The 144179-nt window shown below is 37.8% G+C and overlaps 2 protein-coding genes and 1 long non-coding RNA gene across 11 annotated transcripts; all 3 read right to left on the bottom strand.

The window, feature by feature from the left end:
- Positions 1-3532: 3532 nt before the first annotated feature.
- Positions 3533-44135, bottom strand: RHOH (ras homolog family member H). 3 transcript variants are annotated; one of them, XM_081304803.1, is made up of 5 exons: positions 43989-44135; positions 43722-43838; positions 38143-38393; positions 5998-6106; positions 3533-5702 (listed from the first exon to the last, which is right to left on the bottom strand). In XM_081304803.1, the coding sequence occupies exon 5, from the start codon at positions 5485-5487 to the stop codon at positions 4915-4917; it is 573 nt and encodes a 190-aa protein (XP_081160929.1). In that variant the 5' UTR covers positions 5488-5702; positions 5998-6106; positions 38143-38393; positions 43722-43838; positions 43989-44135; the 3' UTR covers positions 3533-4914. The 3 variants fall into 3 exon arrangements, with proteins under 3 accessions (XP_081160929.1, XP_081160930.1, XP_081160931.1); XM_081304804.1 differs by lacking the exons at positions 43722-43838; positions 43989-44135 and adding an exon at positions 18209-18409 and having other exon boundaries at positions 38143-38525; XM_081304805.1 differs by lacking the exons at positions 5998-6106; positions 43722-43838; positions 43989-44135 and having other exon boundaries at positions 38143-38525.
- A 409-nt stretch (positions 44136-44544) lies between these two features.
- On the bottom strand, positions 44545-56901 carry LOC308655081. The gene is made up of 3 exons (XR_014023376.1): positions 56765-56901; positions 45391-45484; positions 44545-44659 (listed from the first exon to the last, which is right to left on the bottom strand). It is a non-coding gene; the product is annotated as an uncharacterized lncRNA (long non-coding RNA).
- Positions 56902-72311: 15410 nt separating this feature from the next.
- N4BP2 (NEDD4 binding protein 2) lies at positions 72312-143941 on the bottom strand. 7 transcript variants are annotated; one of them, XM_081302945.1, is made up of 20 exons: positions 143806-143941; positions 139151-139214; positions 136520-136619; positions 124734-124812; positions 122703-123049; positions 117747-118908; positions 113699-113823; positions 107946-108034; positions 102546-102622; positions 98097-98252; positions 93273-95641; positions 92556-92641; positions 91974-92019; positions 90288-90484; positions 88930-89048; positions 86176-86314; positions 82726-82914; positions 81446-81614; positions 76886-77009; positions 72312-75628 (listed from the first exon to the last, which is right to left on the bottom strand). In XM_081302945.1, the coding sequence occupies exons 5-20, from the start codon at positions 122929-122931 to the stop codon at positions 75583-75585; spliced, it is 5322 nt and encodes a 1773-aa protein (XP_081159071.1). In that variant the 5' UTR covers positions 122932-123049; positions 124734-124812; positions 136520-136619; positions 139151-139214; positions 143806-143941; the 3' UTR covers positions 72312-75582. The 7 variants fall into 7 exon arrangements, with proteins under 7 accessions (XP_081159071.1, XP_081159072.1, XP_081159073.1 ...); XM_081302946.1 differs by having other exon boundaries at positions 122703-122958; XM_081302947.1 differs by lacking the exon at positions 124734-124812.
- Between the last annotated feature and the right edge of the window lie 238 nt (positions 143942-144179).

Below are 144179 nucleotides of genomic sequence, written 5' to 3'. Positions count from 1 at the left end.
TCAAATGAAGAGATCTGAATGAAAGCCCTACTTGTTGAGGTCTCCATTAAGGAGCTACATCAGGAATGTTGCTGCATCCAAAAACAAGCACCAGCTGGAGGTGTGGAATAGAAGCTGCCCAGCAGGAGCTGGAGTTGCAGAGAGACACATTGCCAAGTCAGCACCAGAGCAGGAGAGGTGTAGGGAAAAACACTCCGCCATTCTTTGCTCCTATTTACCCACTTTTGGCCAGAGTGTCCCGTTAGCTATACCATGCGGATGCCAGGAAGAGATCCTGGGTCACTCAGTCCACAGGGTGAGCCTCTCAGGCACACAGGAGGGCAGCGAAGAGTGAACAAGGGAAATGGGGAGTGGGAACAGCAAGCCAAAACCAGCCAAGACAACGGGATAGAACCACCTGAGACACTATTGTGAGAAGAATGACAAAAGGACCGTCACACAGGAAGGCTGGCAAGCGCCATACGTCAGCCCGCCCTCCAGTGTGCCCATCGTGGCTAAATTAGCAAGCGTAGTGAACACTAAACATAATTAATCATATAGTTTTTAGCTGGCCAAGTTTAATTATACCAGAATTAGATAGCAAAACTGGGATCCTCAGTTTCTTACCAACAGAAAGAGAATCTCTACCTTGTAAGCCTGTTATGAACTCTACATGAGGTGACTCTGTAGTGCCTAACACAGGGCCCAGAGCCAACAGGCATCTGAACACAATTTGTTGCTATTTTTATGATCCTATGGGTCATCTCACTGTTAACAATGTTACAAACAGAACTTGCTTCTGCTGGGTTTCCCATCATTTGGCCCACAATTGGCCAGTTCTAGAAAGTTCCAACCTCAGCTAGAATATTCAGCTTCTGTTTCAGCATAGGAATCTAACAAACACATAACACTCCTGGCTGCATGATAGTTTACAGATATAAAGTACTTTCACAATTGTTATTATTAACAATACTTACAGAGTACCTATGTTTTAAGAAAAAGAATTTGAGACCGAAAGATATACAGCTCAGATTTTTTTTTTTTACTCTAAATACATCATAATTGTCTGGCTTTTTATCTACCATTAAGTTCCATGTCAGGATATATTTTAGAGTCTATCAAAAAGTTAATGCTGACTTCAGGCTTAATCAAGTTCTCTTCATGAACTCATATCACAAGTCATTTCCATGGCTTATTTTATCTTTTATTGAAAAAAAAAAAAACTGTTGAGATCTTGGCCCATGATTGTTTCTTTGTTTTATCAGGAGAGATACAGTCTCAGGACAAATAAGTCTCTCCATGGAGTTGTGCCAATCTCACGCAACCCAAAATACTGCCTGGGGACACTCATGAATCCCCTGTCCCTTCTATCATATCGTTACCCTGCAGATGTGCCAAACTGGAATCCTTCCATCCTGTCTCATTCTAGATAAAGGGACCTTCCTGGGCATGAAATTCTTGAAAGGAAAGAACCACACGCTCTCTTCTCCCCTGTTGCTCCCTCAAAGAAATTAAATGAAACCTGAGGGGTTGGGAAGTGAGATAAGAAAAAGCAAATATTTCCCAAGCTTTTTAAAGCATTAAATTATGGTGTATTTATCTCTGCCAATTCACACACCATCTATGTATGAATTTACACTGAAAAGCCAATGGTTGGAATAGGGGCCCTTGCAAATGATGGCGCTCTGTGACTTAGATGGCTCTTATTCTCACTATCAGAAAAAAAGAAATAAAAGGGGACCAGACTTGGAATATGTTATTGAAAGATAATGCTTTAGAGCTAGGCCTGTAGCTTGTCTAGGATGCGTGGGGCCCTAGGTTCAATTGCCAGCACTGCAGAAGTTAAAAATAATGTTTTAATTGCAGGCCCCTTGACTGGTGGGGCTGGAGCCTCAAGCTATGTGAGATAGGATGTGGCAAAGTCATTCAGTCAGGCTGCTCTGGGAGGAAGTGGGGCACAGTGGTTTTGAGCAGAGCTTTGGAGTCACACAGACCTGATCGAGACTCCTGGTAACTGCCACTCACCTGCAGTGTGGCTTAGATTTGTTTCATTAATATGCTGAGCCTCTGTTTCCTTGTATAAGAGGAGATTCATTATAATGTGAGCCATCTACACCCATGTGGTGTGATCATGACATTCATGTGTTAAACACAGCACCCAGCACATCCAAAGCAATCCAGAAACTTGAACTATTAGGATGCTCCTGATTTTCTCGTCACTCAGTCTAATTCCATCACGCAAGATTCTACTGCCCCCATTTAACTAGTCAGTTATAAAGTAAGACATAATGGCATTGTTGTGGATGGAATATTTATGTTCCCCCCAAATCCATGTGTGGAAGCCCAATCCCCAATGTGATAGCATTAGGAGGTGGATCCATAGTGCTCTTATAAGAGACATGTGGGAACACAGTAAGAAGATCACCATCTGCAAACCAGGAATATGGGCCTCACCAGAACCCAGCCATACTGGCACCTGATCTCGGACTCCCCACTTCCAAACTATAAGACAAAAACTTTTGTAATTTAAGTCACACCACATGTGGTATTTCATGATAGCAGCCCTGACTGAATGAGACAAGGATGAGTTTCTTGACCACTCAAATCAATTCTGATTTGGAATAGTAAAGAATAGACATAACGATAGTCTACAGAAAGGTACCACAAGTATTGAAGTGCAAGAAACATATGCCTTCATGCAGGCCAGCAAAAATAAATATATGCTCATGTAGAACATGCATTAACCTGGATTCCACCCAAATGAACTGTTTTCACCTCTCGCCCCTTCGAGCTGGTGAGGGTCTGCTTCCTTCTCATCAACTTCTCCATAGTACAAAAGCCCAAATTCTGTGTTTCTCCAGTTCAGTTCAACACAACTATATTTAGCTCCTGTTCTTCCCTATGCTAGGCCTTGGGGTCACAGAGATGATAGGAGGTGGCACTGCCTTCAAGAACATGTAACCCAGCAGGGAAGACAGACACTGCCTGGCTCAACTTCTATCAGGTTCCCACTGAGGAGGGTTCAAGCCTAGAGTCTTCTCCAAGCAGTAGGCACAGGCCTGGTCTGTGTGTCCTAGCCTAGATAACAGCCAAGCCATTTGTGCCCTCCCTAACCTGCCCTTCCTCCTCTGCTGGAGGAACCACACAAAGGTGATGCAGAGGCAAGGATAAGCTGCAGGACTGGAGGGATGAGACGGGTTGAAGGCAGATCCTTAATCCCAAAGAATCGAGGCAACCCTCCCACCAGAGACTAAGACGCAGGTCCCAGCCTTTTACTGCATGTGGGTGAGAGGAGAGAGAGAGAGGAGAGAGAGAGGAGAGAGAGGAAGAGAAAGCAGTGTGGGGTGAGAACAGATTTGATTTTCAACTCTGATTATAGCTATACAGAATTGGCCAAATAAGGCAACAGAATGCTGTGCCAACGTGACTATAATAATAGTCACTCACCCAGCTGCTGCCTTACCTGTGATGTGTAATAGCCTGTGGCACCAGAATAATGAGGTACTGCACATAAATAAGTACTACCCTAAATGTGGTTCAGGTGACTCTCAGTTTTATTTGATTGAGGCAGAAAATGACATATCTGGGTATAGTAAATTATATATCTTCACAATTTCTTCAAGTTACATAGAATTCTATTCAAAGTTTTAACAGATAAACAACATCATGCTTTTAAGCTATTAGATAGAATAGGGGTGTAGGGGTGTGTGTGTGTTCATCCCTATTTATTTAGTATTATCCCTGGTAACTCTTAACAAAGAGTAATTACCTGAGCAATTTCTTCACAGCTGTGCTTGGGATTTATTGGTTTGGATTTTTCACTCAAGAATTTATATTCATGAAATAGTAAAAGCTACGAATTCTACCTTTTCTCCTTGCACACACCTATACAGGCACTTTCTCAATTATTCAGAATTCATAAAATTCATAAAGCATGTTGTCATGCCAGGCAGTTTAGAGTTGGAAAACAAGTTTGTCAAATGAACCACCAAGCAGAACTTCATGCCTGCCTGCTTTCACAAGACCTTCAGCCACTCAGAGCCACCATGTCACAAGTGACAGGCAAAGAGCAGAGGTCCCTGAAGTGAGCATGAGCTCTCACTCCTGTTCCACGTCCTGCTGCCATTGTCTGGAGCAGTGTGATTCCCTGCCCGAAGCATTTCCCTTCCAAGGGACCTGGGGAATGAACGACTGAGGAAAACTTAGTGCACAACTGGGGTTCTTTGGGTGGAAGGTAAGATGGCATATAAGAAATGCTTTTTTACAATTACAATGAAATACGGTGGTAACTGTGGAAAATCATTAGGCGAGTAGGGACATATGTTTATGGAACCGTATTCTATATACAACTCTAAATAACAGGTAAGTGGTAAATGGATTACAAGAATCAGTTAATGGTCATTTTAAAATTCGATTACCTAGGAAAATCCAGCAGGCAAGTGGTTTTGACGGAACTACTGATTCAGGTTATAGTGTTAAAAATAATAACACTATAAACATATGGCGAAGCCCCATGAGGTTATTTCATTCATACAGCAGTTTGTAAGTAAGTAGGAAAAGACTTCCCAAGTGTGAAAACTAATTATATACAAGAGCTGCATGGTTTGTTATTATTTAAATAAAGTGTGTTCTTAATTATGGAATGCTTGGAAAACTCCATTGTCCAAAATTATGAAGGACATTTTAGTTTTTTTAATTGAAGATGGACTATCCATTACAGCTTCCCAAGGGGTTTGTTTCTCTGATCATATTGTGCGAGGGGTTGGTTTGTAGTTAGTGAAAACATCCACTGGCTCAGTCTCAACAGCTGTATCCAACAGGAAGGGCTGCTGGGGGGTGCCTGGAATCAGCACCAACCTTCCCATCTTGCCTGCTTCCCCCTTCCCATCGTTCTTTAGTATGTGTTCCTGAGTGTTGGGTGAAGTGTCCTGGGGATTAGAAGATCTTGCACTCGATGGAGAAGAGCCTCCTTCTGTTTCGTCGCCTGGCCTGGTTGACGGCAGTCCGGACAGCACACTCAAACACCTGCTGCACTCCCCGGTTGCTGAGGGCTGAGCACTCCAGGTAGCCCTTGGCTCGCACATCCTGGGCCAGTTTCTTCCCTTCTATGGCATTGACGCAGGAGGCCCTGTGGGGCCCCACTTCCCGCTGGTCGGTCTGGGTGGCCACCACCAGCACCGGGGTACAGGGCAGGTTGCTCCTGATTTCACCAATCCACTTGTTCTTCAAGTTCAGGAACGAGTTATGGTTGGCCACGGAATAGCACATCAGCACCACGTCGGCCTGCTGGTAGGACAGGGGGCGGATGCTTCTGAAGGCATCATTGCCAGCAGTGTCCCAGAGGCCCAGGCTGATCTGGATGCCATCCATGAAGACGTCCACACCCGTATTCTCGTACACCGTGGGCTTATAGGCCTCAGGGAAGGTCTCGGAGGTGAAACGCACCAACAGGGAGGTTTTCCCCACAGCGCTGTCGCCCACCAACACGCACTTGATGGAACTCAGCATCTTTCCAGACTGGAGTCCTGTGCTCAAACCCTGAATCCCCAGGAAAGTAGCCCTCAGTGGGCTACCGCAGTGAATGCCATTCAGCAAGGGGACCAAAGACCAGGTGGGCTTGTGTTCTCAGGGTGTCTGGCAGCAATCTGCAGATGTTATTTCTCCCCGTCCATCCAGGGGAGAGGCACCATCTACGTGGAAAACTTCCCAAGCCTAGTCTCCAACTAGAACAGAAAGAGAAGGGGGGAAATTGAGTCTTTTTGTGTGTCATGATGACCAGGAGCTTTCTGAATGGCAAGCTGATGGAATGGGGGGCTCATCTCAGGGCAACTCCCCAACCCCACCGTCCAACCCCACTTCCCCCTCAGCTAAGTCAGATAAGACCTGTTCTCCCTCCACACTGGCACCAACAAGGCCTCCTGATCAAGAAGCAGAAGCTGATTGTATCTTTAACATCAGCCTAGTGATGGAAGCCCAAGCAACTCTCTGAGCACCACATGTAAAAGCCTCAGTAGCAACCTGGTGTGTGAATGCCGCGCTCCCAAGCAGGTGGCTGCTCCGCACAGTGACCAAGGCAAGCACGCTCTTCCCGGCTTCGGTTTCTGGTGGATTCCAGACCCTTTGGGAACTGCAAGAAAGAGAACTGTGATGAGCAATGGACGCTAAGTGCATTTGCTTCATTGGTTAATCATCCAGTCCTTGGCTAGGTGGGAGTTTGAGTTGAGGCAAGAAAAAATAAATCACTAGAAGCCGGGTGTGGTGGCGTACACCTGTAATCCCAGGGTTCCGGAGGCTGAGGCAGGAGTATTGCAAGTTCAAAGCCAGCCTCAGCAATTTAGTGAGGCCTAAGCAACTTAGCAAGACCCTGTCCTCCCACCTCCACCCCCAAAAAAGGGTCGGGGGTGAGGATGTGGTTCAGTAGTTAAGTGCTCTTGGATTCAATCCCCAGTATCCTCCCCCCCAAAAAAAAAATCACTAGAAATCTAACAATTTGCTGTAGTTTTCCCCTTGAGACTTTGCCCAAAACTGGCTACAGATGGAATAAAATGTCGCTGGAGTTTTCTGCACCAGAAATCAGGCTCCATTATCTCGACAAGGACATGGCTTTTTTTAGCATGTTGCCTGGACTCTGAGCCTCAGTTTACCTGTCTGTAAGAATGTGATAAATTTAGGAACCATTTCTCAGAGATGTTGTGAGAATTAAATTAGTTCTTTCTTGAACATTCTCATGTTTTCAGATTTCTACAGACCTTTCCCCCTCCTCCCCCACTCCAATCTTTTTTGACGGCCATTAGGAATTCCCTGGTTAAACAAAACTACCTTATTTAATGCCTGTCAAACACGGCTGCGAAAGTGAAGGACACAATCTGAATTTTATGAAAGGGTCAAATAAACTCTCATTTGCTTGCAGGTGAGAGAGCTCCTAGCAATGAGCTCAGTCTTGGAGACAGTGTCCCATCTGCCAGGCACATTATCACAAGGCCAGACCAACATTTCAGACAAAGGAAAGGTCTCACAGATCAAAATTCAGAGAGATAAGGTTGTTGTTGCAGTCTGGTCTTACAACCCTCCCCATCAGTCATCTTCACAGCCAGACAATATTCAAAAATCACTCCTTGAAACCCTGAAGTTCCCTTCCAAGATACTTTTATCCTTGTCAATTCAGTTTCTGTTTAATTATACATAATAGAATTTTCAAGTGAGTTAGTCAAATACATAGTACATGTGAATTCATGTTTTTTTTTTTTTTTTTGAACTATTCGTTTGAAATGTCAACTCTTGAATGGCCACAGTATAGGAGCTGGGATACCACATGTTCAGCTGGGCCCTTTCTGAAGACATTCATGGGTGGCTTTCATGCACAGTGGTCCTGAATACCAATTTGTCACCAGACTTTTGAGAAATGGTGACTTTTAAGACGTTAGCTTCTTAGACCTCAGAACAACTTAAATATACACATGTGACTTAGTCCAGAGCCAGACGTCTTAAGACATCTTTAGGGGCTGCAGATGTGGCTCAGTGGTACAGTGCTTGCCTAGCATGTGTGAGGCCCTTGGTTCTGTGACCAGCACTGAAAGGGGGGAGGGGGGCACACTTTAAATTTTCCTTTGACCCCAATGCAGCAGACTGGAATTTTTTTTTTAAACGTGCATGTGTCAAACTTCTGGTTATTTAAATAAAATCTTCTTAATAGGTTAATTAAGCTAAAGCCAGATTTCCTGAGTGACTACCTGTGAAAGGATGTTAAGGAGGCATAATATTAATTACAGGGGCTTAAAAGTCAGGTAGCCTTGGAATTGAACTTGAGCTGCCACGTGTGTGGCAACCTCAGAAGAGTTTTCCTAGCCTCGGTTTCCTCTTCTGCAAAAGCAGTGCAGAAGTATCCACATCACAGGGTTATCAGTATTCAGCATGCCTAAAGGTATAATAAAATCTTAGTGCAGCATATCATGCAAACACCTGTGTGTACATAGTAAACACATAGCAAACACTAAGTGTCATTATTAGTAACATTGTTAAATAATGATTACTAAATGTAAACAATTACTAATTAAAATGTGAAACTTGAAGCGGCACTAGAAATGCTTCTCCAGCAAAGGGTGCTGGGTGTACCTTCTTCCCAGACCTGACTACAAAAGAGAGAGAAGTTTCTTCTTATAGCAAATACTATGGGAACCAAGAGATTCCTGTCAGAGCTTTGCCACCCGGAGAGCTCCAAAGCACCAAACGAAAAAAGGGCTCTGTTCAGTCAAAGGGCCTTCCCACATTAGCCTAGTGACACCGAGTGGCACACCGAGTCAGTTTTGAAGGCCTCAGTTTCCCACACTGTTAAGTCCTTTAGATGACATTAGCTTTCTTGGAGGTTCTATTAAGACTGAAGCCACAGAAGCCTGCCACAGTGACCATGAGAACTTAAGCCCACTGTGTTATTGGTTGCAGTAAGATGAATGCTAAACCTTGATGACCAGCACAGCCTTCAGCAGATGGCCAAACACGGAGCTGGGGGTGGAGGAGGACGTTGCAGCTCACACTCAACACCCTACAGAGGCTTGGAATCTGCTCTTCAGAGGGTCATGAGTACCCTCGGGTGAGCCACTGCAGACCACACCATCAGTGTGAGGTCAAGGGGCTGGATCGAAGTGAACTCTCTCCTCAAGGGAGCAATTCTGCCTTCAGTGAGTGGTTTCTGGTGGTGTCTCACAAGCAGTGGCCTGGCAGAGTCTAGCCGTACCTCTCTCCACATGGCACTTATTGGGTGTCAGATAGCATTAGAGTAGTACACAGAGTGGCCCTTTAGGCTGTTCCTCCCAGGGCTCCAGTCAGACTGGAATTAACGAACCTTGGACCCAAGCACCTCTGAGCCCTAAGGACTGGATTCTTCTTGCCGTTTCTCCTTTTTCCACCATTTTCACAGAAAGGACACCTTCTTCAGGCTAGATGGTTCAGACAGACACGGAAGGGAGGCTTTCCATCGCCAAACCAAGGCACAGGGCCCTCTGTCCACTCTGGCAAAGGGACAAAGACAGGCCAGAGGAAGGGCTTAGGGAATGAGGGGTCCCAGTCCACTTCCTCTGAGAACTGTCCAGGAGGAAACCCTGGCCTCACTTTAGCCTCAGTTGTCATCCCGTGCTGACAGACACCACCCTTCCCCACAGCCACTCTGTGCTATTCACCAGAAAACCCCTGCACCCAGTTCACCCCCAACTTCCACCCCTTCTCCAAAGTCTTCCTCTACCATCCTCCACTACGCCAGATGCCCCCACTGTGTCCCCATAATTCCCTGTGTGTCTTGGCATCAAAATCATCGCACTTGGGCTGGGGATGTAGTTCAGGGACAGATCACTTGCCGAGTATGTGTGAAGTCCTAGGTTCAACCCCAGTACCTCATTTTTTAAAAAAGCATCAAAAACATCACACTCTGCTGAAACGGTTGGTTTTCTCCTGTTTAATTCTCACTTGTAAAACTGGAATAAGATCTGCCCTACTCTACACAGGGAGTTTGTTTTAGGAGAATTATAGAGCATAATATATCATGGTTTAAAGTGAAAGTATGATTATTGCTACCATTATTGCAGGCTTTAGGGTAACTGGTCATCCATGGCGGTGGGGTTATTTTTGTTTTTTGGGTTTTTTGTTTGTTTGTTTTTTCAGCTCTAAGTAATGAACTCAGGGCCTAATGCATGCCAGATAAGAGCTCTACCACCGAGCCACATCTCCAGGCCCCTCGGGTATCCTTTTCAAAAAACATGAACCCACAGCAGCCATTAACCAGGGATGGCCTGTCAATTACAGAGAATACATCTAAATGGCACCTTCTTCAAAGAGCTTTGAACAAAGGACCCACACTGACAGTAGCCAATTCATTCATTAAGGAAATTGATTCTGCAAGGAATCTAATCATCTTAGGTGACCAGGCAGTCAGCATGCTGTTCAGCAACTCAGCTCCACCCTGTGCCCTTCATCGGTGGCTCACCACAGCTGAGCAGGGCCACTAAAGCTGCATCAGGCCTTGCCTGGAATGGGTGAACCCACAGGGAGCCCTTGTACCACCAAGGGGTCTGGGTGCTTGGTTTTCATTTATTTTCTTGAGAGAAAGGGAAGCGATTCAAAATACCTTAAGCAGCTTAACAGAAAAAATAGTTTACTGTCTCTTAGATCAATGCCTGCTGGTGGGCCAGGGGGCTGCTGCCTGATGGCAAGGTTATCCCTAACTCAACAAGTGGGAAGGCAAGACAAGTGACAGAAAGGAGTCTCGCCCATCTACAAATGTTGACATGAAACGCTGAGCAAGAAAGTGTTCTTTTCTATGTTCTTTATAATGATAAAACATTATCTAAGAAATCCCAGCTGCTTGGGAGGCCTGAGGCAGAAAGATCACAAGTTCCAGGCCAGCCTCAGCAATTTAGTGAAACCTTCACAACTTTGTGAGACCCTGTCTCGAAATAAAAAATAAAAAAAGACTGGGGATGTGGCTCGGTGGTGAAGTGGGCCTGGGTTCAACCCACAAGACTTTTCTTTAATCTTAATCTGACTGTAATGTTGATGTATTTATAAGTGAAATGAATATGATGTCTGGGATGTGTTTGATATTATTAGAGAAAACCACAGCAGTAAGGATAAAAGATGAATAAGATTGGGAAAGTGTGGAGCACTATTGAATTTGAGTGATGGGCACCCAGGAGCATGTTAGTCTGGTCTCTGTTTTTGCGTATGTTCAACACTTCTCATGTGAAAGGGGTGGGGGACTTTTATTTTCTATAACATTTTGTCCACGTTGGAGTTTTATTCTCACTCTCGAGTTGCAGAGAAAATGCAGACAAGTGTTAGCAAAGGGAAAAGTAGATTTTATGCCACAGTGACTTCTTCAAGTATTTGAAGGAATGTCCTTAAGATTGAATGACAAGTGACAAAAGAATTGCCAGTGCACGTCTGAGAGCCTGCCTCCTGGGGGAAGGCTATGGAGGACAAGACACAGCCACGGTTAAGAATCATAAAAGAAAGCCTGATGCTTCAAGTATACCCTACTTGCATTTCAATAAGAAATCACATTTATTCTCAGGGAGGAAGGACTAACCCCAGAATGCATTCTAGCCAAAGACGCTCTGAAAGTTACTTTGCAATTACCCAAACTCCTAACTTCCTAACTGTTCACTAACTCCCTTTGGCTTTTCTGCCCTAATTCTGCAGAATTGGCTGTTTGCAAAAGAGCAAAAAGCCATAGTGAAAATAACTTTAAAAGAGAAGAAACTCAAGAGTGAAAATGTATTAATCACTCAAAACCAGATGACAAATTAAAGTAACCCAGGGAGTAAAGGAGACCGTCTGCCCTAAGGGTCTTAATTGTCTGAAAATGTGAGGGGGCCATGGGGATTTCTGCTTTAGGATTTAATGTTTTCCTCTTGAATTTAAGGTAGCTTAAGATTAGTCCTTGTCTAATCTTAATAAGAAATCTGGATAGATCTCTACCAAGTCCCAGCTCTAAAGAACCTTCTATGACTAAGAAAACCATCATATTGCAGGGGCTCCACATACCTCATCCCCAGTGGGGGTGAATATTTACAATTGATGTACATTAAAATTCCATCTGCTTTTATTGTTATTGTTGTTTGTGGTACTGGGAATTGAACCCAGGGGTGCGTTACCACTGAGCCACATCCCCAGCCCATTTTTTTTTTTAATTTTGAGACAGGTTCTCAAAGTTCCTTAGGGCCTCACTAAATTGCTCGAACTTGCCACCCTCCTGCATCAGCCTCCCGAGTCACTGGGATTACAGGCATTCACGTCAGGCTCAATCTGTTTTTTGACAACCCGTATTTGTTTTTATTTTTGTAAATCATATTTTTTACCTACTTTACTAACAAGGTAGTCATCATTTCTTAATGACTCTAAGATCTTTTAGAGGTTAAAGATATGAATGAATCCCTTTTGGGGTTAAATGTGCTATAATTTCTTTTTTAACATGTACACTGTGCCCATGTGTTATGGGAATTCCCCTAATTCCGGGCACTCCCCCGTCACTGAGCAAGCCCTCAATCGTCTTTACAGTAGCATGTCCGCAGCTGTGGAAAGAAACGGCAAGGTGAGATGCCCCAAAGGTCATCTCATTCAACCCACTCAACTCCTCCAGGAAGGAACCAAAGACTAGAGGTTTAGCATCTGGAGGCCCAGAAATGCAACCAGCTGAGTCAGCAGTCCTCTTACTCTCTACACAGTAATTTTTTTTTAAGTTATAGATGGACAAAATACCTTTTTTTAAACTTATTTTTATTTTATGTGATGCTAAGGATCAAACCCAGAGCCTCACACGTGCTAGGCAGGGGCTCTACCACTGAGCCCCAGCCCCAACCCAACAGTACTTTTTCAAATACATCTCAAGTCTACATTTTCTATCATACACTTTATTGCTTTACTATTTGAAGCACAGGGCCCTTATAGCTAGCTTCCCAGATATTCCAAATGATTCACACCGTAGCAACTGGTTTTGCCTTTTTCCCAGAGAAAGAGGCTATTGTGTGAGCTGGTGGCTTTTTATTCAAAAGTAGTTCCCAGTTTTAATATAAAAATGCTCTTCAAACAGCTGTTCCCTTTCTCATTGACTTCTTCCAGATATGTCATCTCTCTTTAGGGTCAATCATGAAGCTGTCCAACATTCTCTTAGAATTAAGATAAGCCCTTAGCTTACAAGTTGGGTAAATGCTTAAAAAAAAAAAAATCAAGTTGATTTCATTCTGGATATTTAGCTTGATGGATTGACAGGAGTGAGGTGATTTAGTTTCAATATGTAAGACTGTCGATTTGCAAAGAGTCCAGGTGTGGAGTTGGAATTCTCGGTTTGAGTCTCATCTCCCTCGCTGATTAACAATATCATCTTGAGCAAGTGGTATAACTGGAAACGCAAAATGTGCATAAGGTGCATAGTCCGTAAGCAATTTGGAAAGACTTGTCTCCTACACCTCGAGGACTGCCTAACCCTTGGTAAATAAGGAAAATAATAAACACGTGTGCCAGACCTTGTTTTAAGTGCTTTATGAAAATTGTCTTATTTATTATGACCACAACACTATATAGTCAGTACCATTTTTGTCTTATTCTACAACTGGGGAAAATTAGGTATAGAGAGACAAAGTAACTTAGCCAAGATGACCAGCTAGTGAGGAGGGTGCGGTTGAAACTCTGGAGGACACCTGGGAGCCCATTGCCTGTCTCTACTACCCAACTCCCTGCTCCCGTCCTCCCTGGGGGGAAATGGGACTACCCTTGCAACCCTGATGAAACTAAGTGATCCTAAAATTCAGGCAGCAGTGAGAAGGCAGAACTGAAAAGACATTTCCCATCTGTTGGGCAATTTCTTTCAAGGCCTGATTAGAACAAGGCCTGATTTCTAAGAGTGTGGAAGATTTCTTCCTTCAATATTTCACATACTGTCAGTCAATGCACAAAAGACCGCCATCTTTGTAAAGGGCAACTGGACAGAATCCAATGATATATATTTGACACCTGGAGTTGATCATTTTTAAACCTCCCTTCTTATATGAACAAATTATTTTCAGTAGCAATCATTATTTCTTTGACTCAATCTTTAGCTTTTAAAACAGACATGTTACAATTCCCTAGAAAAATACATTTCAATTTTAAAAGTGTTATTCGTATTCAACAAAATATTTCATAGATGATCCAAAGTTTGCTTCTTGGACTTTTTACTCTTGGACTTTTTACTCTGCTTCACTGTTTTAAATTTAAATACAGAGCCAGGTATGGTGGCACACATATATAATCCCAGTGACTTTGGAAGCTGAGGTAGGAGGATCACAAGTTCAAAGTCAGCCTCAGCAACTTGGCAAGATCCTGATGTAAAAAAACAAACAAACAACAACAAAAAAAAAAAACATAAAAAGGACTGAAGATGTAGCTCAGTAGAGTGAGTGTCCTCAATCCCCAGTACTATAAAAATTCATTCATTCATTCATTCATTCATTCATTCAAACTCCAAAAGGTCACACAGAATAATAGGATTAAAGTAATTGGAGTTCTGTTTCATGGTCTCTATGGTCATTGGGCTATCATTATTAACTTTCTAACCTACTATGCAAACTCAGAAATGTGTAAGGTTGGAGGTATAATTTGCTCCCAAAGCTCTATAAGAATCTGTACACACAATTAAGAACTTACTCCAATTTTATCACTGCCAGTGCATGGTAATAATAAAAGGTAGGCCTATATTGATTGTATTATTGTATTTAAATTCTCTACAAATGATAAATCCCCTTATTGCTTTGCATCACCCCATCCTTTATATCCTTGCCCATATCTACTGAAATTCTAACTACATACACTTTTTTTTTTCAGTGCTGGGAATTAAACCCAAGGCCTTGCACTTCCTAGATAAGCACTCAACCACTGAGCCACATGCCCAGCCCTATTTTGTATTTTATTTAGAGACAGGGTCTCACTGAGTTGCTTAGTGCCTCGCCATTGCTGATGCTGGTTTTGAACTCGTGATACTCCTGTTTTGCCCTCCACCCCAGCCGCTGGGATTACAAGCATGTGCCACTGTGCCCAACCTAGCGTATACTACTTAATCCACCAATTCAAATTCATTGAACACACTGTCCTGATGTACCCATGCATGTAGTCAAGATGCACAAGAATTTTCATTGTTGCAATATTCCTTACAGAAAGAAGAAGAAGAAGAAGAAGAAGAAGAAGAAGAAGAAGAAGAAGAAGAAGAAGAAGAACAACAACAACAACAACAACAACAACAACAACAACACCTAGAAATAACTAAATGATCCATTAAGAGGCAGTGGTCAAATTAATTATGCCATATCCATACGTGGAACCTGATACAGCACTAAAAATAATTAGGTCAGCCCATATGTATTACCCAGGAAGGGTATGATATATTAGTAATCGAAAAAAGCGAGTAATTGAATGGTTTAGAAAAGGACCCCATTTACATAGAAACATAAATGTACAAAGCTAATCTGGTGCCCTTAGTGAGTGCCATCTCCTCTTGCCCAAAAGGGCATTAGTCCAGGCAAAGAAAAAGTGTCAGCACAGTGATGGGCAACCCCAGGCTCCCCGGGGATTCTCAGCTCCCCTTACCCAAGCCCCTCCACAGAGGAAAGCACAAAGGAACACAGTGGCTACTCCCTGAGTCATCTAAGGGGAAAAAGGAACAAAGAGGAATAAACTAAGAACACAAAGTTTGCACAAATTTTCAAAGACTTTTTAAATACACGTCTGGAATACAGACATATGTACTTTCTATAGAGATTATATGACAGAATATAAAATGCAGCTCTGAGATGAAATACTTCCCTAGATACTCAGTTTCTGATTAAGTTCTTGATCAGAAAGATCAAGAAACTAATAGAAACAAATTCACAATGTTCCTGAAACTACCCGGATACTCCAGAGTAACATTCTTTTTTAATGATTTAATTCATTGCTTATGCATATATAATGTTCCATTAACATTAAATTACCAATTCATAGAAGTCTGGGGGGAAAAAAAAAGAATAACTGCCTTCAATTGGCTTTAAACTAGGTCTACTTTTAAAGAGGATAGGGACAGAAGATAATAAAGAAAATGTTAATAGAGTTTAGACTGGGCCTAGAGGTTTGAAACAAATTTTTTTTTTTAATTTGGTTAATAATGTCTCTGACCCTCACTTTCTTTTTCCCTCCTCTCTCTCTACAGAAGTGATTTCTTCTGATTACTTGTGGGGAGAAGGAACACAATGGCCACACAAAGGCTTTACTTCATCATAATAGGGTCCCAGATAGTCGGAACCTTAGAGGAAAAACAATCTTAAACAAGAGGAGAAGCAGCTTCTGCATATAAATGAGCTCCTTTTCAGCTTCATCCCACAAAAAATTAAAATGTGAGTGGACAGTGCTCCAATAGAGGTGAATGCAAAATGCCAAGAGGACACTGAGGACCGAGGGCTGAACACTGCTGAGCCCGAGGGGGTGGAGGGGCAGAGAGCAGTGACCTTTGAACTAGGCCTTGGAGGAGAGAATAAGTTAGAGGGTGGGCCACATCCAGGCAGAGGAAGTGGCTGTGGCCAGATGTGGCGCAGGAAACCTCAGTGTATTGGGGTAGAGAGTCGGCTCTTGCAACTGAAGCACAGGTGGGGGTGACATTAGAAAGGGACATTGGGGCCAATTTGAAAAGGGCCCTTTATGCCACATTAAGTATGAACTAACTTCCATCTAGCTGTCCTTCTCCTCTGCCCTGTCCCTGCTAACACCAAAAATGCGACCCCCCACCCCGCCTCGAAGACCTTAATCTGCTGCTCTCATCTCCTGAAGTGACTTTCCCTGCTCTTGCCACCTGACCAAGAGCCCGTCCCAAATACCGCCTCTTGCATGAGGCCTTCCAGTAACTACCAGTTAACACTGCTTTTTCTACATTGTAGAAAAGTATTTAATGATGTAGAGAAAAGTATATAGTTACAACAAAAAGCAAATTTAAAACAGCATGTGCTGCATGATCCTCGTTTTGTTGGTTTTTTTTTTTTTGCTTTTTTTTTTTTTTTGGTGTGTATGCAATACTAGACATGTGATCCAGAATTTTTTTTTAAATTAAAAATAAGTAGAGAGAGGAAAAAAGTAAGGATTTGTATACCAAGATGTTGACAACTCTCATCCTGGTATGATTATAATTTTTTATGCTTATCAGAATTTTCTTCATAAATGTATACTACTTCTACTAAAAATAAATAAATAAAGAGTGGTTAAAAACAAAAGAATTTTGTATTCCTTTGTAAAATAAAACGTAAATACATCCTGTAGTTTCTTCCTGAGAAGAAGTAACATTTGCTAGTATCACTGGATGGTCACTTTCAAGACAGTGTGGTAAAGGAGATGAACAAGTCCAGTGCTCTCCAGGCCCCCACCCACTCCCCAACTCTCGCACTATAATTATCCCCTTTGTCATAGCAGGTTGGTCTCACTAGGTTTGTAAGTTTTCCCTCATATTCAGTCTGGAACTCCTCCCAGCAGGGTTCTTTCAGACTCCACTTAAATTAACAAAACAAAACAAAAAACTTAGCAATTCAGGAGGCTGAAGCATGAGGATCTCAAGTTTGAGGCCAGCCTCCACAACTTAGTAAGGCCCTAAGCAGCTTAATGAGACCCTGTCTCAAAATAAAAAATAAAGGGCTGGGGTTGTAGCTCAGTGGTAGAGTGCTCACCTCAGCACCATTTAAAAATAAAATAAAGGTATTATGTCCATCTACAACTATATATATATATATATATATATATATATATATATATATATATATATATATATTTAAATAAATAAAAATAAAATTAAACTAAAAATTTAAAAGGGTTGGGGATGTGGCTCAGTGGTAAAGCACCCTATTTTAATCTCCATTCCAATAATAAATTAAAAACAGGAAAAATAAATAAATAAATAAATAAAAATGACCTTGGAATATTCCAGTGATTTGGACTGTGCTCAGATCATCCTGCTCAGAATGCCCCCCACCCCCCCAAAAAAAAAAACAAATTCTTGGGGGTACTAAGATCCTAGGAAAAAAGTTTCTTATGTGATGGGGATGGATCCCATGGTCAGCATCTGGTCACTGGGTACCAGGTGGGCATGTTGGTTACAATCTTAAGGATCATTTATTTCTGCCTCCAAAGTTCCGTCATTTAGCTACCATACTGGTCATTTTCGTCCTGCCTCTGTACTGCCTGAACTGTTATACACTTGATATTTTTAAAAAATCAACTCTCAGTGAGTTCACGCGGCCTGTCCTAAGCAATCAAATGTATGAAATCCTATACTTGATTATCAATTATATTTTTCCTAAAAAACATTAAAAGAAATACATAAATATTTAAAATTTTCTTAACTGTTTGCCCTAAAATGATCCTGTTTTCCACCACTGGTGTGTGCATGTGCTGGGGAGGGAGAGAGGGGATGCAGTTCACAATGTCTCCAGTTGAGAAAGCCAAGACCCAGAAAAGTGAACCTCTTCCCCAAGCACTCGGCTTTGTGTGGGAAGGTCTTGTGTTTCTAGTCTTTGGTTGGTTGGTTGGTTCATTTTCTCTTTTGTATTTTGTACATTGGCCTCTCCAAAATAATAATTTAGCTAGGCAAGCAGACAAATAATTCCTGGAGTAGGCTAATCTGGTTCTCATTTGTTTTGTTTTGTTGTTTTGGTTGTTTTTTCCATATTTTTCACTGGTGCATTATAGTGGTACATACAGGTTCTCATTTGTTGATGGAGGAAGAACACAAGGAGGTGATCGTCATCTTCTGAGCTCTCCTGATGAGAGGAAGCAATGGGAGCAATGAGTCATGGTTTCATAAGGCAGCATTCTGCTGAGTTGTGGCCCTTGGTGTAGTCGTCATTTAGTCAAGTAAGGCACTTTCATGCCTTATTTCCACTGCATGTTTAATATTTACCTATATTTGGAGTAAATAAAAACTTTACTGAAGAAACTTGAAACAATCCATCTCATCAATCTTTAAAAATCCCACCAACATGGCTCATGGACATTTTCTTTCTGATTTAGTAAGAAATAACAGAACTATTTGATTCCAGGGCCATTTTGGTAGCAATAAACTAGCCTATCATCTAGCTAAGAAAAGATGACTCTAACTAAATTTATACAGAATCAGGTTTAAAGAACTTCTTAAAGTTTTTATTAGGTAAGACTCAAAGTGACCAGCTCAGACTAGCAAGGAAACTGCGGTACCCAGCGAAGGCAAGTTTGAGAGATACACACACACATTTTTCCCCACTCTTCTTTCTGAAGAAAATGAAAACCTAAAAATGCTGTTGGAAACATAAGAACCATCTTCTCAAGAGTATCAAAAAAACTGAAAACATAGCAAGGAGCTGTCACACTAAGAGGAGCATTCAGGCAAGTGACATTTGTAAGATGGAAGAAACAGATGAAAAGTGACCGCCGTGCTAATGGCCTCTTGGGGCAGGGGTGATGAAGTCAAGGGGCAGAGCCTCCTGAGGTAGAGAAACAAATGCCCCTCACCCGAACTTGAACTTTTCTTTTCAGCTGGAACCTCCAAGGGCACAAACCTGGGAACATGAACCAGAGTAAACCTGTCCCTCCTCCACCCTGAGGAACCGCAGCAGAGAGGAAGCAAAGGTGTACTTGAAAGATGGTGCTCCATGCCGTTTGTTACCCCACAGTTTCCTAATCCTCTCTGAGGAAAAATACTTCCATCCTAGGCCTTGGGAAATCCACGCAAATAACTTTACAAGGGCATAGTGGAATGCACACAGCCACAATTTTTTTTTATCATCCTAAGGTAACTATAGGTCACCAGCTAAAGTAGGAGTGACCAAAGTAGAAGGGGATTTTTTGGGACCAGTGGTGCACTCCTGTAATCCCAGCCACTGGGGAGACTGAAGCAAGAGGATCACAGCAAGTTGGAGGCCAGCCTCAGCAATTTTGCAAGACCTTGTCTCAAAATCTAACAGAACAAAACAAAACTGGGGACAGAGCTGATTGGTAGCGTGCCCCTAGGGTTTCCATTTTTATAAAATATATAGCCTCAGGTATTTTGTTATAGCACCAGAAAACAGACTATTAAGTGCCACATATACCACAGCCCACTGTCCAAACATCCAATGAAATTAAAGAACTTGCATCATACCAACCAACCTTCCACATTATCCCACGTTGTGCATTTGCCTTTTAAAACAAAGGAACTAGAGGAAGGGACATTACAACAGAGAGGTGTAGAGGCAGTTGTAGAGGGCAGTTGTTCCAACCTTACAGAGCTGAAAGCAATTGTTCTTCCCAGGTACCATCTGAATTCCTGCCACCTCTCTGATCGGTGTGATTCTTTGGAACTATGCCCGACATCTTATTGTTCCCTCAATCAGATCCCAACAAGGGTTTATTTACTTTAGAGAATTTTTGTTATGTTTTGTATTAATAAATCTTACCCAGTAATATTTTTTTAAAGAGAGAGAGAGAGAAATTTTTTAATATTTATTTTTTAGTTTTCGGTGGACACAACATCTTTATCTCATTTGTATGTGGTGCTGAGGATCAAACCCAGCGCCTCTCGCATGCCAGGCAAGTTTGCTACCGCTTGAGCCACATCCCCAGCCCCTTACCCAGTAATATTATATTTGAAAATCTCACAGATTTTCTACTGTGGTCCATTTCCCAAGGAGCTTTACTAACCTGGTCCATGGTGTGTGTGTGTGTGTGTGTGTGTGTGTGTGTGTGTGTGTGTAAGAGACAGAAAGAGAGTGAGAAGGAGTGAAATCAGAAATTAAAAGAGACACACTTTTAGTATTTTTCTAAAACAAGAAAACAAGGTCCAGTGAAACTTCATGGGGTCAAATATGTAGGTAAACTGCACCCCATCCTCTTCATACATTGTGCACATGATTTCTTCCCACAAACTCTCCCCCCACCTTGGTTACTAAGGATTGAACTCAGTAGTTTCATCACTAGTTCATCACCTAGTTCATTTTAATAGTTTATTTTGAGATGGGGTCTTGCTCAGTTGCTAAGGCCAACCTCAAGCCCCTGATCCTCCTGTCTCTGCATCCCAAGTCTCTGGGATTAAAGGTGTGCACCACCAGGCTGTGCATGGTTTCCTGAGGGCTTCTGTTCTGCATCATATGAAAAGTCTGTTATCTCTTCTCCTTTTCATGAGCTGCTCCTGGCTGAATTCCAGTGTCTTTTCATCTGAGTCATCACTGCTGTTTGAGCAGTGTTCCTGACCGCTTGTTTTGAAGATAGTCAGAAACCCTTGATAAGATCCCCACAGCAGGCTTCTTGGTCTGGGATTGTTAAGAGGCCCAGTATGGGAGATGCTACCAAGGACAGAGGGCAGAGGAAGTAGCCCCCATTCTAGCAGCAGTAGCTGCCACCCCATGGCTAAAGCTCAAGAAAGTCTCGTTCTCAGGGTTTTGAGCCAGTGGGCACTGTACGAGTGTGGCAGGGGCAGCCTTACCAGAAGGTACATGCCTGCCTGGAGCAACATCAAGGGCAATAAGAAGGCCCCTCCCTACCAAATATGCTTTCTATTACTGTACAGCGCTCTCTCTCTCTCTCTCTCTCTCTCTCTCTCTCTATTTGTTGAGATGCAAATATCCTTAGATGATCACAGGGTTTTTGTTGTTGTTGTGGCTTTGTTTTGTTTGTGTTTGTGTTTTACCATTTCCACATTTACATGAATATGCTTCCAGTCCCCTTCTTTCCTCAAAGCTACTTTTGATTGAAGAATAAATTAGTTTCAAAATCAATCAAACAAAAACACAACGACAAAAAAAAAAAAAAAAAAAAAAAAAACACCTGTATACAAAAGTGAGGCATCAGATGACATATTTTATTGGGTATTGATCCCATTCTCTGGGCTATCCAGTTAAGTCTGGGGTCCTCCTGAATAAGAATAGTCACGTGTGGATTGATCATCTGAAATGCCACTAATCTGAACTCTCAATAGAATCACCCATGGGCTTCATTCTTCATTCTTCATTCTTCACTCAGATGTTCTGCACTCTGATGATGTGCTGGGCAACACCCTAGGCATCACACAGAGGGCAAGAATTGAAGAATTCTAATCCACTCTGGAGTCCAGGGCCCAATCCATGGATAAGGGAGAGTTTTCATGATACTGAACATAAGGTGTGCAGGAAGTATTTGGCAGTTTATTCACTGCATGCTTTCCCAATCCACAGCCCTGGAAGTGTGATTACTCACACTTAGAGGGGTGAGGTCAGAGTCCCCACATTTGATCATCAAAGTTCTGTTGGCTCAGAAGGGAGAGTCAGGTGGGAGAGACGATGCTGATACTCAGCCAAGGTATTTCTCCTGAGACCACCATAATCTCAGAAGTAAGGATCATTGCATCATTGTCCTCGTTTTACCAATGAAACAGCATAGGCACAGAAAAAGGAATCTGGCCAAAAATCAAATAAAAACCTTTTCTCTATATTTTCTTTCCTTTTCAGAACCGTTGATTTCATGAACAAGCATTTATGACTCCGCCATTTGCAAAATGTCTTTGCAAAACTTCTTTGGTCTTTGTACCATCTATATAGACTTTTGGGCAGCAGGGATGTTGGATAAACTGAATAGACTGTAAAAAGGCATTTTTGAGACAATCGCGGAAATATGACTCTGGAGTGGATATTAGAAGATTCCAGAGAAGTACTGCTGGTTTTGTTAGGTAGGCTAGCGGCATCAGGGTAGTGTAAGAAAAATATGCTTGTCTTTAGAGATGCAGAGTGAAGGACACAGAGGTGGGTGACATGATGCCTGGGTTTCAAACTGCTTGAGCAAGGGGGCAAAAGAAAGGTGAAGCAAATGTGCGATATCTTGACAATTGCCGATGGGCACATAGGGAGGGACCCACTTCACTTCTTGCTTTTCTTTTGGATGTGTTCAAATTTTTTTTCACTTCCCCCAAGTGGCAATTTTTCCATTTAAAGGTGAGTTCTCGATGCCTGTTGAAACAGCTTGCCAATAGTATCATTGCACATTCAGTAGCCCCTATACATCTATTCATTTTTCTAATTTATTCTCCAAACAAGTATTATTTTTCATTAACTAATGGCCATGGAACGTACTTATTCTAAAAACTTACTTGTTGTTTATCTGAAATTCAAAATTTAACTGGCACCTGGTGTTTTCGTGAGATCCAGCAGCCCTTGACTCTACTCAGGATATTTATTAAAGCTTTTTAAATTAAATACATTATTATTATTATTATTATTATTATTATTATTATTTAGATTTATTATCCCTGTCATTGGCTTCATAACCAGGAGCAAGTTACTCACTTCCTCTGGGTCTTAACTTTATTGCCCATAAAACAATTACAGTTAACAACGCTATGAAATGTGAATATAACTCTTATTGTAATTCCTTCCATAGAAATACATTTGTGCACTGTATCGTGATATTTCAGTCAATGACAGGTCACATATACAACAGTGGTTCCATAATACTGTATCTCCTGGTGATGGCACAGGTGTCCCCACTGTGAAAGGGTAGCTAATGATGTTTGCACAGCAACGAAATCACCTAAGTGATGCACTTCTTAGAACTTATCCCTGCCATTAAGTGATATACAACTGTGCCTTTCAAACAAGAACACTTAGGAGACCTCCTTTCTCCAAGGGACTGTTTTAAGGCACACTCCGTGAAACAAAAGGACTTTGCCCCCAAAACATCGGGCAGATAAGTCAAGGCACTGTGACACGACTTCCCGAGGTGTTGGGTATATTGAGTGAAAACATAGAAACCATGGGCTATAGAACTGCAAAGAAAAGAGAATTTCCAACAACTTGTTGGCTCTCATTTCTCTATTGCTATTTCTCCATTTTGTCTATTATTTAACCAGCTTTTATTAATTACTTCCTATACACACTGGGCATTGTGGGAGAGTTCAGCTTTCCTAGGATTTATTCTGGAGACAAGATGCAAATGCTAAAACCAGGGAAGTGACAAGTGACAACATTGGGTACACTAATTACTTCATCAGGTGCACCCAAAAAACAAAATAGACTGGAAACAGAATAGGATTTAAAGAGGAAAGGGATACTCCCAGGCTGGGGCCCCTGTAAAGAGCCCGTGGAGGAAGGAGGACTTCAGCCAGGCTGTGAAGGGAGGAATCGAAAAGGTTGGGGAAGAGGCCAGGAATATTCCAGGTGGTTGAACCACTTAAGAAAACCCCACAGAGGAAGTGACACCAAACAGAATCTGGGGGAAAAAGGAGTTTGACAGCAAGAAGAGGGACCCCCCCCCCCCCAGTGCACAGCACAGAGGACTAGAGCAGAGACGTATTTCCCTCCATGTGCCCACACCCGACACCTCCAGAGGAAATGGTAGGAAAGGAGACGGGGATGTTGGGCCTTGGACCTGGGGTCTGCAGATACTGGAAGCTGCCGAAGGCTTTCGGGTAGGGGACTATGTGTAGATTGAGATGAGGAGATGGTTTGTCAAGCTGTAAAATGTATGTTCAATAAAATGTTGTTTGTTCTATTCAACCTACAAAACACACTTATCGAGGGTTGGGGAAACTAATACACAATTATAATAAGTCCAGAGAAGACAGAGTTCCTCTTCTTAAGAAGTTTGCAGAACCATGAGGTGGCCAACAATGAGAAGGTAGTATCACCTGTCCATTAATTAATGAGATGATCCATGGCAAGAATTGTTAGTTTTCTGCTTAATATCTGAGCCTCTTTTTTTAAAAAATTAGAAATAGAATATAATTTTGTTTGTAAGACAATATGCAAAACTGAGGGAGGTGGTACAGCCTATGATCCCAGCTAAGTGGGAGACTGAAGAAAAAGGATCGAAAGTTCAAGGCCAGTCTTGGCACCTTAGAGAGACCCTGTCTCAAAATAAAAAAGGACTGGTAATCTCTTGGGTTCAATCCTTATTACTGAAAGAAAGACAGAGAGAGAGAGAGAGAGAGAGAGAGAGAGAGAGAGAATGCAAAGCCTTGAACAGTGGGTTATATTTGATCTAAGTTAGTTCTTACCATTCTTTTTTTTCGTTATGTCTCCCTAAATTAATGGAAATTTAACACCATAGATATACTATACATCTTTTGTGTATTTCTGTGCTTTATATGTATGAAGGGTAAGTTTTTTTTTTTTTCTGTCTTTCTCATCCTACAAAAAACAATGATGAGAGCCAGACGTGGTGGTGCAGGCCTATAATCCAGGATTCCAAGTTCAAGGACAACCTCAGCAACTTAGCAAGACCCTGTCTCAAAATCTAAAAATAAAAATAAAAAGGGTTGGGGATGTGGCTCAGTGGTTCCATCTCTGGTACACCCCCCAAAAAAATGATGATGATGATGATGATGATGATGATGATGATGATAGGGATTATGTCAACAACACTGCCCATTTCACCCCTCCACTTCCCCCACCCTCATTGTGTCCTTCACCTACCTCCCCATGAAGAACACATGGTCTAAGGAAATTATAACAAGCCCATTCCCTGGTTCTCCTCTTCCTAGAATTTGAGAGAGGCTCTGTCACCATTCTGGCCAGTGACACAGCAGCTGAGATATTTGGAGAACATTCTTTGAACTCTGGGGAAATTCTTTCCCTGGCAAAAGAGACAGCCTCTGCCAACTCACCCCCCCTTTCCATCCCCATGCAGTCCTACACCCCTAGAATGGAGGCAAATGCTCAAGATACAGAGCTCAATCTTGCAGACGTGAGGAAAGATGAGGGAATGGCAGAAACGGTCTCAAGGAGTCCTGAAACCAAGGCCAGAAACGCAGCCTCTGGACCTCTTGTCCCGTGGAGGAATGAATCCTGGTTGTTTTAAGCTACTGGTATTGAGTCAGGTATTATAAAACTTGTAGTCAAAAAGCATTGCTAACTGATACACTGTATGTCTCTCAAATAATAGCTGTTCCAAGGTGACTATGAATTACTATTAAACCAAAGCATCAATTGAGAATACTGCACAAGTCAAACACGAGATTTATGTTTAAATGGAAACTCCCTCCTTTGCTAAATGAATCAACTTTTCAAAGAATTTTATAATATTCTAATTAATATTTAGCATTTGACGTGAGCAAACTTTTAGATATTTGATATCACTGTGTAGGAAAATGGACATGAAAAGATACAAGGTAATTTTCCTACTTCATACCGAAATGGATATTTTTTTATGATTCATCTAGTAGGTCTTTGAAAGAGTATTTGAAAGACAATTATTCCCAAACTGAATATTTAAGATGCATAAAGAAAATGTGCTTCTTAGAGGATCCCTTTGAGAATCTCTTTACATATTAAAAATGTAGAAATATCTATATTTATCTATTTATGTTTTGCCTATATTCTACAACTAGCTATGAAGCTAATTCTATCATATTTTAAAAGCATAAACCACACATAAACTTATTTAATAACTCCAACAGCTCTCATTAAAAGTGGTTTCTGCAACTAAGAACAGAACAGGAAGGAAGAGCATGAGGAAAAGACTACAGTAAACAAAGACGAATGGGGGGAGAGAAACGGGGAGAGAAGGGAAAGCACATGGAAATGGTAGGAGACCTTCAATGATACATAAAATTATAAGAGGTTATGAGGGGCAAGGGGGAAGGAAAAAGAGGGAGAGAATTGAACAACAGCAGGGGAGGTAGAGAGGGAAGATGGGAGGGGAGGGGAGGGGAGGGGGGATAGTAGGGGATAGGAAAGGTAGCAGAATACAACAGTCACTAATATGGCATTATGTAAAAATGTGAATATGTAACAGATGTGATTCTGCAATCTGTATTTGGGGTGAAAATGGGAGTTCAAAACACAATTTGAGTCAAATGTATGAAAGATGATATATCATGAACTATGTAATGCTTTAAATAATCAATAAAAAAAAATTTAAAAAAAAAAAGTGGTTTCTGGGGCTTGGGATGTAGCTCAGTAGTAGAGCACTGGCCTAGCATGCATGAAGCCAAGCACCAAAAAATTAAAATTTCTGTGTTTATCAAGGTTTGAGAACTAAGAAACCTGAAACCCCCCTAAATCTAAAGATCCTCTCAATTTTAAAGGATAAAATATAGTTATATACTGGGTTTTCAAAATATTAGGTTTCCTTCAACATATCAAAACAATCCTCATGTTAGAATCATTTTATTGATTTCATTGTTAATCTAACACCAAATACTGACTTTCTTTTAATAACGGTCATTAAATTTTCTGGTTTTTGTTTTATTCATGATATGAGGATCAAGCCCACAGCCTTGGCATGCTGAATAAACATTCTACCACCGAGCTACAGCCCCAGCCTTTTTTTAATTTTCAATTTTTTTTTTTATCTTGAGTCAGATTCTCACTAGTTGCCCAGTATGGTCTCAAAGCTGTGACCCTCCTGCTACAGCCTCCTTAGTCTCTGAGATTAAAGGCTTGTGTCAACGTGTCTTGAGAATCATTGGTCTCTTTGTATAAAAATAATACACGCTAAACATAGAAAAGACAGGAAAAAATGAAGAATATTTTAAAGTCATGTGTATCCATATCACACACTAGACAATAATTTTTAACATATTGGTTTATTTATCTCCATATTCTGAATTCATGAGTAAAAATATGCATATAGGTCTTTTTAGATATACAAAATATATAATTTCATATTCTAAAATTTTTCACTTGTTAAATATTTTTCAAAAAATATCATAATGAATGTTTAATAAAATAAAAGATTATTTAGCCATATCTTTCTACTGAATATTTTTGGTTCTTTTTAGTTTTCTCTATTATTTAAAAAAAATGTATTGAGAAGTTTTGATTTTTTAAAATAAAATATTTCTGATTGTTTTTTAGGAATAATTCTTAGAAGTGGTCAAAGGCTATCAATATTTAAAGATGAATCATTTATACTGCCCAACTTATAATTTTTCTGAGAAGAGGCTTTCTCCTTTTTTTTTTTTCCTGTGTATGTATAGTGCTTAGGTTGAACCCAGGGCTGTGCATGTGAGGCAAGCACTCTACCAACTGAGCCATAGCCCCAACCCTGAGAAGAGGCTTTCTAAAGCCACCTAAAATAATTCCAAATCATAACTCAGGACAGGGCACATGGAGTGGAGAGAAGAAGGGATCATTTGACTCTTTTCCTCAACTGACTGATAATATTATTTATATATTGTACTTGTGCCAATATTTTATAGGAAAAGGAAAAATTCGGTAACAATCTAAAGGTTCTAATACAACCTTAAAGACTTAGAGGAGACTAAACTTATTTATTCTGCATTTTGCCCTGGTCATTTGCTGTGTCAATGATACAGTATATAAAAGTCCTTAAGCACTCTCACAATTGGCAAAGAAGACAAAAAATAATTACAATTGGTGAGAAAAATGATAAAATGAACTAAATACCCATTGAGAAATAAAACCAACCATTATCAATTTACAAAGGAAGGAACACGAACATGTAAACTCCAAATAGCATGAATGAATGTAGAAAAATTGTGAAAGTATGATCATTTCAGTCACCAAAGAAAGGGACAGTAAGTCAGATGGAGCTTTAAGGTACTATAACTTCTATAAGATTGACTGGCACATGTTAAAATAAATAAATAATAAATTAAAAAAACATGAACTTCAGCTGAAAACTATTTTCCTGCCCCCTGAGTACAGTTGCACAATCTAGCTTTAAAACTGAAACCACAGGCATCTAACCCCTGTTGGAAGAGAAACTAATTTTTCCTGCCCTATATGCGCGATGGTTCTTTCCTGTATAACATGTCAAATGGGTGGCCCTTGGGGAAATCCAAAACTACTAGTTTGGTTTTTGAGTTTTTGAGACAAGGTTTACATAGGTTTACCCCGCTGCTGCCATGTGAAAATTATCCATGTATTTTCATGCATCTAAAATTTAACAGAAATATTACCACAATCTACATTTTAATTGTTTTTCCTGAGATGTAGAGGATGAAAAGAAAGATAGAGACTCAACAAAGATTACAATCATTGCCTTTGTTAATTCAAATGATCCTTTTAAGCATTAGTTGTATTTCTATTACGTTAGGATACAACGTTCAAGCTTTTTTGTTATAGATTTCACACATCTTAAAGGAAAAACACCGAGATTATGGCACTTTGAATAAATAAAAACTTAAAGACTTACAAATAAAACAAAAAAAAGTATACTTAAGATAAAAGACAGGGGGCTGGGGCTGTAGCTCAGTGATAGAGCGCTTGCCTAGCATGCATGAGGCACTGGGTTTGATCTCCCATACCACATTAAAAAAAATAAACAAATAAAATTAAGGTATTGTGTCCATCTACAATTTTTAAAAAATTAATAAAAAAAAAGACAGGTTAGGGTTGTGGCTCAGTGGTAGAGCACTTACCTAGCATGTATGAGGCACTGGGTTCGATCCTCACCACCACATAAAAATAAATAAATAAAGGTATAAAAAAAAGACACATTTGCTACAATCAACATGCATTATACATATATAATGTATTTTTAATTAAATAAGTGAGATTCAAATTACTAAAAAATTAAATGAGATTCATACCATTAAACTAATATATATTTTGCATATATAATGTATTATGTATACTCACACTGTTGTTTTGTTTTGTATTTTTATTATTTTATTTTTGCAGTGTTGGGGATTTAACAGGGTCTTGTTAAGTTGCCAAGACTGGCCTCAAACTTGCCATCCTCCTTCCTCAGCCTCCCATGTAGCTGGGATTATAGGTATGTATCACTAAAACCAACTACTATTATATTTTTAAAGTTAACATTGTTACAGAAACTTCTTTGACACTTCCAGATAGTGTGTGTCCTGGAATATAGTGACAAATATTGTTTTAGCAGATGTAGGAAATTGTGGTACTGCCAATATGTAAGGTTTTTCTGGCCTTTCCCCCTCCTATTTCCTGTATATACCTTCAACACCCTCTTCTACTCCCTCATCACACCAAGAGGAAGAGAAAGAGAAAAGCCATAAATATAATCTGAACAAGTTACTACCTGAAGATATTGGAGCATAAGGAAAATCAGGTTTATCAAGAGAAAGTGTACCAAAGGAGATTTGTAGACCTCTTCCAGGTTTTTGCAGCTGATAGCAATAGCTTTACATCACTTAAATTTGAATCTAAATATATGGCTTTCTTTTTCCTTGCTAGAAGGAATAATCACAAGCATCCTTATACTTGGTTGGGATCATTTTCAGCTCAACTAGAACAAACATCAGTAGAAATTTTTGTGGCAACTGAGAAAAAAACATAAGAAAGGGAAGAAAAGGTTCATGTTGAGGGATGTGTATTTGGAATTTCTACAAAAGGTGGGAGCTGGACCAGGAATTGGGGGAGACAGAGGAAAAGTAGGAATCCCACCTGAAAGAAGTAAAAGCATCAAGGTGAGAATGTTCCAGTCAGTTGCTTGCATCAGCAACTAGGATGCTGGGCATCATGACAAAGCAGGGGAAGCCACCTCCAGGAGGTAACAAGAGTACGAGTTTGCAGCTGACCTTTGATGGACACAGAAAACAGATGCTCCTTGACTTAGAATGGATTATATCCCATAAACCTATTCCAAATTGAAAACTGCATCAAATTGAAAATTCATTTAAAACACTTAACCTACTGAACATCACAGCTTAGCCTAGCCTACCTCAAAAGGTGCTCAGTACACTTGCATTAACATAGAGTTGGAGGAAATTATCTAATACAAAGCCTATTTTTAACAAAGTATTGAATACCTCATGTAATTTATTGAATACTGCACTGAAAGAAACAAAGGGCTGTATAGACACTATCGTGAAGTCAAAAACAATAAGTCAAACCATTATAAATTAAGGAACATTCATATGTGTTTGCTGTTGTTATTGTTTTGTTTCATTTTTGCTTTGGGTTTGGGATTTTTTGTTTTTTTATTAGCCATGCTGGGGATCAAACCCAGGGTTTGTACACACTAGGCAAATTACACCCCTACTCCTTTGTCTTTTGAGGGCTGTAACTAGGGGTTATATGATGCCATATGATTTGAATATTAAAGTTGGCAAGAAACCTAACAATGGTTGTGCAATAATTTAAGTGGTTATAAAAAAAATGAAGTATATTTACTAAATGAGTATATGTTATAAATTTTCATTTTCTACCTCAAAGACAGATGTATGATTATCATTTATCCCTCATAGATAATCCAGACCTGTATTTCATAAATGGTTGGCCAATTTCATAGACTTTATCTTGGAGGACTAGAGGTGGGTGCGTTGCCCTCCCCACCCTATGTCAACCCCCTCTGTAACCATGACATAATAACATAGTCTTCATCTCATCACCTTCAGCAGAATTGGCTTACTGAAACAAAGGGTTTGGAGTAAGCCTCCATACCCTGCCTGATATCACAGGCCAAGTGGATGTGAGATTAACAAAGGCATGAGCTTTCACCCCAAACATACAATTCCCCAAATGGCAAGTCAGTTCCCCACTAACAGAAGATGGCCAACTGGGTTTCAGTGGTCAAAAGTCAACACTGCAAAAAGAGTATCTCCAAAGTCATCAGGGCCCCACCAGATGTTCAGCTTCAGACAGGAAAAGCTACAACTTAGAAGTAAGCACATTATATACCAGTTAGTGGCTTCACTCGGAAAGCAGCCTGGCTAGGTGTCCAGGAAGCTATCAGTTGGTCCCTCACCACTCACTGCACTCTGGGGTTGGCCAGCCTGGTATTTACAGCCTGCCTGCATCTCTTGTGCTGTCCAAGATCACATATGATAGTAAGTAGGATCCTAACGCTAGACTTGAGAAACTGCTTCCCAAATGAGAGCTGATCTTGGCTTCCCATAAAAAAATTCAGGGCTTAGAATGGAAGGCTTAGAACACTAATCCTATATTCTCTGAAAGGAACCAACTTGAGCCCCCCTGTACTACTTGATTTAAGAATCCAATGCTCGAAAACTATACGAATATCCGCCATCTTGTCCTCCTTTCAGCCATTAACTGGAGAGGCAGCATTTATGCCTTAATCTGACATTGCGTACCCAGAGGTTTGATTTTCTCAGCTTCTGTAAGGCTTCCTCCCCTGAACTAATAACTTCTGAGGCAGCAATTATTCATGTGAAGGTTCTGGATCACTGGGAGTCCAGAGATGGGCTTTAGCAGGTTCCTAAATCCCCTGAAATCCTATGGTAAATGTGTACACCTACCTGAATTTTTGCTTTTTCTCAAAGGTCTTTGGTTCTCATCAGAGCTCAAAGGAATTTGTGACCAAAAGTGATTAGGAAACAACTTGCTACAATGAAAAACCCAGTTACATAGAGACCAAGGTGGCTGTCAGGTGCTTGTGAAGGAGGACTCCAGAGGTCAGACCCTCACACATCCAATAGGCCCTGAAATGGGCCTCCAACTTTGTGAAGATGGGCTCTTGATTTACCACAGAGATTAGAAGCTTGGTAATGGGGAGCACAAATAAAGGAAAAGAATAATTTTCAGTGTAAAAAGAACAGAAAACATTAAAGGCTATTTGTGAGTTATGACAATCGCTAAAGTTCCAAGGAGATGATCTTAGTATCACGACCTCTTCTACGGCCACTCGGATATTCTGAGCCTCCACAGAACAGCCTCACCTGCAAAACCCACAAACACACAGAGGCACGCACACGTGTGCACACATATACATTCCCTGGATCAAACCAGACTATTTCCTTCAGTCTGTTAGTGTTTTCTCAAAGCCTGACCTGCAGACCATTCACATCCAAAGACTTGCTAAAAATGCACATTCCTGCCAGCTCCCACACCAACTGTATCAGAATGCTTAGAGGTGGCCCCTCAGATACTGCATTCTTTAACACTTTCCTCACCCATCCAAGTGATTCTTTTTTTTCTTTTTAATATTTTTTTTAGTTATTGTTGGACCCTTATTTTATTATTTATATGTGGTGCTAAGAATCGAACCTAATGCCCTTACATGCCACACAAGCGTTCTACCATTGAGCCAACCCCAACTCCAGGTGATTCTTGAGCCTATTGAAATTTGAGAACCCATGATTTAGAAGAATTGTATGCTTTCTGGTCTGAGCCCTCTTTTTATTTTTTCCCCTGATTAAAACGGAGCTATTCACATACATCTTGTTTACTTCTGAGATCAGCATCTCTTTGTCCCTTACTGAGAAATGTTCTCTTCTTGCTCCCTCTGGCCTTTGAGGGTAGCTTATCTCTGGGCTATTTCTCAGAGAGCTGTGTCCAGAAAACCCCTGGCTCTCGCGTATGTGTGAGGACACTGGTCTCTATTCCTGCCGTCTACTTTTGCAAATCCTCAAGGCCCAGGCACTTCCTTTCCTTTCTCAGCTGCTCTATGGAACCCCCTTAGCATCTTCCATTCTGGGCTTCTTGGACTGAAACTCCCTTTAAAATACCCTGCCCAGCCGTGCCTGTGGCGCACACCTGTAATCCCAGTGTCTCAGGAGGCTGAGGCAGGGGGATCTCAAGTTCAAAGCCAGCCTCAGCAACTTAGCAAGATCCTGAGCAACTCAGCGAGACCCCGTCTCTCAATAAAATATAAAAAGGGCTGGGGATGTGGTTCAGTGGTTAAGCACCCCTGGGTTCAATCCCTGGTACAAAAAAAAAAAAAAAAAAAAAATCCTGCCCAGGGATTAACAGCAAACATCTTCATCTTGTCCACAAAACCCTCTTAAATATTAAAACTATTCAAGGCCACTTCTTTACAGATCTTCTCCAAAATTTTTAAATGCACATACACCACTACTACAGTAAATGAAGTAAAAAGCAAATTCAGCTATTTCACCATTCTAACACAGAATGTTTTCATTTTTCTAATTAAATGGCTCACATTTAATTTTCATCATCATAAAATTAGATGTAAGTGAAAATATTAATCCTGCTTTTCTAACTTAACATTTCATCAAACACATTTTCATAACTAATTTTAACTAGGACTTTTAATGACTACAAAATATTCCATGGAGCTAAAGCTGCCAAAACCCCTGTTGCTTAGTGTTTAACAGATTTCACTGTTATAAATGATAATACAGTGCATGTGTTCCTGCATGGTGTTTCTTCCTTCTTTGAATTGTTTGTTTGGAATAAATTTCCAGGGATGGAATGAATGGATAAAGCATATGAACATCTTGACATGTACTGTCAAATTGCCATATTTGCATTTCCCACAGTTCCTTGGTGGTATGCTGCAAAATATTTTAAAGCAGGGTCTTGGGTGGCGGGGGAAGGTGGAGAGCCTGATTTACTGTGTTTTCTGATTTCTGTGGCATAAATACTTCTATTTCAGCCAATTTGTAGTTTACAACATGATCTCACTGAATGAAGAAGGAAGAGAGATGATCAAGTACACCATCATAAAGTATTTTGACTACACGGAGAAATAGAAGTAAACACTGGCTTGCAAAATGTACAAAAATATTACAATCATTTCTTCCAAGCAAGTGCAGGCTGGTTCTGGAACACCACTGTCTTCTGTCACTTGGTATTTTGCAATAGCATTTTTTTCCCCACTGAAACTACTGAAAATTCATCTTATTCCCAAATGATGACCCTGCTTTTAGGGGAGCAGATTATACAAATAATGAATAATAATGATGCAGGAAAAAAAAAAGGTGGGAAGTCTATCTCATATCTTGGTCAATTATGTGTCTACCCATCCCCCATGCATTTATTTTACAGTGCTTTATCCCCATGAGGTCATGCATACAAACTACTCAGTCATTTATTTATTTTAACAGTAAGCCAAATAGGTTATGTGGCCAATATGATGAGAATCATCCTGCATATTACTTCACCGCCTTGGTTCCTTGGCTTTCTTTTCTATGAAATGGGGAAGAGGTCACTGCTGACATCCGTTTTACGAGAAACTAAGTGCACAGATAAGACTGTTCCAATTTAAGCTCCAAGAAGTCATCGAACATTCAGCAATTCTCTGGAAATTTCTTCCAAAAGCAATTCATTTGTATTCTATTTTGTCAGAGAAGTGATTTGGCACTTTCTCCCTTGAAAGCCAACTTCTTTCTCTGAGATCAGAATAATAACATATAGCCTCTGCATGTTTTTAAAGAAGTGGCGCTCTATGTTTGCATATTAAAATGTAAATATGATTAAGCTAAGTATGTTCACACTCTTGACCAAGTCATCCCACTACCACGAACTCATTCCAAGGAATAAATTCAAATAAAAGAAAATGCTTTCTGTGTGAAGATATCCATCACACGAGAGAGAAGATAGTTTGGCTCATTTGAGCACTTACTCAATGTACCATCTCAGTGTGTATGGCCCTGGTGGGAAGGTTCTGGATTAATGACTCCCAAACCCCCATCCATAAAATCACTGCTTCCAAGTCAAATTAGAGCTAGGTTTATGGGGTTTTGGGGTTTTGTTTTGTTTTTTGGTATTGGAGATTGAACCCAGGGGTGCTTTACGACTGAACTACATCCTTAGTCCTATTTTTTTTTTTTTTTTTGAGACAGGGCCTCACTAAATTGCTGAGGGTCTCACTAAGTTGCTGAGACTGGCCTCAAATTTGCAGTCCTGCCTCAAGCCTCCCAAATTGCTGGGATTACAGGTGTGCACCATTGCTCCTGAGAATTTCTAATTCTTAAAAGCTCTTCCTGTGGTTTTGATGTCCAGTCGGCCTTAGGAACAACTATTCCAGCCTAGAATCAGACAAATCTCTGGGAATAGCTGGGCAATATTTTATGCAAGTCATTAAGAAGTTGCTCAGTGCATTCACACAGCTGCTGGAATCAAATGACTGAACCATGAAAGGGCTGTGTGCTTCTGAACCCCGCCTTTCCATCTGTTCACCCCTTTGTTCTCTGACACCCCGCTTCTCTCATTGCCCACCCATCCCCCCCTACTGTCATGCTGTCTTCCAGCCTCCACGGGGCATCCCATCCTGACTCCTGCCCATCCCTTTCCACACATGAAGGCCCAGATTTCCTCCCTATGTTCTCACTAGAAAGAAAACAATATTACTCTCTGACTAAAGTAATCTACACACATATTTGAGAATCTCTTGCATAATTAACGTACCAGCTGTACTTGCATTTTTAAGGAGGGGCTTTCTAATCCAAGAGAATCTCTAATCTAGGGAGTAGAAGGGGAAACAGGATCTTTTTCATCCTGTCTGGCCTTCACCCAGACCCAAGCATCTAGAGCCCAAATAAGTACTTTCAACACTCGCTCTCAAAATGATCCCAAGTCCTGAAATTGAAATATTGTAAAGATTAAAAATTAATCTAATCTGGCCAAGGAAGAAATGTCTCTCACTCTGCCTCTGACTCTGAGCATCTCGATAATTACACCCAAAGCATTTAGAGAGCAACATCAACCACAGATGCCCACAAATGAGGCAGCGCATAGTCAGAGGAGCCTGAGAAAGTGATAGAGAAAGACTTGAAAAATCAGTCTCTAATCTGATTTTCTTTTTTTCATGTATCTTTATAAAACACCCAACTCCTGTGTCTAGTTTGTACTTGGTGCCTAAAAAAAATGTCAGTTCTCAGTCTCTGCCACCAATTTCCTTTGAAAGGAATATTGGTATTTAAAAAGCTAGTCAGCAGGTAGCTTTCTCCCAAGATGGGTTATATTGTTGTCATTTGTCCATATCCAAGTTTTTATAAGAATATTAAAAGCTACATCTTTGAGTGTGTACTTAATGTTGGGTACTAGATTCAGTGATACACACATATATACTTATACATGTTATATTATATATAACACCAATTTTATTATATATATATCTGATATATGTATATAATAACCATTTTATGACCACAACAACCCTCTGAGGTAGGTATCTTCAGTTATTATTACCATTAAAGCCATTTTACAGATTTTTTAAAAATAGGAACATCAAAGATTTAAGTAATTTGTCTGAAGTTCCCACAGACCAAAAATGATAGAACCAAGATTTAGCACAAGCCAATATGGCTCCAGTGTCAGGGTTCTTATTCACCATACTATAAGTTTGTTATTATATGGATTCAGACATTTCATGGCCCAAGAATCATGATATACTTACTCCCTAAAGGAACACCCAGGGAAAGAACAGCAGAGTATCCATAACATCTCATTCCAATATGCAAGGGAACACATAGTTCACAGAACTTTTGGACTGGTGTTCTATTATTATTATTTTAATTTTTAGTTGTAGATGGATACAATACCTTTGTTTTATTTATTTATTTTTACATGGCACTAAGGATAGAAACCAGTGCCTCACACGTGCAAGGCAAGTGCTGTACCACAGAGCCCAGCCTAGCCCAGGACTGGTCTTTGAGAACCAGAGACAAGCCTATCCATCTACCAGTCGCTCTCCCATGAAGAAGGCCACTTCAATTACCAGAGCCCTGAAGGGCCTCCTGAGAATGTTGAAACAGGAGATGGAGGTCACCCCAATCCACACAATCCCTTCTCTGCATAAATGATATTCTAAGGGGAAGACAGTAGGGGACAAATGGAGGGCCACAGACAGGTGCAGGGATAAGAAAGCAACCCCAAGGATGGCGAAGATCCCCAAATTCCACTCAAGTGGAATTCCATTAGAGCAGAGAGAACTGATAGGCGGAACCTAGCGCCATAAGAAGACTCCTTCCAATGGAGTCTGTGCTCCTTAGTTTCCCCTTAAGGTCCTCCCTAGCTTTCTAATCCTATTTTCTCTAATGTGCAAAACAAACTTTCTTGTCTTCTTGGGCCATCTCTTCAACTGGAGTCATCTCCAAGTCAGTCTCACACTTGTGCAAAGACCCATGCCGTCCTCCCTGTCTAAAATAACCTTCCCCTTCTCCATCTGCTCCAACTTCACATCCTTCCCAAGCCCTTACCTTCCCAACTCCTCCAGCTCACTCCCAGAGCCCCTCCTTGGAACTCCTGTAACTGTGACAGCCCATGCCACCCCCTTTGTCACTAAAGTCCCATCTTGCACTGCTTCCTGGGTTTTATGTCTCATTGCAACTACTAGACTATGGGGTCCTTCAAAGGAAATATTTCTTTATATTTCTCTCATCCCCTCCGAAGCACCAGCTTAGAACCCATAAGTGAACGTTGGTTACTAGTTGCTTGTTTGAATTCTTCACTAGCAGCTGTGACTTAATAACACACCTAAAACTGGTGGTTTCCCAGACTTTCTTATTTACAACCCAGGCAACTAATTGGTACTTCACAACTTGTCTCCAAATGAAACTATCTCAAAAGCCAATTTTAACTTCAAAACATAGACATTATATACTACTTTTAGAAAGGCGATAGTAGCATTACCAATAGGGGAAATAAGCAAGCTAAAAACACTGGATCCAAATCTACATCATTTTGATTTTGGTTCTGTTTCCAAACTAGAAAAATTTTAAATTGATGTTTGTACTCGTTAGAGGATCTTTAGATTTACTTCATCACACACTGGGTGATATTCAAACCACCTAGCTCGTTGAGCTCAGTCCTAGACAATTACAAACAGTGCATTTTCTAGGAGAACATTTGGAAAACCAAAAAGCTGCGTATTATCATTTTTAATGTTTTCAAAAAATGAGATGCATTTTGTTAGGACTTTGGAGGTGAGCGGAGAGCAGAATCACTCTCCCTCCTTCTATCAAGTGGAACAAGAGAACCACGATGCTCAGCCTAAACTAAAGCTAAATAGAATGAGAAAGATTCCCGTAGACGCTGAAGAAATATTTTTAGAGAAACAAACTCTTACCTGTTGTAGAAGAAGACGCCAAGATGACTGACTCCGGAAATCAAATTTACTGGGCACAGGTTTTTCAAAACAAAAGCAAGCGAAGCCTCATCAGCCTGGTGATTTACTTCGAGGATTGGTGCTTCTCTCCTCCCCAAGATTACGACTATTTCATGTAGGAAGAACTTAAAGCATGAAGTTGGGCTGATAGAGAATCCAACCGGAGCTGGTCAGGCTCAGCGCGCAGAGGTGACTGAGGGAGCAGGGACAATCTGAATGTGACAAAAGCGATTAGCAAGTTCCTGTGCTCAAGTCAATTTCCTGTGGCCCGCTTCTCCGCAGAGGGGGTTTCGTTTGTGTGGGTTTGGGGGTGTACACGTGCACTTCTCTCCACGAGACGGTGAAACCTCCCCGCCAAGAGGCAGAGGGAGGCCCCTACTGCACAGCTGGGTCTGTGTTTCATTGATCCCTCCCTGGACCACTTCTCCCCCCATGCCTCTATTTTCCTTCAACGAATCAATCACCACATACAACTGGAGAAAGGAGGTGTGAGAAACCAAGATGATTCTTTAAGGAAGTGAAATAAAGCGCGCGAGCGCACACACACACACACACACATACACACACACACACATCCCCCACATGGACTGGTCTTGGTTAATTTAAACTTAGGGAAAAACACCTTAGAGCTTACATGGTCAGCTTGATAGTATGAAGACAGGAGGTGAGCTATCTGCTTTGCTTTAGTAACTACCAAATAATAATTTGGAAAGAACAGACACAGCCATAGCAAAAGCTCCTGTGGCCCCATGCAGTGGCCCTGCTTGGGTGGCCCTGCACCTGTGAAGGGAGATACTGGATTCTGAGTTGTTTTCAGACTCCTCTGAGTTTCATTATTTGCCTAAAAACATACGTTTGCTTTTCTTGTCTCTCTCTGCAATCCAGGTGTGGAGGCCATCTATAATTATTCAGATTATGGCTGAATTACCTAAACCAACTTTTTAACTTGCATGATGTGGTCACAACCCACCATGCCCCAAATCCCCAAATAACTGTCAATCTTATTGCTGAGGGTGATACCTTGGTTAAAAACTACCTGCCATAAGAATAAAGTCCATTCAAGTATGCAAGGATTTATGCAGTCCCTGTGTCTGTCACGAGACAGTATATAGTGACAGGGAGGGCCTAGGGACACAGGCAGATTCAGAACCCTGTTACGGGCCTGATACCATGTACAGAAAAAAGACCAGGACAGATAAACTCCCTGCCTCCCAGCACCTAAATCCTGGGGAAGAATGGGAGACACAAACAAATAGTCAAACACAGGTAACAAAAACAAATTATGGTAACCATTACAAAGGAATCAGAAAACATGCTGCATAGATGGCAAGACCATAATAGCTATATTCTAGAGGTGGTCAAAGATGGTGTCTTTGAGCAGCTGACATTTAAGCTGAGACTCAAAATTGTGTTTCTCACCCTGGCTGAAAATTAGAATCATCTGAGAAGATTTTCAGAAAATATCAATGCCTGGGCCCCACCCACAAAGACTGTAATTGAATTGAGCTGCCAAAGGACATGGACAGCAATTTGTTTTAAACTCCCCCAGTTATTCTGGTTAGAGCACAGGCCACTGTGCTCTGATGAATGAGAAGCAGGCAGCTTGGGAGAGGAGAAGAACAGTTTAAGCAGAGATAAATGGTACGTGCAGAGGCCCTGAAGTAGGAAAGAGCTTGGCATGTTCGAGGACATGAAAGAAGAATAATGTGCCTGGGGTAGAGATGAAGGAAATAATTGGTTCAAAGATGAACTTTCTTGTAGATGGACACACAGTTATCAAACTCACAAGAGCCTCTTACAGGAACTCAAGTATCAGCTTATTAAAATGCAGCAGGAACTCAAACTGCCATCTAAGACCTGGGAACCTTCTGATGGGCACATTATCTCCTTCCAGAACACTCTCAGTGGACTGTCAGATTACCATTGTGATGTTAGTACAGGAGCAGAGCATACAACTTGTTGGACATTTTCTTTGCCTCTGGCTTTATCAGAGGATTTAGGCAGATGATAAAGATACATGCACCTTAGTCAGTACAGCAAGTTAAAAACAAAAAAAGAATCTAAAAACAAAGCCAGAGAAATGAAGACAAAAATCAAGCTAAAACGAGAGGTGAGGCTAATACAGAAAATGTCTGCTATGTAATTCTAAGCTTTTCGGAAACCAAGCAGGAAACAAACCGCATAGCAAATTCAGTGCTCACTGGACAGAAACAAACTTGTCACCAGGGTACTAGAGTCTTCCTAGCTCTCCAGTGCTGACACTAAAGAGAAGCATTGCCACTGCGATCCCATGGAGAGGACACCATGGCCCGAGCCTTAGACTAACCATGGTCAGCAACAAGATTTGTGAAGTGGTTCCTTATATTTTTTTTTCCTCAATGTTAAACTGATTTCCTCTCACCAAAAAGCTTACTGAAAGCAAATCTAGAAAGGGCCTAGGGCAAAGTATGGCGGGGTGTTAATATAGTGTGTGCCGCACCACAATGGGGCTCCTTCATTCCAGTTCAACCCAGAGATGACGGTTGACTTCAGATGTGTGTCAGAAAATTCAGCATAAAATGTTTCTCACTCAAGCTTCTAAAAGACCCCAAAGTAGGTCATAGCAGAGCAAAGTGGCCCACATGTATAATCCCAGCAATTTGGGGGTCTGAGGCAGGAGGATCATAAGTTTGAGGCCAGCCTGAGCAATTTAGCAAGACCCTGTCTCAAAATTTTACAAAATTTAAAAATTAAAAAAAAAAAAGAATTTTACAAGGCTGAGGATGTAGCTCCGTGGTGGAGCACTCCTGGGTCCAATTGCCAACAAGGGGATGGGGGAATGTCATACTTCTAGCAAGAGATCCAGTGTTTTTTGTGTGTTTTTGTTTGTTTGTTTGTTTTCTTTTCAGGGTCCCAGGTGGATACTGCCTTCCTTTGGAAAAGCAGAGGAATTGGACCAGGGCAGCTGCCTACATGGACCCCGCCCCTGCACATTTTCTGCACAAAAGGGTGGACATACATACTCTGGGGTGAGGATGGATTGGTGTGTCCACAGGCCCGGGTACTCCCACCCCATCCTGGAAGGACATTGCCTCCTTCACTGCAAGACTCCTCTCCCTGCCCCGCTCCCTGGCTGACCACCCTCCTCGGCTGAAGGACCCGCTCTTGCTCTGGGTGTGGAAGTGTGGGTTTCCGACGGTCTCAGATGGCCAGGCTTCGTGCTTCCTCCTGCTCCTGGCTGTGAGAAAGTTTTCCCAGCCGTCTCTCACGTTCTTCTGATCTTCACATATAGTTGAATCTCAGAGGGGGCTTCTTAGGAGGAGGGGAAGAAACAATTACGCCTTCTTCCTTTCCTGAAAAATGCCTTTTTTTTCCTAGTGTGCTTGTGTGCTCTCACTCTTTCTCCTTTTTTCCCTCCTTTCCTCTCTCACATTTTTTTTTTTCCTTTATAAATTGAACTCAAGGCCTTGCACAGCTAGGCAAGTGCTCTCTCACTGGGAGCCCCCTCTCAGTCTCTTAACAGGGTTTAAAAGGGGTAGCGACAGAGGAAAGAAGCAAAGGACTCAAAATACATTCACGCACTAACATACACGCACGCACGCACACAACTTCTCAGTGTGTCCCATCTGATACTCTGTAGTCCAGCCTTGGGACAGAGATGGGGGCAATCTCAGGACTTCAGAGTGGCAGACAGGAAGGAATTTATGGGTATAACATATATAGTGGGAATCAGACCCTCCTGAAGAACCATAATCCACCCATCAGTCAGCCCTGCAGAGTGCCCTCAGAGGCCCTGGAGGCTGGAGGCCCAGCTTTGCCCACTCAGGTAGCCCAGGCATGAATATTCCCTGAAAAACCACTTACTGCTGAACAGACTGTTTCTCCCATCTGATCCTCCCAACCGTTCTATGTGGTAAACATTTTAAAACCTATTTTAACCGCTGAGGAAAGAGAGAACTCAGCTGGGTAAATGATTTGCATGAAATTGTAAGACCTGTGAAAAACAGAAGCAAGGTTTCCCCCTCTATCTGTCCTGACTTTCCCCCCCACTGCTCCAGAGGAAGGGAACAGGGCCACTGAGGGGAAGTACAGGCGGGGAGAGGCCCAAGGCCAATGGTGTGTCTTTTTTCTGAAGAGCCCTTCTCTGAGATTCCCACAAATGCAATCAACAGGACAAGGTAAAAAGGCAAAGGCTTTCTCAAAACACATTCTTTTGAAACGCTAAATGATATGGCCAAAGAAGAGCTCAGTTTTCCTCTCAGGATCTCCTGAAAACAAGGACCTCTATTATGGAAGATTTTTAAACAATCTGCTGACTTATGAACCCTGAACTCACACAGAAGTGGTGAGTGGGAAAGGTTCTCTGCCACTTAGGCCAGAGAGAACTCTTAGTGACAATTGTAATGAAGGATTAATCTTTGTAATCCCGAGACAAGACTCGTTCACTACATTGTTTCCACCCTGGGTTTGTCCGATACTTTTCCTCTTCTTCTCACTTTTATCATATTAACCAAAATGATTTAGATTTAGGGTAGCTTTGAATGTTTACAGAGGCCTTCATTTGTAATATGCCACCTAAGAAAACATTTTCAGTGGTTTCAGAAGATGGGAAATATGTACTAAAATCTGGTCTGAATGCTTTGAGTTTCATACTCAGATCATTGAAACATATTGCAATTATTCTTACCCAGCTCTCCTCTAAATGATAAAAGACTATTAAAACACCAATTCCTTCTGATTGAGAGATTTCGTGATGGGGATTATAAAATGTCAACTCTTCTTAAGAGAAATATCTTAATTCTGATGTGTCACTTTCAGTGTAAAGTAACATTCATACAAAGTTCACTTTAAAATTCTAAATATTGAAATATCTTAGAAAGGCCACAGACTAGACATATCATGACTGACTTCCTCCTTGTGCCTCTAATTCATTATAAACAACAGGCTCCCTAACCAGATAACAATATCATTTCAAACATCTCCTAGTTTCCCTCTTAGAGCCAGAACCATAAAAACATCATTCACCCCACCCCACCCCACCCCACCTGCCGCTTATCTCATTGTCTATTTTCTCTTTAAGTTTTCAGTGTAACTCGGCATATTACTTTTTGTTCCTGTGAATATTAGGTTCTCAGGATTCTGAGGTGCCATTGGCATCCTGGTTTCTTTGCCTTGTAGAACCATGTTTACTGAGCAAACACTCACATCCTGGTTCTTTTTATTGCAGAACTACAATTCATAACAATGCAGACAGAGTCTTATTGCAGAAAGTGATAGCACCCAAAGTCATAATTCAAGACTGGACACTATAGTTAGGGTTCAACATCTTCTTAAAGACCCCAGACAGAGCTGATGTAGTCAAGTGACCATTACCCTTCAAAGCAGACCCTTGGCGGCTGATGTGCTTTTCCAACACTGCAGACATTCGTTAAAGCACTTTTAGAAGCTCTTGACAAAATCCTTCAGAGACTGTTTAATAAACTACAAGACAAAATCAGTATCACTGCACCCTACTCCCAGCTTACTTATGACTCAAAATATTATCCAGCTTGTTCACCCACCTTATTCACGGGATGTAGCTCCAAAGGGCTGTCTCCTAAATCAAATGCACTCTACAGAGACATAGATTGGCCAGCATTGATTTTTTTTTTTCTTTTTTCAAGAAGGTGAGGCAGCCTCTGAGAACAAAAGCAGAAGAGTTTGAATTGGGTCAAGTGCACTAGCTCCTGGGTCACTACTGTGAAGCACTCAACATTCACACCGATGCTGACAGTCTAGTTTGTTTAAAAAAGAAGAGAATGAGGAAAGCCATCGCAGCTTCTTCTCACAGTTACGGTTTGGTTTGCTCCTTGTCTTAATACGGATCTTCAGTCTGGGTACAGACATCACAGGGTAACTGCAACCCAGCACATCTGCTCAGAGCAGGCGTTGCAAACATTTCAGTTTTAAGGCCCATGGGGCGCTAACTTGACATCTTTTCAAATTAGCAGGTCTCCTGCACAGTTCTGGAGGGAGCAGGTTGAAGCTAACACACAAACACAAGCTGAACCCTTGGAGAAAGTAGAAGTCTGGATTCAGACAAAGCAAGATTCAAATCCCTGCTCTATTTATTCCTAAGAATGAGGCCCTGCTCAAGCGGTAGCACACTCACCTGGCATGCGTGCAGCCCGGGTTCAATCCTCAGCACCACATACAAACAAAGATGTTGTGTCTGCAAAAAAAAAAAAAAAACTAAAAAAATAAATATTAAAACACTCTTTCTTTCTCTCTCTCTCTCTCTCTTTAAAAAAAAAAAAAAAAAAAGAATGAGGCCCTGATTTTCCTATCTGCAAAATAGGTATAATAATATCTATCTTGGAAGAGTTTTATGAGGAAAAAAAGAAAAGATGTAGTAGACATTTAATGTATTATTGTCGCTGATGTTTTAGCTTTTGACTTCTGGAATTTTTCTCCTCTATCTCTTTCCCTTCTTTGAGAAGCTTTTTCCAGTTTCTAAATTCTGGGGAAACAAAGTTTAAACACCATGCACTGGATTCTAATGTTATGTGCTGCCTCAATGGGTTAAAAGGATCCAGAATTTTTTAAGTCAAATTGTTAATGACACTATTTCTTATGCATAATCTGAGCACCACATAAACTTCAGAAATGCCTCCTGAGCTCATCTACTACCACACTATAAATACCTTAAGATAACTGAGAATTTATCCTTTCTTTTCATTTTGCAAATATTAAACAGTCATAATACTATTTTCTAAGCATTGTGGTAGGTACTAAAAGATAGCAGGCAAAACAAGAACAAGAAGAGTCTACTTTTATTAGTTTGCACTTACCAGGAAGATAAGAAACATGCGCAATTTAATAATGCATTGTGTTCCAATGTGCTCAAGGAAAATAAAGCAGAGAAGGGAGATAGGAAGCTTGAAGATGTACATGTTTAAATAGGGTGGTCATGCTGGGCATGCAGTTCTGGAGGCCAAGGCAAGAGGATCAGGAGTTCAAAGCCAGTCTCAGCAAATTAATGAGGTCTTAAGCAACTCAGCAAGACCCTGTCTCTAAATAAAATATTAAAAAGGGATGAGGGTGTTGCTCAGTGGTTAAGCACCCCTGAGTTCAATCTTCAGTACCAAAATAAAAATAATTTTTAAATAATAAACAAGGTCTTGGTGGAAGAAAAAGGTAAGATCTTTTTTAAATCATCTAATGATCATTTTAAAGGTTAATGGTTCTTACCATTGGCATGAATCCCTAGGTTTCATGATCATGTTCATCACCATGATCGGCCTTTCCCTGGGTCATGGGAGCCCTGCCTCTTCTCTGGATGTACCTAGAAGAGAGAGATGCAGACCACACAGCTCTGTATGGTAGCTCTTCCCCAATGGGCAGGGGACCAAGTTCATGCTCACCTCTCAACCCCAAACCTCCACTGAACTGCTCACCCCTTCACTTTTCTGGTCCTTTGGGTCTCTCCTCTAAATCCCTGTACCTGTTTTTATATTGGATTGCTAACTGACATCTAGAGAAAAATATGGCCAGAGCTCAGGGACTGAGTGGAAAATTCCCCCTAGTTCTACAGTGCTGCTTTCTTCCTCAGTTTGCTGGTCTCTGCTCTGTTCATCTTTTTAACCAAATCCTAAGAATAAATGCATAATAATGGTCAGACTGGTTTACCATTTATTGTGTACTTAACATGTGCCAGTTAAGCAGTGTCTAGGTATTTCCTCACTTAATGATCCACAAAATTATGAGGAAGGTACCATATCAGACTTATCTCTCTTTGCAAAGAAGGAAATTGAGGCGCAGAGAGCTTAAATATTATGCTTAGGGCTACAAATGCAACAGATGGCACAGCCTGATTCCATAGTACCTCTTTATGATTCTTTCTGATAGTAGCCAGTTGAATTTAACTAGTATTTTTGGTATCCTTGAATATAGGATAGATCTAAACCATTTAAATATTATTTGCAAGTACTCTCACACAGGTGGGTAGTCAACCTCTCAAGTTGTTTTCCTCCATCCTGATTCCAAATGGCTTATTTGATGAAGATCTATTTTAAACTTCAAAAATTACCACTATTGGGGCTGGGGTTGTAGCTCAATGGTAGAGAGTTTGTTTAGCACGTGTGAGGCACTGGGTTCAATCCTAAGCACCACATAAAAAATAAATAAATAAAGTTATTGTGTCCATCTACAACTAAAAATTATTTTTTAAAAAAATTACCATTTTTCTCATCAAGAAAGAGAAGCATTTTTCTTTGCTCTCTCTCTGTTCCTTGCACTTTTAAAGAATAGTTCTTTGCCTCTTTTTGTATTGTTTATTTTCCTAAGAAGCCTCTCGTTCCCTGCTTTGGTATCTAGGGCACAATTTTCAGTCACATTCATTTTTAGACACCATATTTTATTAATTATTACCATGATATAAATAAACATGTATTACTAAAAAGTTCTGCTGGCAATGAGAATGACTTGTGAAAATAAATTTTATTTGCTCTCCTGAAAAAGCTCTGGAAGCTGCTACAGACACGCATTGATTCATGGGTTAGGTGTGTCACTCTCGTCTGAAAGCCACACAACTCTAGATAGAATTACTATGGATTGTCAGTTCATGATTTGAACAGGAAGGTCTCTTAAGTGAATAAAATGCATCTTCTGGAAACATAAAACCAACACAAGGAAATCAGGGTACATTCTGAGTTGAAAATAGAAAGACCAGTGGTTTTAATTACATGTAGCTCTTTAAAAAAATGTTTTGTTTTTTTTACCCAAATGCCCAGAATATGTATAGATTTTTGGCTTTGAATGGATGCAGATTTTGCTTGTTTTTAAAAATTCCTTTTATAGTGTTAAAAATGGTTGAGAAGGGCTGGGGCTGTAGTTCAGTGGGAGTGTATTTACGTAGCATGTGCAAAGCCCTGGGTTTAGTCACTAGTCCCCCCCAAAATTTAAAAAGCAAAAAGTAAACATTTTAAAAATACTGCATCAAATCAAATAAAAAACAGCAACAACAACAAATTGTTTACCAGATTGGGTGTGGTGGTGCACACCTGTAATCCTAGAGGCTTGGGAGGCGGAGGCAGAAGAATTTCAAGTTCAAAGCCAGCCTCAGCGAAAGCAAAGTGCTAAGCAACTCAGTGAGACCCTGTCTCTAACTAAAATACAAAATAGGGCTGGGATGTGGCTCAGTGGTTGAGTGCCCCTGAGTTCGATCCCCGTACCCACCTCCCCCCAATAAAATGGTTTACCCAAAAGTAGCAAGCTTCTTCACTTCAAGAGGTAATTTATATCTTACCTTTTGGTAAATCTGCAACAATTTGGCTAGAGCTTTGGGAAACCAAATTCAAATTAGTATTCCCCCTTCTTTTTTATAAATTAACTTTTTGTCTTGGAAATATTCCCTTATTCAATATAAGTGAAAAATGTCAGATCATCTAAGTAAAAATATGAATTCCATTCACTTTATCACTGAAGCAAATTTCATGGAAACTATCAGTGTGAAAGTTGAAATATCTGTGTGAAAGTTTGTGTTTATTTGTAAATTCTAATTAGGCCCATAGATAGAATAAGTAAATAGATAATAAAAAATATCAAGTCATCCAGCTGAGACCTGGTGCCATTTGGCATTGCATATCAGAAATAGTTATGGACTCAATGGAAAAGATATAGGTGTGGGCAGTAGAGGCCACCACTGTTCAATAAGAGGCCCAAGTCTCTACTTCTGGTGGCTCAGTCCTAAGAAGCAGGCATATTGGCTCTCACTTTAAATCAAAGAATCCTCGATGACACAGGAGTATGTTTACAATTTGCTATTAAGTGGGGGTAGGGAGAAGCCTGTTATAAAGCTTGAATTTGGCTGGGAATTGTGGTGCATAATAACAGCTATTACAGAGGCTGAAACAGGAGGGTCAGAAGTTTTAGGCCGGCCCAGGCAGCTTTAGCAAGATCTTGTCTCAAAATAAAATAAGAAGGGCTGGGGATATAGCTCAGTGGTAGAGAACTCTTGGATTCAACCCCCGGTAGCACAAAACATATGTGCATATATAACATACATACCTAAATAAATAATTTGAATTTAAGTTGTTATTACATACAAGTATCCCTACGTGCCGGGTCATAAGTGATTTTTATGTTTTTCTTTCTGTTTTTCTGTATTTCCCAAAATTTTTTTTATTATAGCATCTGTTATTTATCTGAACCAGATGAAAAAATTCATTGTTCTTTTTTTTCCTTCTAACTGCATTGAGCAAGTTTACCTAAGTTTTCTCTATAAAGCTTAGTCATTGCTTCAGTTGCAACATTTTACATAACAACCAGTGATTTATAGCACTTCTCAGAGGGGACTCACTGGACCACAGCCAAGTACGGCAAAACCATCTTCCTCATTATTCAGCCTCTACAGGGTCACATGTAGATGATCCCAACCAGGCGAAAATTCCAACCTCTGTAAAGACTCCTAAAACAGGGATTCCACAGGTTTTTGCATTAAACCACATAGAAGACCTGTCTTAACTTTCCCTTAAAATAGAAATCGTAGCTGGAAAAGATATCCTGTACTATCTTGTAGCTGAATCTTCTCAGGGGAAGATAAAGAAGTATTCAGAAATAAGGCAGTGAAGTTTCCGTGAAATTAATTCAGTGTCTGAACTCAAAAAGAAAGAGGTAGTGGGAAATGCTTGATGCTTATTTGAAGAAAACATGTTTGCGACAAGTGCAGCCAACGATTACAAGATCTGGTTTCAAACTAAACCTGCTGTTTTCTTCTTATTGTTATTACCTAAATTATTGTGCCTGGGCCTATTTTTAATCATTTAGAAGAAAAGGAAGTAGTCTTGTGTATTCTCCTTAATGAGCACTTTCTGCTTAAATTCATTTAAAATTATACATAAAATTTCAATATTAGGGGCTCAGTGGTAGAGCATTCGCCTAGTACATGAGAGGTCCTGGGTTTGATCCTCAGCACCACATAAAAATAAATAAAATAAAGGCATTGTGTTCAACTACAACTAAAAAATAAATATTTTTTAAAAGATAAATAAATTCAATATTAGTTATAAACAAATGTATGTTCTTTTTACTGTTTTACCACACAAATCTTTTAAAAAGCAAAATTTCTATTAAGACACTTTTTTCTAAATAAAATTTTGATTTCTCATGTTTATCAAAAACATCAGTTTTTACAATTTTGAGCAAACCTATCTCTACAGAAAATATTTGTTATGCAAAATATAGAATTTTTGCTCCCTAATTCCTGTCTTTTAAATTAGTCTTCTAAATACAAAATGCTTTGAAATTTTTAAAAATATTTTGAAAGAATGTTAACATTACTAAGTTTTATTTTAACTTTGAATTTATATTCAATTTTAAAATTTGATGTCCAAAAGATCTTTATTATTATTATTATTATTATTATTATTATTATTATTATTATTATCAGAATCTTCATTTTGTAAATGAAACTCCAAAATTTGAACAACTTACATAAGGGCACAAATCTAATGAATGAGAGAACTCTCTGGATCAGTTTACTTTCCTCCCAGGAAACAAATGACTTTTCCAAATTAATTATTTGTAGTTCAAGAATTACATATAGAATGAAAGAGGGAGATGTAAAAAAGTGGAGAAAATGTCTTACTTTTTTTTTAATCCTCTGGACATTTTTTTTACATGTTGATGGACCTTTATTTTACTCATTTATTTATATGTGGTGCTGAGAATCGAACTCAGTGCCTTATACATGCTAGGCAAGTGCCCTACCACTGAGCCACAACCCCAGCCCAATGCCTTACTTTTAAATAACCATAGACTTATTAGTAGTATTAAGGATAAGTTATAAAACTAAATTACTTATACAGTAAAATCCCAATTTTATGTGAAAAAATATTCATATCTGAAAGACCAAAAATAATTATCCCAAACAGTAACAATGTCTTTGAATAGTGTAGTAGAAAATATATTTTTCATTTAATGTTTTTACTAAGCAGATTTTTGATAATCAATAAAAATTAACTCTGTAATCAGAAGGATAAACATTATAATCAGTGTTGGTTGTTTTTTATTTTGTTCTGTTTCTTTTTTTTAAGTACAGGTTTACTAAGTTTAATTCAACTGACAATTTGTGTTTTAAAAAGTGTTTAAGTGCTTTATATGTTCAGCTTATTCTCTATTTTCTTCTGTGATTCTCTAATGCATTTGGTTTCACTTCAGGTGTTTTTTTGTTTTGTTTTTTGTTTTTTTTTGGTTTTTTTTGGTTTTTTTTTTGGTTTGCTGGGAATTTTTTTTTTTTTTTTTTAATATAACAAAAAGGCTGATGTGGTTTCAGTGTTTAAAAAGCAATGTGGAATCACAGTGCTGTATTTGGGAGGCCTGTTTCTCCATTCTGGCCCATGCAGCATGTAGGGCAGGCTTTGAGAACTCAACCTGAAAACCCATTTCTGTGGTTTTTTCATTGTCTCCTCAATAAGTCTCTAGGTTTAATATAAATAACTACCTGCATAAGAGTCATTTCTTCTTCTTTTGCTAAAAGAACATCTATTTGGAGATGGACAAAATGTCCTGTACCAGAGGATGAATCATGATGTCTGGTGGAAGACAGAGATAAAGAATCTTCTGTTTCTTGGCTTCCTACCTTCCCCCGCAGCTGTGAGTGGCCGTGGGGCCCAGGCAGAAACTCCAGCCTTCCCTTCCTGCTTTGCTCTGAGGGCTTCCAGCAACTACCTCAGGAAGAACACCAAGAAAACTGCAGAGACAGAGCCAGAAGCCCAACCATGCTGACCCACCTCCACCTCGATTTTAGTATTTTAGTGAGATAATAAAATGCCTTCATTATCTAAGTCACAATTCATTGTTCTAAAACTTGAAACTGAGGGGTTTTTAATGATGCAGCAACGAATAATGAAAATCTGAAGCCAAAGCCATCAACATCTTGTACAATATAAAAGAACTTCATTAACACACCACCTAAATGGCCAGCAATGTAGAATGATATATAGAAAAGACTGATAGACGGTTTTATTGGGAAATTTCACAGGTATTTAAAAAATAACATCTAGGAAGATCCTGTGGCCATAAGAGCAGATACCAATGATGTAAGGAAAAAAAGGAAAAGAAGAACAGAACTTAGGATGGTGTACACTACAATGACATCCATGCTAAGCCCCAAACAGGAACTGTCTTAGGCGACAGGATGGTCCATGGGTGCTTTAATCCTTTCCTCTCTTTTCTAAATCTTAGGCTTTGTGAGTTACCATCTTTATATTACAAAAAAAAAAAATATCTAACAGCAGGGCACAGTGGCACATACCTATAATGGCAGTGACTAGGGAGGCTGAGGCAGAAGAATCGCAAGTTCGAGGCCAGCCTGGAAATTTAGTGAGACTCTGTGTCAAAATAAAATAAGAGCTGGGGATGTAGTTCCATGGTAGGGTGCTTGCCTAGCATACACAGGCCTTGGGTTCAATCCCCAGCACTATAACACCAAACAAAAAAATCAAAGTAGCTCAAATAGGCCATCAGCTTAAATCTCTGGAAGAGTGTGTATCAAATATAAGAATACATTTGGCTTCCTACTGCCTACATGGCAAAATCACATTTCTCAGACCGACTTTCAGAGCCTTCCTAACATGGCCTCTGCCTGTCTTTTCAGGCTCCTCTCCCACCACATACCTCACTGTAAACAGTGAACATTCTTGTGTCTCTGTGCGTGTTCTTGCCACAACTTAAAAAGCCTAACCTTATGTGCAAGACTCAAAAGCTAGAAGGGATTTTGAAATTTTTCACCATAAAGAAATGATAGCCAGGCACGATGGTTCATGCTTGTGGTCCCGACTAATGGAGGGCACGGGGTGCTGAGGCAGGGGGATCACAAGCTCAAGGCCAGCCTCAGCAACTTAATGAAACTCCGTCTAAAAATAAAAAATACAAAGGGCTGGGGATGTCGCTGTAGAGCGCCTCTGGGTTCAATCCCCAGCATGGAGAAAAAGAAAAGAGAAGAAATAATAAATGTTATCACAAAAGGACGGAGCCAGGCACAAACTTCACAGATCAGCAAAAGCCTTTATTTACCAACAGAATCACACCATTTTCCTGGTAGAAAAGTAGCCACTGGCCAAAGGGGGAGTCTGTGCTTACGTAGGTCACACTGAGAGGTGACTTAATTAATGAGCGTGTCAGTTTGGGCACACAGGAATTTGGGGTCTGTTTTCCCAGGCCAGATGGAGGGTCTGGGGTCAGCAGTCAGTATCTGGAAAAGGATTTGTTTGGGGAAGGAGCAATGCTTTGGCCTCTTCCCAGAGACTGTCATTCCAGACTTGATGGATATCTTCTCCCCAGGGCCTATCTTGTCACTGGGAAAGAATGTATTGGGAAAGGGATCAATGCTATCAATGTATTGCCTTATTTCTCACTCCCTCTCCCCAGGCCACACTTAGGGTTTGTCATTTTCCATATCCATCAATAGTCTTGAGAAAATGAACATGTGGAACACAATGTATACCTGTATTGAAATATTACCACATTAATATGTACAAATGAAGTTAAAAAATAAATTCTTTTCAAAAGTTAGAAAACATAGTTTGAGGCTGGGTGAGGTGGCATATGCATGTGATCCCAGTGGCTGGGGAGGCTTATCCAGGAGGATCAAGAGTTCAAAGCCAGACTCAGCAAAAGCAAGGCACTAAACAACTCAGTGAGACCCTGTCTCTGAATAAAATACAAAATAGAACCGTGGATGTGGCTTAGTGGTGAGGTGCCTCTGAGTTCCATCCCCAGTACTCAAAAAAAAAAAAAAAAAGAAAGAAAGAAAGAAAACTTAATTTGATATGGTAGAGATGCTAAGTTATGCCCCCAAATCCCACTCCTTAGACATAACACATAATTTTTTAACTGAGTACATGGTAGCTCATCTTCCTTTCAGCTGGCTGTTACCCTATGGCTGAGTTCAGGCTAATGGGATATAAAGCAAAACCCCCAGTACCCTTCAGGAATGTTCCTGATGAGAGCAACTGCTCTCTCCTTTGTCTCTCCTTCTTGATGCTCAAGTCTGAGCAGCCATCTTGGACCAGAAGTAAAAGCCATGAGTTCAGCTTAGAGGAACAAGAAAGAAGAACGGTGAGCCCCTGATGCTGGTGTTGCTGCCATACCCACCTTGGCCATCTACCTCTGGGCTCCATTTGCATAGAGAAGAGAAATCAGCTTCCTGCTTGCTTTGCCCACCATTGGTTTGGGGTATCCGTTACACACAATGCAGTCCTAATTGAAATATTAATTTACGAGATGAACTAATAGCAAAAATGCTTTTAGAAAAGGGGTGACAACCATATCCCTGAACTGCTATTGAGGAGAAATGAACTAGCCTTGGGACTAGCTTGCAAAGGAATACAGAGGCTGAAGAGGAAGGGCTGGCAACGCAGTGAGAAGCCAGGACCTGGAGGAGTATTGGAGGGTTGGAGGATGGAGGCAAAGATTTGTCAGAGGATTTTTAAGAATGAGAAAGCTAGGGCTGGGTTTGTGGCTCAGTGGTAGAGTGTGAGGCCCTGGGTTCAATTCTCAGCACCACATATAAATAAATACAATAAGCGTATTGTGTCCAACTACAACTAAAAAATAAATATTTTAAAAAAAAGAATGAGAAGGCTAATGTTAAATATTCTGATCTGTTGAACTCTACTACAGTGTAATTCCCTAGTTTATCCTCAAGTTTCCGAACTCTAATACAAACAGTAGTCTGTCTAGAGTGATCAGGCGGTTTTAGAAAATCAAGGAAAAGACAGAGTGAGACAATAAGAGAAGTGAAACATAAAAAAGCTGTACATTTTGGGGAAGCAGGAAATCACAGCTTCTAATAAACAAGAGCTTCCCTGAAAGCACATGGAAGGGAATACAAAAAGAAAAAGAAAAATGAGGCAGAGCTCACGGACCAGTGATGCTTTATTCAGCACTGGAGGGGCACATCTTTAGGGGCAAAATGGTGGTGGGACACCACAAAGGTCTGGGCTTTACAGCAGAACAAGGTCATGGGAGGAGTTAGTGACTTTGGTGGGCCCTTTTGATGGGCAAGGGACAGAGCCAGGTCATGGGAGGGGTTTTGGTGGCAGGATCATTTAGGGTAGGGGGGGGAGGCCAGGTAGGGGAACAGGAATGTAACCTCTTTGGGGCCTATTGTCGGAACATTCTTCATTTCCCACAATCCCTAGGGGAAAAAATGGGTAGAAATGCTATATTGGCCACTCAAGTTGAAATGCAGTTCAGAGTCAGTATGTTACATATATTTGCATTTTTTGATAATATATTTACATATGCTATACCCTAGTCTGTAATGGTAGAGGTTGCTTAGAAAGACCTTACCTCTCCAAAATGCAAACAATATTTTCCTACAATTATGTTTTATCATTCTTTCAAAATTACCCAGCAATGACACAACAGTTTAGATTCTAGTCTCTGGTATCAATTTGCCTGCTTTCAAATTAGGAATCTAAGAATTTGCTTTTGGAAATAATGAGAAATAAGGATAGATGTTCATCATAATTATCAGTGATGAAGACTGATCAGCCTGAATGTCCAACAACAGAAAAACAAATCATATGTTACGTATTACGGAGTATGTTTGTAACAATAAGAATCAATTTTAAACACATGTAAAATATGATCCCACCTCTATTAATTTTGAAGGACATGGAGAATAAACCCCAGGGCATTTCCCCTATCTGCAGCTGCTCTCCCACCCACCTTCCTGCCACTTTTGTGGAGATGTCTATTGTGAAGGATACAGAAAATAACATCCCCCAAGAAAGAGGAACAGCACCCAGGGAGAAAAGGAGGACAGTGTGATCCGGGAGGGGAAGAGGGGAAGGCAAACAACAGGCCCTGGGCTCTGGCCTTTCATCCAGTAACCATGGGCTTCAAGCTTTTACAACTGTTTTCCTGAGTTAGATTTTTTAACCTGCACAACTAGTTTCCTAATGGCCCAACTGGCACTTTGTCCTCAGTCTCTAATGATTAAGTCACACTAAACATTCTGCTATGATTAACTCTCATTAAGACCTATGAAAAACAGACTCCTCTTGTAACCAGTCACCATTTTCTCCCCGAAAATGTGCCCTTCCACCCCTGACTAATAAAGACAGACAGCCCGCTGATGCTGGAGGCCTGCTCCTGTTGGGTTATTTTTGCTTACATGTGGTAAATTGGAGCTTTTGTCATTTAGAAGCCTAGGCCTCAGCCAGAGGGAAGGCAGGAAGGGAAAATGGGGAGAAGACAAAAGCAACTCACTCCGGACTGTACTGACTGTCCCCACTGCAATAGGCCCCAGAAAACTTCCCTTCCTGTCCTCCTCTCCCACCCTAAATGAGCACGCCAAAAGTAGCTGACCAACTTGTTCCATGACCTGGCTCTGCTAAATCCTATAAAACTCAGACCCTTGTCGTAGCCCATCGCCATTTTCTCTCCTGAAAATAGACCTTTTCCTTGCTTAATAAAAAGCACAGCTGACCCGTTGAAGTTGGCCCCCATTTTGATTATTTTTGCTTTCAAGTTTTATATATACAGAAAGGCTGGACAGGAAAATTACCAAAATGTCAACTCATAAACATGCCATAGATTAGCTCTTTAGCTTCATCCTATAATATCTATTGCTTTGCATCCTTTGGTCTGTATCTTCCTATTTCCTCCTCACCCCTCCTTCAATTCATCCTAATAACACTGTTTAATTCTTCATCGCTATAAACTTAATTTTTTCTTTTTCTTTTTTTATAAATTTCACATATAGGCAATATCATGCAATATTGTTCTTTCTGTATCTGGTTTGTTTCACTTAGCATAAGGACCTCCAGGCTCATCCAGGTTGTAACAAATGGTGGAGCCTCTGTTTTTAAATGCCATATTCCATGGTATATACACAACACACCATCGTTTCTTTATGCACTTGTCTGTTGAGGATTATTTCTGGGTCTTGGCTATCATACAGAACACTGCAGTGAATGTGGGGGTGCAGAGATCTTTATGAAGTAGTGATTTCATTTCCTTTGGGCAAATCCTCAGAAGAGGGTCCCTGAGGCATCCATTATTAATGAGTGTAATTTCTCTAGGAGCCTCCAGATGTCTTCTGTTGTGGCTGCACTAACCTAAACACCCTCTGGCAGGTGCACAGCTGGCCTCTTCTCCACACCCTCCTCAACTCTTGTCACCCCTTACTTCTTGATAATAACTTGTTTTGAATGAGGTTAATGAAGAATTCTTTTCTTCTTCTTCTTTTTATTTTAGTTGCAGTTGGACATAATACCTTTATTTTACTTATTTATTTTATGTGGTGCTAAGGATCGAACCCAGCGCCTCATACACACTAGGCAAGCTGTCTACCACTGAGCCACAACCCCAGCCCACTTCTTCTTTATACTTCTTTTTGTATTTTCAGTGTTTTCTCACAAGCATTGTTTTTATCATCAGAAATAAGTCAAGGAAAGTTTTGGTTCAAAACCTAAAATCCAAACTCTCTGCTCTTGTTGAAGGATATAGAAAATGACAAACCCCAGGACAGTGAAATGACAACCCCACCCCCCACCCCGCGCGCGCGCGCGCGCGCGCACACACACACACACACACACTGAAACTGTCTGACCTGGAGGAAGATGGAGGAGAAAGGCAATCATGAATCCTCTCCCAGTAAATCTGTTCCCAGAAAAATGGCCTCCAGGGGAAAAAGCAAACTTTCATCCTTTCCTGGGGTTCATCCCCAGAATCTCCACCAAAAGCAACATCCATCCCTTCCTAACCACAATGGGTCCTGAAGGGAGGAGGTGGATAACAAAATGCTGGGCCCTGAACTTTTACCCTTTCGTTCCCATTGCAGATGAGTCCTGGAAGGAGAATAGCAAATCGTGAAGCTCTGGGTAACAGTGGGTCCCAGAGGAAGGAGATAGTAATGAACATTGAGTTCTGAGCTTTTCCCAGGGACAATGAGTTTCAGACTTTTTACAACATTTTTCCTGACTGATCAAACCAACACATTCTGCCTCAATAACTAATTCACTCTCATTGAAAACTATAACACTCAGGCCCCTTCTGTAATCGGGGGCCATTTTCCACTCCAAAAATAAGCCCCGCAGTGTCGGATTGATTGACTCCGCTGCTGATCCATTGAGGTCTGCTTCCATCTCGGTTATTTGTGTTTTCATAATGGTACCAAAATTGTATTGGTTATTTTTTCTTACACTTGTACTTACTTCTGGAGACAGGAAAAAAAAAAAAAAACAAGAGAAGAAAAAAGATAGGAAAGAGAGGAGAGGATGGGTGAGGAGAGAGAGAGTTACAATGCATAGAAAACAAATATAGCTGGTTTGCCAGCAGGGGCCACACACAAACTAATTAGTTGACCAGCCCAGGCTCGGCACAGCAAGCACACAGTGGAAATGTGACCAGCTGGTTGACTTGCCCTGGTGTATCCCCACCAATGTCAGCCTGCTTGTTTCCAGGCTTCCTGTGTTAAGGAGAATGCTAGTGGGAATATCTGGACCACAGCTTTACGTTTTCTGTACACTGTCTCCTTCCCTCTATCTCCTTCCATAATTTTTCACTGTGAAGTCTTTCCTGGCTGCCTCGGTCAAAACCGTCTTCTTCCTGTTTCCCCCACATCTCTACTGTAGGATTTATCATCAATGCTGTCTCGTAGGATAGCCATGTATGTTCTTTGTCTCTGCTGCTATTGCATATGTCCTGGAGGGCAGGGACTGTGTCCCCCACATGGCAGAGTTTCACACTGAAATCCTCATCCAGAGTACTCTTTGTCATCGAAGGGTGCTTTCCAGAAAGCCCCTGGGGTTAGGGCAGTCAGTTGGCTTTTGCAACTTTGAGTTGCCAGTTAGCTCACAGTTCTGAGCAATGGAGTGAGGTGTGAAAACAGAGGTTTCCTAACCCAGCTCCTCTGTGGAGACGAGAGGTTCTAGGGGAAGTTGGCCTGATGTGCATGCAATGCCCTCTACTGCTGGCAGGAGTAGAGTTAGATGTAGGTAAAGACCTTCCTTTTTTTTTCTGGGCTGGAGGATGGGAGGATGAGGAGAACGGGGAGGGGAATAGAGGAGCAAACTGTCAGCATCGAAGGGGTGTCAACTGAACATGTTCTCAGAGATCCCTACAGGGAATACTAGGTGGTGTTTTGCAAAAGACAAAAAAAAAAAAAAAAAAGTTCATAGAGGCAATATAATCAATCATTCAGCAAACATTAATAATTCTTCAGCCAGAAATGTGCTAGATATCAGGAGATTTAAAGAAACAATAATACATATTGTTAGGAAAGGTACAGTGAAATATTCTCACAGATTGAAACCCACATTGCAGAATAGAATTGAGTTAGAACATATGAATTTGTGTGTGGGGGGGGCTAATTCTACTGAAAATACCCACCAGCATCTTAGGGGATAATCCAAAGCTAAACCCAAATGTCATCAGATCACATTAAACAGCTTCCCTGACCAGGTTGCACATGAACTACTGCCCCCATTGTCCCTGGGAGCAAAAGCAGTGGGAATGGAGCAGGGCAGTGGAAGGTCAGCAGCTGGAATAGACCTGGCAGTCTTCCCTGGAGCTTGGCCCCTGCTTTTCTGTCTCACTCCTGCCAGAGGGAATGGGCGCATGGCAAACAGCGAAGGGGACAGCATGCACTGCCATTTCAGTTTGGAGGAATTTGCCAAGGGCGGAAGGCAGCCCGAGAAAAGTAGAAGCCCCGTCCTTTAAATCTGCAACCCAGCAAGATGGGCTAAAAACATCTAAATGCTTCTTCCAAATTCTAGTATACTGACAACACTGGGGACTAACTAAAACACGCCAATCTGCTTTCACTGAAATACTAAAGCTGAATTCTTAAACAGGTTGCCAAGAAAGCAAATAGATCTTCCAATTGTAAGCATCTAGAAAATGCATTTCAGATCACCAGCTTCTTGCCCCAGTTTCAATCACACCAAGAGGGACGAAGGCAGAAAAGACCCTTGAGCAATCTGGGGATGTTGGCAATACAACTGCACTCTTAAATGGCCCATGACATACTAACCCAATTATTTAAGTTAATGTGCAACCTGATACAGATATTGAACAAGAGATTATCTCATTTTGTGGCATCTGGCCAAAAAGACAACAGCTGGAAAAAATATATATCGTCAACAATTTCTAATTAGAACACAAAAATGGATTAAGTTTGCTGAGTTTATGCAGATGTTCTTAGGAGACATCTACCAGTTCATTTTCTTTTGTATTTGTAATCCTTCGAGAAATTGTCACATGAACACTTAGGTTGGGAAGTGGAGTGAAGAGGCAAAACACAAACATGGAGGTTTATGATGGGGGATGAACTCAGGGCAAACTCCAAGTAATCCAGTTCTAAATTGTGGTATAAAAAACCTACAGGGAGCTGGGTGCAGTGGTGCACACTTATAATCCCAGTGGCTTGGGAGGCTGAGGCAGGAGGATCACGAGTCAAAGCCAGCCTCAGCACAGCGAGGCGCTAGGCAACTCTGTGAGACCCTGTCTCTAAATAAAATACAAAATAAGGCTGGGATGTGGCTTAATGGTCGAGTGTCCCTGAGTTCAATCCCTGGTACCTCCCACTCCAAAAAAAAAAAAAAAAAGCTACAGGGAATCCTAATTCTAAAGCCAATTGGTAAATTCTCTGAACCTCACCAGAAATATGAACCCAATTTTAAAAAATCATAAAGCATCTAGTCACACAGAAAAATGAAAAGGTAACACTCTCCTCACCTCCAAGCCACACAGCATTCACTGGCTAATCTCTGACCTCTGGCAAAGTTATGAGGTTCCCAAATACATATACTCAAGTCTAAATTATTGCTGTCAATGGGAAAAGAACACATGGATTACAAAGAGTCATCCAGAGAATACTGGTCTCGTCAACCCTTGCTGGTTCTGGGGACATTAGTGAATTCTGTGACCACACAGTGAGCACATTGTGCAAATGTGACTAACTGGTCTACCTCGTAAGTCTATATCCCCACTGATGCCAGCCTGTTTGTTTTCGGGCTCCTTTTACAAAGGAGAGTATTCATGGGAATATCTTGAACACTAATTTCAAGCCTCATGCGAGCAATTCTTGTCCAAAACCTCCAAAATAATAATCCTTGGGATAGTTTTCAGACTCCCTTCTGCTCCTTTCCCCCAATTCATCATAGTGAAATCATTCTTGAAAATCAGGATCGGGTCCTTGTTCTCCGGGTGTTGGAGATTAAACATCCAAGAAACACCAAGGCAAGAGCAAAAAAATTTATTTAAGAAATAGAACAGAGACAGAGAAAGAAAGAGACTCCTCTGGAGAGGAGGGGGTTCAGAGCTGGTTCCTGAGGGAGTGGAGGGGTCTTGCTCCTTTATAGATTCAGGTTTCCTTTCTTCTCCTGCCCCCTCCTCCTCTTATCTTGCCCCATGTGACCAAGAAGTGCTATCTACCCATTTCCTTTTCTTTGATACTCAGCTACCTCTCCTTTGCCCCCATCTCAAGAGTACTAGTGATCAGTAGACAACCCAAAAGCAATCAAAGCAAGGAAGAGAAAATATGGATATTTGGTCCCCATGTAAGTGCCAGGGAGTGCAGAGATGTTACTTTATCACTCATAATAGTTTCCAAAAGCATAAGCAATATTAATACATCAAGAGGAGTGTAATATTTAGACCTCAGAAAGTAATCTTCCCACTATCACTTTTAACTTGTCAGACTTAAAACTTGGAAATCACAGAACGGATGTAACCCACTCAGACATTGGCCCAGTTTTGTCCTTTAGAATTCACACCATATGCAACAAGGTCACATGCATTCTCTGTGTTTTTCTCACACCGGTGTCTTTTTTTTTTTTTTTAAGAGACAGAGAGAGATTTTTTTAATATTTATTTTTCAGTTTTCATGGACACATCTTTATTTTTATTTTTTTGTGGTGCTGAGGATCGAACCCAGCGCCCCGCACATGCCAGGCAAGCGCATTACCACTTGAGCCACATCCCCAGCCCAGTGTCTTCTTTCATTGCATGGAAGATGCTGGACATGAGTGTTTTTATCTTCTTGTTTTCCTCCACCCTCCACCCAAAACACTCTTAATGAAAGTGAGTTACCTGCTGGTTATTCTTTTTACACAGCCTTCTGCCTTTATGTAATCACATAGACACCTATTTCCATTGGCTGTGTTACAAAATAGAATTAGATACACTTTGGAGTTTTTTGTCTGTTTGTTGAATTATTGAAAAATAAAACATCATGAGTGTCCTCCGAGTTAATGGATCTGTGGTAGATTGTATTACCCAAAATAGCCACAATATATCTTGTTCCACAGGCTTTTCTAGAACCTGCCACGTTCCTGTAAAAATATGGAATCTATTTCCCCTTTTCTTGAACCTGGGAGTGTGAGAAATACAAAGTCCAGTGGCCCAATTTCAGAAGACGGTATTTAGTCTTAAATGTAGACTTATGGAGGATATAAGAAAATCAGCAGAAAAGGAAATAGAACAATGTTTACCAGCAGTTAACACCTGAGTGTGACAGCTTCACAGCCCCTTGACAAACAGGAGGTGAGGGGGAAGGGGTGCCAAAATGCTTTCTGCCACCAGAGGACAAAGGGAGGTGGAGATGACCAAAGGTCTATTTGTTTCCCCCTTGACATTGGGGGTTTAACCCAGGGATACTTTACCACTGAGCCACATCCCCAACTTTTTTTTTTTTTTTAATTTTGAGACAGGGTCTCACTAAGTTGCTTGGGGCCTTGCTAACTTGCTGAGGCTGACCTTAAACTTGGAATCCTTCTGCCTCAACCCCCTGAGTTGCTGCAATTACAGGCATGTACCACTGCACCCAGCTTAAAGTGTTGTTCTTTAAACAACCTAATAGGAGACAGTAAAACCTAGGTGACATTTGGGGAGATTGTGCACCACCTAATACTCAGCAAATGAGGAACCAAAGAGGGACCTTTCTCCTTAGGGGATAAAAGGCTGATTGTGACAGCCGCATGTGCCTCCTCTCCCAGACACCCCATCTGGTAAAACCATCATAAAAGTAGAGCCTGGCTTTCTCTGTAGCTTTGCCTCTCAGTCCATTCTTTGGGTTTGAATAGGTGAGCATGTTTCCCACAGGAGGACCTGTCTCTGTCTTGACAAACAGACTGTGACAGCGGTGATACTGTGTGAGCAGGTTGAGAAAGACAGTCCTCCTCTTCCCTCTCCTCCCAGATGCCATAGTGTGAGGCCAAACTGTCTCAGATGATTCTAGCACCTACCACTGATTCCTTCTCGAGCCCCAAGACACCATGAGGAAGAAGCCACTTCCATTGTGCTTTCAGTGTCTCTGTGGTGCCTTGTCCAAATTCCTGACCCACAGGATCCATGAGCATACTAAGCTTTTTGTTTTATGTCAGTAAGCTGCGAGGGAACTTTGTTACATGGTGATAGGTGACTGGAACCTAGTGGCTAACTTTCACAGGATGGCTGCAGCAACCTGCTCGATTACCCTTTTGTTGTTGTTGTGACTAGTTACCCGTGACAGCAGAATGCATTTCGATTCATTGTACACAAATGGAGCACAACTTTTCATCTATCTGGCTGCACTCCATGTAGAGTCGTGCAATCATATATGTACCTAGGGTAATGATGTCTGTCTCATTCCACCATCTTTCCCACCCTCGCACCCCCAGCCCTGCCCTCACTCCCCTTCATCCCATCCAAAGTTCCTCCATTCTTCCCTTGCCACCCCATTATCAATTTTTCTTGAACGCTAAAGTAAAGGAAACTGTAGACCTCGATGGATTAGTGATATTATATGAAGCAGCTGAGGGGCACATTTTCAGGAGGAAAAATGGCAACTGGTTACAATAGTGGTCTGAATTTTATATGGTTCCATTAGGCTTGAATGTGTTGGCTGAGCAGTCAGGGGGAACAGTTTGGAAAGTTCAAAACTCCTTGTTGCTGGGAAATGGTGGAAGTCCAGAGCCCGTGGTTTTCCTTCTCTCCCTGGGACCCATCTTTCTCCTTCTCCTCCTGGGGTTGTTGACTCCCACATCCTTCCATTCTCTTTGAGGGCATATTAGTTTATTTCCAGTTTTTGCCACTAAACAGAACTGCAGTAAACAACCTTGTATGTTGAGACTTAAGTCTTAGTTCATGAGAATTATAAAGTAGAATTGCTGAGTTTAAGGTGTGTTTTTATTTTTCAATGATTTTTTTTTCAACCCTGAGGTTTGTAAGGACTTTATCTTTCTTGGGAGAGGAGCTTCTTGATTTGTCTTTCTCACTGTGTTTACATGTCATTAATATAAGTCTTTATTTTTATTGATTCCTTCCACTATTTTCTCTTCTGGCTCTTTTCCTAACTGTTTGGGATGAGCACTGAGTTCTTGTATACATCTTTTACTGGCTCTTGTAGTTTGGGGATATTGGACTTTCCATTTTTTCTTTTACAGGGTTTACAATTTCAATTCTGTTTCTAGTTTGATCCAAGTATTATTTAGAAGGTTGATATTACATTATAATTAATAATTAATCTTTTATATCCCTTGTTGCTTTGAAATTTACGTTTTTTTTTTCTTTTCCCCAAACTTCTTCTCCCTGATCTTCTTTTCCCTAACCTTCTCCTTCCTGATCTCTTCTCCCTAATCTCATTTTCTCTGAATCACCTCTTTAAATGCCCCACCCCATTCCTGCTGATGGGCAGAATCACAGCCTTTGGGACAGGAGTCTCCTGTGTTTCTCCTTTGCTAGCAAAGCAATAAACCTTATTTTTCCTTTTTCTCAAAATCATGTCCTTGTTATTGGATTGTCAATGGGGACAAGGACCAAGCTTTCAGAAACAATTTCATTGATTTACCTCAAATTTCATCAGATAATTTGACCTTTAAATATATTATTTACATTTTTTTTAAACTGTTTGCATGTGTGAGTGTGTGTGTGTCTCCAAGTTCATGATGTTTTTATAAATAGCCAATGGCCAATTAGAAAAACCTGTCTATTCTGCACTTCTCAGAAGAGGATATCTAATCAATCAACAAATACATGAAAAAATGCTCACCATCTCTAGCAATCAGAGAAATGCAAATTAAAGCCACTCTAAGATACCATATCTCTCCAATAAGAATGGCAGCCATTATGAGTCAAACAACCATAAGTGTTGGTGAGGATGGGGTGGGGGAGAAGGTACACTCATACATTGCTGGTGGGACTGCAAATTGGTGCAGCCAATTTGGAAATCAGTATGGAGATTCCTTGGAAAACTGGGAATGGAACCACCATTTGACCCAGCTATTCCCCTTCTCGGACTATACCCAAAAGACCTAAAAAGAGCATACTACAGGGACACAGCCACATCAATGTTTATAGCAGCACAATGCACAATAGCTAGACTGTGGAACCAACCTAGATGCCCTTCAATAGATGAATGGATTAAAAAAGTGGCATTAATACACAATGGAATATTACTCAGCACGAAAAAATAACAAGATCATGGCATTTCAGGGAAATGGATGGCATTAGAGCAGATTATGCTAAGTGAAGTTAGCCAATCCCTAAAAAACAAATGCTGAATGTCTTCTCTGAAATAGGAGGGGTGACTCAAAATGGGATAGGGAGGAAGAGCATGAGAAGAAGATTACCACTAAATAGGGAAGAGAGATGGGAGGGAAAAGGAGGGAGAAAGGGAATTGCACAGAAGATGGAAGGAGACCCTCATTGTAAAACAGAATACATATATGATGTTGTGAGGAGAAAAAACAAAGAAGAAGAAATGTGTCACATTAGATTGAGTAGAGAGATGAGATGGGACGGGAGGGTGGAGGGGAAGGGGAGGTAGGAAGGGCAGCAGAATAAAATAGACATTATTATGGCTGTATGTATATAGGTGGCTGTATAACCAATGTGATTCTGCAACCTGTACAATCAGAAAAAATGAGAAATTATATCCCATTTGATTCAAATGTATGAATTGTCAAGATTATTGTACTGACATGTGTAACTAATAAAAAAAAAAGAAAAACCTGTCTATTCTGTTTGAAGGATGTATTATTCTATACATACTTGTTAAAGCAAATGCACGGATTATAGTTCTGTAACAGTATACTTCTGTTGCCAAAAGCTCAGTTCTTGTCCTCAATGCCAATCTAATAATGAGGACACCATTTTGAGAAAGAAGAAAAAGAAGTTTTATCATTTTGCTAGTAAAGGAGAAACACAGGGGACTCCTGTCCCAGAGGCTATGATTCTGCCCATTGGAGAGAACATGGAACTGTTAAAGAAGTGATTCAAAGGCTACATTCCACGTGTTCTCTGTCTGTCCGGGTGGTAACGCACTTGTGAATTGGGGAGATAGTCATTTCTTAGATCTTTTGCTGCCATCCTCAAAGTCTGAATTACTTTGTTCCTGTGGTGGGTGTGTGCTCAAGGACAAATTACTCTGCCTATGCTGGGAAGAAAGGTAAGAAAGGTAATCCTGTCCCCCAGATTAGGGAGAGGAAGATTATGGAGGGGAAGCCATTAGGAAGGAGAGGGAGAGGATAAAACAAACATGTCCACTTAAAAAATAAGTCACAGTGGCAGAGCAGCAAGGGCTCTCTATATTCAAAGCACAAAGTGGACCATCTATGGTCTTTCTTATTTTTTTGTCTACTAGATCTATCTAGTTCTGAAAGATGTATAGTAAAATCTAATTTCCTTTTTATGAAGTTAAACTTACATTTATAATTCCTTTTTGATTTATTTATCTTTGGTCATTAGGTTGTTTGATGTGTATCTTCATGTAGATCTTAACCCCTCCCCCAACCCCAACTCCTGGGTTTTCTGAGAAATTTTGCAGCATTGACTCCCTTCTCATCAAGCACGTCTCCTTTATCTTTGGTCTTAATTATCATGTAGAGTGCATATTTCCAGAGAGTCCATCTTCATTCACATTTACAATAAGTGTTATTGTTCACTCATCATTTTTTTCCTTTCTTGCAATCTCTCTTGTCATTCATTTGTTGAGTCCTATTTTCATTTCTACTGATGGGATTATATGAATGAGATTTTCTTGGAATTACAATGGTTCCACCTCTTTCACTCTGGCCTGTGAATGGTATCCACAGCCCAATTCTTTTCCACTTGTAAATAATTTATTTCTGTCTGGAAGCATGTAAGGCCTTTCTCTTTAACCTTGAGTTGCAGGAATTCTATCAGAGTATGTTTAGGCATGTGCCTTTTTTCATCAATCCTGCCTAGAATTTATTGAGCACTTTCGGCCTGCAAATATAAGACTTCAGTCAGCTCAGAAAATTTGCTTCTATTAAATTTGACTTTTCCCTTTTTCACTGTTATTACTCACATATTAGATCTCCTGGATCTGTCCTCCCTCTTCCAGTAGTTACAGTGTCCAGGGAAGATTTTGAAAAGGTGGATTAATGCCTTTCCTAAAAGTACTGGACCATCACAGATACCAGTTCAATTTGCTACTGTAGCCCTTGCTGATCTGCCACAGCAACTGAATTTTAAAATGGGCATGTTTCTTTCTCTTCCTCTCCCCCACTCCTCCCTAATCTCTCCCTGTCTGTAATCACAGGGGAAATGTGATTACCTTTCTTCCCCATCCTAGGCAGAGTTATCTGTCCCTGAGTACACACCCACCATAGCAATGAAGAAATCCAGACTTTGGGGATGGTACTGAAAAACCAGCCTCTACCTCAGAGCATAGCCTGTCCAAGGAAGGGGGCATGACCCTTGTCCTTGGAAAGACCCACAGAGCACTCCTAGGCACATACCCACCCTGCTGAGTTGTTTATCTACAAATAACAGGAGAGATCTGTGGAGTCAGGTTCCCTGACTCAGTCAGGCTAGGTGGGGACCCATAGCAACCCCCTAGCAACCACCAATCAGCATGAGACAGGGAAATACCTGGGATGCCAGATGACCCCTCAGTAGTTTATGGTGGTTGACAACATGTTGGAAAACCATGTAGTTCAGCATGTACTCCCCTCACGGCTTAAACCAATCAGTTAAAACGAATCCCCCTCTTGTACTAACCAATCACCCCTACCCAACTTGTTCCCACCAGTGAATGTGCTAATCATGTTTTAGAGTTGTTTTATGATTTTCCCGCGGTGTGTGATGATTTGCTAAGACATGCTATGATGTATGTGAAGTCCGTACCTTCCCCAAAGAGTGTATAAAACTGCTGCAAACCCTGGGCTCGGGGCCTCTCAGCGTCACCAGTTGCTGTGTGTGCGCGGAGGACCGAGCTAGCTCCAATAAACACCTCTTTGCTGCTTACACCGATCTTGGTCTCTGGTGGTCTTTGGGGGTCCCGAATTCAAACATAACAGTTTTAAGGACAGCCTTTGTAGGGGCCCACATAGGGGGAAATTAGGATTCCTACCAGCAACCAGCACCAACTTCCAAGCCAGGTGAGTGAGCTGTCACTTTGAAAGTGAATTCTCCAGCCCCACAAAACCCTTTACATGATTTATCTCCATGCAACATCTTGGCTGATCCTCATGAAAGATTCAAGTGAGAAGCTCTCAGTAAGGTCACTCCCAGAATCCCCGGAAACTCTGAGGAAATATATTTTTAAGCCAACAAATTTTTGGGTAACTCTTTATACAGCAATAGATACAACAGATTTGATGCCAAATAGAGGGTTCTGCTACTTGAAAAAAAATTAATGTGGGAGGTTTGGAACTGAGAAGCTGTAAAAACTTGGAAGAATTAGTGAAAATGGGAAGGCCCTGAAGGGACTGTTTATGTCAGTCTTTGAGAAAACTGCCAGGAAAACCAGTAAAATTTTATAGCTTCCTCAGACAATCCGAGTAAAATGTGCTTTGATTTTCTTTAATAAATTCTAAGTCTAGGCAAATGCCTTAATGAGCCTTTCTGTACTGCAGAGGGTAGAAAGTATAAAACTACATTTTCCAGGCCCCTCCTGCAGGTACGATTTATATAAAAGATAGATTTCACCAATTAGATACACCCTCAGGAGAGGTGGGAGGTAGCAGTAAGTGAAGGTCATCTACTTAGGGCTATGACTCACTCTGCTAATAAGTCACATTGTGGAGATTTTAGGTTTTTCTAAATAACCATCTTCAGCACCTACCATAAGTATGGCCAGTCTTGTTTCAGTAAGTAGCACCATCTACTTCAGCCATCTTATTTTGAAGTAAATCCCAACCATGTCATTTTATGGACATGTTTCGGCAACTCCTTTTTTAAAAGTAAATTCTTTAAAAAATAGATAACCACATCATCTTTCCTAAAAAAAATGGGGGAAAAAAGCAATAGTTATTTAATATAATAAAGCATCCAGTCAACGTTCACATTGCCAATTATCTTTTATTGATACACAGGGGTTTTGGTTTTGGTTTTGCTGAGGCAATACCCAAATAAGATCCACATATCGCAAATGGTTGATATGCTTCTCAAGTCTTAATGTGCGAGTTCTTCCTTCATCTGTGTGATTTTATTTTCTTCGCAATTGTTTTTGAAGAAAGCAAGTTGTCTAGTTTCCCAGTCTGTGACTGTATCCTGATGAGAGTGTTTGTCTGACATTTTCCATACTTCTGTCTTCTCGAATTTCTACAAAGTGGTTGTTAATCTGGAGTCTTGATCAGATTTAATTCTCCAAGACAAAGGTGCATTATCTCTGAGAAGACTTGCATCTGTCTCTATCAGGCTGCTAATGGTGACACTATCAGGCTGGGACCCCCTTTTAATACATTTTATGGCTTGCAGGGTTTTTTGGTCTCCCCTAGCGATATGACTTTAAGCTGTTAATCTGTGAGGGCTAGTTATGTTACAACTTTTCAGGATCATTTTATTAATTTATTGGTCTCTTTGTTTATCTTCCTTGGAGTCTTCTGGGAACAGAAAGGAGGGCAAAATTATCTGATCCATCCCCATCACCACAAAGGCAAAGCCTTTTATTGTACTAGCTTTGTTGGGTGTCTCTTACTAGTATCCAAATTGCACAGCACCTTTAAGGGCTTTCACTTAGACTTCTCCCATAAGCCCCTACTAACTGGCCAACTATGCAGTGTTTTTAGGATGTTTTTAATTTCCCCCCCAACTTTCTTAGTGGGAGGGTCAGCCTTACTATGTAACTATGAAACACACATGAAATACACATATCCTATACTAAATAGAGACAACAGTGCCAGAAACACGCTTTGACTTACATACCTCCTCCCAGGTTCAGCCTCTTACGTCACTTAGTTCCTTTCCTAAGAATCTAAGATCTATGACTAGATCAAGGCTATGATCCTCCCCAAATAAAGTTCTCATGCTGTGAGCATGACTTGCCTCAAGTCATTAGATATTGACAATGCTGTTTTCCTTAGAGGGCATAATAATTTCACAAGTAAGGACAACGTTTTAGAACCTCATTTTTAATAAAACTTCATTTATTCTACCACTAGTATAACAAAACACAACCTATAAGCCTAGGCCAGGTTTAAAATTATTTAGACATATTTTCATATCTTCCTGTTAAAAGAATATTTTCACCAAATGACTTTAAATCTACAGGAAAGAAAGCATATTCAGATCTGCATTGTGAGACCTGTGGATAGGCGCTCAACTTCATCACCCCATTTCTTTGTCCCATTTTCACACCCTGCAGCCTCTTCTGCATATTATCAGAGATACAACTATTGATACAACATACTCTGTCATTTCTCTACCACAAAATGTAGTCAGTCCCAAAATTGAGGAATTTGTTTACATTTTGACTTCACTAGTATTAAAATGCTAACATTTCATCAGTTTAATTCAAACTGAATAACCTCTAACAGAATAAGTCAAGATTAGCATGAAGAGTGCTCCAGAACCTATGAAAAGTACTAAGATTATACCTTTAGTGATGCACAAAAGCCATGAACTTGAAGTGTTTAATAATCTTTTTCCTACAGAAAGTCATTTGAATACTCTAAGCAGGAGAAAAAAGTTCAGATTCACCACCTCCAAAAGAATTATTCCTCCTCACTTAGTGCATGACAGTTCTGACTCATAGACATAAATGTATTCAATTCTAGTCCATTTTACTAGCTTTAAATATCATGCACCAAGTACTAAGCTTTTGGACATAGTCACAATTAAAAGAGTTTTAAAGGAAAACAAGCCAATATGCAAACACATTTTCCAAGGAGTATCACCAGGAATAACTTAAAAGCCTCATCTAGTTGCCACAATTAAATTATCACATCAAAGGTGAACCCACCTGCAGTTAAGTCATCAACTGAAAGCCCATTTCATCAATCCCATTGTTTGCTAAGATTGTTTGAATATTTAAAGTTAAAACATATACAGCTGTGATTTCCTTGTCATTATTCCTCATATATGGAAGTCATCAACAAAGATCTATTGAAGAAATGCAACAAGAACTAATTTTTAGTCAAGCATGGTGGCACACACTTGTAATTCAAGTGACTCAGGAGGCTGAGGCAGGAGGATCACAAATTTAAGGCCACCCTCTGCAACTTACAGGAACCCTGTCTCAAAATAAAAAATAAAAAAGGGTGCCTACAGATATAGCTCAGTTGATAGAGTGCTTGCCTTGTGTGCACAGGCCCGGGGTTCAATCCCCAGCACCACAAAAAAAAAAAAAAAAAGAAGAAGAAGAAGAGAGAGAGAGAGAGAGAGAGAGAGAGAGAGAGAGAGAGAGAGAGAGAGAGGAAGGAAGGAAGGAAGGAAGGAAGGAAGGAAGGAAGGAAGGAAGGAAGGAAGGAAGGAAGGAAGGAAGAAAAAAGGGGCTGGAGTTGTGGCTCAGTGTTAGAGCACTCAACCTGCACAAGTGAGACACTGGGTATGATCCTCAGCACCACATAAAAAAATAAATAAAGTAAATGTATGTCTCCATCTACAAGTAAAGAAAAAAAATATTAAAAACCAAACCCAAAAAACTAATTTTCACATTATTTTCATAACATGATAAAAAAAAAAACTAATAAGGCAGACATTGTTATTCATTCTTCATTTCCATTTTCTTTCCTTCAAGGACGCCCGACATATAGCTGAACATGTGGCAGTTTGAAATAGACCATTTCCCAGCTTTCCTTGCAGCTAGATGTAACCACATCACTAACCTCCAGCCAACAGGATGGAAGTGTAAGAGTCCTATGGCAGCTTCCAAAAAATCTTTAAGACCACTGGTACTTGCTCTTTGTTCCCTCCTTCTTTGTCCATTCTTTAATAGAATATAGTTAGGATAGTTGGGGTTCAGCCACCATCCTGGCCTAGGAAAATGAGTACCATATCCTGGCTATGGCAGCATAGTGAGCTATAAGGGCCCTAGATCCCCAAACTTCATGGAAAAGAGCACTTCCATCAGTCCTTGGACCCTGGGATTTTCTATTAAGGGAGAAGTAAACCTTTCTTTTGCCATTGACATTGGGCTTTTCACAAAATACCAGCTTTCTTTGGATAAAGGAAGAAGGCAGTTTCATAAATGGCAGGTTTTTATAGACCTATACTGTGTAGCCACATCCCTCTCAGGAGGGGGTATTATATCTTTTGAAGTAATTATCCCTACACTTATAACAGATGCAGCTGCTCTATCCTAGGAATCAGAGAACTGAGGCTGGAGTTGTATCTCTGTCATTAACTGGCAAATCAGTTAACTTCTCTAATCCTATCTCTTTATCCATTAAATTGGGATAGCACCATCTATGTAATAAGATTCTCTTGAGATTTAAAATATAACATATGAAAGTGTTCCAGAGTATAAATCACTATACACATAATTGTTGGTGAGAATAATTGTAAGATTCCTGTGAAGAGAAGCTGTCTTACACTGTATTCTCAGTAATAAGTGCTCAATAAATATTTATTGAATAAATATTGTAAGTCCCTGTTAATGAGTAAATTATTCTGCTTTCCTGAAGTTCAAAAGTCCTTTCTGCTATTTAAAGTATTACTCGAGTTCCTAACAGACATAATTCTTCATTTGATGTCAATCAAAAGATACAAGGGTGTGAAGAAAAAAAGCCTTACCTAATCCATTTATCTGGTTCAAAAGTGGATCCCTACTTATTATACCAAAATCAACTAGAAGAAAAACTGTAATACAGAAATGAAACTTTTATGACCCTTTCCCCCTGAAATTACAAAGTTACACACAAAAATATTCTTTAATATTTAAGTTACTAAACCTATCACATCAAACGAAGAATTTCCTCACACTGGACTGTAGCTAAAGCATTTTATTAAATTAAGTGTGAAATTTGCAAATGGTTTCATAAGAAATTTTAAAAGCAAAGTTATAAACATTTTCAATAAAAAAGTACAGAGTTAACAGCAAAATTACATTTTCTTTATAGTACAAATAAAAACATTTTGTTTCTGATATACCATCTGAAGATCTTATATTCTCCAACTGATAGCTGCAATGTTATATTTTAAGGAAAAATCTCATGGTTAATTCAATCATTTATTAATAACAGGTTCATCATTTGGACCATAAAAGTCAATTGCTCAACTTTAAGGAAAATAATAAACCTTGTCATATTATAACATGAAGTTGAAAAGGCTCTTCAGGACGCAGATGTGTCCTGGCCTTTTTTCTCTATTAAATTCTGTAAAGAGGCATTAAGTAATACTGTAAACTTGAATTCACTTCAAAAATAAGCACCATTAACATACATTCTACATAAACTTACTTTGCCTTTTAAATGACACTTTTTTTGCCACACAAACTTTTAAATCTGTTCTTTACATGTAAATAAAAATAAGCAATATTTAATCACTACACAAAAATATCATCAAACTTCACCTCATTGCACAATGAAAAAGCATTGAGAAAAAGCACTGGAAAAAACAGCACACATTATTTTTATCTTTTTTTTATGCATTTTGCCATTTTCTTACATTGAGAGCAGTTAAAACATTGTCAGAGCAATTTCCTGAGTTTCAAAAGTTTCCAATTTCCAGCTCAGAACTAACTAATCATGTTATTACATGTATCCTTTTCCTAAGCATACAAAAACACTTGAATTTAAAAAGAAAAAGGCTATAATAATAAAAAGACAGAAAACCATCCAAAAACACTGTTTTTCCTTTCAAAATGTTATAATACGCAAAACATTTTAGAGTCACAATATCTACTATATAATATGAACCATATTTAAAGGCCACAGAATTGCAGATAGTATTGAAATACTATTAGAAGAAACTTCAACTTGAAAATAACATAGAGATATATGAGCAGCCAATAAGTGTATGAAAACATGCTTCTAATTTCTCACATTGGACAAAGGAGATAGACAGATTGCAAACACTGTTAAGAATCCCCTGGCCCAGAGGCATGTACTCTGTGGTTTCTACATTAGTTCTCTTTTTCTCTTTCCTCTGGAAGATACCAGTAAGAGAATACGAATGGATTTGATACTAAAGCCTTCCAAACCACAGAAGTGCTATGCTTTTCAAATATTTTAAAGTTTACAAAGAGCTCTTCTAATATACCATCACATGAAAACTTCAATAATGCCCAAGCTATCTTCCCTTCTGGCATATAGGATTTGAAAAAGGGCAAAAGAAAAGGGATCATAAATTTTCTTTCCCAAATTACGTGTTACTTAAACTATACTAGGTAGGAGGGCAGGAGGCAGTATAGGTTTAAACAACTTCATAAAAATATTTATGATGCACAAACTCTGCTTGCAAATTTATCAATGGTAATGAAGATTTACCAAAATAAGACATAAAATTGAAGTTGATACAGTATAGAACATAGCTTTTTTCATTTAGGTTTTACTCATAGACTACCATAACTACTTTTGACTGCTCCCCTATTAATAATCATTATCATCATAATATTGAAGTAAATCTGGCCGAAGAGCTCAAAAGTGATATTTTTTTAACCAGGTAAGAAAATATAGACACAAAAAGTGAGTATGCAACTGCATATACTCCAGTACTCCACATTTTAGTGTTGTTTTTAATCTCTTTTAAATCATGTTAATTTATACATAGGGATATTTTTATTTCATTAACAAGTATAATTTTATAATAAATTGTCAAAAGGAATTGCCTATTTTAATGTATACAACACTTCTAAACATTACAAAAGTGTGCAGTTTAGTTTATTGGCATGTTTTCCCATGAATTATTACAAATGTAAGAAAGTGAATAATACTTCACCAGTCATTAGCATTTCTAAATAATAAACATATATTCCTTTTTGTGGAAATAAATTCAAAGATAGGCTTTTTCTTTTAAAAGCATGCATGGATGATTCATGAAAACACATTTTTTGAGTGTTATTTTCATTAAAATGTTTGCTCATTTGGGAAATCATTCTGTATTTCCAGGATATTTTTGGTAACAATCTTATTATTCCTGTCCAAATGATTTTTTAAACTAAATAAAAAGCAACACAATTGTTTGCGAAAATTATATGTTGAAAGTATTCTATATATCCAAAATCAAATTTATTTTAGTCACTATCTCATACTAAAAAATTATACATTACCACACTAAACCTGTATAAAAGAAATTATAATTTACATACTTACAGGACTTGTTAGCTAATGAAACAAGAGGAGTCAATGAAAGTTTCCGAAAGTTGGCTCTTTTTCAAAATAAACGTAAAAATCTTTTAAACTGGACAGATTCCTTTTATGATGATATTAAAAATGTCTTCTGATTTAAATTAACAGGATTGTGACCTACTAGTTTAGAAGTTACATGCCCCCAATATAAAATATAGTTCTTTAGTGCTGTCTCTGCTGCCACTCGGGCAAATGGTTGGTTCTGGGAGTCCTAGAAGGCAGTAACAAGTGGCAGACAGCCCACCATCTCACCTCTGAAGACCTTTCAGCCTACAGAAAGGATAAGACTGCAAGATAATCTCAGACCCAACTTTCCTCATAGAAAATGCATACACAGAAGAACAGAACAAAAGGAAAGAGATGAGTCACATACAAAGCAGAAAAAAGTATGACAACAAGTTCCCTTCTGCAGGACATGATAAAATGAAATGATTTTATGTATTTGGCTTCAAAAGCAAAAAGAATTCAAGTGTTGTTGTTAGATAGCCTTTCTTTCTTTACTAATATTAATACACACCTCTGAAAGGTTTGAACCAGTTCTCAAAGCACATTACCTCTCACAGAAGCCTTTAGGACTTTGCTAAACGTCAAACAACAATTAATACAAAGGTAGCATTTTCTCTTTGAGAAAGAATCAGAGTACTTCAGACTTTAAAATTGCAGCTGATAATTTTCTTAGACATTTTGAAATCCATAAAAATTCTCTTTAATATTTTTAACAGGTAACATTACTTGGAATTTGATTCAGTAAAAAAACTAACTTCTCTTCAATTTTGAAAAACAATTTTTTTTCTTATAAGTGAACATTGTTCCTAATAAAACACGTTTAAAGCAGAATTGATTGAATTATTTCAAATAAAACTAATTTTAACCTACAAACCTTCATACTTCTAAGTCAAGGACATTTATTTTACTTTAGCATGACTTTCAAGCACCCTGGTTTAATTTCAGAGAACCTGCAGAAATGAGAAAAGAGATGTTTTAAAGATAAAATTTTCAAATTGACTAAGAAATGTATCTTTTTTAAGTATTTATGCTTAGTGATATTTACTAACAAAGTGCTCTCCTTTGTCTATGTTTATGTTTCTTTTAATCTATTATCAAAACAAATATAACCCTAAGGCTGCGGGTTACTCCTAACTCAATAGTCAACACAATTTAAGATTTTTTCAAAACCTCTCAAAAGCCTTTATGAATTTGGCCTTCATGAAGAAGAGTCTGCTATATGGAGGATAAGATGGGGTCTGCATTACACTGTTTTTGTGCATAAAGCATCAAGAAATCTCTCATAAAGCAGGGAAGTCAGATTCTGGCCATGCAATACTTTTAATTGTCTCATGGTAAAATTTCAAGGAACATTAGGCAATAAAACAGATCATTAATCTCAACATTTCTGGTCTAACTACTCCTTTGTAAAAATATCTGAAATGTCACTTGTTTTCATGCTCAGAAAAAAAGCTACCTTTTTCTACACTGTAGCCAAGAAACATTTTATTGCATGCCATACACAAAATGGCAAAAATGAAATAAGTGGTTACCCTAACTAAAATTGGATGGGAGGCATGACTTAAGAGCATATATCCTCAGGAAATTTATCCATCAACAGATCTTTAATCTCGGACTTGGCATTTTCTGTTGTTGAATAATGGTCACAATAAAAAAGGACATTTTAATGTATGTCAGCAAAAATCATTAATAGAACTTAACTTATGAAGACATATAAATTCATATTAACTGAATAGTTCCTGCTAAAAAATTTCCACACTGTCAAATTAAACTATATTTTAGCAAAAGTCCAATTCCATTTAAAAATATTTTTTATTTCAAAAGAATAATTTAACAGCAAAGCTTAATCTATGGTATGTATACATATAATCTAATTACATAATATATTATCAAAGGAACACAAATATATTTAATATATTCTAACACAAATATATTTAATATATTCTATATTATTTTTTAGAATTTCAAAGTTATGATAAAGTTTTATCAGACGATTACTGAAAATAAATATGACTTTTTTATTGCTGGTTTATTGCACCACATAAATGTAGCAGGGAAGTAACACCCTAGTCCAAGTATGAACCTGGGCCTAAACCATGAGGTTCAATTCAGTTAACTATTATGATAAACAGTCTGAGCATACTGTTACTGTTTACCTAACTACATATGGGCAATTGTCATTATTAATACCAGAAGTCTGTACCCACCTGAAGCTATGGCTTGTGAGGTATTTAATGACAGCTGGTTTGATGCGAGCAACTCCTCCCTGGCTGTGGTTTCCTCTCCCAGTAATCACAGAAAGATAGGGCTTACCACCATTCTGTTTAAACTCTGTTACAACAGGAATTGGAACAGATAAAATCATTTCTTACATTCTCAACAGAAAACATGCCTTAACTACTCAAATGCATATGAAATTTTCATGATGATTTAGAGGCTCATTACCTCAGAAAGCCCTCAAATTAAAAATGTTTTAAAACATACACTGCTGGGCTGGGATTGTGGCTCAGTGGTACAGTGCTTGCCTAGATGCATGAGGCACTGGGTTAGATTCTCAGCACCACATATAAATAAATAAAATAAAGGTCCACCAACACCAAAAAAATATATTAAAAAAAATACATTGCCTCACAGCAATTTCTCCACCTGAAAAACTTAAGTGGGACTTCTCCTATGGGAAAGGAGGTTTCCATGCATTACTGCAAGTTCTCTCTGAAATGATGGTGACAGCAAGAATATTAATTACATCTAACAATTACTATACACAAAGGGTTGGGCATGCTTTAAATGACTTATATTTTTGTCCAAATCACAGTTTTGCCAACAAATGACTGTATGACTGTGCACACGTTACTTAGCTTCCCCTGTGTCTGTTTTCCTCATCAGGAAAATAAGATAACAGGATTACTTTATAGACTACCCCCCAGGAATAGCTATTAGCAAACTCACTAATTATACCATGAAGTGTAGTCCTACTGTTAAAGATGATTGTTAAGAAATTCTTCCTGATAGATAACAGTTAAAATACTGAATGAGCCTAAGATTTTTGAACGACTACAGTTCCTGCTTTAGATATGACCTTGGGAAAGCCAGTATACAAATCTTGAAGTTAATGACAGTTGTAAAAGCACAAAAAACAAAACCTGCTCATGATACAAAGTTGATTTAATGAACTCAATAAATATCTTCGTTCATAAATAACCCAAGTTTTGCTCTTAGCATAAAATACATACAAACATAACATAGCATTTCATCTTCTGCTCATTAAGTTGTCCTAATACACCAAGAAAACCCCATCAGATGGTTTTTCAAGTTTTATCATCTCCAGAGCAATGTTAGGCTTAGGAAAAAAAGAATTTTGTATTTTATTTTTATTGATTGATTGATAGTAGGGATTGAACCCTGGGATGCTTTACTATTTAGTTATATTCCCATTCCTTTTTGTTATTTAATTAATTAATTTATTTATTTTTGAGACAGGATCTTACTAAGTTGATGATGGTCTTGCAAAATTTCTGAGGCTAACCTTAAACTTTCGATCCTCCTGCCTCAGACTCCCAAGTCACTGGGATTACAGGCATCTGCCACTGCACCTGGCTAGGCTTAGAATTTTAAAAGAACACATTGTTCTTGCATTTTAAATTCCTTATATTTGCCTAAATTTCCCATTTCTACTCTAATCCATAGCCATTATTTCAAGCAATGTTGTTAAAACTCATCTCTTTCTGGGTGCTACCTATAGTTAGGTTTCCACTTTATAAAAAGGCTTTATACTACACACCTGTAAATAAGGGAACTGTTGTTCAGGTATGTTATACCCCAAAAGTTTACTTACCAAAAACACCTTAAATCTCTTAACTGACCATAATTCACTCTCACACACTCCTTCATTATTGTTCTCCTTATAGGTTAGGTCATATACCACCTCACCTTTCAAAGTTCACATGCTGCTCTGAAGGTATTGTCCAGTTGATTCACATGCCTCAAAGTGGGAGTTCAGAGGATATTTGTTTCATTAATTAATTAAAGTGTATGTTTAACTTCCCAAATTACAGGCTGTTCCTGCTGTTTAAAACTTTTGAAAAAACTCTTTAACTCACTTTTCAGCACATTCCAGACTGCTTACTATTTCAACTGCAAATATATCGATATGTATCTCAAAAAAGCACTCTTTTAAAAAATGTCACTACAAGTCAGACACACTGGTTATGTGCCAGTAGTCACAGCTACTTAGAAAGCTGAGGCAGGAGGATCACTTGAGCCCAGGAGTCAGAGAACAGCCTGGGCAACAGTGAGCCCCCATCTCAAAAAAAATAAAAAACAAAACAGCAACATCACCATCTTACAAAATTAATAACTCCTTAATATCATCAGTTTCTAAAAATTTCTCTCCCAGTTATTTTTAAAAAGTATTTTTAAAGTGATTTGTTTGAATCAGGATTTATTTTTTCCACATTTTTACTGATGTATACATGATGATGGGATTTGATGATTTGTTGGTACATTTTCCTAGATGCACACAATGTAACAATATAATTTGGCCAATAAATTTCCCCAGCACTTCCTCCCACCCTCCAATCAGGATTTAAATAAGTCCACATATTACATTTGGTTGATGTGTATATGTTTGTACACATAATACACACACACATAAACACACACACAATGGTGCTGGGGACTGAATGGAGATTGAATGGCTAGTATGTGTATATATGTACACGTATGCACACACATACACATGCATTTTGTTTTCAATACTGGGATTTAATTGGGAATGCTCTATCCTGAGCTACATCCCCTCCCTTTTTTGTTTTGAGATAGGGTGTCACTAAGTTGCTCAGGTTGCCCTCAAACTTACAATCCTCCTGCCTTGGCCTCCTGAAAAGCTAGGATTATAGGCAGATGCCATCATGCCCAACTTAGTGTTTGTTTATTTATGGTCCTGGGAAATAAGGATTGGGCTCGGGTGGACACTGAGCTACATTCCAAGCCCTTTTATTTCTTATTTTGACACAGGGTCTCACTAAGCTGCCCAGGCTGGCCTCAAATTTGCAAACTTTCTACTTCAGCCTCCAGAGGGATTATGGACCATGCACCAGCACTACTGGTCAGCTTGGTATATTTCTTAAGTAACTTTTAATCTAAAGGTTTTTCCCTCCTTTTGTGTTTTTCTTTAAAAAATATTGGGGAAAAAATGATTCATTTATCCTAGATTTTGACAATCTGGATTTGCTGACGCATCCCCATTCGTGTTGTTTAACATGTTCCTCTATCCCACATAAATCTCTACAATATGTAATCAGAGCTAAAGGCTTGATCAGCTTCTGGTTGGATTTGGGGGCAAAAATACTCTTTAGGCAGTGATGTGAACTTAAGTCACAAAACACAAGGCCCAGAATGTCTCTATTTTTTTACAAATCTACAATTTTGACAATCCTTTTATGCTGTGACAAAAAGCAATGCAGGGCAGAGCTACAGTTTTTCCCCTGAAAACGTTTCTATTCAACAATACTACCATCTGGTGGTGATTTGCAGTAACTACAGGCTACTATAGGTCACCTCATAACAAGATGGGCTTTGGCTTCCAGAAAAAATTTGTATCTTAGCTATGAAGAGGTGTTACCATGGGCAAAGTATTTCTTTTTTCTTACAATTTTTTTAATTGAGATAAAATTCACATAACAAAATATCATTTTAAATGTATAATTCAGTGATTTTTAGTATATTTACATTTTACAACCAATCCCCCTAATTCCAGAACAGAGAACATTTATCATCTCCAAAAGAAATTCTGTGCCTATTAGCAGTCACCTCCAATCCCACTCCTTTCCAGCCCCAGACACCATGAATCTATTTTCTGTCTTTATGGATTTCCTATTAAGACATTTGGATAAATGGAATCATACAATAAAATTCCATTGTATGGATCTACTACATTTTGTTTGTGTATACACACACACAGAGATTATTCAATGATGTAAAAAGAAGGAAATGTTATCATTTTCAAATATGGATAAACCTAGAGTGCATTATATCAGTTAAAATAAGCCAAGCAGAGAAAGACAAATACTGGATAATTTCACTTATATATGGAATCTGAAAAGGAAAGCCCAGGAGAAGAGAGTAGTGGTAGCTGGGAGATATTGGTTAAGTGGTACAAACTTTCAATTTTAACAGTAAGTTCCAAGGAGCTTGTGTAACAATGGCAGCTATTACTAATAATACTGTACTATATACTTGAAATATGCTAGGACTAGATCACAAGTATCCTCACCACACACACACAGAAAAAAAGTGGTAACTCCAGGAGGTATTGGGTGTACTGACTTGACAATTCTGCAAAAATCTATCACCTTATTTACTTTTATATTTTATTAAATGTCAATTAAACAATTTATATCCTATAAATATCTATTGCTTAACAAACATCAACTGAACAAAAATATACAATACTACTGAAATGTCTTATTTATAAGTCACAAAAGATTCTCAGACTACACTACACCTCCCTTCAATAAATATAGCAAATAACTAAGACTGAGATATAAAGGGAAACAATGTGATAATGGTCATTCCAATGAGAACTGTCTACAAGAAGGCTCTATGGAAGAATGACGAATATAGCTATGCTAAGCCAACAAGACACTCATATTACATGTGGCACAGATATCCCCAGCCTGCATGTTCAGTTGCTCCTGAATTTGCAAGTTATATCAAAAGACAATTTCTATTCACAATAGAAAAATGGGTCATCACCTCACTCCTACCTTCAGTTTTCTGCTGTAAAACTGTCATCAAATGTTCTATTGCTTCATCCACATGCAGCCCATGGAGGTCTAAGACATTCTGTGGCAGCAGGGAGGCATTAACTTTCTCAAAGATCTCCACAGCAGCAAGGTGGTTGGCTTCTTTCATTTTCTGCTCATGAAGACTGCCCTTTAATTGTCAACAAATCACCAATGGACATTTCAGATATTTTCTACGTAAATGAAGAGGAAACTAACATTTCCTCTGCTCTAAATAAAAGGCAGAACGATAAGCCTAAAATCTCAAATAATCCAATGGGCTAAAGTACAAGAACCGCACCAAAATTTAGGTAAATTTCTGCAGATTAATAATGTAGTTTTAAAATATTGAATCACGGTTTCTACCAAATTTTTTGAACCAAAAATCATAAAAGAAGGAAACTAAACACTAGCCATCTCATGAAAGAGCCCACTCATTCAATATTGATAACAAAGTGTGCCCTTTGATAATCTTGGTTTCAGGGTCATTCCCTCTCACCATCCCACAATTACGTCCTACAGTCATCGCCAGGGCCCTGTTATCAGGGCTCACAGAGCTATACCAGCTTGACACCTTTCTCTGGTCAACCACAAAACAGCCATTGTGGAACCATAAAATGAAAAGTAAATCCAGAGGATTTCTTAAAATACCATGCAAAATGAGCCCAGGTAGAAATTTAATTCCCCTAAAAAATAATAATGTCATTTTCTTTTTCTGACCATAAAAGTGATACATTACTTGAGATTCAAATACAACAGAAAGCCCAATACCCAGTAATTCCACTGAGATATATTCTGTTTCCTTTCCTCCAGAAAACTTACCCATTTAGAAGTGGAACTGAATGATCGAATCTAATCTTAAAGAAAATATGGACTGTCAGAATAATATGTAATTCACATAGGCTATAAATATAAAACAACTGAGTGGCTGGGGCTCAGTGGTAGCGCACTTGCCTGGCCATGTGTGAGGCACTGGGATCATTTCTCAGCACGACATATAAATAAATAAAATAAAGATTTATCAACAACTAAAAAAGTATTTAAAAATATATAAAATAACTGAGCATTCAAAGGAGATTAAATTCACACAACCACATTTTGTTTACATGAGAATGCCTTATTGATATCATTTATATAATCTCCAAACCACGCCCCCTACCCAGTATAATATAATCACAACACAGTACAGGGTTATCTGCTTTAAGATTATTTAGATACCATAACTAACAAAGAGATGAATTATAATCAGTTTTCTATTTTACCTGCTGGGCATAAAAGGTGGCAACATTTTTCTTCCCCATTCGGTAAGCTTCCTTAGCTTTGCTATAGCATTCCATCCTCTTCTGCTGGTGCAGGAAAGCCTCTGCCCTGTAGTCATCATACTCAGGGTACTCGAAATCCTGGAAAGATGGTTCACTTGGGGTATCTTCAGTCTCCTTCAATTTCTTTGCCTATAAGATATTACATAGTAAGTAACATTCAAAGATAGTAAAAAACACATATCTTCAGAAAACACATACAAAACTTGGGCTCTCTCATTTATCATCTTTCTTCTCAAAAAACAGATTCTACCTTTTAAGTCAGGCATTTATTGACTTCAGTAACTTTTTCATGTCATTAATGTTACCCCTCCCCTTTTTAACCATTCTTACCTCAGGAGATGATGAAAAGTTCTCAAAAGTTATGAAAATATAATTAGGTCACATACAAGCCAAAAGACAGAATATGAGATATTGAAAGAATAAAACTCATTTATCCAATGGAGGAATTCTAAGTTCACTAAAGGTAGAAATGGCATATTTCAATTTATCTTTTTAAAAATCCAACTGAGAAGTGGTGGTATATCAGGGTAGAGCACTTGCCTAACATGTACAAGGGCCCCGAGTTCAATCCCCAGCACTGCAGGGGGCGAGGGAAAGGTAACTTAAAAATCCAATTGATACAATAAACTGAATAATCTTCTCTTTAAAACAGAAGAGCCAATCGTGGTGGCCCATTCCTGTAATCCCAGCAACTAGGCAGGAGTATCAAAAGTTCAAAAGCCAGTCTCAGCAAAAAGCAAGACGCTAAGCAACTCAGTGAGACTCTGTCTCTAAATAAAAAATACAAAATAGGGCTGAGAATGTGGCTCAGTGGTTCATTGCCCCTAAGTTCAATGCCTAGTACCAAAAAAACAAAACTAAAAAAAGAGCTTAAGGAGTTATCATGGCTGGTAGTTAATAAAGATTGTAACTTTGTTCATGGGGCAGTTTCAACCAGCTAATTAGATGAGGTCAGCCACTAGCCACTGAGGTCAATTAGCTATTACTAGCTATTACTCAATTTCAAAGATCTTTTTAAAAAAATTATCATGTGATAATAATCATGTGATAATATTATCATATTAAAATTATCATGTGATAATAATAATGTATAAAACAGACCCTTAAAGGAAAAGTCACTGTACTGTAAAGATAATGAAAATTAACCATTATGCAAATTGCCTCAGTGCTCTCCACCAAAGAGGAAAATTACATTTTTAAAATAATATTCTCACATGGTGCATCCAAATATCTCTAGAATATAAAAAACCAGTGTTAAAAAATAAATAAAATACATTACCATGCTTCTAACTCATTACCAGACCTAAAATATGTAAATCAATCAATTAATTTTTGCAACAAGCACCCAACTTATTTTATGAAAAAACAATGCAAGAATGTCTCTTTTATAAGAATATTCACAGACCCTATCTTCTTATTCACTCTTGCTGGTGCTTAAGCACAGACCAGTTTATATTAAAGTTCAAATATTCTGAGTGCCTGGCTTACTTTCCTGATAAAATCAAAGACTTCAGGGAGGCAGTTTAATAAATAAAAATACTTTCTACAGCCTGGTGCAGTGGTGCATGCCTGTAATCCCAGCGACCTGGGAGGCTGAGACAGGAAGATGGCAAGTTCAAAGTCAGCCTCAGTAAAGTCAAGGCACTAAGCAACATGGTGAGAGCCTGTCTCTAAATAAAACACAAAATAGGGCTGGGGATGTGGCTCAGTGGTTGAGTGTCTCTGAGTTCAATCCTCAGTACCACCCCCCCCCCCAAATAATACTTTCTACAGTGTTTGAAATTTGCACAGTGCCTAACACTATGGACATCATAAATCTCTTACAGCAAGGGTCTCTTTTTACTAAACAATGCAAATCATATTTGGTTCTCTAATAAGAGATCTTTCATTGCCTGTTTTCAAAGAAGAAAAAACAGTAAATGATAAAAGATACTTTCTCAGGTACTCTTTTAAAATGCAGCTGGCATTTATTTTTATATCCATTTCATACAAATGTGCTATACTATAATTTCATTAACAAGAGCCAAGTGAAATATTATTTCTTTCCTAAAAATCCACCTAATAAGTATCACTTATTCTCTTATAAGCCTGATTGATGCACTCTAATGCCAAAATCATTTCCTATGGATAACAAACCTGTACATTTTAATAAAGGCTAAAGAAATAAGTAGTAATATTAAAATGTACAGATTTGTTATCCATAAGAAATGATTTTGGCATTAGAGTGCATCAGGCTTGTAAAAGAATCCTAAAAGATCTTTACCAGTTTTGTGACACCTACCCATATTTTATGAGCAAGACTGATTTCCAGAATAACTTAAAGGTTAACATTTTGGTCAAGGTTTATATAATTCACACAAACTCCCTTTTCTGATTTTCCAGTCATCTCCCACTTCAAACAATACACCTCCTCCCTATCGTTTCCCCCATCATCAGAATGACCCACAGTGCCTTGAATACCATTAGGACAGAGAAATAATCTTCATTTCTAGTCTGGCCTACAAGGCCGAATGATCATTCTGTACACTATCTGCATCTTATAATAAATGGCATCTATCTATCATGGTACCTTATTTTCCATATGATCACAGGCATCAAGGATATCACTTAGATTCTGTTCCAAGAACAGCAATAATAGGTCACATGAATAACAAAATTACCCAAGTCCAATATATCATCTATGTCATGGTGAAATATTCAAAGAAAAAAAGGAACAAGTAATTTATCCCTGAGAATTCTTAGAAATAACAATAATATAGGGCTGGAGATACAGCTCAAGGGTAGTGCTTTATTTTTTATTTTTTGATGCTAGGGATTGAATCCAAACAAGTGCTTTACCACTGAGCTATATCCCCAGCCTAGTTGAGCTCTTACCTAGCATGCCAGAAAGAAGGAAGAAAGGAAAGGAGGGAGGGAAGGAAGGGAGGGAAGGAAGGGAGGGAGGGAGGGAGGGAGGGAGGGAGGGAAGGAAGGAAGGAAGGAAGGAGAAAGGAAAATAAAAAGAGCAATATGATAAAGTTATGTAAAAATGTCTACTTTTATAAGATTAATATACAAAATTTTTATGCATTTACAGTGAACAATACAAAAATAAAATTAAGAAAATAATTCCAATACAAAATGTGCAACAACTTTGGAAAAAGAGCAGGGTACTTTCTCAGTTATGTTTCAGCCCACATATTTACACTCTAGATTCATTATATTATAAAACCCCACTGCTATTCAATTTTGGGGGTACACATGGAATTCTAAACCAAATATGCTATTCGTCATTAAATTTCCCATAGTCAATGGTGAGAAATAATCCTTAAAATTATTATGCTTAATAAACAAATCTTATTTTATATATAATTATCTACCATTGTAGTGAAAAAATAAGTAATTATATACCTTTTTCTCTTTAGTCTTCTGTGCAGTATGAGAAGTGACATTCTCATTTTGGTGAACAAAGTCTTGAGCTACAACTGTTTTTACAGGATCTCCTTCGAGAACACAGTTTAAAAACTGCACTGTGTGTTCTAACGAATAGCTGAAGAAAGTTTAAGTACAAATACAATGTCAATATGTAAAAATAAGATACGTGGAGACATTAAGATACGTGGAGACATTAGCATAAGCAATCATCAAGTATTTTGTAAGAAATAAATTTTCAACACTGAAACAAAATGTTTATTGTGTATTTCAAAGAGTCAAGAATGATCTGCAGGAAGCTGATCAGGAATAGACTCACAAAAACTAACTTTAAAATTCTTAAAAAATTTCCAAAAGGTAACATTGGAGGGTGGGAGGGATGGAGAATGGTTGATCAACGGGTACTAAGTTACAGTTAGATAACAGCAAGATGTTCTAATGTATTATTATATAGAAGGGTGATTATATTATCTACATCTATATAATATTAAACCACATTGGATACCCTCATGTTCTAATATCTAAAGAAATTAATTCCAAAGAAAATTATAAATTATTTCACACTACTCATTATTTCAGACTATTTATGCCTCTCATTTCTTCCATTGGCCAGATAATGAAGAGCTTACCATATCTGAATATTTTTGAAATGTGACAGGCAGTTATCTAAAATATTATGTATTAGTACTCTTCAATTTATCATAGATGACTTGTGAAGGGGAGCCATTTGAGACTTGCAATTTAGCTTTAATCCTCTCATGATGCTGCCTTAGAAAAGCTCAACACAGAGGGGTTTCTAGGGGCTGAATGCTACTAACAACTATCCAATTTTTTTGAGCCCTTAAAATCACCTACCAGCTGGACATGGTGGTCCACACCTGTAATCCCAGAGATTTGGGAGGCTGAGGTAGGAGGATCACAATAAGACCCTATCTCAAAATTTAAAAAGCTAGGGATGTATCTCATGGTAGAGCACTCCTGGGTTCAATCCCAAGGATCACAAAAACAAACAAAAAGTCATCTGCCCACTCATGGGGCTGGTAGTTAGTCCCCACCACTGGTATTTTGTTTTGAGGGTTATGGCCCTAAAAGATTATACTTCATTCATAAGTATAGATTATAAGATTATAGTTCAAGTATAGAAGTAACTTAGCCCACCTACCCTCCTTACCATAATGAAGGTTAAGCTACTGTTTGCTAAAAGAATTAGCTGTTGGCAGATAACCACCCACTCCAAGCGCCTGACTAACCAATCACTCTGACCATCCCTAGAAAGGACTCATGGAACCCCCTCACTTTGCTTGGGGAACACAACTCTGAATTGTTTCACCTCAAATCCTCTGGCCCCTGCCCCAACAGAAGAGAGCTACCAGATGCCAGCAACACCTCCCTATACTGGAACCTTCAGAGATCTTAATACATAATTTTAAGAAAACAGTAGGTTGGTAGTAAAAATAAATTAAAAATTATGGATTGAAATAATACTATTTAAAAAACAATTTAAATGACTTACTTAGAACTTTGCATACTCAACAGAGAATAACATTCTTTTCAAAAGTACTCTATAAAATATTTATAAAAAATGATCATGTATTAAACCACAAAGAAAATCTCAAATTCCAAAAAATAGAACTCTTTTTGGCCATTTTCTTTCTTATTTATTTATCTATGCATGCAGTACTAGGGGTTGAACCTTAGGGCCCTCTACAGCTAAATTATATCCCCAGCCCTTTTTATTTTTAGTCAGGGTCTGGCTAAATTGCTGAGGCTGGTTTCAAACTTGGATCCTCTTGCCTTAGCCACCTAAGTCACTGGGTTTACAGGTGTCTACCATCATGCCTGACAAGAAAAAAATTTTAAAAGGGTCAACCTTACTAGTAATTAGGAAAATAAAATTTCTTTTTTTTTTTAAAGAGAGAGAGAATAGAGAGAGAATTTTAATATTTATTTTTTAGTTTTCAGCGGACACAACATCTTTTGTTTGTATGTGGTGCTGAGGATCGAACCCGGGCCGCATGCATGCCAGGCGACCACGCTACCGCTTGAGCCACATCCTCAGCCCAGGAAAATAAAATTTCAACAATAATGAAATATCTTTTTTCCTATCAGATTGGCAGAAACTTAAAGTTCCTAATATCCAGGGAGGTTATACTCTCTGTACATATAATTAATACAGCCAGTCTTTATTAAAGGAAATTTGTATTAGCTATAAAATTTTTCAATGACACACACTATAAAGCAGCAATTTCCTTTTAGGAATTATCCTACAATAGCATTTACCCATGTACACAAAGATGTATGTTCAGGGATGCTCACTGTAACATGGTTAGAATTTTCTTACAGAATTTTCTTACCACAAACAGAGGTATATTTAAATAATTATGGCACTTTGGATTAATCTGCAGGCTTGAACAAGAAAAGAGCAGATCACAAGGACAGAAAAATAAACACTAGCAAAACTACAAAATCAGTACATAAAATACAATCTCTTATTTAAGTGAAGTACACACACACACACGAAAGCAAACAGGCACATATCATTAGCACATATGTAAGAAAAACACTGAAGAATATGAATTCCCAGGAACTGTTAGCCTTCTACATTATATACATTGCATTTAAATTTGTTTATATATTATTTTTTAATGAGAAAAAATAAACAAAAAAGATTATTTGGCATATGCTTTCAGTGACATCAGAGTAGAAACTCTAGATACTCCTTCTAGCACTCACTTGTGATCCTTGAAAATGTCCACCAGAAAATTTTGGTTAATGGCTGGAAATATCTTAAAGAGCTGCTTCTCCTTTAGTTTAGTGGCACAATCTTTTTCAAACATAAGTGTCTCCCTTTTCTAAAACAAAAACATAAAAATCACCTTTTAGGATGAAATTTATAACACAAGCAATGCTAACCAAAAGAATAATTATTTCGTTGCAAAAAAAACTAAGAATTTACAAGCAATCACAGAATTTCTTCACTGATTAATGGCTGAAGTTAGTAGTGTATCATTGCACTATTTATTTATATCCCATTTTTAGAAAGTATTTGAAACCCAAAGGACTTAAAAATCAGCATATTACAGGGACACAGCCACATCAATGTTTGTAGCAGCACAATTCACAATAGCTAAACTGTAGAGTCAACCTAGATGCCCTTCAGTAGATGAATGGACTAAAAAAATGTGGTATATATACATAATGGAATTTTACTCAGCAATAAAAGAGAATAAAATCATGGCATTTGCAGGTAAATGGATGGTGTTGCAGAAGATAATGCTAAGTGAAGTTAGCCAATCCCAAAAAACCAAATGCCGAATGTTTTCTCTGAGATAAGGAGGCTGACTCATAGTGGGGTAGGGAGGGAGAGCATGGGAGAAATAGAACTCTAGATAGGGCAGAGGGGTGGGAGGGAAAAGGAAGGAGCAAGGGGTTAGCAAGGGTGGTGGAATGTGATGGACATCATTATCCAAAGTAACTGTATGAAGACACAAATTGGTGTCAACATACTTTATATATATACAACCAGAGATATGAAAAACTGTGCTGTATATGTGTAATAAGAATCGTAATGCATTCCACTGTCGTTAATTTTTTAAAAATCAATAAAAAAGACATTATATCATCTGATGATGCAAAAAAAAGAAAGCATTTGAAGTTGCTCATAAATATATAAGTACATATATAATCACACAGATGTGTATGGGTGTATAAATATGTACACACACACTCATATATACATATCCAATACATTCAATCATATTAATAAAAGAATATATATATACAGTCATGCACCACATAATACCATTTCAGTCAATGACAGACCACACATACCATGGTGTACCACAGCCTAAGTGTGTAGCCTACACTCTCTTGGCTCAAGCAAGTACACTCTATGAAGTTCACTCAACATATTGCCTAATGTCACATTTCTAAAAACATTATCCCTGTTGTTAATTGATACATGACTATATATAAATAAATAAAAGGTTAAGCATGGGGTCCAGTCTAGGAAGCAGAATTAAATGAAAATTACAAACAAGCACAATTGACTGAGTCAGAAACAATAGCTTAGTATTTGTACTAACTCATACCAAATCATGTTTTTCCTGTAAGGCAATTTCTTCCGACATTATTTCTCTGAGTGATACTTTTTTAGTTTGAGTATTCCAATGATCCAACAAGGGGAGCATTTCGGGTGCTGCTAAAGTCTTCAGCAATTTTTTGCCTGTTCTCTGAGATGATTTTTGTTCAGGATTATCAAGACCAATATGTCCAACCAGGGAAGAATCTACAAGAGCAATATAAGTACTGTCAAATCCTCAACAATTAATGTAAAAAATCCAACAGAGGTCAAGGAAATGTGCTACTGTTTTTAGGTTTTACTTTTCAGCTCTTAAATATATAATAGCTTTGAAATTTCAAAATACATCTACACATAATTGCAAACAAGAAATAAAATGTGTAGTGTAGGAATATTTCAAATGAGAACATTGATCTGAATAAAACTATTAATCAACTTAACATATAATGGTGATATGTATTTAGGACACTAATAAATAGAGGAAGTTGCAGCCAATGAATTGAGCAACTGAACTCATTGGTCAGTTCTGCCCAGCTACTGCAAGGACTGAGAGGATCAATATTTTGGCAAATCTGTAACTCACTGGAGGCACACAATAAATATTGAGCTAATGATATTCCAAATAAAGAACTGAACATTCTAAGAAGTTCACAGTAACAGAATTTAATGTGTAAAATTTCAGCATCTCTACAGACACATGCTGACATATTGCTTTGTTTTCCCAGGGAGAGAAGAAACAGCAAACACTGGCATTCCCACAACCACCATACACTCCAGTTTCTTCTACCCTTCATACCACGTGGAAGCTATGATGTGAGCATAGGTCTGAATCCCAACCTAGAGCTCTATGCCTTGGTCACAGCTGGGAGTGGACAAAAGAGATGCCTGGAGGATTTCATAAACAAAGAAGTACCCTTATCAACACTTCTTCCACCCCTCAGCAGAAATCAATGAAGACAATGCTGCCTTAAAGGAATCATCTGTAATCAAGTATTCAAAGTGGTAGGATGTACCAAAAAGCAGGCTGGCCTTTGGGCTCTAATATTTTAACATCAGTAAAAACTTTGAATAACCATGTAATTATTCAACAATGCTCTCAGATATTATATTTTACTGTTCCCAAACCAAAATACTTTTCAGTCATGCAGGGCAAAACCTTAATAGGGAACACTTTGACTATATTTATTAGAGCATACTTTAGGTGTTTCACAGCACTCATGATAAAGATATAGTACAGAGGTTTTATTCTCCTTTTTTTATTTTGTATCAAGATTCAATGTTAAAGCCCAGCAAGGTAGGGTATGCCTGTAATTCCATGGGCTGGAGAAGCTGAGGCAGGGGGATCACAAATTCAAGGTCAGCAAGGCCCTAAACCACTCAGTTAGACCCTATCTCAAAGTATCAAAATAAAAGATTCTAGGGATATAGCTCAGTGGTAAACCATCCCTGCGTTAAATCCCCAGTACAAAGAAAAAAAAGAAAAAGAAAAAGAAAAAGAAAAAAAAAGAAAGGAAGAAAGAGATTAAATGTTAAATACTTTTAAAAAACTTTCATTTACAAATCAAAATTTGAGTAACATATTTTTGGAAGGATATTTAGAATGAGTACACACACACACACACACACACACACACACACACACACACCAGTTACAACATTAAGACAAGAACATCAAAAATAAAAATACATGCTTTACCTTGAATAACCTTGCCACAAGATACTTCCTCTTGTCTTTGTCGCTCCTAAAAACAAATGCAGAGCAGGGGATTAACAAAGGAGTGCACTGGTAACCAAGCTCACAGGTTATATTATTTTTCTCTAAAAATCATTTCTTTTTATATAATTGTAAATTGTTCTTACTAACTGTAAGGAAAACAATAAAACTAGATAAATAAAATTATAAATATGACTATATCTACATACTGTTCCACTTACAGAGCTCTTACGTTGCATTTTCTAAAAAAATGTTTTTGAAATTTAATCAATTCACATTGCAGTCTTTTAGGGAATAAAAAACTCACTGTTTATTTTTTTTCTTAAAAAAAAAAAAAATCAACAATCACATTGAGCTCCATCGCTAATTATATAATTGGCCAGTCTGGAAATAGCTCAAATACTGAAAAGAGAAAAACAATCAGTAATCTGTTAACTGGTAAAAGTTCATTCTCTCAAAGTCAAAATTCAATAAAACTTTTATATAGTATGGTAGATTTTATTGAAAACAAAGGTAACAAAATAAGACACAAAAGGAGTTCTTCATATAAAGAAGCCTACCAACCATTACAGATTCTTTCCATTTCTCATGAATCACTTTAGCCAGATTCAGATCTATATGAACCACACAATCCTCAACTGTTAGAGACCCTTGTAAAGGGGAGAAAAAGAAAAGAAAATACATTCATTACTCATTATATATTTGCAGAAAATGTACTCAACTATCATATGCATTATAAAGCTGATTTGTATTATTAATTAGTAACTTATGCTCATCTATTTACTTAGCCTCTTGGAATATTTTTCTGTTGTCATTGTTTTCACACTTCTTAATTGGTACAATTATACAAAGTTTCATCAAGAATCTAAGTTATTCACTTTCCTTAGTTTCAATACATGTAATTGATTCATTTCCATTAGTTCAGATTTTTCAGTAAGTGTATTCTAAAAAATTAATTCTTGCTTTAAATGTATCTAGAATAGCACCAAAAGACTCAAAGAAGTTCATCTGTGTAAGTGTGAGATTAATACCACAGTAAATATTCAATTCACACATGGGATGGATACAAACTACAATATAAATGTTCTCTACTTCTTCAAATCTCTTTTTATTAAATCCTCTAAGAAACATGCTGAGCAAAAATTAAGGCACTATGTGCAGTCAGACACCATAAATTACTTTTACTTTTCAGTTAGCATATGAAATAGTTTTGCAATTAAATAGAACCTTTGTATTTCTTTCACACAAAGACATAATATAGGTAACTTAGTTTTTCCTTACCTGAATCAATACCAACTGGGCCAAATAATTCATTAAGCTGAAAAGCCAGTTCTGGGGGTAATGCCAATTCCAGACAGTCTATGGTCAGAGATTTGGCCATCCCTGACATGGGATTCAATATCTCAGTTTTATCTTCTTCATTAACTCCAACTGACAAGCTACTTCCCGCCATTAGAATTTTCTCCATTTCCTGTTCATCTACATTCATAAATTCTTCAGAGTTCACAAATCTCACGTAATCTTTTGGAAGATTTTCATTTTTCTTTATTTCCAAAGAATCAGTAAAGTAAACTTCTTCATTTAATTCAAGATTTGAAGTACTTGATACAGAGTTTAAAATATCTGATAAATTTAAAGAAGAATGTATACCATCTTCAGTCTCTGCCGCTACTAGACTGTTCTCTATTTCACTCACATCTTTAGGGGTAGCAGATTTTAGAATAACTGGAAGAGACTGCTTGAAGCTACATAAACCTGATAGTTCTACCTGGCTGTTACGAAGCATTTCACTATTACTCTTCAGATCTACAGCAGCATTAGGAAATACATTTGTTATTGATCCAAGCTTTTCAGGAGTTACAGCTCTTATTTCTGCCTGCTCTGAGTTTAACTTTTCAGCATTATAGCTAGATTGTGAATTAATATTACTGATACAGATTCCAGGACTAATTTCTGGCACAAAAGAATTAGAATCCTCTACTGTTTCTCTTTGGCTAATAATTTCCTTCAAATTCAATCCCATAGAAAATGGTCCAACTTGTGATTCATCATATGATTTTTGGAAATTGTCTAATTCAGTATCCTCACATAATTTAGTTTCAGAATCCAACAGAAGACTTGTGGCCCAAATAATATCTTTATTACACCTTTCATATAAATCTTTTAAGGCTTCTAATGAAAAAGATCCAAACAGCTTACAAAGGATGTTAAGATTTTCAGATTCATCAGCACTGGTAAGTTCACTTTCTTCAACATACGTGCTTTTATCATACATTACCCTATATGGAATTGTCTCTTGAACATTTGACTTTGTGTTAATATTGAAAGCTTTTGGTTTAAATCCATCTAATCTTCCTATTAATACTTTGATAGAATCTGAAACACTGATTTTATTCTTTTCTATTTTCCATAAGAGAGCAAAATCCTGTGGTTCAGTCTGGGTACATGTGCCTACTTCTATTCCGGGGACTCCTCTAGGCATTTGCCCTGGAAATTCAGCTAGAATTTGTGGCCCTACCACTCCAGTAATGGTTGCTGTATTACTAGTGAAAGTTAGAGGCAATGTGTGCTGCCCATGAATCATTTTACTTAGATAAGTTTGACTCTCCTGGGTCATTTCACTGGGTATCAAGTCAGCACTTTGTAGAGTGGAGCTCCCCAAGAATTTTAGTTCTTTAGGGCATGTGCTCCAACAGGCTTGTGTTGTATATAAGGATATTTCATTCATATTATCATTAGTTCCAAATTCTAGGTTGGGTTCACTTAAATCAGCCTTTGGCATTTTTGATCTATGCTCTCTCTGAGCTAAAGAATCAGATGAAGGCCAGTCACCTACAATATTAAATGAGTTTTTTTCAGGATTTTTATAAGTATCATATTTACAGCTATTGAGAAATTCTGAAGAATCATCACACTGTGACTTCCTGCCATCATCTACACTTTCATATGGAGATCCTTGTTGTTGGATATGATCTGTAATCATGGACACACTATTATCTGATACTTTGCGTGACTGAGGGCGACTATACTTTTTGTCGCTTTGTATAGATGAAGCTTTTTCAGATTTTCGGTTCCTTTTTGTTCTCTGACCAATAGTTTTATCAACTGGCCAATCACCAACAAAATTCGATAGCTCATGTCTTGGAAACTTTTCCGAAGGTGATTTGCTTTTTTGTTTCCCAAAGGCTTTTTTCTTTACTGTTGTTCTTTCTTCTAATATTTCACCTGATGAAGATTTTTCATTTTGAAGTGGTACAGTATTTGCCAGATTGCAATCTTGATTATTTTCACCAGAGCAAATACTTGGTGATACTCTATCTGCATCAGTTTTAATACACTGTTTTTCAGTTGTCATTTCTACTTGCTCTTCTTTTTCTCTCTTGTCTGCTACTTGAACTTTACTTCCAGAGTCTGAAAGATAGATGTGTGCAGCTTCCTGAATGAACTGACTCTGAGTGTTATGATGTATACCACTTATTTCTTTCTTTCCTTTGCTTATATCTGCATGGGGGAGATATGTAATATTCTCAGGCAACACCGTTTCTTTGGTCACTTCAGGATTCTTTTCTTCAATTAATTCTAGATGCTTCAGTGATGAGGATAAAACATTTTCTTCTTTTTCAGAGGTAATATCTTCATTGTCTCTTGGGCTGTAAGATGTTTTTTAAAAGTATTATAAGGAAGTTTCTTAGTGTTGGCATTAATACCATGATTTAAGAAGTATTTGACTGAAAGACAGGGCACTTACCACTTATTCTAAAAAATTCTAAAAATAAACTACATTAAAATTATAAAAGCCATGCTAGGGATATAGTTCAGTGATGAAGTGCTTGCCTAGCATACAGCAATTCCTGCATTTAATCCCCTGTGTAACACCAAAAAAAATTTTTTTTTCTTTAAAACAAAAGCTAATGTTGATCTTCCCTAATAAACTATGAACACATCATTTGTTGTAGCCTCAAACACTTAGCTAGCATGAGGCTTAGCACATCTGAAGCAAATTCTTTGAACTGAATAATAAACACGAGATTTTTCAGTAAAGGTATTCATTATGCACTAAATATTAAAGTCAAGGATGTAAATTTGTTCCCAGGAGAGCATACTACCTCCCCAGCTTCTTTCAAACCTATTTAAACTTAGCATATGTAAAACTAGGTCTACCTCTATATCTATATCTGTCATGCATTACTAAAGCAGCTTCATTTACAAAGTCACAAAGAGCCAACCAAGATGATTTACATGATTAAAAGAAATTAGAGAAAGGGGAAGAGATTTCATTTGAGATGTCATCTGTTAAATGTTTTAAAATCATGCTTGATGTTAATTTCAGACTCAGAACACTTTTGCCTAATCTTACACTTTCAACTTCAGTGATTTTTCCTTATTTAATTTGTCCATTTATCCTCCTTTCTTTCTTTATTCTAGGAACCCTCAAAGTCCCAACTCTCCCATGAAGCGTTCCTAAGTGAAATCATACCAGACATTCACTGAACTTTCTATGTGCCGGATTCTATTCTTTACAGTATCCTATGAGGAGAGTGTTGTTACTGTCATTTAGTAATAATGAGATAAAGTAAAGAGAGAGTTTGTGATTTATCAAAGATTAGAGCTTTGGGATTTGGGCCTAGGAAATATAGCTCAAGTCCATGCTCTTAACCAACCACTTTGCAATACCATTTCTCAATTAAAAATCATTTATGAGTTTTCTCTTCTCCACTCCCAACTCCCTTTTTTTTTTGGGGGGGGGGGGAGTCCCAGGGATTGAATTCAAGGGCACTCAACCACCGACCACTGAGCCACATTCCCATCCCTATTTTGTATTTTATTTAAAGACAGGGTCTCACTGAGTTGCTTAGCATCTCGCTGTTGCTGAGGTGTACTTTGATTCTCCTGTCTCAGCTTCCTGTGCTGCTGGGATTACAGGTGTGCACCACAGCGCCTAGCTCCAACTTCCTTTCAACAGAGTCTCTTCATCTTTTATCATCATAAAATATGTATAATTAAGACCTCTACATATATCTAGGTTCTTCTTTACTCACTTATTTATCAAATATTCATGTACTATAAATACTTAGTAGAATCAGTACTGATATGGTTTGGCTAAGTGTTCCCCAAAGGCCATGAGTTAACCTTAGTTCTCTGAGTGGCACTACTAGGTAATATGGAACATTCAGAGGTGAGAAGGCAAGGGTTTTTTGTTGTTGTTGTTGTTGTTTTTATTTTATTTTTTTTTTACCATACAATTTATTTTTATTTTTTTTAAGTCATACATGACACCAGAATGTATTTTGACATATAATACATACATGGAATGTACATACATCAATCATATTGTCTATTCTATTCTGCTGCCGAGAAGGTAAGGTTTAACGGGATATTTCAAGTACACACCAGAGTATGTACTTGAATGAGATTGTGGGACAGCCCCCCGACCCCATCCTTGACTCTTCTTCCTCTTTTGCTTCCTGGCCATAAGGTAATCAGTTTTGCTCCTCCACACAATCCCACCATGAAAAACTGCCTCACCCAGGGCAAAAGCAATAGGGCAACCAGGCCAAAAGTAAACCTTTTCTGTTTAATGATTGTCTCACATATTCTGTTATAGTGAAAAGGAAGCTGACTAACACAAGTATATCCCAGATAGTAAACTTCCAAAGGGCTACAACATATATAACTCAGTAAAAGTATATTATGAATAACTAACTTTTATGAGACTAGCTTGAAAGAATATTTTCAGTAAAATATTAGAAAATTAAGATGTGATTTGGATATACATAAAATAACAACAGTGAAGAGATAGGGAAACACTGGAATAGTAGAGCACATTACATAAAGAAGACAGATGTATTCATAGTACAATCACAAATTCACAAAACTCTAAATACAATGAAAAAACTTTTATATTATCTTTCACATGAACTTTCACTTTTCTAACTTAACCTCAGCTAACTCCAGAGGAGACAGTACCTAAACCCTTAAAAATAACAAAAGTCTACCTCATTTTTAAAGTTAATCAGCAGTAATTTTACAAGCTCCAAAAGTAACTGGTTTCAAAAAATATTATGTTTCAAATTGAATTTTTTTACATAAGGCATTTTAACCTACCTGGAACTTCTATCCTCACAAGAATATGCACATAATTCAATACGTTCAATTTTCTCTGGAACTGAAGAACTCATGATTATTGGTACTGAAACAAAACGTTGATAGTGGTCTAACATTCTTGTTATTTTTTCTTTGCTTATCCCATGAATATTACGCCTAAAAATTCCAGGAAAGAAAAGGTGCAAAGGATATTGGTAATTGATTTTTTTAAATAAATATAATGTCTAGGAAAACAATGATACATATACATTTCTCTTTTTTTCCTTTTTTTTTTTTCCTTCAATACTGGAGATGGAACTCAGGGCCTTGAGCAGGCTAGGCAAGAATTCTACCACTGGGCTATTATCCCCATTAATGATACATTTCTAACACATAATCTTAAACTGTTTATTATGATGTAATATATGCTATTTGATTTTAATTTTCATTTTTGTCAGACTTATTCATAAATTGCCATTTTCTTAATTATCCCATACAATCTTTTTCAAATACCCTTTATCAATTTGTGGAAAAGGAGGTTTCAATAACTTTAAAAGAAGTTGTTCTCAAGTCTGCAAAAAATCTCATAAGCATGTGACTGTCATTTCAAGGTATTAACGAACTATTAACTAGTAAGTAACAGACATCACATTATAAAAGTTTCCCCTTGTGCCAGTATGACAGACCAGATGCCCCAAACTGCCCTCCTACTATAATAAAACTAGATCCCAAGTAAATTAAAATGAACATGTTTTATTAAATTTTAAGTTCAAGCAAAGAACAAAGACTCTGGATATCCAAATATGAAGTTATTTGTGTTTTCACTCATGGTGGCTTATTTCTTCATGTGTCTTTGTTAGTGAGCTCATATTTAGTTGAAACTAAAACATGGAAATCCTTAGCTCTTAAACTAAAGGAGCTTTCATTCATATGGCATCTGGATCTGCATCTGCCCAGGAGGTGAGATGGTTATGCTTTAGTCACTCAAGTGTCTTGTCTTAATGAAAACATGTCAGCTACAACTCTTCTATCCTAGGTTAGAGTCAAGGTTTCACGTCTGAATCCCAGGGCTAATGTTATTGTTTGCCTCTTGGATGAATCTGGCTTTCATATTTACCTACCTCGATCTTGTCTGGTTTCAGATCACAGAGAAGCAAAGAGATAGAAAATATGAAAGACAGGTTAAGAAACATAGACATAGAGGACAGAGCAAAAAGGTCTAGTACATATCTAATTCAAGTCCCAGGAAGAGAAGAGAGTGCATGGGACAAAATCAACTTAAAGAAAAATGCTGAAAATTTTTCAGAACTGATGAAAGATATCAATCCCCTGATTTCAGGAGCCAAATTCCAAACAAGATAAAAATAAGAAATCCATAACCAAAACTGTCATATACCAAAGACAAAGAGATGATATTAAGAAGCAGCCAGAATGTTTTTAAAAAAATTTTTAAGGTAGTCATCTACAAAGGAACCAACAATTAGAATGACAGACAGCTAAGTTAACAAAAATAGAAATGAGAAGAGAGTTAAATGTCTTCAAAAACAGAAAATAACTATCAACCTAGAATATACAGCAAAAGTATCTTACAAGAATGAAGACAATAAAAGGATTTTCAAATTAAAATTAAAAAAAAAAAGAGTTTGACACCAAGCATACCTTCATTGTAAAGAAAATTTTTAAAGAAAAAAAATTCAGGCAGAGGGAAATTCCCAGATGAAAGGTCTACAATGCAAGAAAAAAATGAAGCCCAAAGCAATAACTACGTGAATAAGTAAAAACAAATGCTGCCAATATATACTGAACAATGATACCATGTAAGTTGGATGGGAGGTAAGTATCACAGTTACAATGTCTTAGTTCTTGTACTTATGAAGAAGAGGCTAAGAAAATGGTTTTAAAGTTTGTATGATAAAACATATCAAGTAACTATTAAAAGAATAAATATAGTGTATAAAATCTACAAATTGGTAAAGTAAAAAAATAAATACAAAATGTAGATTCAATCAAAAAATTCCAAAATAAAGCATGATAGGAGAAAAAAACCAATTATATAATTTCTTGTGACAGAACAGTCACAGAAAAGGTAAGATAAAGAGAAAGCACAGTGAGACAGTAAGAAGGATGGTCAATTATATGAATAACAAAACCACAAAAATAACTAAGTTTATGAGTTAAAAGCCAAGATGGACGGAATAGAATTTTTAAAACCTGACCATAGCAGTTACGAGAGATACATCTAAACATAAAGACACTGAAGGGTTGAAAGCACAAGTATGAAAAAAGAAACACTAAAATACTAAAAGGAAGCTGTCATAGTTCTATTAATATTAGACAAATTAAACTTCACAGCACAATTACTATTAAAAATGAAAGAAAAAATACCACTAGAAAGGTATAAAAGTTTCTTTCATTAGGGTGATATCAAAATCTTAAGCACCTATGAACAAATACTCTCAATATATATACAGCAAACTTAGGAAGAAGGATAAAGAGAAACTGACATGTTCAACATAATAGAGGAATATATCAACACACCTCTCTCACACTGGGAGATTTCACCATCACTTTCCCAAATACTAATCTATCAGGCAGGAAAAGAAAAAAATAGCAAGCTATAGGTGATGTTAAGCAACATTAAGTAATAAGCATAATTAATGGATATGCTAACATACTATAACCAGTATACATTCTTATCAAACATGGAATATTTATTAAATAATGACAACTGGGCCATAACACATTTTAAAATATCAAAGAATTAATATGATACAAACCATGTAATCTAATCTCCTATATGTAAATTGAAAATCAATTTTTTAAAAAGGATAACACCTATCCAGAAATTTAAAAACAAAGTTCTAAAAACCCAAGAATTAAGAGAATAAAATTAACCATATGCAATTTAGAAAACAAATAAGAAAAAAGAAAGCATTATATATTAAAATTCTGATACCAGATAAAGTAGCACACAGGGACATATATAGCATCAAATGCTCCTATCAGAAAATGACTTGTATGTTCAGGTAATGAAGTTTTAAAAATAACAGAAAAAGCAAAGAAAACAGATATTTTTAAAAAGCAAAGAAGGTAGAATAAAGAGAATCATAAATTAATTAAACATAAAACAACTTACAATAGAAAAGATCAACCAACCCCAAGAGTTGTTTATTTGAAAGGATAATAAAATAAAATGTAAAAAAATGAAATCTGAGAATAATCAAGAAAAAAAGAAAGAAGATACTTTAAACACACTAGGGTTGAAAGGAGAAACTTAATTGTTAATGCAGCAGAGATGTAATAAAAGTCTTAATAATTTTGGTGTAATGGAAAAATTTTAATTGAACCTTCTCACAAAGAAAACACCAGATCCAGACAGTTTTATAAGTAAATTTTATCAAATGCCTGAACTTAGATAAACTAGAATGAGAAAAAGAGGCAATACTTCCCAATTAATTTTGTGGACCTAAAACTATTGCTAGCAGCCAAGGCCAGCCAAAGAAGGAAAAAATGCAGGTCAATCTCACTCATTTATCCGGATGCAAAAATCCTAAATGGACTACAGAAAACCAAATCCAGTAAAGTATCAAAAAGATAATTAAAAAGAAAAATACAGATATGTGCTACAACATGGATGATCCTTGTAAATATTATGCTAAGTAAAAGATGCCAGACACAAAAGGCTATAGTTGTACAACCATTTATATATGATGTCCAAACAGGAAGATCCATAGAGACAGAAAACAACAGTGGTTGTCAAAAGGAGGGGGTAACTACTAGTAATTGCTGGCAGTTACAGGGTTTCTTTTTGAGGAAATGGAGGAATTAGTGGTAATGGTCATGTAACATTGTGAATAGTAAAGTTAGGTTGTCCTTTAGTTAGTATTAAAGTTAGTTAAAACTACCAAGAGAAAACAGCATGACCAAAATTAAGTTAGGCCTATCTCTACAGAAATACAGAGACTAAAACAAAACACATTGTATGTCCATGTCCTAAGTAACATTTTTACTCATCAAGCAACCAAATAAAAAAGTATTATCCTAAGAGGTGAGAGACTGAAAATACTTGGATGTGACATTTACTACCTTTTCAATCCTTACCACCCTTCAACATTCTAACTCTGCAATATAAGAACCTCCCAGTAGCACACAGTTCAGCTGTGCCAAATCCTAGTCAGTTCTCATTTTAGATATTAATGTTACTATTAAAAGGAATTGAAGTACTACTACATAAAACAATTGAAATTTTTTTGACTATAAACACAATTTTAGAAACAAAAACCTTCATTAAAAATGGAAAAATCCCATAAACAATACAAAATTTGTTATCAGTTTCTAAGTAGCAAAGCTGAAATCTAGTTAATTTTACTTCATTTATCTTCCATAAGAGAAAAAAAAAATCTACATGGATTTCTCTGTTACTGTCATGAAATGAAATAACAAACATTTTAGGTAGCTTCTAAGTTTTACCTTGCAAGCTCCTTCGGTTTGAATTTCCACCATGTGTCCGGTTCCCGGAAGAGGACCTTATATTTATGTTTTTGAGACTACAAATGAAAAGACAAGAACACTTTAAAACAATTATTTCTATGAAATTATTATATACATTGTTTCTAAACTCATAGCATGTTAAAAAATAAAAGAACCCCAAAGATTATCTGATGGGTATGTTAAACTGATAAAATGCACAATTTATTTGACCCAGCATTTAACTTACAGAAATTTATGTTACTGATATCCAATATAAGAGAACAAAGATGGATAGATAAACACACACACACACACACACACACACACACACATCCCACATTCACATATGCCAGGATATCCAGCACTATCATTTGTACTAGTGAAAAAATACAAATAACTCAGTGAACATTAACTTGGATTCAGCGAAGTAAATGAAGGTATAACCATAAAATAAAGATATTATGCAGTAATTTCTAAAATTTCACATGTGTTAAATAAAAGAAGTCCTTAATATAAATTGCTGAGACAAAGAATTTTTCACTTGGTTACAAAAGAATTATTCACACATTTGTACGTGCACAGAAACTTCTACAAAGAGTGTCAAAATACATAGAGCAATTAACTCTAAGGAAAACTTCAGGCACTGTTTTTTGCAATTTGAATATTTATCATATATGAGCATAACTTTTATAATTTTGAAACTCTTTTAAGTAATAGTTTATAACATTTTCAAAGCACTAATATAGGTATAGACTAACAGCCAACCTCTATACTTGTACACAAGATCTAGCCCCTCTTTCCTAACCAAAAATAACTGAGAAGGGCAATTCTCCCTCTTGTGCCATCAATAAATCTTCCTTCCCTCCTTAATCAATCCCATAAGTATATGAAACTCCATCCAGTTATTTCTCCCATTTTACTCTTGTCTCTACTTCCACTGTCAGCTATATCCCTATTTTCCTGCTCCCTTTTGTTTAAAAAAAAAAAAAAGTCTCAAAATTATTACCATCTTTTCTTTCTCTAATTATTCTAGCCTCTCTTCAGGCCTCACCAATAGGCATCAAACAAGCAAATAACTTCCACATTGAAAAATGCTATGATTCTCAGTCCTCTCTCACTTGACTCTAAGCCACATCTAACACACTTACTTTATGACACACTCTTCTATTTCATACTCTTCTCTGTCTTTTCTATGCTAGCACTTTCTTTTCAGCTAATGATAATCTCCAGTTATACCAGACAAAGACTAACCTTAATGTCACAATTGATTGACTCCTCCTTCTCCTCTATCCCACCAGTACTAGGAATTGAACCCAGGAACTTGCATATGCTAGGCAAGCTTCTACCACAAAGTTATATCCCCAGTCCTTTTTGGGTGGAGGATGGGGAAGACAGAATATCACTAAGTAGCCCAAGTTGACCTCAAGATCCACCTCAGCCTCCCAAGAAGCTGGGATTGCAGGTGTGTGTCACATGTTCAGCAGCACTCCTCTTTCTATCATACATCAGTCCAATAAAAAATTCAGTTTGCTCTACTTTCAAAACATATCCAGAATCTAATCACTACTTACTATCTTCACTGCTACTATGTTGATAAAAGCCACACAATGTCTAATCTTAATTCCACTACACCAGCCTTCTACTAGTCTCCTTGCTTTCAACCTTGCTCCCCAAATCTATTTTCATTAGTGCATTACAGAGATCCTATAATATTCAGATGTCACTACTCTGTTCAGAGCTCTCTATTATGGACTGAATGTTTGTCTATCCCCAGAAATCATATGTTGAATCAAAGAACTGCACCCAATGTGATAGTATTTTAGAGATAGGACCTTTAAAGAGGTAATTAAGGTTAAATAGGGCCAGAAAGGTGTGGCCCTCATCCAACAGGAATATAAGACACCAAAGTGCTCTCTCCCTCCATCATGTGAAAGTACAATGAGAAGATAACCATCTTCAAGTCAGGAAGACAGCCCTTATTAGAAACCAAACTTATAGGAGCTTAATCTAGGACTTCTAACCTGCAGAACTATGAGAAAATAATCTGTTTAATCTAACTGGTCTAAGAAGACATTTGGTATTTGTTTTTTTAGGGATTGGCTGGCTTCACTAAGCATAATCTGCTCTAGTGCCATCCATTTCCCTGCAAATTCTATGATTTTGTCATTTCTTATTGCTGCATAGTACTCCATTGTGTATAGATGCCACGTTTTTTTTTATCCATTCATCTATTGAAGGGCATCTGGGTTGGTTCCACAGTCTAGCTATTGTGAATTGTGCTGCTATGAACATCGATGTGGCAGTATCCCTGTAGTATGCTCTTTTAAGGTCTTCAGGGAATAGTCCGAGAAGGGCAATAGCTGGGTCAAATGGTGGTTCCATTCCCAGCTTCTTTGATATAATGAGAGCAACTATGAACAGAGCAGGGAGGAAGAGCAGGAAGAAAAGATTAACATTAAACAGAGACATGAGATGGGAGGGAAAGGGAGAGAAAAGGGAAACTGCATGGAAATGAAGGGAGACCCTCATTGCTATACAAAATTACATATAAGAGGTTGTGAGAGGAATGGGAAAATAAACAAGGAGAGAAATGAATTACAGTAGATGGGGTAGAGAGAGAAGATGTGAGGGAAGGGGAGGGGGGATAGTAGGGGATAGGAAAGGTAGCAGAATACAACAGTTACTAATAGGGCATTATGTAAAATTGTGGATGTGTAACCGACGTGATTCTGCAATCTGCATTTGGGGTAAAAATTGGGAGTTCATAACCCACTTCAATCTAATGTATGAAATATGATATGTCAAGAGCTTTGTAATGTTATGAACAACCAATAAAAAAACAGACTGTCTTGTATATTAAGAAAAACAAATAAAAAAATAATAATAATCTAACTGGTCTATGGTATTTTGTTATGGAAGCCCCAGCAAACTGAGTCACCCTACAGATCACTCAAGGTAAAATGCAAAATCCTTATAGTGACTGAGTCCTTAATAATCGGCCCTGCCATCACCCCAATATTCATTACATCTCCCAATATCCATCCCTTCAATTTTATGACAAGATACCCAAAGTGGTCATTGCTATTTCCTTCCATTCCAAACAGAAAAGCCCAAAAGTCAACCCAGACATGAAACAAGGAAGTAATATAATGTCCTATAATATGCCTACTCCTATCTCCTCACCTCAGCACCAAATTTCAAACAACTTATTCTACGTCTGGCAATAGGTTGGGTGTCTTATTACCTAAAGGGGTGTCATGTAGCAACACACAAGAGAGAATGTGAATTTTAAAATCTTTTTAACTCTTATATGATCAGGTAAATGTTATATTATTTAGGAGCATTCTGGCTGCCTTACATCAAGCTTCCCTAAGAGAAGCAATATATATGTTTAAAGCAAAGTAATAAGTTGTGGCAGTTGTCAATAAGACTACTTGACTGCTCCCTAGTTATCCTCAACTCATTACTTAGCTACTTTTTGTAAACGAACATGCTCTATTCCACTTCCTGACAGCTCTCTTACCACAAAGTGATCCCCTTCTCTACAGTAATTGCTGTATCTACTTTTTGAAGAAAATATGAGTGTGGCACTCCATGATAAGGTGGCATCCTTTATATACATCAAAGTGCAACTGGGAAGAGCCAAGCAATCAATACATAAAAATAGTTTCTATATTTTCAATTATTATATAAGAACAAAGGAAAAAGAAAAAATTATAAAAGCCTGAGGCCTAAAAAAAAAAATCAGAAATTCAGCAAGGAGAGAAGCCTTCTCTATTTTCTACATAGGAAAATAAAGTATTTAAAACCTTGGATTTTTCCCACTCCTGGGGATTGAACCCAGGGCTGAGGAATGCTAGGCAAGCATTCTACCACTGAGCTCTACATCCCCAGACCATTTCATTTTAAGATAGAATCATTCTAGGTTGCCAAGGCTGGCCTCAAACTTGGGATCTTCCTGCCTCAACCTCCCAAGGAGCTGAGATGTCTAAGAAGACAGCAGGAAGCAAAGGAAGCCCTATGGAGAAATCATGTAAGGTCAAGGGAGATAGTATACTCTTATGATAAACATATTAGCCCAGAAATTAGAACTCCTGGGGCCCAAAAGTAAACCAAATTTCAGCTCCCAGTACCCTAAAATCAAGTCTGTTTCCTCTACTGCCCCTACACAGAAAAAAAAATCTCATTTGCTTTCAAAAGACACAACAATTTTCTTCAGAAGGGTAAAGAATCATACCTTCAAAATAGTACAAGTGCACTAGGTACAGCAAAGGAGACAAACAGAGTCTGGATGTGTTAAGAATATAAAAGAGGAAACACAACACTCATTTACTACAGTAGAAATTGCATGTGCTAATGATGGAGGAATAAACCAAAAAATTACCCCACGTTCACAAAAGCTTCATTTATGGATTTACTCAATTAATACATAATTAATATATGCCAAGTATTATGAGTGCTATGCCCTAAAGATCCAATGACAAATAAAACAATGGTTCTACCCATGAGAATAAATTGATGGCTTAAAGCCAAAATTTGTACAGCTTGGAAACTCAGAATAGTTCTTTACATCCTTAAAGGGAAAAGGAGTAGAAAAGACAGGAGAGGAAGAAACAGAGATTATTTATGGCCCACAAAACCTAAAATATTTACTGTCACTTTATAGAAGAAGTTAGTCTGATCCATGGCCTACTGATAAAAACTGTATGCTTCATATTACAAAAGAAGTCTCAACATACTTTATATACAACCAAAAATATGAAAAATTGTGCTATATACATGTAATAAGAATTGTAATGCATTCTGCTGTCATTTATTTTTTTTAAATCAATTAAAAAAAAGAAGTAAGTACTATGAGAGTAGAAAAAGTACCTAACTGACTTTTACAAATTAATGACAGCTACAGAAGAGATGACACCAAAGATGGACAAAAAAGAACAAGAAAATGTAAACCAGGCAAATGTGGTAGGAAGGTAACGTAGGTGTGCTTCAGGCAAAGGAAGAAGGGCTAGGTATTAAGGGGAATTTGGCAAATTTGGCAAATAGATAATAAAGTTTATAGAATTCTGAATTTCTCAGAATAGCTAAAAAAGTTAGTTTTTAGTTAATTTGTAATTTAATAAACATGATCTTTTCATAAAATATATCAAAACAAAAAAAACAATCTCAGAAATTAACATCTGAATTACAGAATTTAAAAATTAAATAAATTTACTAGCTTATGGAAAAACCCAGCTGAATTGATTGTGCTATTTTTCTTATTTTACCAATAACCAGAAAGCTCAGTTAGAGAAAGAACAACCTGAGATTCTCAAGGGCTTGAGATTTACTTCGGTAATTAATATCCTCCAATGTTTCCAAACACACTATTTTAAACTTAAGATAACTTATGGTACAAACCAAAGCAACATATGGCTTCATTTCCCAGGCCTGTAGGTTTGTATTGTCTATTATTATTGGTGATATCTTCTTCTCAAATGCTTCTTTAGCTGAAAAATACAATAGAAAATGACAAATCACCTTTAATAATATTAAGTATTATCTTGATTTTTAAAAAATCTGATCTTGTTTACATAATTTGAAAACCATAGACATAACCTAATTTTACTCACTACTTGACTTCTAAATACCACTTTTGAGAACATGCAAAGTTAAAGTACAAGTCAACATTGAATAATAAATACTGAAGCTATGTAATCAGAAAAAATTATATTATGCTAAAAAAAACACATGGACTGGACACAGTGGTGCACATCCATGATCCCAGCAGCTCGGGAGGCTGAGGCAGGAGTATTGAAAGTTCAAAAAAAGACAGCCTCAGCAACTTAGCAAGGCCCTAAGCCACTTAACAAGATTCTGTCTAAAATAAAAAATAGAAAGGGCTGGAAATACCAGCCCCTGGGTTCAATCTATGGTATCAAAATAAATAAATAAATAGATAAAAACTACATGGTACGCTATATTAGATTTGGGAACAAAAAAGGACTTTAGTGGAAATGTTAAAATCCAAATAAAGTCTGGAGTTTAATTAATAGTAATGTACCAATATTAATTTGTTTTGATGAATATACCATAGTTATATATAAGATGTTAACATCAAGCAGAAATGGTTGAAGGATATATAGAAGCTCTCTACTAACCTTCCAACTTTTTGATAAATCTAAAATTATTCTAAAACAAACAAAAAAAAGTCATGTATGTCTCTAAAAAGTACCCAAAAAACCCATAAAGGGCTGGGATTGTGGCTTAGTGGTATACTGAGTGTTCACCTAACACGCGTGAGGCACTGGGTTCAATCCTCAGTACCACATAAAAATACAAATAAAGATATTGTGTCAAAAGAATAAAATCATGGCATTTGCAGGTAAATGGATGACGGTAGAGAAGATAATGCTAAGTGAAGTTAGCCAATCCCCCAAAAACAAATGCCGAATGTTTTTTCTGATATAAGGAGGCTGACTCATAGTGGGGTAGTGAGGGGGAGCATGGGAGGATTAGATGAATTCTAGATAGGGAAGAGGGGTGGGAGGGAAAAGGAGGGGGCAAGGGACTAGCAAGAGTGGTGGAATGTGATGGACATCATTATCCAAAGTACATGTATGACTGGGTGTCAACATACTTTATATATAAACAGATAAGAAAAATTGTGGTATATATGTGTAATAATTGTAATGCAGAAAAAAAAACAAAAGTGCATGTATAAAGGCATGAATTGGTGTGAACATACTCTATATGTGTAATAAGAACTGTAATGCATTCCACTGTCTTGTATTTAAAAAAATAAATAAAATCAATAAAACTAAAAAAAAAAAGATATTGTGTCAACCTAAAACTAAAAAATAAATATTTTTTAAACCCCATAAATACATATAAAATATGTAATGATTTGAAATAAAGAAAACATTATGATATACTATTGGGGGGGTTGTTTACTGAGGATTGAACCAAAGGATGCTTAACTACTGAGCTACATTTCCAGCCCTTTTTATTTTTTATTTTGAGACAGGATCGCACTAAGTTGCTTAGGGCCATGCTACATTGCTGGGATTGGCTTTGAACTTGCAATGCTCTGGGATCACAGGCATGTGCCACCACGCCTAGCTATCACATACTATTGTAAAGGATTTTTTTATGAAACTAACTTTTTTCTCAAAGAATTAGACCATTCAGGAAATTAACACTGCACCACAACAAGAAAATCTACAAGAAAATTATTTGTAAATTTTAAATGTTCTGCCAAGTCTCTTACAATTCAATAATGAAAAGACAAATACAAATACTTTAAAATGGGCAAAGGCTATTAACAGACATTTCTCCAATCAAAACTACAAATGGCCAATAAATACACAAAAGGATGTTCAACATCTTTAGCCACCAGGGAAACGAAACTCAAACCACAATGAAATACCTTCACAATCACCAAAATAACTATCATCAAAAAAACAGATAATAACTATCATCAAAAAAACAGATAATAGGACTGGGGCTGTAGCTCAGTGGCAGAGCACTTGCCTAGTATGCATGAAGCACTGGGTTCGTTCCTTAGCACCACATAAAAAAATAAACAAATAAAATAAAGGCATTCTGTCCATCTAAAACTACAAAAAAAAATTTTTTTTAAAGACAAATAATCATTGTTAGTGAGGATTTGGAGAAGTTGAAAACTATTAGTGGCAATGGAAATGAAACAGCTACTTTGGAAAACAGGCTAGAAATTCCTAAAAAGATTTGACACAGACATGCATGTTTACAACAGCATTGTTAATATAGCCAAAAGGAAGCAACAAACAAATGTCCATCAATTGACAAAATGATGAATAAAATGTGACATATTCATATAATGGAAACTTAGCTATTAAGAATGAAGTACTAAAAAAAAAAGTACTAACACATGCTACAGTATAGATGAATCTTGAAAACATTATGCTAACTAAAAGAAGCCAATCACAAAAGACCACATACTACATGACTCAATTTATATGAAATATTCAGAATAGGCAAATCTATCAAGATAGAAAATAAATGGAAGGCTTGGAGTTGTGGCTCATTGGTAGAGTGCTCAACTAGCACCTGTGAGGGGCACTAGGTTCCATCCTCAGCTCCACATAAAAAAATAAATAAAAGAAAGTAAAAAAAAAAAAAATGTCGGTGCTCAAGAATGAGACACACTTTAAAAAAAAAAAAAGTAAACAGAAAAAATAAGGAATGACTGCTAATGAGTACAGAATCTTTTTGAGGTAATAAATATGCTCTAAAATTGATTGTGGTAATGGGTACACAACTTTGAATATTAAATTCTACTAAAAACAATTAAATTGTCCATGTTATGGTTTGGATGTGAGGTGTTGCCCAAAAGCTCATGTGTGAGACAATGCAAGAATATTCAAAGGAGAAATGATTGGGTTGTGAGAGTATTAACCCAATCAGTGAATTAATTAATCCCCACAGGATTACCACCGAGTGGTAACTGAAGTGGTAGGGTATAGCTAGAGGAGGTAGGAATTGGAAGTGTGGCTTTGGGGTATATATTTGTATCTGGCAAGTGAAGACCTCTCTAGGGAAATGAAAATCAAACCACAATGAAACCTCATGTGAGCTGCTTCCCTCTGACACACTCTTCCACCATGATGTTCTGCCTCACCTGGAGTCCCAAAGAATGGAGTCTAATGTCTATGGATTAAGACCACTGAAACCATGAGCCCCCAAGTAAACTTTTCCTCCTCTACAATTGTGCTGATCAGGTCTTTTAGTTGCAGCAGCGAAAAAGCTAACTAAAACAGTCCAATTTAAATGAGTGAATTGTAAGACCCATAGATTTTTATCCCAATAAAGTTGCTTAAAAGAATTTGGGGGCTGGAGCTGTAGCTCAGTGGTAGAGTGCTTGCCTAGCAAGCATGAGGCAATGGGTTTGATCCTCAGCACCATATAAAAATAAATAAATAAAATAAAGGTATTGTGTCCACTTACAACTAAAAAATATTAAAAGAATTTGGGGGCTGGGGATGTGGCTCAAGCGGTAGCGCGCTCGCCTGGCATGCGTGCAGCCCGGGTTCGATCCTCAGCACCACATACCAACAAAGATGTTGTGTCCGCCGAGAACTAAAAAATAAATATTAAAAATTCTCTCTCTCTCTCTCTCTCCCCTCTCTCACTCTCTCTAAAAATAAAAAATAAATTAAAAAAAAAAAACAATGAGTGATAAGAACAATTTTCAAAAAAAAAAAAAAGAATTTGGGTGAGCCTGGGGATGTGGCTCAAGCGGTAGCGCGCTCGCCTGGCATGCGTGCGGCCCGGGTTCGATCCTCAGCACCACATACAAAGATATTGTGTCCGCCAAAAACTAAAAAATAAATATTAAAAAATTAAAAAAAAAAAAAAAAAGAATTTGGGTAGCTGGATACAGTGGCACACACCTGTAATCCCAGGGGCTCAGGAGGCCAAGAAAGAAGGATCATGAGTTCAAAGCCAGCCTCAGCAAAAGAGAGGCACTAAGCAACTCAGTGAGACCCTGTCTCTAAATAAAATACAAAATAGAGCTGGGGATGTGGCTAAGTGGCCAAGTCCCCCTGAATTCAATCCCTGGTATTCCCCCACCAAAAAAAGAATTTAGCCTGTGTTATAAATGTGTTATTTCATCATCTTCATCATCATCATCATCATCATCATCATTGCTGTGGTTGTTGGTGTAATAAGGCTATGTTGACCCAGTAACATCCTCTTTTATAGACAAAGATACTAGGCCTTGGAGTAAATAAATAATTTGTACAGGTTACACAGCTAGTAACTGGCAAATCCAGACTTGATTCCCAGTACATTATACTGCCTCTTTTACTTTTAGCTGTGTTCATAATTTCATATTCCTGAGTTCTCACTTTAATTTTTAGCTCAAGAAAGAATATGTAAAAACTTCACAATGCCCAAGGATGCCAAACTCAATGTCGCCTTCAGAGTGCATTTATTATAAAAGAAAAACTAACTAAAATACCATCTGCATGTTTTAATAGAAATTCCCACACATAATTCAAATTATGCAAGTCATTAAACATTAAATAATAAAGTCACCTTCGGTGAATTGGCTGCTGTACTAAAAAGGAAACTAAAGTTTCACCTATGATCATCTTTTAGATTGTTTGAAGAAAGCCATTTTTAGACTATCCTCTATAAAAATTAAACCACTATAGGGAAGATCAATGGTTACAAGGCAAATTCCATTTTAGAAAACAGGAACCAGGGGCTGGGGATATGGCTCAAGTGGTAGCGCGCTGGCCTGGTATGCACAAGGCACTGGGTTTGATCCTCAGCACCACATAAAAATAAATAGATATTGTGTCCACCTAAAACAAAAAAAAAAAAAAATTAAAAAAAAGAAAACAGGAACCAAAGCATACCAGATACTGTAACCTCCTTGAGCTACTGAGATTCAAGCAGAAAAGTAGATTTACTTCTGACAAGATCCCTATGGATTAAATAAAACTTAAATGTGCCATACAATATTTCAAGCATTTATGAAAGGTATTTTAATCCTGTGACATAAAACTATCTTGTTTAATTCCTACTACATACTATGTTTTTGATATGCGATGTCTGCCCAAAAGCTCCTATTAATTCAGGAATGTTCAGAGGTAAAATGCTTGCCTTATGAGATCTGTGACCTAATCAGTCCATCCTAGTTTAAATGGAATGACTAGATGGTAACTGTAGCAGATGAGGCATGGCTGGAAGAGGTGGGTCACTGGAGGCATGTCCTGGAAGGGTTATTCTTCCTGTGAACCTCCCTCATCCCATTTCCTGTCCCCGCCATGATGAGCAACTTTCCTCCACTGGGCCTTCCCCACAATGTGTTGCCTCCTCTTGACCCAGAGCGATGGAGTTGACCATCTATGGACTGGGACTGAGACCTTTAAAACCATGAGACCCAAATAAACTTTTCCTCCACTAAGTTGTTCTTGTCAGGTGTCTTAGTCACAATGACCAAAAAAGCTAACTAAAGCAATATGTAACATAAGCATGTTAATATAATACTATATACATTATATAGTTACAAAATTAAAGATAACTATAAATTCTTTAAAGTTTTTCAAAATACAAACACTAAATGAATTTTCTTTTTCTATTACTCTTAATATTACCCAGAATCTGATGTCTATTCTTACCACGATTCTGGTTCCATTCATGTGCTTCTCCTAAGTACTTTACATCGAACTGGTACTGTCCATTTATATAAAAATAATCATCAGTACTAAGAATGACTCCACTTGGATTATCCTCTTGCAAAGTCCTGTGAATGATAAAGGGAGTTATTTTCATTAATTTTCCTTCCAAAATTCTCCCTCCTACTTTTTACAGTCATAATTAAAATAAAAAATTTAACTACTCAATTTACAAGAGTGAAAACATCGTAATATTCAAAGAAATCATACCAAAATCCTCTAAGCATAAGTTTGATTCCCAATAAAACTGGCCTAAGGCAGTTTGCTTATGTAATATTCAGAAATATTTCTGTTATAAAAACTATAATTAACTATAAATGTCTGAAGATTAGTACGTTTTTAATTACCAAGAATATCTGACAACTAAAAATGCTTCAGAGCTCAGTCATAAGCATTCCCCTTGTCTGATCACTTGATACACAATTATCTATTTCACCCACCTTAAGAAGGTCATTTCAAGCAGGCAAGTACTAAGATAGAACTAATATTTAAAAGTAGATGAAGATGGCCAGGTATGGTGGCACTTGCCTATAATCCCACTTACTTGGGAGGCTGAGGCAGGAGGATCACAAATTCACACTGTCTCAAAAATAAAAAATAAAAAGGACTGGGATGTAGCTCAGTGGTAGAGCATCTCTGGGTTCAATACTCAATAAGAAAGAGGAGGAGAAGGATGAAGAGGAGGAAAAATAGACATAGCTCTCTGCATATTGCTATTAAACAAGTATACCCCAAACATCCAAAATATCATATTAATAGATTATCAATTTAATCTGTTAAGTAAAATTATACAAACTTAAGATAGCTTTGTGGGTAGGTTTTTTTATTCCTAACACCTCTTCTAATTCTGGAATTTACCTGCTATATATTTGAGATACACACACCAAAAGAAACAAAAATTGTAGCCACACTTTGAAAACCCTTTCAATCATTCCCCAGTTTCTCTCCTTCCCTTAACTCATTATCAAAACTTCTAAATCCATCTTCCACCTTCATGGGACAACAAAATTGCTTGAGAGTTTTTGTTTGTTTGTTTGTTTGTTTTGGTACTGGGGATTGAACCCAGTGGCATATAACCACGGAGCCATATCCCCAACCCTTTTTATATTTATATTTAGACAGGGTCTCACTAAATTATTTAAAGCCTCACTAAATTGCTGAGGCTGGCTTTGAACTTGCGATCCTTCTGTCTCAGCCTCCCAAGCTGCTGGGATTACAGGCATGCACCACCACACCCCACTTATCCCTTCATGACCCTCTTTCCAGAAATCTGAAAGCCCTGTTTTTCCCCTCATTTTTCTTGAGCTCACGTACTAGTTTAATGCTCTGTCTCTGAAAAAACTCAGCTTCTATGTCTCCACACTATCCCACTTATTTCTCTCTTCATTCAAAAAATAATATTCCTACATTGGGACAAGCACTTTTTTCTCTTCCCATTCTCAAAGTATAGCTGCCTCTGATTTTAAAGCCTCTGAAATCTAGTTCTACAATCCTGTCTCACAGCTCATACCTTTTAAAATATGGTCCTTCATTCTAATTTCTTTCTCAATATACAACGCTGTGACTTTCTGAAATATATGCATTATTAAATTGCTTTAATTTTGTTAGGTCAGTGAGAACAGCCCATGATTTATCTACAGAAGAATACATTTGTAAATGCATGAATAAAATATGTGAAAATTAGGGTCAGGGTTGTAGCTCAGTGGCAGAGTGCTCGCCTAGCACGTGTGAGGCACTGGATTCCATCCTCAGCACCACATAAATATGAATACATAAAATAAAAGGTATTGTTGTCCACCTACAACTAAAAAAAATATTTTTAAAAAATGTGAAAATTACTGAAGTCTAGACAAGTAAAAGCTATCAAAAAACAAGTGAATGGGCTGAGGGCCTGTACAACCTCCTGCCTTTAGATGTTGCAGGCCCGCTCTGTCCCCTCAGCCCGGCAAACACCCACCAAGCTCTAAAGGGAAAAACCTTCTCACTAACCATGGGATGACCTCAAAGCATCATCCCCCTCAGCAACCCTAAGTTGACAGAGGGAAAATGCCACAGCACTGCAACCATTTTCTCTTTCTCTTTCAATATTCATTCTTTTGTACTCAGGATACAAAAAAAAAAAACACCTGGTTTGTGCCACTCCCTTCAAAAAGCTCTGCAAAAGGAATCCAGTGCCAAACTTTGGGACATGGCACATTATTTGATTCTTAGCCTCAGTGACCTCTCCAGGCACCAAAACTGAAACCCGGCCCATTTTAATGTTCTGTTACAACAGTAATTAATTCTGTCACTCTTTTTTATTCCTTTCCAACTCAGACTTCAGGTTTTGTTAATTTTCACTCTCCCAAGGTTTATATAGCTTATATTTGCCTGTAATTATAGTTCCCACAATAAAAGAAACATTTTTTACTTCAAAAGAAAAACAACTGAGGGCTGGGATTGTGGCTCAGCGGTAGAGCGATCGCCTAGCACGGGTAGGACCAGGGTTCGATCCTCAGCACCACATAAAAATAAAGGCATTGTGTTGTGTCCATCTACACCTAAAAAATAAATATTTAAAAAATAAAAAAAGAAAAACAACTGAAATATGCTAATAAAACACATTCCACAGATAACTATGCATACTCACTAAGACTAAATGTACCCAGGACCAAACAGAAAAGACCCTCCCAAGAAAAGAGGGTAAACAATGAAAAACTTGGAAAGAAAAAAAGTATAGGCAAATAAAATGTTAGGAATAAATCTTGCCATTTAAAAGCTAAGGAAAGGGCTGAGGCTGTAGCTCAGTGGTAGAGTGCTTGCCTCACACACGTGAGGCCCTGGGTTCAAACCTCAGCATCACATAAAAAATAAATAAATAAATAAAGATATTAAAAAAAAAAAAAAAAAAAAAAAAGCTAAGGGAAGGGAAAAGGAACTAAGAAAATAGTACCTTTTTTTGGTACCAGGGATTGAACTGAGGAGTGCTTAACTACTGAGCCATATCCCCAGCCCATTTTATTTTTTATTTTGAGACAGGATCTCAATGAATTGCTTAGGGCCTTGCAATCCTCCTGCCTCAGCCTCCCAAGTCAATTATAGGCATGCACCATTGTACTCAGAGAAAACAGTACTCTTGAAGGAGTGCCACTGGAACCATAAAAGGCTGACTCTGGTCACCCAGGCCAAGGCACACACCACCTAACTTAACTACAAAATGAACAAAAATGGATATGAGAAAATAGTTGAGAGTACTGTTTTGCAATAAATAAATCACAGAAAATTTGAAGTTCTTTTACTACCATTGTTCATCTCTTATGCTCTACCTTGAAATCACACATATCTAAAAATACAATTTAACAACATACTAGAATCTCAGACTCCCAACTACCAGTAGAATTCATGTATTTAAGACTTCCTTTTTCATAATCCGCTTGAATCAAATGTATGAAATATGATATGTCAAGAACTTTGTAATGTTTTGAACAACTAATAAAAAAAATTAAAAATTAAAAAAAAGACTTCCTTTCCATGAATGCAAAATTAATTATGGTTGTTTAACTCCATGATCAAAGTTGAACTCATCTTTCTCCCACTCAAATTAACTCTCCTCCACACAAAGTTATTCCTGTTTATTTCACAAGGTCAAAATATTGGAACCAGGGCTGGGGTTGTGGCTCAGTGGTAGAGCACTTGCCTAGAACATGTGAGGCCCTGGGGTTCGATCCTCAGCACCACATAAAAATAAATAAATAAAAAGTTATTAAAAAAATATATTGTAACCATCTTAATTTTTTCTTCTATTCTCTCAAAGGTATTCTGAGAGGAAATTTTCCAATAAAAATTTCTAGAGAAAATAGTGTTATTAGCTACAAAGTTCAAAAAAACAAGTGGGAAAAAAAATACCTTAGGAGTTAATAAACATCTCCATCAAGCAAAGCATTTTGCATATTCAGATTATCTGTTCAGAATCATGCATAATACTTCTTAGAATTCAATTGAAACCTCGTACCTCGCCAAAAAAGATTTTCCTGATCCCGGAAGGCCTCTGAGAAGAACAAGAACTAGTCCAACATATGATGTTGTCTTCTTTCTTACAACTTGAGAAACAGGAGTTTCTTGTACTTGATAAGCACTTGTTCCCTCTTTGTTTCTCCATACCTTTGTTGGGGAAGTGTGAGAAATGATTGAGGGTGGAAATGTGTAGTTGACAGGTCTCCAGTGTGCAGCTGTGGTTACAACAGGAGCCACAAACCCATGGCTTCCTTGAAAGAGGTCAAAAGCAGGAATCATTGGATTCCACATTGGTGGAGGTGGAGGAGGAGGAAGCAGTAAAGGGAGAGGGGTAAGTACTGGGCAGTAATTCATATCCTTCCCCTTTGGTGGTAGTTCAGTATGTTTGTGTGGCTTGAAATTGAACCCTTCAGAAGGTACAAAAATATCAGAGACAGAAGTAGACCTCTGATTCCCACCAGTATCTGGCAAATCACACCCTGAATTTTGCACAGGAAGGTTTAAAGAAGCTTGAGGTTCGTTAGCATTCAAATTTACAGGGGCTTCGGAAAGTTGAGCCTCAACACACTCAGATTCTAAAAGCTCGCTCTGTCTCTGATTAAGATTGCTACAACCCACGATAGAGTCATTTGTTGGATTTAAAGAACTACTGAGATGAGAATCTTCTTGGTAATCATCTTCTAAAGCCAAATTGTTATCCTTTATAAAACTTTTGGACCCATTCAAAACTGAATGTGAAGTTAATGGGTTTGAACTTACTGTAGAGACAGAATTTTCTAAATTCTCACTGTTGGAATCCATATTTTGCATACAATGGACAGGAGCCGTATTACTTGAATGTGAATTTATAAACTTACTTGGGTCATTAAAACTATTAACATCTTGCAAAGGCAAAAATGAGTATACTTGGTCATCAGGAGAAGAGTTCAATTTCTCAAAAGCATTCTGTATTAAGGAATCCAAGTCTTCAGTCAGCTGCATATCCAGAAATGAATCCATCTTTGAATCTTCACTCTCTTCTTCAAGAGGACACTTCTCCATTATTTCACTTCCTGTTTCAACTGGCTGGTTCTCAGAAGCAACAAAGCTTTGTGAAGATGATTCTTCTTTCTTGGCATCAGAGGCAGACAATTCTAATAGACAATCCATGGCATTTTCAACTGTACAACAAGAACAACAACAATAACAACAAAAAAATACATATAGATGTTGAAAAAGTAAGACATAACTTTATTAAAATCCAAGGAAAATACTGGATTTTGCCTTGAAAGGAATATAGATAAATTTATATATATTCAAGTCATCTTTTAGAAATTAATTTTTTACTAATATAACAAAGACTGCATTACTGAAGAAGTTTTAATAAGAGACATGCAATGCTGTTCTTTCAGACAAATAATACTAAACTATCATCCAGTATATAGTCTTCAATTAAGTTGTTGAGTAAAAGTATAAATATGTGGAATAGTATATGTTAGGGTTATTTATAAAGGTCTTAAATTCAGTTGATTTATTCAACAATTACCTATTGCATGTTATTTTAAGTATTGCATATTTAAGTACATATTCTAGTAAGTCTAATTTATAAAGACCATACTACAAATTTCACTTAATACAAAAAAATTTTTATGAGCATGTACTACATATCAGAAATACTTTTTAAAAAAACAAATAAGAGTCTTTACTACTTCAAAGGATTTTGCAGTTTAATGGAGATTGAAGACAATTACATTAGAAAATAATTATATCATACTATAAACTAAATAATGCATTGTTTTGAGAGTGTACAAATGCCACAGCAGTGTTCAGGAAAGTAAGGAAAGATTTTACATAAAGGGATATGTGAACTGGCACTTGAAGTTTGCCAAATGGGAGGAAAAGGTAAGCCAAGGTTGAAAATACAAAGCATGTTTAAAGTATTGAGAGAAGTTGGTTGGAGAGAGTGGGTACTCAGCAATATGTATGGCTGAAAAGAAGAGAAGATAAAACTGCAAAGGGAGATGGGATAAAATTGAGAAGGGTCTTATATGGCATGCTAAGAAATATTAATTTTATTTTTTAAGGGAACTTGAAAAGAAACTGATAGTCATAGCATTTGGGCTAGAAGTTTTATACAAATCACCTCACTGAATCCTCGAAGAATACTATGAGGTATTATGAAGACATCTATGGAAATAGATGAAGACAATGAAGCTCAAAAAAGTATATCAACTCAGCTCAAGTCACACAGATAGAAAGTGACAGAGCCAGGACTGGTGTGTCTGACTCCAATGCTGAGCTCTTTTTGTAATAACAAATGAGCAACCATTAGAATTTTTAAGTATTTAGGAATGGGAATGTAGGTCATGGTAGAACACTTGTTTAGATGCATTAAACCCTGGATTTGATTCCCAGCACCACAAGAAAAACTTTTAAGCATCTAAAATTTGGGGTTTGTTTTTGTTTTGGGGTTTTCTGGTTTTTTGTTTTTTGTTTTTTTTTTTTTTTTTGAAGTTTTTTTTTTTCCTTGATTTGTTTTAAAGAAGATTAATGTGGAAATGGCACAGCACAGCAGGTAACAGCTCTGGTCTGGAGTCAGAACACCGGCATTTAAATTCCTACTTGCTGGCTACATCACTTTGAACAAGTAATTAGCTTCCCTAAGCCTCAAGTTTCTCATTTGTAATATTGGGATAATAAAAGTACCTACCTCATAGGTTGTTGTGAGGACTAAATGAGATAATCCATGAAAAAGTGCTGTGCACAAGGACTGGCACCTAGTAAGCACCCAATTAATGTTCCCTTAAGAAGAAAAACAAAGAGGGATTGGAGGGGGCAAACCTGGCAGAAGGATCAATCAGGAAATCACATCAATACTACAAAGGCAAGAAGCCCTAAAAATGGAAAAAAGGGGAAAAAAAAAAAAGAAAGAAAGAAAGAAAAAGAAAGCAAATATAAGAGGTATTTCTATGAAAAAAATCTACATGATAGAAAAACCAGAGAAGATCAACTTAAAAAACTAGCATGTATATAACAACAACAAAAAAAAAAACAGCATTAAGTAAAAAGAAATACAAGACCAACATAGATCATTATCAAACAAAAAGAAAAGTCTTAAACAGAATGTTGGAAAAAATTTAAACTATAGTAGAAAAACAAACAAAAATATGAATGGACAATAAATATAAGAATATAAGAATTAATGAAAACTCATCTATAAAAATGTTTACTATTTCTCTTTATTAAAAAAACACAAATTAAGGTACAATTTATTACTATTAAAATCTTAAAACAATTCTACATAATGCTGAAGAGGCTGTGGTGAAAGGGCTACACTTATTCAGTGCCAGTGGTATTACAAACCTGCATACCTCACTGCTGGGCAATTTAAGCAGTGTATTTCCAAGGGTCGAAAACTGCTCTTACCCTGTGACGCAGAAAACAAAATTTTGGGACTAAGAAAAAAAAGCCAAAAGAAAGAAAGAGGCTATTTTTACCAAGGTGTTCTTCACAATGTTAATTATTCATGAGAAACTTAGATAAATAAGTTACAGCACAATTCCTCACTGGAGTCCTGGAAAACTGCTGAAAATAAACAAAAGGTTGTAGAACACTGAAAAACTGTTTATGTCATATTAAGTTTAAAAAGCAGAATATAAAATGTCATCAATGCTATTATTCAAACTACTGAAAATATCAAATGTTTATAACAAGGTCCTCAGAAGATCCTGAAAAGAGAAATAAGTTATTTGTTAAGATATATAGTTTTCTTATGGTTTCCTGCTCCTATGTTAATGTATATTCAACAAATTTTAAAGACACCAAAATTAGGAAATAAATGTTAAAGTCACTTACAAAACTACACACCATCATTTCTGAGCACCAAGTGTGTTGTAGAAACCTGGTTTTCTGCACACATACCAAAATAGAATAGGTAAAATATGCTCACATCACAGTTCACACAATGACTAAAAATGGAAGTATATCATGTATTATCAAAACCTTCAAAACCATTTTATACTAATCATGGTCAATAACAATACTAAATATCATCAAGTCATTTATTCATCCAGTCAACTTTATACAGTCCCTCGGTCTGCAAACATACTTCTAAACAGTTTATTACAAGTTATTAATAATTTACTAAGACTTCACCAAGAAAAAAAAACTCAGTCCTCAACCAAAAAAGTCCTATAAGATGTATGCTATTATTTTTTTATTAACAGATTAGAAAACAAAAGACTTGAGAGGTCAGCAGAACTGAAATGCAACCCAGGCCTCTTGAGTCCAAAGCCAATGTTCTGAAACAACACTACTTGCCTCAATTCTTATTAATCAGCTCTTATTTCTATAATTATAAACAATTACCTAGTCACTCAATAAATCTCTGCTAACTTCTATTATGGATCATTTACTATTTCAGGGGTTAGGAATATAGAAGAAAAAATAAAAAGTTTTTAAAATCTCTGTCTTCATGGAGCTTACATTCTAAGACACTGGCTCTCAATCACATATAATTTTGTCTCCCAGGAGACAAATGACAACGTAGGGAAATATTTGTGATTGTCACAACTAGGGGTTGGGGTGCTACTGGCATCTAGTGAGTATAGGCTAGGGATGCTACTAAACACCCTATAATACACAGCAGAACCATTTACAATGAAGAGTTATCCAGTCCAAAATGTCAACAGTGCCAACCGGTTCTAAAGGAAAGATTAAAAAATAAAATGAAGAATGATATCTATACATGCATCTTACATCTAGAACTGTGCATTTCTTAAGAGGAAAAATGTTGCTTTATTCTTCTTCATATTCCTCATAATACCAAACGTAGTACCTTGCCCATGGCAGGTGCTTAGAAAATGATGAACAAAAGGGAAATAGGACAGTTACTTTACTATATTACTACTGATCATGGCATATATATGAAGTCTTCTTATAAGACGCAAAGGGTTCAAACTGAACTTTTTCTCACCTTTGAAATCACATTCAGAAAGCATCAAATACACTACATCAGGATCCAGATCAGAAAACATCTCTGAGATACTGGTGAAGAGTTCTTCCTGATCAGTGTTTGTCTCACACACGGAAGGAAGGGTAGTGGTTGACTCCTCATGACTAGCAAGACTGGATACGACAACTTCCTTAGAGTTTGCAGTCTTCCGAATAGGATTTCCCCCAAGATTTTTCCTTTTCCTTGGCATTCTGACTTCCAAAACTAAAATTTTTCCCTTTTTTAAAAAAATTTAAGATGTTTGATATTAAATCATAATTCAAAGAAAATAGCGTTAAAAATCTTGCACAATCCAGTGGTAATAGGACCTAAAATAGAAAGCAAGTAAAAACACTCAGGCTATGTAGTTATATTTCTAAAACTGGAATGACATTATTATTTAATGCTAAGAAAGTACCATCGACTCTGGCAGCAAAGCCAAAAAATAGTCAAACAATTTCTCTGTCCAAAATATTCCAGTTTTTCCAGAACTGAACATGTTAAATAAAAATTAAGATATTAACAAACGTAATGTATTTCAGAACAGTGAATACACTGTGTGAAACACAGTGACTACACTGTTTTAATACCATTATTTCATTTTAAACACATAAAACAGCATCCATAAATACAATTATGATGCCTATTGAATCTACACTCAGATGTCTAATAGGCATCATAAACTAAACATGTCCAAAACTGAGTTCCTGATCAAACCCTTTGAACCTGTTCTTCCCAGTCTTTCCCATCTCTGTTAATGTAACTCTGTCCTTCTAATTGCTCATGTCATAAATCTTGGAATCATCTTTGACTCCTCTCATCCCACATCCAACTGGTAAGCCAATTTTGCCAAATACAACCCACAAAATGTATCCAGGATGTGATCATTCTTTACCATCTCCACTGCTACCACCCTAGATTCAGCTATCTCAGACTCTCTCCTGGATTAATCAGACAAATCAATCTCCCTGCTTCCACTCTTGTCCCTTCAGTCTACTTAGCACAGCAGGCAGAGTGGCTCAATTAAACCCTAGGCTGGATCATACCCCTTTTCTCCTACACTATCCACCAGCCTCCTGTCTCAAGATGAAAGCAAAGCCCTTAAAATGGCCTTAACCCAGACACTTGTTACCCCTGTACTGTCATCTCCAGATCCTCCTTCCCTTGCTCATGCCATTCCAGACACACTTAGCATCCTTGCTTTTCTTCAAACACATCAGCCATGCTCCCAAATAGGAACATTTACACCTTGGTTCCTAATATCTGAACTACTTTTTACCCCAGGTACTTATATATTTCCTCACCACCTTCTTATCATTATTCAAATGTTACCACCTCAGAAACTCAAGTCCTCTAATTCCTTTCTCTTGTTGATTTTGTTGTTTTGCCTAAGACTTATCTTCTAACATGGCATATGTTCTATTAATATTGTGTTTACTATCCACAATCCAGTAAAGTGTAAGCTCCACAAGGGCAGTGACTCATGTATTGGGAATAAAACTACAGAGAATTTACTTGTTTTCTCTGCTTGGATGTAGTCAATAAACTCTTCAGATTTAACATATTTTCCCCAAAATCCACTCTAACTATCTGGTCTAACTACCATCATCTACCATTTTTGTCTCCTAACTAGTTAGGATTCTTGTCCTAACTGGTTAGCACCCTTGTCCCCTAAAGTCTATTTTCAACCTACCTGCCAGAATGATCTTTAGACAACCTACGTCTAATTGAATCAGGATCTGTTTTAAATTCAAGTTGTTCTCCATGTCACTTGGAGTAAAAGCTAAAGTTCTTTCAATGGCTTACCTCCCTGCTGACTCTTAATTTACTCTTCCCCAGACATTTGCATTACTACCACACTTCCTTCAAGTCTCTGTTCAAGTATCATATTCAATGATTTTTTTCTAATTGTCCAATTGAAAATCAAATACCCAACTCCCTCTGCCCCAATCTCCTCCCTTCCTGCTGACCACCCATTGCCCTTGTCGCCTTCTAACATACTATAAAATTTACCTTTTAATTAAATTTGTGTCATAGGCTCTCCACCTTCCAGAATTGCACTGTCAATATGGCAGCCACCAGCCACATGTGCCTATTTAAATTTAAATTAATTAAAATTAAATAAAATTACACTTTTATATCTTAGATATAAGTAGAATGCAAAGAAATTACCAGAGACAGAAAAAAGAGTAGGTAAATAATGATAAAGGATCAATCCACCAGGAAGACATAGCAAGCCTAAATGTCCTCATACTCAATAAGAGAGCTACCAAACAGATAAAGAAAAAACTGATAGAACTGGAAAAAAAAAAAAGACAAATTCACTGATTCAATACTGCTCCAGTAACAATTTACACAATTAGACAGAAAATCCCAAAGATACAGAATTCAACAATACCAACAATTAAGAAATCTAATCAACATTTCTAGAACATTCCACCCAACAACAGCAGAATATATATTCTTTTCAAATGCCCACAGAACATCTACCAAGACAAACCATAACTAAGCTACATAACAAATCTTACCAAATTTAAAAGAACTGAAAGCATACAATTTGTTCTCCACATAGAATCAAACTAGAAGTCAACAAGTCAAAGGATAACAGAAAAATCTCCAGTTTGGAAACTAATATTCTTTTAAATAATCCATGGATCAAAGATGAGTGTAAAGAAAAAAATTTAAATACGCCGAACTGAATGAAAATGAAAATACATTATATTGAAATTTGCAGCACACAGCTAAAGCAGTGATGAAGGGAAATGTATAGTGCTAAATGCATACGTTGGAAAAGAAGAAACACCTTAAATCAACAGATAAGCCCCCATCACAAGAACCTAGAAAAAATAGAAGGAAATGAAAAGATAGCAACGAAAACAGGAGAACAACAGAGAAAATCAAATTTTAGAAGTACAGGGGCTGGGGATGTGGCTCAAGCGGTAGCGCGCTGGCCTGGCATGCGTGCGGCCCCGGTTCGATCCTCAGCACCACATACCAACAAAGATGTTGTGTCCGCCGAGAACTAAAAAATAAATATTAAAAAAAAAAAATTCTCTCTCTCTCTCTCTCCTCTCTCACTCTCTCTTTAAAAAAAAAAATTTAGAAGTACAAACTAGTTAATTAAAATAAATACAATCCATAAACCTCTAGCTAAAAGAGAGAAAACACAAATTATCAATATTAGGGTTAAAAATGGAATATCATTACAGACCCTGAAGATATCAGCAGACTAGTAAACTACAAACATTTATACACACAGAAGACCAGTCTACCGTAACACACTCAATAGATAAAAGACTTATAATTTACCAGGTGTGGTGACACATGCCTATAATCCCAGGAGCTCAGGAGGCTGAGGCAGGAGGATCATAAGTTCAAATCCAGCCTCAGTAACTTAGCAAGGCCGTAAGCAATTTAGTGAGACCCTGACTCCTAATAAAAAATAAAAATGGGCTGGGGATGTGGCTCAGGGGTCAAGCAGTCCTGGTTCAATCCCTGGTACCAAAAAAGAAGGGAAGAAAAAAAAACCTATAATTTTTAGTTAAATTTAATTCACAATTTTAAAACTAAATACACACACACACACACACACACACACATATACACATATATATCTCAGTATTAAATGAAGAACTCTAACAAACATTTTTAAGAAAACTCAACGTGATTTCTACACAATCTCTCCTAGGAAATAAGAGGAAGGAACACTTTCAATTCATTTTATAAAGTTAGTAGTATCCTGATACCAAAACCAGAGGCTGGGGATGTAACTTGGTGGTACAGCTTGCCCTGCACACCTGAGGTCCTGGATTTGATCCCAAGCACTATCAAAAAGAAAAAGCCAAAACCAGACAAAGTCAAAAAAATACAGACCAACTTCCCTCATAAATGTAGATACAAAATCGTTAAGAAAACATTAGCAAATAAAATTCAGCAATATGTTTTAAAAAATTATATACCATGAAGTTTATTCCAAAGATGCAAAGCTGGTTCAATATTTAAAAATTAGTGTAATCTACAATATTAACAGGTTAAAGAATAAAAATTAAACTATATCAATCAATATTGGAAAAAATCTGACAAAAATCAACACTCATTCATAATTTTTTAAAAACCTACCAGGAAAAAAAAAAAAAAACAGAAATAGAGGGGCACTTCCTCAACTTGATAAATAACATCTACAAAAAACCTACAGTTGGCTGGGTGGCCAACCGTAGTAGTATGGTGGCCCATGCCTATAATCCCTGCTATGGTAAATGAGGCAGGAGGATAGCAAGTTCAAGGTGATAACTGAATAACTTAGCAAAACCCTACCTCAAAATAAAGTTTTTTAAAAGTTTGGAGATTTGGCTCAGGGATAAAGGGATTGCCTAGTTTATGCAAGGTCCTGGGTTTGATCCCCAATACCACCATCCACCAAAAAATTAAAAAAAAAAAATTAAAACCCTAGAGTTAACATTATATCTAGTGATAAAATACTAAATGCTTTCCTCCTAAAATCAGGAACATAGTAAGAATATTCACTCTTACCACTTTTATTCAATATATTGCTAGAAGTTCTAGCTTGTAAAATAAGGTATTAAAAAAAAAAGAAAAGAAGCATATATAGATCAGAAAAGAAGGAATGAATCTGTCCCTAATAACAGATGATGTGGTCATTGAGGAATCTACAAAATATCCAACAAATAAGTTTAGCAAGGATGCAAGACAAAAAGAAAGAAAGAACACAAAAAATACAACAGTTAACCTCTCCTAGCAATGTACATGGTTGCAGAATATTCACAGTCACTCCAAAAAACTATGAAATACTTAAGTACAAATCTAACAAAAGAAATGCAAAACTTTTATGCTGAAAATTACAAAACAGGGATTAAAAAAAAACAAAGATCTAAATTCATGGCAAGACAGCATGTTCACGGACTGAAATGCTCAACATGGCAAAGATGTCAATTCTTCCCATATTTATATACAGGTTTAACACAATTTCTATCAAAACTCAAGCAAGACTTTTTTTACAAACATAGACAAGATTATTCTAAAATTTATAAGAAAAAGGAACTACAGGGCTGGGGATATGGCTCAAGCGGTAGCGCGCTTGCCTGGCATGCGCGAGGTGCTGGGTTCGATCCTCAGCACCACATACAAATAAAAAATAAAGACTTGTGTCCACTGAAAACTAAAAAATAAATAAATATTAAAAAAAAAGAAAAAGGAACTACAGCTAGAACAATTTTGAAAAAGAATAGAGTGGGAAAGGATCAATCGACCTGATTTCAAGAGTTCATAAACAGCTACAGTAATCAAGTCTGTATGGTATCAGCAGAGTAACAAATCTGGGAATAGAATAGAAAACCCCAAAACGGCCAACATATATATACCCAACTGGTTTTTGATGAAGGTGCAAAAGAAATTCAATGGAAAATATACAGCCTTTTCAATAAATGATACTGGAACAAGCAGACACTTAGAGGCAAAAAATATAAAGCTTAACCTAAGTCTCACACTTTACAGAATTATTAACTCAAAACAGATCACAGATTTAAATGTAAGAAATAGTGGGGTGCTGTGGCGCATGCCTATAATCCCAACTACTGGGAGAATCAGGCAGGAGGATCACAAGTTTGAGGCCAGCCTCAGTAATTTAATGAGATCTTACATCAAAATAAAAAAATAAAAAAGGCTGGGAGACTGTAGCTCAGAGGTAGAAAGCCCTGGATTCAATCCTGAGCACCACAAAAAAAATAAAATAAATTAAAAACTGATAATTTGCACTTCAAAATAAAAATTTGCTCCATGAAAAATCCCTTTAAAAAAAGAAAAAAAACTCTTAAGAGGATAAAAAGACAAGCTACATACTTGAGAGAGAATATTTACTTATTACATGTATGACAAGGAACTAATATCTGGAATACATAAAGAACTTATGAAAATTTAACAGCCAAAATAAACAATTCAACTAGAAAATCAGTAAAAAAAGGAGAAAATATTATATGAAAGAAGCATACAAATGGCAAATAAGCAAATAAACAACCTTTGATGTCACTGGCCACTAATAAATGCAAATTGAAACTATAATGACATATTACTTACCTATTAGGTTGGCTAAAATAAAACATATTGACAACATCAAATAATGGCTAAGCTTCAGAGACACTAGATCCCTCCTATGTTGTTGATTGGAATGTAAAATAGCATAGTCACTTTAAAAACATTGGCAATTTCTTAAAAAATTAAATATACAACTACCACTGCACTTCTGGATTTATATCCCTGAGAAATGAAAAACTATATTAGCTCAAAACTCCAGGCAAATGCTTACAACAGCTTTATTCATAATAATGTCATTCAATGGGTAACTGGTTAAAACAAATGATACATCTATTCCATGAAATACCAGTATTAAAAAAAAAAAAAAGACCTGATACATCCATTAACCTATATAAAATTTCAGAGAATTATACTGAGTAAAAAAACCAACCCTACAATGTCATATATTAAATGATTCCACTTATATAATATTCTAGAAATGACATAATTATAGACATAGAGAATAGATTAGTGATTTCAAGCCTTGAAAAAGGAGTAAGAGAGGGAGGGAAAAGTAGAAATGGGCAGAGCACAGTGGTGCATGCCTGGAATTCCAGCAATTTGGGAGGCTGAGGCAGAGGACCACAAGTTAAAAGCCAGCCTCAGCAACTTAAGGAGGCCCTAAGTCTCAAAATAAAAAAATAAATAAATGAAAAGGGGTGGGGATGTGGCTCAGTGGCTAAGCTCCCCTAGGTTCAATCTCTGGTACCAAAAAAAAGAAAAGGAAAAAGAGAAATGGCTATAAATGGGCCACTTAAGGAATTACTATATCTTGACTATATTAATATTTGTATCCTCGTCGTGATCTTGTTCTATATTTTTACAAAGGGATACCATTCAGAGAAACTGAATGTGGGCAGGGCAAAGAGAAGAAGAAACAGTAAGGACATAGAGTTGAACCATGCAATAAACATAACTAGACTTAATATCTATTCAATAAACTAATAGATAAACTGGGCTGAGGTTGTGGCTCAGTGGTAGAGCGCTTGCCTTGAACATTTGATTTGATTCTCAGCACCACATATAAATAAATGAATAAAAGAAAGGTCCATCAAGAATTTTTTTAAAGTTTTTAAAAAATTTATATATACACACACTGCACCCAAATAACCACAGTATACGCTTTATTTTCAACTGCACATGAAATCATGCTAGAAATCAGCAGCAAAAATATAATTTAAATAATAATTATAATAATCAGAACCTAATTGCTTGAAAGTTAATTAAGTACAACTCTATAAGTGAGTCAAGGAAGAATTCACTATGTTGATTACAAAATATTTTAAACCAAATACTTTAGTTGTATACCACAGGTTAAGATATTGTAAAGTCAGGCACAGAAGACAATATGTAAAAACATGTATATTGGAAAAGAAAAATGACTGAAAAAAATCAATGATAGAAGCATCCATTATTCCAAAGCAATTGGGATAAAAACAGTGAATCAAATTTAAAAAAAAACTATACAGAATAAAAACAAAAGAGCAAATAGAAAACAAAAATACACAAAGGCAATCAAAATTAAGATGACATTGGGCATGCACCTGTAACCCCATCTACTTGGGAGGCTGTGACAGGAGGACCACAAGTTTAAGGCCCGCCTGGATAACTTAGCAAGACTCCATATCAAAAAAAAAAAAAAATGGTCTCAAAAAATTTTTAAAGGGCTGGGGATGTAGCTCAGTGGTATAATCCCCCTGAGTTCAATTCTGAGTAATGGGGCAGGGGTAGGGGGATGATAAATCTCAGCCCAAGCAGGCATGTCCAGAAGCTGAGGCGGGGAGATAGATTAAGTCCAAGAATTTGAGTTTAAGACCAACCTGGACAACATAAGGAAGAAAAGAAAGAAAGAAGGGAAGGAAGAAGGAAAGCAAGAGAAAGGGAGAGTGGGAGGAAAAGACTTCTAAGTTCATTTTATGAAGTTAGCCTAAGCTTGATACCAAAACCTTAATAAAGACATTCAAAGAAAGAAAAATATCTAGGCAGGAGGTATAGCTCAGTGGAAGAACACTTTCCTACCATATTCAAGGCCCTGGATTCCATCCCCAGAACCACAAAGAAAGAAAAAGGAAAATTACAGTCCTGTTTCACTAATGAAAACACATGCAACTTTCCTAAATAAAATTTTAAAGTAGAGATGAAAAAATTATATGAGTGATAGGTTACCAAATATCAAAGTTACATAGAAAAAGAATAATGCATCAATTTATTTTTAAAATACAAGATTGTATTAACATTTGGAAATCACTGTAATTCCTGACAATAAAGAAAAATCATATAATCAACTCAATGTATACCAAAAAAGCATTTGAAAAGCCAACATCCCACTTATGACAACTCTACACAAACTAGAAATAAAATGGAAATGATAAAAACACTTATCAAAAACAAACAAAAACCCTCACAATTACGAACTTGCTGAAAGTTTTCCCTTTATAATCAGAAATAAAACAAGAATTTCTGCTATCACCACTTCCATATTCCATTGTTGTAGAGGTCATACCCAGCACATTAAGACTTGAAAAGGAAAAAAAAAGTTGTTAAGAATAGGACATGAAAATATAGAAATACCATTATTTATAGATTTTTGTGTGAATACAAAATCCAAAAGAATCTATACATTAGTAATCAGATAGTTTAGCAAGGCTGATAAGGTGTATTTGTTTATACTAACAAACATCAGAAAACAAAATTAAATCTGAAGGTCAATTCTTATTTTTCCAGATCTATCACAGCAGTACTTCCACACCTGATGGATCATATTCCTCCCTGCTTCTCCATGCTGAGAACTTACTCTCCTCTCCTGAAGACTTTGCCACTCTCAGGCTTTTCAACTCAGACTTTCCCAACTCTCAATTTGAAAACTGCTCTGAGGCTCCAATTGAGCCTGGGAGCCTCTTCTTTCTCATTGATCCTCACTGATCCAGACTCATGGTTTTAAACACATCAACCTGCTAACAAATTGACATCTCCAATAATACTTCTTTCCTGACTCCAGACATCAAACTACCCTCTGAACACTTCTACTTTATGTATCTAATAAACAACCCAAATTAGGCATGTGTAAAAAGTGATCTGATCCTCCACTAAAGAACTGCCCTAACTAGTCTTGAAAATCTCAGCTAATGGAAGTTTCCAGTTGCTGAGGCCAAAAAGCCAAGAGTCATTCTTGCCTCCTCTTCCCCTCACACCTTATATCTAATCATCACTTAGCAAATCCTGCCAGTTCTAACTTCAAAATCCAACCATTTCTCACCACCTCCACCCTACCTATCTGGTTCAAAAGCAGCAGCATCTCTCATCTGATTTTATTTTTAAGTATATTAGCTCCCAATTATCTTTTTGATACCAGTTTTATTAAATATAATATATAAACTATAAAATTCACCATTTGGGGTTTCTCTTTTTTTTTTTTTTTTTCGTGTTTGTGTGTGTGTGTGTGTGTCTGTTTTGCAGGGGATTAACCCAAGGCCTCACACATATTAGGCAAGCACTTTATCACTGAACTACCCTCAGCCCAAAATTCACCAAATCTGAGGTACACACAATTCAGTTGTTTTCAGTATATTTATGGAGTTGTACAACTATCTCCACAACATAATTCCGCAACATTCCCATCACTTCTAAAAGAAACTCCATACCCTAAACCCTGGCAATCACAAATTTACTTTCAATCTCCGTAGACTTGTCTACTGTTCTGGGCATTTATATAAATGGAATCATACAATGTGATCTTTTATGAGTGGCTTCTTTCACTTAGTCCAATGTTTTCAGTTTACCCAAGTTGCAACCAGCCTGTATCCTTCATTCCTTTTAGTGCTAAATAATATTCTACTGTATACCACATTTTACTTATTAATCAGTTAATAGATATTTGAATATTATGAATAATGTTGCTATGAATATTCATGTATTAGTTTTGTGTGGACATATGTTTTCATTTTTTAGGTACATACCTAAAGGAGGAATTACTAGATCATATGGCACCATAAACAAAAGCTTTGGTTGATTAGTTAGTTGGGGATTGAATCCAGGGGTGCTTTACCACTAAACTTCTACCCCAGTCCTCTTATATTTTATTTTGATATAGGGTTTTGCTAAATGGCTGAGACTGGTCTCAAACTTATGATCCTCCTGCCTCACAGCCTCCCAAGTTGCTGGGATTATAGGTCTATACCACCGTACCTGGTTCTATATTTAACCTTTACAGAACTACCAGACTTTTTTCCAAAGGAATTGCATAAATTTCAGTTTCTGCTAGCAATGTATAAGGATTCCAATTTCACTACATCCTTACCTATACCTGTTATTACCCTTCTGTTTAATTATGGCCATTCTAATTGGATCTAGCTTTATCTAGTTGTTTTTTATTTGTATTTCCCTAATGACTAATGTTTTCTACCACAATTACAGATGCTTATTGGCACTTGTATATCTTCTCTGAAGAAATGTCTATTCAGATCATTTGCTTGTTTTTTAAATCTGAAATTTGAATCTGAAACCAGATTTGTCAGATTCCATAAAATACAGTATCTCTTTAGATTCTAGATAGAATTTTAGGCAGCCATTAAAGACTATATTTTGAGCTGGGTCCCTTTAGTCCTAGCTACTTGGGAGGCTGAGGCAAGAGGACTGCTGAGTCTAGAAGCTTGAGGACAGCCTGGGCAATACAGAAAAACCCCATCTAAAAAACAGAAACAAAAAAGACTATGTTTTGGACAATATTTAATGGAAACTTTATTAAAGGCAATGTTAGAATACAACCTTCACAGACACCCAAATGGGACTGAATTACACAAGAATGGACCCCCCAAAAAAATTATAGGTGATTTTATTTTTTACATACTACTTTTGGATTTTTCAAGTAATCTATAACATATACGTTTTTCATATCACAGAAAAAACAATCACTATCATAAACTAAAGATGAGTTTTGGACTTTCCTTTATGCTTACTTTCACCAGTGTACAAATTATATATCTCCTAACACTCTTTTCTTTCATTTTGTCTGTTGGTATTAAAAAAAAAAAAATCTAAATACATAGGTAATCTGAGTATCCAACTAATGTTTTGTATAGAGAAAAAAATATGATATATAAAACATACAAAGCTGGCACTACCTCCCAAACACCATTTTTACTCTATATATCCAATTTATTTAAGTCCCACTTATTCCACTATAAGTGATGTTCATGTTTAACTCTTATACAATCTGATCTTACATATCATCACTTTTCCAGGAGAGTCTAATATTAAGACAAAAGTTTAAAAAAGCATATACAGTTTCTTCACATAGAAACCTGACCTTAATTGAGTATCCTAAAAGGATATGTAAAATAAGAATGAGTAAGGTTTGATATATTTTAGAAATATACTCATATTAGAAAATGGCTCATATAAAGAACCTAAAAGCAGATAATTATTAATAACAATACTATGAACATAAATTCCATATATACACATTCTCCAAACCCTTCTACCTGTAATATTCAATTTTAAACTGATAGAGAAAATAACTGATAAATATTTACTCCCTGATAATCATCATAGCATTCCAGCACAGTAAGCAGAGGTCTTATCAATTCTAGTTTTGTTTGTTTGTTTGTAGTACAAGGGATTAAACCCAGGGGCTTGTATATGTTAAACAAGTACTCTATCACCAAGCTACACTTCCAGTCCTTTTAAAATTTTGAGACAAGTTCTTGCAAAGTTTGTCCAAATATGCTGGGTGCAGTGTTGTACATCTGTAATCTCAGCTGTTTGAGAGGCTAAGGCAGGAAGACTGTGGGTTTGAAGCCAGCCTGGGCACCTGAGCACCTAAGCAAGACCTTGTCTCAAATATAAAAATGACTAGGGTTGAGTGTAGTGGTGCAAGCCTATAATCCTAACACGTTGGGAGGCTAAGACAAGAGGATCATAAGTTTGAGGCCAGTCTCAGCAATTTAGCAAGACCCTATTTCAAAATAAAAAGGAAGAAAAAGGGCTGTGGTCAAGTGCCCTTGGATTTAATCCCCATCACCAAAAAGAAAAAAAAAAAGGTGCCCAACTACACTAGAGTGAACATAAACTCTATAGTGGTATGGGAATGGTCAATACTGCCATTAAAGTGAACGTACGAATAATACCACTTTAAAAAAAAAAACCTCCAACTAAAAATCTCATCATCAACACAAAAAATTTCCCATAAAATTTTATGAATAAATCTGTTGTTACATGTATATATTGTCAGGACCAGTAACTTTAAATAAACTTACCATTGTCATTGTGAAATAATATGCAAAAAATAATATATTTCTATAACAAGAAAGATGTTCTGGTGGCTGGAGACACAGAACATTTCCCAAGGACGCACGTGGCCTTGGGCTCAATCCCCAGAACCACACACACATATACCAAAAAAAAAAAAACTTCTATTTAATACTCATTATCAGACATTTAGGAAGAACAGGCTTAAGAAAATTGATACTAACAACCAAATATGAATAATAAATTAGCTTTTTAAAAATCATCAAAATACAAGAATTCCCCTATAAAGTATATATAGGATCCAAACACACCATGATTCCAGACAGATCAGAAATCTCCCTCAAAAACAAAGGCTACCAAGAACCAGCACAATCCATCTTTACTAAGGGTTAGGTTACCTAAAAGATGATTTCAAGTGTACTGTATGATAAGGGTAAAGCAGATACCAAAATCTCATGAAGGTACAAAAGGCATGTCACTACAAAGACAATATTTACCAAAAAAATGTAAACAATCACCTTTAAAGATATTTATATGTCATAAGAACTATTTCTTATAACTGATAATTGAAAACATCCTAAACACTGATGGAAATGAGTATGGTAAAATTATAGCAAAAACATCCTTTTAAAAATTATGCAGCAGTTAAAAAAAAAAACACAGAGGTGTGTAGAAACCAGACAGAGCTCTGAGACATGTTGCTAAAGGTAAAAACCAGTTGCTGAATAATATGGTTTTCATTTGAAGAAAGGCAGGAAGATGGATTTCTCTATAACCCTTCAATATTTTCTATAATTTTTTACCAATTATTGTAACACTAGTCTTGCTTAATGATTTTAGAGCCTTCCATTATTAGCTTTACTGACATTTTTTTCTCACTAACATGTTTTCTATATGGTTTGTCTCCTCAGTCACAAAGGAATCTGAGATGTTATAGGAAGATGCAAGCCCAGCTTCACCTCCGACATTGTGGAAAGAGACTATACATCCTGTGGCAGAGCCCCATGCTCCCCTACACCACTTAGACAGGGCTTGGAGAGAATGACCTCCCAGGATGTCTACACTGGAATCAATTTACAATTTCATCCATATATGTTTGTCTTCCCAACTAGCTATATTCCTTGAGAACACAGATCTTAACATATACTCCAAACTAGCACTTAGCATAGTTCCATGCATAAAATAAGCCACAAATAATTATGGATGGCTAACAATATATAAAATATAAATAAGCAAGAGTGGCATTTTAGAGATAAACTAAAATACTCAATAAATAGAAAAACTGGGACCACATTTAGATTCTCTAAGATGTTTTATACAACCACTAGCTCCTTTAGGAATTCTAGTAAAACAAATCCATGATTATTTTCCTTCTCATGAGACATTGTTCTTTTAATCATTCAACTATATAAACGAAAGCTTGAAAATCTACATGTAAAATACCCTACAATTTTAATAATACTTACCATCTATCTGGCATTGATGCTATTGACATGCTTAGTAAGACCACAGTTGATACCTGCAAACTCTACACCTCTTCCTGTTATCCAACATAAAGTCTTCTTACTATAAAATAAAATATTATACATTAAAAGCAAACTCATATCAAATTATAACCTTAAATGAAATCAAATCCATGAGAATGTTTATAATGTAAATATACATGACATTCCAAAGAGAAAGCCATAAAAAGAAAGACTTCATTCACCACCAATGGAAGGGTCTATTAGACTCCAAAAATGGTTACAGAAAAATAAAGAATTAGGCATTTTTTCTGCCTTTTTATGAAGAATGATATTTCAAAGTAATAAAGTAGACCTAGTTGATGAGGGAAACCTTTATAGAGGCTAGCCTAATGCAACGTTGTTAAAAGAACAACAAAATCCAAAACAAATCACCATTTTGTAACCCATCATTCTGATGATCACATAATCACTGATCAAGAATCATCAATAAAAAGAGAATAAAGAAGTCCCTGTTTTATTGTATTATGTTAGAACTGTTAGTGTGTCTGGCCATCAGCCAAGCTCCTAGGCCTCTCCTCTGGCTCCTCCTTCTACTCACTTCAGTTACTCAGGGCTGGTCTGTCCCCTAGTTCTATGACTGGTCTAACCTGTTATCTTTTCATCTGTTAAAGAGGAGAATGAAAACAATGAGAACAAGACAAAAAACAAAATCTGTATGCCAGGTTTTTTTTTTTTTTAATCACTTGTTTGTAGTTTCACAAATAAGTGAAAACAGAACCTCAAAAAAAAAAATCATCAATGAATGTTAAAATCATTATTAGCTGAAAAGCTAATAGAAATTAATCTGATGAGCAGGGGATGCAGCTCAGTTGTAAAGCATTTGCCTGTATACATGATGCCCTGAGCTTAATCACCAGCACAGCAAAAAAAAAAAAAAAAAAAAAAGACAAAAAGAAAGAATTAATCTGGTGCCAAATTAGCATACAACAGATTACCTGCTCAATGCAAAAAGAGAAATATAACTTGACAATGAAAAATCAATGTCACTACCTGACCCTGATGACCAGATAACATTGTAATAGTACAACAAGATATTACATACCTCTTAATATGAAAGCTATTAAGTACACAGTATTACTAAATGAAATACTCTTCTCCAAAACATGTTACCTAAATCTACTTGTTTGTAGTTTCACAAATAAGTGAAAACCTTTATATCTAACTCCCAGTTTACAAGAATTACAGGGAACAGAGAAAGCAGTCACATTGCATCATGAGGAAACAATCCAGCAACACAAATGTAATATGGTCTCAACAGAGTTATCAGGTCAGTATCACAGAGGAAGAAAGGAAGGTAGAGGAGTGGGTGGGAGAGTAAGAAGGACAATTCGAACAACCAAATGCAACTGGTAGCAGTTGATTGAAACCTGGTATTTAAAAAAACAAAACAAAAAAGCAGCAATTTTTGGAACAATTGGGGAAACATGAATATGGTATGATTAGTATATATGAAGGAATTATTGATAATTTTACTAGAATGATAACAGAAAATAGAATATGGTTGCCAAGGGTCAGGGGAGGGAGAAAAGAGAAGCTGTTCAATGAATACAGAGTTTCAGTTTTATAAGATGAAAATGTGCATATAGTTAGCAAGACTGTACTGCACATTTTTAAATGGTTAAAATAAACCAGATGGGGGTGGCACACACCTGTAATCCCAGCAACTCAGGAGCCTAGGCAGGAAGGAGCTCATTGCAAATTGAAAGCCAGCCTCAGCAGCTTACTGAGGCCCTGAGCAATTTAGTGAGACCCTGTCTCAAAACAGAAAATAAAAAAGGCTGGGGTGTAGCTCACTAGCTCACTGGTAGAGTGCCCCTGGGTTTAATCCCCAGTACTACACCACATGTACGCACACAAAAAAAGATTAAAATGTAAAGAGTTAACTACAAAGAAAAAGAGGTGGTGGTTTAGCAGGGAAAGAGAATGTTCACTTCAGAGAAGTAGAGTTAGAAACAGAAAAGAAAATCACAACAGAAATCCTGAAAAATGAAAAATAAATTTTATTTCATTGCAACTACACAATTAATTACCAACTTTGGATCCCCTAACAAATAACTTTACTAGATCTTGATAGCTCTGGAAATGATATGCAAAATTTACTCCATCTGTTACTTTGTATTCCTCAATAAGAATGCAAATATCATATCCATCCATTCTCCCTATTCAACTTGCCCCCTACCTAGGGAGCTTTTCCCCATTTCCCCAGGTACTCTCTATTTCACCTACACCTAATTATTTGCTTCCCTCATCAAGTAGGCTAGTATGATATCTCTGCCTCACAAATGCTCTGTCCAGAAGTCCCTATCTCTCATCCAACCAAAGTTGTACTCCTGGCTCAATTAACTTTACTTCAGGAAAGTTTTCTACTCTCCCAAAATCTGACTAAGCACTTTAAGCTCCTACTGTACTCTATGCATACCTTTACCTTAGCACCTTTATATTTATTTGTTTAGACTACTAGCCTAAGCATCTTACAGATGTGTCTTATTTAACAAATTATCTCAACAAACAATTATAATATGCTAACACAAACCAAAATGCCAATTTAGTTCTCTAAAATATTGTATTTACCATTTCAGTCCCCGGAATACTCAGGTCCATAAAACAAAGCATCTTCTTCCTACAAATTAAGTACCTACAAAGATAAAATTCATAATCAGAAGAGTAATTATGAATTAGAGGACTGGGGCTGTAGCTCATTGTAGAGCATTGCCTAGCACATGTAAGTCACTGGGTTTGAGTCTCAGCACCATATATAAATAAATGAATAAAAAATAAAGGTCCACCAATATCTTAAAAAATTTTTTTAAAACTTACACACAAAAAAGAATTACAATGGAGCTGGGCTTGGTGGTGCACACCTATAATCTCAGAGGCTCGGGAGGCTGAGGCAGGAGGATCATGAGTTCAAAGCAACCTCAGCAAAAGCAAGGTGCTAAGCAACTCAGTGAGACCCTGTCTCTAAATAAAATACCAAACAGGGCTGGGGATGTGGCTCAGTGGTCACGTGCCCCTGAGTTCAGTCCCCAGTAACAAAAAAAAAGAATTGCAATGGAAAGCCAGGCATGTTGGTGCACGCCTATAATCCTAACAACACAGAGGAGAAGGTAGAAGGATTGCAAGTTCAAAGCCAGGGCAATTTTGTGAGGCCCTAAGCAACTTAGCAAAACTCTGTCTCAAAACTTAAAAGAGGGGGGTTGGGACTGGGCAGTTAAATGCCCCGGGTTCAATTCCCCGTACCAAAAAAAAAAAAAAAAAAAAATTAGAATGGAAGCCGGGGACAGTGGCACACATCTGTAATACCAGAGATACGGGTGGCTGAGGCATGAGGATTGCAAGTTCAAGGCCAGCCTAAGCAACTTAGTGAAATCCTATCTCAATTTACCTCCCTCCTTTGTTATAACCTAACCAGTAAAAATAATCAATCACAATGTGATAGGAGAACAGAGTCCTAGGAAAATAAACTGGAGGCTCATGTAATAATCCAGATATATATCAAAGAAGACTTTTTCATGGAGGTATTGCCTAGAACTACAACCTGAAAGACAAGTATGAGTTAACAAAGCAAAAGAGGAGGTATGGAGAGGTCTAGGTAGGTATTCAGGCAGACAAGCTTCTGTACTAAGGCCCATATATTTAATGAACTCAGTATCTTAAGGGAGAAATGCAAGTAACTGAATAGGACTAGCATTTTGAGGGCAAAGGGAAAAAGTGACAAGAAAATGAAGACTGTAACTAAAAGCCAAATCATGAGGGTTCTGAAAGCCAAATCAAGTTCAGACTTTATCATTGCTTTCATTGAAAATGAAATGATTTTCATTGAAAATCCCCAAAAAAAAAAAAAAGATTTTAAGTAGAGTGTGTTAAAAGAGATGACTCTAGCTACAGTGAAGGGGAAAAAAATTGATTGCAAGACGAGAAGCAGGGAGGACCAGTCAAGAGGCCACTGCAGCAACCCAGGTGAAAGATACCAACCATGAAATAGGATGGTAGCAGTAGAGATTAAGAAAAGGAACAAATTCAAGTGACTATTATAAAAGAAAAAGAATACAATGGGGTTCAATGATCAATTGGAATGTGAAAGAAGAAAGAGAATAAACATTAGAAGAGCTAAGAACATACATAACTAAGTGGTAGAACACTTGTCTAGAATGCACAAGGCCCTGGGAAGGAAAAACTAACTACAAAGTAACAGCAAAATTAAAGAAAAATATTTTCAAGAAAAAAGACACTAAAAACCGTATTTGGGGGACTTGCTCAGTTTTAAGAAAAAAGAGCTTGATCCAATAGATCATCAAAGGTTATAAACATTTAGAAAAAGGTTATATACATTTAGAAAAACAGGATCCACCATTAGTCTAGTAAAACTGGTACACCCAGGACCTGTTCTCAGCCAAGTGTTAACAACGTGGGTTCTTTGATCCAGTAATTCCATTGATTAGTAGTCATAAAAATCTAGTTAATTTAAGATGGGCCAAGTAGCCCACACCTCTAAACTCCAGCCACTTGGGAGGCTGAGGCAGGAGAATGGATACTTAGCCAGACCCTGTCTCAAAATAAAAATGGCTGGGGGTTGGGCTGGGGCTATAGCTCAGTGGAAGAGCATTTGCCTAGTATGTGTGAGGCACTGGGTTCTATCCTCAGCACCACATAAAAAATAAATAAAGGCATACTGTCCATCTACAACTACAAAAAAGTTAAAAAAAAAAAAAAAGTTAAAAAAAAAAAAAAGGTTGGGGGTGTAGCTCAATGGTAAAGTGCCTCTTGAGTTCAATCCCCAGAATGTGGGGGAAGGGTAGAGCATTGGGCTTCAATCTCTTAATTCCAAATGTAAATTACTTTTAAAGGCATATAATAGATATTTACTGTTTCACAAAGCAAACTCAGTTTCTTCCCAAATCTTAATGTTATTTTGTATATAAAAAGCTGAAGGCCTGGTACAGTGGCACACGGACACATAATCTCACCAACTCAGGAAGCTGAGGCAGGAGGATTTCATGTTGGAGGCCAGAGTAATCAATCTAACAAGACCCAGTTTCAAAATAAAAAAACAAAAAGGTTAAGGAATGTAGCTCAGTGGTAAAGCACCCAGTTCCTGGGTTGGGGAAGGTGTCAAGGGAAGGCAAAGCTAGGTAGTTATTTTCTAAAATTCACATTGACTAATAAACTGCATATCAAAAGATATGCATAATCATGAATAATCATAAAGAAGAGAAGGTTTCTTTGTTTGTTTGTTTTTGAGACAGGGTCCCCCTGTGTGGCCCGACCGGGTGTTTACCCAGGGGTCTCAAACATTGCATCTACCTACAGGCCAAGCTGGGCTTGAAAGAGAAGTGTTGTAAGGAAAATAATTAGCATTTTTTAAAAGAAATGTTCCTGCACTTATACTTATTTAACTTCTATAAGACACTGTGCCTACTTTAATGCACTTTAATGAAGAAAAACATGCCTTTACCATAACTCAAGTCATTTTTTTCTTTTTTTAATATTTATTTTTTAGGTGTAGATGGACACAATGCAGTGCCTTTATTTTTTATGTGGTGCTGAGGATCGAAACCGGGTCCTACCCATGCTAGGCGAGCGCTCTACCGCTGAGCCACAATCCCAGCCCAAGTCATTTTTTTCAGTACAGTTCAGTACTCCCATTCTCTCCCCTTCAAAGCAACTAAAATCAACAGGTGCACTAACTGATACTCGCAAGTACTGTATGATGATTTGTAGAGTTGGGTTTTTTGTTGTTGTTGCTGTTGTTGTTGTTCTACAGGCTAATCATTTTTTCTTTAATTGTAGCCTCCCTGCAGAAGAGCAGCCATTTCCTTCCTATTCTCCCACCACCTCCAGCATAGCCCCTATCCTCATATAGCACTTTAAAAGGCTCTGGCATAGGAACTAAAAATTGATTTAATTCTGACCTCTAAAAAGGAAACATGCAAAAAAAAAAAAATGAACCACGCTTGCCAAAACACAAAATACACGTTTACATTTCTTGAAGCGTGTTAAGAATTCTTCTGGGGAAAACTAAGGTTAAAGGGGTGAGTTACAAAAGAGAGATGGTTTGAGAGAAAACACAGGAAACAATAAAAACGGGATGAAAAGGTTGATATTGGCAACAAAAGATAACCGTTTTTTGTTTTTTAAGAGGAAGAAAAGGCAAGTGGAAACCAGTCATTGTTTTCTAAGAGGCCAGGTTCATCTTCTAGATTTTCTCCTCCGAGCTCAACCAATCCCCACCTTTTCTGAGTTAACCAGTCTCCAGGCAAGCAGCGCTTCTTGATTGGCTTAAAGATGTCGAGTAGAAAAGCCAGCCAATCCTGCCTTCAAGTCAGAACTGTGCTATGGAGACATTACAACCACTGCATGGCGAGAATGTGTACAAACCTGTCGGTGCTACAAAGATCTGATACTAGTTCTAAGAGGGTTGCCAAAGGGAAGATTCTTCAAAGCCAATACTGACCATGATCTGACATCTACAATTTTTCATTCCTCTAGCTCTCTTAAGGGAAAAACTCTTGTAACCAAAAACGAATGAGAATAAACAGTGTCCCCGGTGAGATGACTCACTCTATCTAAGTCGGATTTCCAAACCGAGAGCTGGGAGAGGGTCCCGAACAGAGAAGAGCTCGAGAATGGTCCCAAAGTTGCGGTGGGGGTGGGGAGTGGACGTGGATCTAAGACGCACAAATACTAGGGAAGGGGAACGTCTCCCTGCAGAATCCAAAACCCTTAGGTGTAGAGTGAGTGGCTGTGTGTTTGGATATGGAGAAGTGAGTAAATAAACAGCTCTGCTAGGACTACGTGCTCGGGAAGGTGGCCTCAAGTTCCCAGAAGGCTCCGCCTGGGAAACACCGAAGGCGCGCGGAGGGGTGCAAGGTCAAGCCCCGGCGGAATCGGAGGGGGTGACCTGGGGGGCGAGAGGGGCGTGTCTGGGGCCTGGAGGCCCGCCAGGCACTGGGAGGCCGGGAAGCAGCCGCGGCGCCCGCCTTCGCCCGGCCTCGGGCTGCGTGCCAGGGCCCGCCTCTCGCCGACGCCTCACTTCCCTTCTGTCCCGCGGCCCGGCCCGCGGGCCGGACAGCCCGCGTCGGCCCCCACGTTCGGAGCTTTGCTTTTAGTCGTAGCGCCACCCGCCGCTGCCTCAGGCCCTCCGCTTCGGCTCGGCACCCCGGGATCCTTTCCCTCCCCGGACCCTTCCCCGGACCCGCCGCCTACCTCCCGCCCAAAGCCTTTACCTGCTCCTGGAGCGGGCGGAGGGCACCGAAGCCGGAGCCGCGTCGTCGAGTGTGCGACGCGGCACCGCGGGTCCGCAGCCCTTTCCCGCCGCCGCCACTGCGCTCTCCGGCGCCGCGCAGGGCTGGCGAGCAGCTGCGGCCGCGGGGGGCAGACGCGCAACGAGCGCGCGGAGCGGGGAGACACTGCCGCTCTCTGTCCGAACGGGGAAGAGCAGCCTCACAGGAGCCAGCCGCGAGAGGGCGGGTGGGCGGCCGCGTGGGGAGGGGTCTCTAGGAGTAGGCAATGGCTGCCACGTCGCCCAGGTGGATCGCCGCCCTCCGCCTCCCCCACACCCGCCGGCTCCCCGCCGCGACCTCTGGTTCGTTCCGGGGCT

This window comes from Spermophilus citellus, assembly GCF_964194105.1.
Source record: "Spermophilus citellus genome assembly, chromosome: 8".
NCBI lineage: Eukaryota > Metazoa > Chordata > Mammalia > Rodentia > Sciuridae > Spermophilus > Spermophilus citellus.
This window is presented reverse-complemented; position numbering and strand designations above follow the sequence as displayed.

Excerpts from the sequence above, each read along its gene's own strand:
- RHOH (XM_081304803.1), bottom strand. The coding sequence starts at position 5,487 with ATGCTGAGTTCCATCAAGTGCGTGTTGGTGGGCGACAGCGCTGTGGGG.
- N4BP2 (XM_081302944.1), bottom strand. Across the intron at positions 102,623-107,945 it reads TGAAGCCATATGTTGCTTTG|TCTCAAAAACATAAATATAA; the intron begins GTTTGTACCATA and ends TTTCATTTGTAG. Across the intron at positions 92,020-92,555 it reads AATGGAAAGAATCTGTAATG|GAGCGACAAAGACAAGAGGA; the intron begins GTTGGTAGGCTT and ends ATTTGTTTTTAG.